The sequence below is a fragment of the Polypterus senegalus genome, chromosome 2, assembly GCF_016835505.1.
Source record: "Polypterus senegalus isolate Bchr_013 chromosome 2, ASM1683550v1, whole genome shotgun sequence".
NCBI lineage: Eukaryota > Metazoa > Chordata > Cladistia > Polypteriformes > Polypteridae > Polypterus > Polypterus senegalus.
Window position 1 is genome coordinate 206,417,911 of NC_053155.1, and position 129,376 is coordinate 206,547,286.

At 38.7% G+C, this 129,376-nt stretch overlaps 2 protein-coding genes across 3 annotated transcripts; one reads left to right on the forward strand and one right to left on the reverse strand.

The window, feature by feature from the left end:
- Positions 1–29,672: 29,672 nt before the first annotated feature.
- tab3 (TGF-beta activated kinase 1 (MAP3K7) binding protein 3) lies at positions 29,673–109,882 on the forward strand. Its single transcript, XM_039745210.1, has 7 exons — positions 29,673–29,899; positions 73,189–73,381; positions 83,993–85,523; positions 89,432–89,592; positions 96,918–97,011; positions 98,496–98,579; positions 109,322–109,882. The coding sequence occupies exons 2-7, from the start codon at positions 73,280–73,282 to the stop codon at positions 109,468–109,470; spliced, it is 2,121 nt and encodes a 706-aa protein (XP_039601144.1). The 5' UTR covers positions 29,673–29,899; positions 73,189–73,279; the 3' UTR covers positions 109,471–109,882.
- Positions 46,305–47,933, reverse strand: LOC120523674. 2 transcript variants are annotated; one of them, XM_039745211.1, is made up of 2 exons: positions 46,643–47,933; positions 46,305–46,526 (listed from the first exon to the last, which is right to left on the reverse strand). In XM_039745211.1, the coding sequence occupies exons 1-2, from the start codon at positions 46,886–46,888 to the stop codon at positions 46,314–46,316; spliced, it is 459 nt and encodes a 152-aa protein (XP_039601145.1). In that variant the 5' UTR covers positions 46,889–47,933; the 3' UTR covers positions 46,305–46,313. Both variants share the same exon structure in this region; 1 of them encodes a protein (XP_039601145.1).
- Positions 109,883–129,376: the final 19,494 nt, after the last annotated feature.

The following is a 129,376-nucleotide window of genomic DNA, read 5'->3' on the forward strand; positions in this document are numbered from 1 at the left end:
CTTTGCATGTATAAACATGACATTAAAATTTTTTTTCTGCTATCATGACAAACCACAAGGAAGTAAGTACTATATACAAATCATTTTAGGGTTTCATATTCCTTTAAGCTATGTGCAGTATGTTTACTGCATCTTCTGAGAGCCCTTTTTGACAACCGTTATTCATTGGCTACTACCAGCATTGTGACAATATTGCACTTTAAATGTCTTACTTACATACTACACAATGGCACCAAGCAAAATTTGGCAATGCTCATAGATATTTTTGTGCACATTTGATGCTTCTATCACTTCCAGGTAATACAGTATAACTATTCAAAATATTTCAGCTCCTCTACCTACCAGGTAATGCAATAAAAGCAGTTGACTGGCACCTGTGCACCTTTAGGTATATTCTACACTCAGTCGAGTTTCAATGACTCGTTCAGTTTATTGTCTTCATTAAATATTCCACTGCTCGGCTGAAATTATAATTAATATAGCCACAGTAAAATAAATTGCAATAAAAATTGTAAATGAACCTTTGAATTTTCATCACCCCCAGCCTAATGAACAGGAGCACCAGTCCTTCAGTTAGCTTGTGATGCAGACCGAGTCCTGAATCTTTAATTATAGTCAAACTGATTAGAACATGGGCTCCATGGTAATAGACCTGAAAACTGACCTGGAGTAACAAGATTAGAAAAAAAAATCAATTTTATGTCATTTTCTTCTTCCTGAAAAGATTTTATTTGAAATAAAGTTTGTGATTAACATTTAAACTACCACATCACATTTCAATAGTCGGTGAACAAGCAGAATTGACAGCTGGGCTGAGCTGAGATTTACACAAGACATGCAGTACTGCAAAAATGAGGGGCACAGACAATTGTTTACCACTCCCTAAAAATGAAAACCTTAATCTTTTTACTGCATTTTCCTTTTTTACTCTTCATATTTGCCAATGGTCACTAAACATGCTCACAATTCTTTTTCCTGGATTGTTCAAAGTATAAATGGACCTGTCCTTCTCCTTTCTGACATGTATGTTTCTATCTCATGCTTCCAAAAGTAGCAGATGAAAGACAGGAACCATCACATCAGGAAAGGAAGCAGCAGGCCGGAGTGATAATCGTACTCTCATTTAGAAGATAATTTTATCTTGTTGGTTACTTACACTTTGAGCCCCGGCACACCTTCTGTGGCACTCTTACACTCCCATTGTGGTAACACTTCAGTATAGGAACTGCCATGCTATGTAACAAAACCGTAATAAAGGATTTGTATTTTCTTGATAAGACTTACAAAGCACCAAGAAAAAAGTGGTCATATACCTCTTTCTGCAGTGTGTCAAATTAACATAAAGAAATATTATCAAATTGGCTTATTAGTTCTTATTAAATAGAAGTAAGACTTTCCTTTAGAATGTGGGCTGCAAATAAATTACTATTATCCTAGTAACTTGTAACAGACTAACTTGTTACCCACTTTCTAGAGTCAAAATATCTACTATATAATAAAATATATATAGAATATTATATAATATATATAATAAAATACTCAGAGCAATCTGATTGGTCAGTTTAGCTTTGGTGTGATTGGTCAGTTTGGCTCTGGTGACATGATGAAAGAGAAAGTAACAGTGTGAGATGTTCAAGGAGGAGTAAAGGAGTACGAGTCAAGCAGTGAGAGTCACCTACTCGCCTACAAAGATGGCAAGTATAAAACCAGGCAGGAGGTGAACTTTACAGGAAAATGCTTGAAAGAGGAAGAACTTGTGAATAGGCATTCAGACACAAGTAAAGGCACTGTAGGTACACGTAGAGCAAGTGATAGCAAATATTTTTAAATTTTTCTATTATATGTCTTCAACAGTTACCGTGGCTAGTTTGTTAATAAGTTACAAAGTCCTATTTCATTCATAATAAGCATAAAAAATCATTCAATTAATACTGAAGGCTGTAAAACTGTATAGAAGTAATTAACATACAGTATAATAAATAAGGTGGTAAATTCAAATCTGTCTTTATAATTTAAAGTAACTTTACTCTAAATGTATAATGTTGCATGTTGCTGAGCCCATAGGTGCAGAACAGAAAAAAAAAAAATTAATAAGATATGAAGTTAAATTTATTGAATGGACACTAATTATAGTCAGTATGTGTTATCAGTTATAATTATTAATATAATGTGTGTAGTAGAGTAAACTGAAAGTGTTCAGTATGTATTTTGCAAGAAGAAGCTGTAAAAGTCTTTTGTTTAGGAGTTGGCAGGACAAAGTTGTGGACAGTAGGTGAGTTATGACACAAAATTTGTTCGGTATCTATCTTCACATTTTGTCACTTAACCACAAAAAATAAGTCATGAAATGAAACCAGATTTTCTTTACTTAAAATGAAATTTCTTTCATTTATTGCTTCATCAATGATCACTAACAAAGGCCTTCATTTGATTAGTGAAATTTCAAACACGTTGCTGTTATTAGGAGCCACGTTACGTGTTGTAAGACAACAAAAAGATGGTAAAAATTTCAGAAGCATAAAAAGGTCAAAACTGGGAGATCAAACAATAATCAGACAACCAGGAATCATAGGGCAAGACATTAATCAGAAGTCTTGGGGAAAAAATGAGAGGCAAAACCCCAAAATGAACGTACAGTACTACTAGGACCTACCTGTAAAATAAACTAATTACGGATGCTACATGAAACAAAATGTTGTTTATCCAGCGAGGGAGGACACAGACTGACACCTACACAAATTTATAACTTAATGAGCATGAAGTTACAAAAGTAACAGTGAGCTCACCAGATGGGAGACAACAACATAGTGTAAACAAATAAAGCTAAAATGACAGGGAAATTGACCTTTTCCAAAATTAATCAAAATGAAACTTAAACAACAATAATGCAGTTGATTGGCACCTTTTAGGGACATTCTACAGTCAGTTGAGTTTTAATGACTCATTTAGTTTATTTTCTTCATTGAATATTCCAGTCCTTGGCTGAAATTAGAATTAATGTAGTCACAGCAAAAACAAATTACAATAAAAATTGTAACTGCTCCTTTGAATTTTCATCACCCCCAGCCTAATGAAGAGGCTCACCAGTTCTTTGGTTAACTTGTGACAAGGACTCAGTCCTGAACTTTAATTATAGCCGAACTGATTAGAACGTGAGCTCCATGGTAATAGACCTGAAAACTGACCCTGAGTAACAAGATTAGACAAAAAAATATCATGTTTTATTTGATTTATTTATTTCCACATTATGAGTGTGTGGATTATTGTACGAGAATGAAATGAGCAGGAGATGGTAACAAAGTGTGGGGCATAAAAGGGTCAAAACAGGAAGGTCAAAAAATAACTCGGCAACCAGGAAGGGCAAGGTGTTAATCAGAAGTCTTAAGCTAATTACATATGCTATACAAATCGAATTTTGTTTATGTACCGAGGGATGAACACAGACTGACCCAAGACAGAAATTTAGAACACACAGAGCATAACGTTACAAATGTGAGAGTGAAGTCACGAGATGGGACACAAAAACATAATGTAAACAAAATTAAAATCACAGTGAAATTAAACCATTCCAAAATTAATCAAAATGAAACACAGAGAACACAAACTTAATCTATAGGGCAAAAACTCAAAATATACAAAAATACACATAGAAAATACAGGTATATCTGTTAGTACAGTTTTGATGCAGTTTTGCCAGCACAGGAGCATACAAAAGTCATAGAATGGCAGGATAATTAAAGATAGTAGGAAAAGGGTAAAACAACAAAAATGAATAATGCATTAGAACAAAATGAATATATCAGAAATGAATTACTAATCTGTTCCTGACCATTATATCACTGATATAACAATGAAAGGCAATAACAATTCAGAACATAAAAAAATGAATACAGTTTGAGACAAAAGAGTACTAAAAAGTAATCAGCCATATGTTCCTGACAGAAAATGGTCAGGCTAAAAACTCCCCAGGGTGAGTCTGACAGGTAATATCTTAATTGACATATAAATTCTAAGTACAAATTCCAAATAAATTTACAATCAAACTACCAGTAATTTTACTATTTTTAATTTCAACTTGTTTGCAGTATTCCTTTGTGTACTTTGTGATGACTTAAGTGTTTATTGAATACTACATGTTCAATTTATACTAAACCACCATTTCAAGAATCCATTCCAGACAGGTCATCAGTCTTTCACAAGGCCTGCTCACATAAAGACAATTTATAGTTTACACAGATGTAAGGAGAAAACCAGAAAACTGGATCATAGGGAATCTGACAATTCCCCATGTTCACAAAGTTGGCTGGCGATTGAATCCTAGATGAACAACAACAGTGCCAACTTAGTGACTATCATGCTACCCACATTAATTTATCTTATGTCAATTCAGCATTGCCAACCTTGCTTTTCACTGACAACATTACTTGAATTCAGTCATTTTTACTGACACCCTTAAAGCAAAATATACACACACTTTAATGCTTACTCTGCTCTGCTGACATCTCCTCTAGCTTTAGCAATCGCATCATGCTTCACAATACTAGCATGACTCTGTACATCTGTAACACCACCATAAGCATTTGAAAAAGTCTTTTTACACCGCAAACAATATGCATTTTATGTTGTTTCCTTTATCTGTACATATCCAATGTATAAACTCTGACTGTAAGAGCAATGCCTATTGTCTTCACCTTCGTTTATCATGCCTTGCTGTGTTTATCTAAAATGATTTGTTAAAATCTACTGTTTATGGTAAGCACTTACACTTATTGTTCCTCTAGGACAGGGGTGGGCAAAGTCATTCCTGGAGGGCCGCAGTGGCTGCAGGTTTTTGTTCCAACCCAATTGCCTAATAAGAAGCACTTATTGCTCTAGAAACACTTCTGCTTCATTTTAGTTGTCTCCCTCATTAAGATTTTGAACCCTTATTGCTTATTTAACTCTTAAACAGCTGCATTCTTGGCTTTTAATTGCTCCTTATTAGCAATAAGATGCAAATGACAAAAGAAACCAGCAGTTATCCATTTAGCTTGTTACCCTTTACACCTGTGTGTATTTATCGTGCACTATTTGGTTTAATTAAATACTTGGAAGGAAAGAGAAGAGAAAAAGGTGAAGGACTGAGAATTACTCATCTGTATTACACTTCAAAGTATTTGGATGATATCCTTAGAATGGAAAAAAAATCTAGGATATGAGAATGACTTGACATAGCAGAGTTAAAGTACTAACAAGCCATGAAATGTAATTATTAGCAAGGATTGTTTTCTAATTAAGCAACTGGGTTGGAACAAAAACCCGCGGCCACTGCGGCCCTCCAGGAATGACTTTGCCCACCCCTGCTCTAGGCTATGTATAGGTTGTTCTGATATTTGATTGACAAGTACATACAAAAGAAATGACCGATTATTTTTGTGCATTACTTGTAGACAAACGTACAGAGTGTACATGGCCATGTTTTAGCAATAAATATTGATTTCTAGTGCAGCAGTTTTTAAACAGTCAAATTATTATTTACGTAATTACAAATGGGCTTCAATTTTTAATATTTTTCGCGGACTCTCTATAATTTACAGACAGTTGGCAACATGATTTAGAGCCATCAATCAATCAAATCTGCATGTCTTAGAGATGTGGGAGAGAACTGGAGTACCCACATGGAACGGGAAGAAGGTGTGTGTGAGGGATGGCCAGGAGACTTATCAGGCCAGGACATCCTCGGTGTGGAAAGTCAGTGGGAGACAGCCTGCACAGGACATTCTTTCCCCCGAACCGCTTGATGGAATTTCCCCTGTTGTGGCAGAACCACAGTTTCCTAAATTCAAAAAATATATAAGATTTATACAAAGTGCACACGATTTTCTGCCTTTGAACTTAAGTGCATTTCAGTAGTTTTCCATTGATGCTGGTAAAAGTATTCTCTTATAATGCATGGTAATAACAGATTAGGAAAATATATTTCAGTTGACTTGCTGTGGGTTAACGATGTACCTTGCCCCCAAGGTATTGAAGTCATAGAATCTAACAAACCATACTGGTGGAAAGTGTAAACTTCATGCATTTTTAAACAATAGCAAAGAATGATAGTTATGTACCACACTTGTTTAAAATGCATTTAGATTCTTGTGAGAATGTAAGAGGTGCTCTATTATTTTTTAAAGATACAGTAAAAAAATACTGTCCAGGAGCATATATAAATAAAAAAAGCATCTGCCTGTCATTTTACAGAAAACAGAGCAAAATGACTAATGAGGTGTTTTGCTTGTGGGACATTGAACAATAACGTAACTGTACTAAATGCACTATGTGACAACAGTTTTAAATTGAATGGGAATAAGTAGAACTCACCAAATCAAAAATGCAAGTCAAAGGTTTTAACAGTAAATACTTGAAATAAAGGAACTAAATTCAAAATGGGAACCAAGGATCAAAGTCAGGAAAAAGTGAGGGATTCCATAGCCAAACAGGGACACATATCCAAAGCCAAACTTAGTAAACTTTCATTGTAGTCAAAGAACAGCAGACATTTTCATTAATGGAAAATCCTAACAAGAACAATTGTTAAAAGGTCTTTCTTTGGAAGAATCTGTAGTCTCAGATGATCAGGAAATGAATGACACTGGCCTTTATAAAGCTGAGTTGACATCACATATTACACAATCCTGGTCATATTGCTAGGAAAAGGCATAGGAACCATCATCAGAAATGGTGGTGTCTATAAGAAAACAATATGGCGCTGTGGGAGAATGTAACTAAATTTCAACATCATTAAAAACACACTGCAATAAAAAATAAATCTCACCAGTGGATTCCTTGGTCTTAAACCCTGCAGATGATGTTCAAAAAGGTTTAAAAGACCTAGGACTATCAGAAAAAAATTAGAATTCTGGGTCTGGAGCTTATCCTTGCACCAATGGGAGCAAGGCAGTAAACAGATGTGGATGGTATGCCAACCCATCACAGTGAGCAAATGAATAAGATATAAAACAAAACAAAAATATTAATGATCAATGCATTTCTTTTAATTTGAAAAGATTTAATATAAAACCTTATGAAAGGCAGTGGCCACTACTGAGCAGCAGATGAGGTGAAATCCAACCCTTTACAGGCTACTGAAGACTCAGTCATGTAGATATACTGGAGCACTTAGAAGGAACTCTAACCTAGAGTAGTCTTAGACAAATCACTGACCCCTACTTTTCATGCATTTTACACCAGGGTCTCTACATCTGTATGTGTTTCTGAACAATGTTAGTCATGCATCAGTCTTGATAAGTTAGAGAAAAGAGAATAAAATGCAAGCCATTTTCTTTTCTGATGGGTGGTAGCATTTTGGTGAGCTGATGCTATGATACAATGATGTGTTACTAGGGAAATGGTTAACAGAGTCATACGTGATGACCTCACAAGCTCGACCATAAAAGACTGCCATGATGAACAACACTTTGCCCAAGGTTGTACCTACTTCAGAACATTGCTGAGAGTGTATGTTAGGGAGTTTTAGCTTCCTTTTTAAAGGGTCTTTAGTTGGGAAAAGTGTGTTCATTTAATGCTCATTTGACGTCTGGTTCTGACTCTTTGCTGTGCTTAAAACATATGATTTTTGGCTTACAATCTTTCAGTCCTAACAGAACTTTTGAGTTATCGGTTTGCATATTTCTGCACAGCCAGAATGCTATTTAAGTTTTCTCTTAAGCTTAATGCTTTAGAGATTTGACTTTGTACCTATTTTTCTTAACCTTGCTTTTGCCATTTTTTGCCAGTTTTGTGGCTGTTCAAATGTATTTCAGCTCTTTTCAAACAGCTTCTTCTTTAAAATAGATTTTAATGAAACACTTTGTTGTTTTACTTGCCTGTGATAGCCTTGCTGCAGGCTTCTGCTTGTCTGGGCCACCTCTCATTTCTGGATTTTCTTTTTGGTTTGCAGATCTGGATTTGTTCATTTTTGGGTTGCCTCTTGGAGGTGAAATTTTGTACTTTCCTTCTCCTTTTTGAATTCTCTTTTTGATTAGATTGTTTTGAATTACTATTAAATAATCTTTATTGTTGCTAAAATAAAAATATTTATTTGGTGCAGAAGTTTTTGCATTTCCTGTTATGCTTCTAGGATTCATAGACATGGCCTTGTTTAAGTGTGTGGGCCAAAAGCCTGAATTTGTATTTCAGGGCATAGCCTACTGTATTTTTCCAGATTGTATCAAGTTTTAAGACTTGTTTTTGTTGATTGATCCTTTATGAGTTCCGTGGGCCCTGCAACTACAGCACTTGAACTGGAAATATGCTCAAAAATAAATCAGAAGACGCAAAAGGAATGCAGATTCAAAAAAGCCAAGACAAATCTGATAAATCATTCAAAGGTCTATTCTGCCCAAAAATCCTAAATACATTATTGTTAATGGCTGAACAGAAAGTCAAAAAGCAAGACATCCAAAATGACACAAGAACACAAGCCTTAAGAAGGAGATCACAAAGAGAGCCATGCAACATCAACCATAAAAACCTGATGCATCAGTAGTTGCCTGAGACATTCTGGGTCCTTAAATGGACCTTAGGTAGGCTAAATAGCCACATTCCCGCTTGGGCTCAAAAATATAGACTAATACAAACACTAACTAAATTAATATTATTAACAATTACAAAATGGTTCACACTTACTGAAAAACAAAATATCAAATAAAAGAACTTAACAAAAATATTGACATAAGAAAACCTCACACAGAAACAATAAAAATAATATAAAGGAAACTGATCCATGGATGGAGCCATGGCACAACTATGCTACCTGTCCTTTGCCATTCCCTAGCAATTATCCTTTCTTATTTTCTGTTTTCTGCAGAGTATGCTCAGTGAATGCATGTTCCTAGGTGCCATGGAGAAAAGTCCAGTAATGTGTGCTGTGAGCCTGTGCTGTCTGCAGTGACTAGAGCTCTATTCCTAAATCCTCCTCTAGAAGGAGGAAGAAAGGTAGTGGGGCTTTTATAACCCAAAATAGGAAGATTAATTTATGTGACTGTATGTTGCCAAAATATTTGCAGTTTCTGTCCTAATGTAGATGCTCAGGATCATGTCTGTGTCCGATGGATGGTCAGGACTGCAGTAATAATACAGTAATAAAAATAATTCTGAGTATGATTGCCTTCCTAATTGACAAAGTATCAAACTAATGTGGTTAATCTTTGTCAACAACACAGTACTCAAACAAAGGTGTGTTTCCATATGACGTGACTGCCCTTAAAATATCCTGTGTAAAAAGTTAGTGACAAATGACTAGTTAGTCAGGTTTCAGCCAATGGTCTGTGGCAGACTGACAAGCCAAGGAGACTCCCTGAGGCTGAAAGTGGGTGACAAAGAATCTACTGTGTGGTAGTAAGATGGACCTTCATATCTTCCATCTACAGGTAATTTTGTGACGTCTTCCACACAATCTTTATCAATGTCTGGATGGCTTTTGTTGTCAATGTTTTTTTTCTTTTTTTAATTCTAAAGTAATTTCCTTGTATAGAATGACAGAAACCTGTCCTATCAATTGGAATGTAGTCACTTCTGGTGGAATGTTGTTATTCTTGTTTTAGCACACTTATAACTCAGTTGTACAGTATATGGATTTCTGTGATGCACAGTTTAATTTCCATATTCTGAAATTTTACTTAAAGAAAGACAGTAGAACAAAGGAAAACATTTTACTTGTTTTTTTTGCTCCCAGAGGTTTGATTATGTCTAAAGAAATATTATAAAGTCAGTACAATAATTATAATTAATGGATGCAATGTTTTTTCACTTTCAAGATTGTCTTTTGGTGTTTGTTTTTTTATTTTAAATATTTTATAGGGCTTATAAGTGGAACAGAATCAGTTGAACAGGAATTAAATCTTAACTTCTGGAATCCATTCATACTATCAGAGGGTTGTGGGGGCTGGGACATATCCCAACTGCGTTGAATAGAAGATAAAAGCTAACCATGGATGGGACACCAGTCCATTGTAGAGCACACACACACACACACACATACTAGATCAATGTACGATGATCTGAAAACACAGAATGTATGTTTTGAGAATATTGCAGTGCATGCCCTTGACCACAACCACAGATGCCAAGAAAATCTTTCAGGGAAAATTTCAGACCAAATCCCACCTGTAGTTTGGGACAATGGTGGTTACTGATGAGCAGACATACACCACATTGTAGTATAAATGTTTATTCACAAAAAAAAAAAAAGAGTCGTCAATAAGTCAGTTAAATATATAGTTCAACAAATAGAATAACCAAAATAACCAGAATGTAGTATATGGAGGCTACTCACTTTATACAATATCTGCAAGATCAGACTGGATCAACAGAATAAGAAGAGCGCAACTCTTGGTCCAGGCCTTGGTCTTGTCATGTCTGAACTACTGCAACTCTCTGCTGATGGGAGTACCAGCATGCATCACCAAGCGGCTGTAAATGATTCAAAATTCAGCAGCACGTCTAGGGTTTAACCATCCAAGATGGGCACATGTGACTACTCTCTTCAGATCACTATATTGGCTTCCTGCAGCAGCATGAATTAGGTTCAAATCCTTGATGTTTGCCTACAGAATAGTCAATGAATCAGCATATATATGGAGGCAATTGTGAGGTCCATGCTCCTTCTCAACCACTCAGCTCTGTTGATGAACAGTGTCTGGTCTCAATCCAGACTCTTAAATGTGTAGCTCCTAGTTTGTGGAACATGTTTCCCACCTCTATTCAGAATTCTGCCAGTGGAACATGTTCCCCACCTCTATTTGGAATACTGACACCCTCAATATATTTCAGACATGTTTGAAGACTCTCTTGCTCAGTGAATTAATGTTGAACTTATATTAGCTATTAGGTTATTGTAACCTAGGAATTGTAGCTATCTTGCATTTTGTTCAAGCTTGTGATCATAAATTGTGTAACCATGACTTGTAACACTTGTTCCTAAACAATCTACTTGACTGATGTTACTTGATTATACTGTCCTCTTTTGCAAGTTACATAGGAATTAAGCATCTGTTAAACAAATAAATTTAAATGCAAATGTAAAAGGTTGAGAACCACCAATTACATGGAAAGATAAACCTCAGTAAAAGAAAGGAATACACAAATGCAGGAAAACAGAAAATACACTTTCAAATAAGATATCACATTAAAAAGATATACAAGTCTCTCCAAAAATGATCCAATTGAAAAACAGTAAACATCTGTAACATGTCTTCCAAAAAATAAATCACTACACAAGTACTCCTAGGCTTTATACTTCTTTATCCTCAATCAGCCATTAAGGCAAGATTGGCAGGTTCCATCCCATCTGAGATTTCCCATTTTACAAAGAGAACTAAATAAATCACACAATAAGGAACATGCCAGTCACTTAAGATAAATTCCATTTTTCCACCTGCTCCGACCTGAATAAGGCATACTCCCAACTGTCCTAAAATCTAATGGGTATGGCATGGACTCTAGCTAAGGGAACAGAAAATCATGAAAAGAGAAGACAATGAATGCAGTCCAGATTTACAAAATATCTAAGGACAATGAGAAAGCTGATCTGGTGCTGAAGAGTAGTGACAGGTTGCATGCTGATGAGCACAGGCAAGTATGGAATTTGCTGTACTCTGGACATGACAATAATCACCCTAGAAACATCATTCAAAACCTACACATACTCCCGTCTTCAAAACTCCTGCTAGTGGAACAGTCCTGAAAATTCTATTTAATCCCTAAAGCATCCATTGTTTTGATTTGGCTCGCTTAAATATTTTTACATTTACAAAACAGACTTTTAATATCCCAAACTAACTTTTGCTTTTATGCTGTAAGTTATGTACAACCTTCTGCATGCAATAGCAAACACTACAAATGTCTTAAACTATTACAGATTCCCAGGTTAACTGTTGGGGGTAACATTCCTTGTCACAGATGATATTGGAGGAAAACTGGAATACCAGAAACAATGATTGAGCCATGTTTTATGCTAAGGGCTCGAGCTGTATGGCAGCAGCATTAACTGCTTTCCTTTTAGTAGACATGCAAGCATTCCCAGCCAATGTATATACCCAACATGTTAGTGGATTTCGAAATTATTTCAGCTAATACCTGTATTATTTTATCACTCAATATTTTGCACCATAGTATTAATTTAAAAAATTCAAATGTCTATTATAAGTATGGTTTTGCCAAATCATAAATGTAGCAAATGGATTCTTCTTTTGCAAGTATGCATTGAAAATCTTAGTATAAGGACAAAATTTTAAGAAATACCTAGTGAAATTATATTTTGAAGTTTTTATATTATATGCTTACAAAAATTTGTATTACAGACCCAATAACCAGGAGAACGTGTTTTTTATCTGCTTATGACACAAGATGACACAAGATATCTTGTCTATACTGAAATGCCTCAGGCTATGGCTGGGTGGGGTGCCTTAAAAATTCTTGCTGTGGTAAAGTTGATCCATTGTGTTAATATCTTTTTCTACAGATAATTTTTTTTAACTTCTTTTAATCTTCACTCCACATTATTTTACGAATAGTTGATATAATTTGGACTTTTGTTGCCTTCTTCTATACAGTATATCCCTGGCTTAACTTCAATTTTAAAATTGTAAACTCTGTTTTTGATGTAATGAATGCAAAGTCAGATAGACATACAGCATCTCATTTTATCTTAAAAAGTTTTAAAATGTGCTTTTTGATGAGAGTGACATACAATTAAAAGCAAGGCCATTAAGTCCAGGTTAAGGTTAATATTATGAAAGCAATATACAGTACAAGAAAAACAATATAATGTACAACATATTTCTGAAGTAAAATTCTTACGATTAGTAGTAATTTGTGCAACTGTATAAAAAACAAAATCACCTACTGTTGTTATCGTGTGTGTGTATCTGTCTGTTTATCTGTTCACATGAAGTAACTTGCACTTAGTGTTCTGTTTTTGTTGAAATTTGGTCCACTTACATTTAAAAGTAATTTGAATGAGAGTTCAATTTTTGTTTATTTATCTTTAATCAAGTATAATTCCATTGACAGATTTTCAATATTGTCTTATATTAAGACAGAAACACATTCTGTGCAAGATTAATTTACTCTTCCAAATTTACGTTGAGGAAGGTGATTTGAACTTGCATATTTTTCACTTTACCGCATCTGATAGCTGCTTCTGACAGCAAAACAGATGCCAAACACAAGTTAACTGATAAGCCAGCACAGTTCCACATGAGGCCAGAAACTTGCTAGCTGGTCAGCTGCTGCATGTGTCCTCGAATTTCACCATTGATATTAAATCACCAATTGGTGCTATTTTCAGAAATGTAATGTTTAAAACACATGAACTACTATTAGCAGTAGACCATCCACAACCAATAACTAACGAAACTACGTCAATCAATGCAATTTTTGCAAAACTTGAATTGGAATCTGTTATTTATGAAAGCTATTCAAACCACTACAGGCCTATTTGATCTTGTTATAACTATTTGATATTTTAAAATACTGTTTAAAACATGTATTTTATGTTTATTAACACAAGTAATCATATTCTTATATGATAAATAAAAATATTATATTTATGTCTTTGATAAAGCAAATAAACAATTAAGGGGTGGCACAGTGGTAGTGCTGCTGCCTCACAGTTAGGAGACCCGGGTTTGCTTCCCAGGTCCTTCCTGTGTGGAGTTTGCATGTTCTCCCCGTGTTTGTGCGGGTTTCCTCCCACAGTCCTAAGACATGCAGGTTAGGTGCATTGGCAATTCTAAATTGTCCTGTGTGTGTGACCTGCGGTGGGTTGGCGACCTGCTCAGTGTTTGTTTACTGCCCTGTGTTGGCTGAGAGTGGCTCCAGCAGACCCCCATGACCCTGTAGTTAGGATATAGGGGGTTGGATAATGGATGGATGGGATAAACAATTAATAAAAATACACTAACATTCAACACAACTGAATGTTACACCATGTGTAAATTTTCTAACTTGTTATTATAATCCAAAGGAAAAAATATTATTTTTCAATCCCCACTTATTCTATTTCAGAGTCATGTTGTGGAGGATAAGGTATCACATGGAGCTCCAGTCCATCCCCAAACATATTCATTCATATGCCCTCACTCATTTACACACATTGAACGTTTTCTGTTACAGACAGGGCTCCACGATCCAGTAGTGATTCAGTTTGTAGTGGATTTCATCTGTAAGTATTGTTGTTTCTTGATTTATTTATGTGTTATTTTATTTTTTTATTTTTGCTCTGCTCTTAATTTTCGATTGTTGGATTGTGTATTTGGACTTTGTTACTGTGAACTGCATATTTAGGCAAACCTTTCTTTGCTCTTTTTGGCATTTTGTTATATTTTTCTCTTTTGTTAAATGCATTCTCAGTTTATAAGGAGTCATTGTTTTGAATTTTCCACCTAAGTCAGTTCCATCTCCCTTGTATATTTTGGGACTTTTTGAACTTTTAAAGCCAGCTCCCCATTTTAGTCCTGCTCAGGCCAAAACCAAAAGGTAGAAGTTGGAGAGCTGGCTGACTTAGCATTAGTCTCTTCTGGGAAAACCAATGAAGGTCATAGACTGCTTTATGGGTCTTTTATAGGCCTCACACATCCATTTTGACATGTCTGAGACTCCTTCTCACAACTGAGCAATTTCATACAGAATGTAACCTTCCAGCATAATGTTGGGAATTGCAAGGAAGACCAGAGTATTTCTCCAAGTCTCAAAGTATTTGGATGTGTGTGACTGTTACGCACTGAATTTCAATTCAAGAAGCCTGTAGTTACCACACAGCTCCAAAGGGCTGGGCTGAAGTTCTATCCCAGTCGCTGACTATAAAGAATGAGCACAGTCTTACTGTCTAAATTAGTAGTCTTCAAGGATTTCTAATATGCACATAATCATTCAAGTCATGTAACTCTAAATTGGTCAAATAGCAATATGTACATGGGAGATGGGGTTGGAGTTTATGTAAAAGATTGATGTCCTGATTAGGCTGAATAAGTGTGTTAGGAAGTTTATTATTATTATTATTGCTGACATACTTGTGCCCAATTTGATTATTTGTAAATGTGGCACAGTAGTAAGTACTTCTATGTCCATCAACATTAGGCAACATTATCATCCCGAATATGACCCTACAGAGGAAACTGTGGGCTTAGGAATCAAATGGTTCTCCTTAGAATACTGCAAGTGATGATAGTCATATTACTAAAAATAACATACTGTAGCATAGTCCTAAATCCTGCATGTGAAAAAGAAAGCTAACTTCCAAAGACAAGCAAAGAAATCTCTTTGTGTTGGTGGTAGGGATGGACTTTGGTACCCTGCAATCCTGAACTGGCTTAAGCAAGTTTATAAAATTCCATCCTTAATTTTTTTAAACCAGATTTTTCAGTAATACATGAGATGAAGCCTACTACTAGAGTACTAGGTGCAGGACAGAAACCAGCCCCAGATGGGGTGCCAGTCCATTCCATTACATCCACACACTCACAATATAACCAATATGCCATTCTAAGATATGTGTAAGTAAGCTGAAATATCAAAGATAGTGGACACAAGGAGGACATACGAATACTACACTAGTGGTGACTGGCTTCAAAATTTCAGTAGCTCTTAGGCATCAGCACTGAACACTAAGGCACCATACTATCCATGCAGGGTTCAACTACCTGTGCATAATATTCTTTCTTTCTCCATTAACAATTGTAAACTTGTAGTTAATTAAGGGAATATTTTTACTAAAATGTATTTAATTTAGTAATGGAGTTGCTAGAATAGTAAAGCAAAGCAACACACAAATAAATTTAACTCTTTTGGAAACTGAGAGCATGCATTCAATTATTATTCTGAAATTGTAATCAAACCCCAGTTTTCCTTCTGCGTCAGTCTAGGAAGAGTTAAAAAAAACATGGATATAAAAAATACATTAGTTTTGTTTTTGTTTTTTTTTGTGGTTTGAAAACAGATGATTAGAAGACAGACGTCTGAAAAAAAAAAATCATTATCACATACAGTAATTGGAGTTTGAGAAGGACTCTGTTAATGGGGCCAATTGTAACAACTTCAAGGTACTTTATTGTATTCAAATGACATTCTGAAAAATAATTCCAATAACTAAATCCATTGGGCAAATTAAATTTAATTGAAACATTACAATTTTCTAAAAGCCAATTAACTGGCCAAATTAGTTTTCAGCAGACCTGGGACACTTCCACGTGTTGTTTATGATTAACGCTGACTTATGAACTGTTGACTTATGTCAAGCCTACAGAGAATTAAACCTTACCACAGTAAAATATAACTACTTCAAAATGAAAAGGTTAATTGTGATTCTTGTTAAGCATTCTGACCAAATAGGTTTGGAGCCCCACGGTACAGAAATACCTGGGGACACTGGAGCAGAAGCTCATTTGTTATGCCCAGCGTAAAGTTGCTAAGCTGTTAAATCCATTAGGAGACCACCACATGGATTTCCAAATGCTTCCTTGTTAAAACTAAGGCTGTACTGCACACAAGTGGTGGATTCTAACAAGTCAGGTGATGTGAGTGGAGTACAAGAGGAAGTTTAAAGCTAAAGAAAAAATGTCAGATTACAGAGCAATGCTTATGAGTGTAACTGAATCTCCAGGCGGAATGGAAATGTTCAATAGTCTACAGTAAATGTCTCTGGGTATTTGCTGTCTTATAGATTCACTGTTCTTCTGAATTCTTCTGGAGCCTTACACTCTACACTTTGCATTAACATCCCTCAGGACCAAAGGCAATTCATACCTCTTTGAGTACAATATGTCTGAAACTTATTAGAGGAGTTTAGAATTACTGAGATAAGTCTGGCCATCCGTTGAATATCATGCCTTTCTGTGCTAAAATGTGCACAATACATGGTGAATTATTTGAATACTAGACATTAAGCCAGTTAAAATAACGGGCGATAGAACAGTAGTGCATAAGCATTTGTATGAACAGTTTATATTAAATGGCAAGGGACCTTGTATGTGGCTGTAATATGTGTCACTGTATTGTGTGCCTTTAATTTTCTCTCTCAGTAAAACTGGTTTGTATTTCCGTAAAATGCATGTAATTTTGTCTGACAGTAATACAGTGGTAGTAATTTCCCCCATAGGATTGTATGTAAATACAATTAATCCGTTCCAGACCATATGAACTGCATGTAAATATATATTTTTTTAAGTTTTTAAACACAAATATAGTTAACTATACCATAGAAAGCACAGCGTAATAGTAAACTAAATGTAAAAACATTGAATAACACTAAGAAAACCTTGAACAACAGAGAAAACAAACACTGCAAGAATTTGCACTATAGCCTGTATATGACCCGCTCGCTAAAAACTCTTTTTTTAATGAGTTTTAAGCACAGAGGAAAAAATGAACATTTGAAAAATCTGTAATTTAATAAACAACCAAGAAAAGTAACATTGCAACAATGCACGCGCGTGCCTGTGTGTGTGTGTGTCTCTCACGCGGGCCTGCGTGTGTGTCTCTTACGTGCGCGCCTCTATGTCTGTGTGTGTGTCTGTCTGTCTCTCGCCTTTGTGTGTGTGTCTGTCTGTCTCTCGCCTGGGTGTATGTGTCTGTCTGTCGCGAGTGCCTGTGTGTGTGTGTGTCTCGCGTGTGCGTGTGTGTGTGTCTCGTGTGTGTGTGACTCGTGTGTGTGTGATGCACGCGCGCCTGTGTGTGTGTGTGTGTGTTAACTTCCTTAAACCCAAGAAATGAATTAAGTGCGTTCACCAAGTAGAATTGTTACGGAGTGGTGAAGAATCCATTCCTTCTTACCTTTCTTTCTGTTAATTTTAGTTGTAGAATATTCTGTTTTTTCTTTAATTTATATTGTGTTTGATGAATTGCACATTTGCTCCAAACACCACTTGAGACTGAGCATGCCGCTTATAGCTACAACAGTGAGGGAGAATGAAAGAACATTAAAGGAGAAGTTTACAGGGTCACAGAGTAAAGCTGATACCAATGAGTGTATACACCTGATGATGATCAGCATTAAAGAGAAAAGTGAGGTACTGGTACTGGAAACAAGCAGAAGATGAATGGCAAAGGAGACATTGGCGTATAAGACTCTACCCAATGCAGGCCTTCCAGAGGCCTGAACCCATTTCATTGATTTAGAAAAGAGGTGAAATATATTTAAACCTAAAGAATAGCCTATAACTATATATTTAGTAACGGTTTAGTTTAGGTACTGCAAAAATGTCTTTATTACTCATATTCTGCAATGCAACAAAACCTTAACATATGCTCCATTTGCTCTTACTAACATTTATAAAGCCATCAGTAAAGTAGTCATTAACCTGTATGTAGTGCGGAAAATTGACATGCTGATAAAATTAATTGTAAATATGAAGATACAACATATGAAATATCAAGAGAAATGCCTTCCAGTTCAGCCACCTCAGACCATTCCGAAGTGAAGTTATTTTACTGGGCCATATTTTAGAGATGAGTAAACACTTAATGAATGCTTTGTGAATGTCATTAAGACAAAAAAAGTGTTTATTACTGTCTTGTTACATAATAGTAAATTAATTATAGGTGTATTTTTGCAGTACCTAAACTAAAGTGTTACTATTTTTTTCATAGAATATATTAAACAAGTGCTCCCCTCCAGCAACACATTTCTTTCACTACCTTCAAATTAGAAACTTTATTAAGGAAAACCTACACAATTTCCCTCACCTCCCACCTAACCTCTATACCGGAAGAAATTTTGATCAGTCTTGAGGACTCAAACATCATTTCTGTAATATATAAAAATATTTTAAAGTCCCTCCCTTTTAAAGATCCCAGAGTAAAGTGGGAAAAAGATCTCTCACTCAACATCTCAGAGAAGGAATGGAAGGTAGCAATGCACAGAATTTACTCAAGCTCCACTTGCACAAAACATAGAATTATTCAACTTAAAATTAATTATCGAGTGCATATCTCTCTCGTTTAAAATCATCCAAAATGTTCCCCAGGCAAGATCCAACCTGCAAGCGTTGCAAATAAGTTCCAGCCTCACTGGGCCATATGTTTTGAGCCTGCACCAAATTAGCATCATTTTGGACAAAAAGTTTTAAATGCCTATCAGACAGCCTTGGTGTCACAATCCCTCCTAATCCGCTAACAGCTGTGTTTGGTGTACTTCCAGATGGGCTTGATGGGTGGAGAAGGAAAAACAGACTTTAATTGCCTTTACTACACTGTTGGCACGCAGACTTATCTTGCTCAACTGGAAGAATCTTAACTCACATCTTTTGTCAGTGGGTAATTGATGTTATATATTACCTACAATTGGAAAAGATCAAATTCTCAGTTAGAGAATCTGTAAAAAACTATTTCAAAACCTGGCAGGATCTGATAAATAACATTTTAGAATAAGCATTTGAATTTAGGAAATGAATTCTCTCCCCTCTTTTTCTATTCTATCTATTTTTATTTAATTATTTATTTACATATTTTTACTATTATTAAAGTGCTACTCTGCTGACCTAGCTCTCTTTCTCATGGGTGGGGGTTGATTTGTTTCAAACCAGTTTTGTTAAACTTGACTTAAATATATGGAATGTTTTTTGAGTTTAATAAAATAAAATAAAATATGAAAAATAAATAAATAAACCATGCATAATATCTGCATTGTTTTTGCCACTTTTAGAAACACTTGGGCTATTCTCCATTCTAGAATTTGCTCCAAAACTTTCTTTGGACTAGTGTCATTACTTTTTAAAGTTGCGTTGTAGATTTGCTAACAAATACCATGTCATTAATGAAATTCTTAAATACCTGTTCTGAGTATTGGATGTTTTAATGGATGATTTTATGTCATTATCACAAGTATCGAAGCCTGAAAATGGATCCTTCTGTATGCTCTTCCATAGCTCAAATCCTCTGTGCAAACTACTTAATTACAGCAACAAGAAATTCCTAACAGATGGACACTTCAATTCACAGCTGTATGTTTTATCCACTTTGTGTGCCTCCATGATTGTATGTTAGAACTGATAACGAGACTGTTCCCTGAAATCCAAGAATTGGATTGTGTGGTCATAAGATGACTGTCATGTGGTGGTAAAGAATGCATGTCTTTCTAGCTTTTTCTAAATTAATTTTACTTGCAAACTACACCTATATAACTACAGTATTATGATTGTTATTTTTACTATGTGGGAACACCATTATATTTATTTATTAATATAGGATGACATGATGCTCCCAAATCCATACTAGCCAACAAACTGACATGATGACTTGTGCAAATCACCACAAGAGATGTACAGTAATATTTGTATTTACAGTACTTTGTTTTATCACTTGGCTTGACTGGAGTGAACACCAAAGCATGCCAGTACTTCCACAGTGGAAACACATGTCAAGTTCACCTCTATCAAGTAAATGTTATAGATTTGTTTTTTCTGAAGGTAGAGGTATAATCCAGCCACAATAATAAAGGTAATGACCACTCCACATGGGTGCCCGTTCATACATCAGGTGCTGTGTAAACAGCAGGATGCTCCTGAAATGCAAGCTAGGAAAAGACATGCAGGCCAACTGGTGTAATCTTATAGAAAGTAAAGTCCTTGCCAGCACGATATGCATGCCAGTGTAATGATTAAAATATTTGTAAAATCAAAACATACAACCATGATTTAAGTATTAAAACATGAATACATTGTGAATTTTTTCATCATCACCCTTTCCAAGCTACAGAAATGCACTTTTATTTGCTTGATTACCATGTTCTCTGAACCAAAAGCAAGTGAGCTCACATTAAAGACATGTTGATATGCTGACACTTAAACTGTTCACATTTAAACTGATTGTTTGTTGCAATATGAAGCTTGCTGAACATAGGTCTACATCTCCAAAAAAAAAAAGTTTTTTCAATTATATAGTGCCTCACCGCAATCATGTCAGTCAGTCCAATATTTACATTTAGCAGACTAAAAGAGATTCTCATCTGAGTCCTGTATTTTTTATGGGGAGTTGGAGCTGAGTAAATTATTGTCTGTTGTCTAAAACTAGTAACCTGAACCACCTATTAAAGAAAATAACTGTAGGAACCATTACAACAGACACGCTTCATACCTGTGACAATGCAGTCAAGCTTTCAAGCTATGGCTTTGAATTATGTGATTTAACATTTTGAAATCCAAAAAATAAAAATTCAGTGGCTCTGTTTTCACAGACAGTTGGAGGTTATTGTCACCAGACTTTAAAAGAATTACTTTTATTCAATGCTTCAGATAATTTCTGCTTAAGCTAAAAGTCAGTCATAGCATTAAATTACATCCATTTTACTAACTCTCAGCAAAAAACTGAAAGCATATTACCATCTAAAAGTAAGCAGGAACTGAAATCTGTTGAATCATTGTGTTCCTGGCAAACTGGTTTGGTGTCTAATCAATCTCCATTAATAAAATATGAAGGTAAGATACTGTCTACAATATGCATACTGCAGATTGTCAGGTATCCCCACTACAGGTTAAATCTTGAGTGTGGGTTATGGATTGGAAGAGGTAAAAACAAAGGTAACAGGCTAGACGTGATTCATACTCCAGTGTGGTGTGGGGCTGCAAAAGTAATGGTACTGTCCACTACCTGGCCCAAGGGTGGTGGGCCCTCATCTGCATAGTCAGTACATGGTGTGGATGTATGTATTTAGGGCACTAATAACTGCAGGAGCACTCACTGGAAATTTCACAATGGTGCAGGATTGTGGAGTTGATGGGCAAAGAAGTTTTGATACCCCTCACTACTAAAAATAATTCAGGTAGCCCATTAACAGAATGAATGTTTGGTTATTAAACAGAAAACAAGGCATGAGGATCACCAGTGAATGATAGTTAACATGTACAAGTGTAACAATAACCCAAGAATATTTAAACTTTGTATCATAACATAATAATCAGACCCCAATATCCTTTCCACATGTCATGGATAGACTGGCATCACGGCTGCAGTAGTCCTTGTTCTCTTAGCCATCCAGGAAGCCGTATAACGGATGGTCAGGAAGGGAGACAAACTTTGAGAAGCAGTGTGGTAGCTGGTGCACTGGGACTAGCATCCAAGCAGCAATGGTTGGGAATCATTTAACTGGCTGGATGGACAATCTGGATGTCCCTATGTCCTACATTTCATTTGGCCTCCTGACCGGGAAAGTGACTGCTGACCATCCCAAATGGGAGGCCAGAAAAAATGAAGGACTGTGGGAGACAATTTTCCATATTCAGGCTGTCCCACCCTACATTAAGTGGCAGCATCCCTTGTGGTGAGCCCCTGTTTAAATGCCAGCAGAGCAGCTTGAAGTATGGTTCCAAAGGGCTGCCATGTTGGATTCTATGAGTTCAAATAGTGGGATTTGTCAGGATGGTTCCACCAGACCCGGAAGTGCTTACCAGAGATGATGGTTTGAGCACTGGAAGTACTCCTGGAATGGGTTTAAAAGGACAACACTGGCTTGGGAGGAGTGGAGGAGAAAAAATAGGAAGGAAGTGATGGGAAAGAAACGATTGTGCTGATTGAGAGAAAGAAGCTGTACAAAGGTATTTTGTAAAATAAAATAAGCCTATTCGAACCCAGGACTTGTGTGCTCTACTTGTGTGTAATGTTTTGGGGCTTGGTGATGCCCGCTACAGGCCACAGGACCAAGGCATTATGTATACATTTTGGAGCTGTTATTTCAACACATGGTTATTTCAACACATGGTTGACTCAATGGCAGAGTGTCTGTGGAAATCAGGAGCTCATTTTTAAATTATACGTATTTGAAAAGAACACATCATAAGTAAAATGTACATCTGGAATTAAAAGTCAATAAATAAAAATAAATAATGGTGGACTTTATGTCAAATAAAAGAACATCCTTATTCAATAGTGACCAAATTATAGAAGTGGTGGTGCTGAATGTCAAGATCCTGGACACCACCATTTGGAACATTGTTAACATGTGAGACCACTAAATCTAACATGATCAGAAAGCTCAACTGAGGATCTTCTATCTTGAACAATTCAACACGTTTGTAGCTTCACAGATAGAACTGACCGTTATCTACAGTTCATTAAAAGTGTTTGACCTTTTTATTATTGTGTAATGAAGATATTAAGCAGCTAGAGAAATAAAAGTACTTTTCTTAAATTTTTTGCTTGTTATATATCGAGGAATGATAAATTATGGTGTTTTAATGTTTTTTATTTGGAATATTTTATTAGTACTGTATACATATTCACCCTGCCCAGGATTGGTTCCTGCCTTGTGCCCTGTGTTGGCTGGGATTGGCTCCAGCAGACCCCTGTGACCCTGTGTTCGGATTCAGCGGGTTGGAAAATGGATGAATGGATATATACATATTGAAAAAAATAAATTAAATGCAACTGTCAATGATTTGCCAGTACAGTGAAATGATTATCATCAGTTAAGGCAGATAAGAAGAGCAAAAGTGAGAGTGTCTAAAGGCATGGAATGATAATTTTATTTTATATATTCCAAATTTATAAGAGATTCCTTTACACAAGTTGAATGTGGCATCTGATGTTCTCCTTTTGTCCAAAGATGAGCACACTAGTCCATTTGGGTATGTAATTTGTTAATGTTTGATTGTGACTTTAGCCAAAGGAAAAAGTGTGTTATGGCTGGCATATTTTAATTTAAAATAAAATACTATTAACACCATGCAGAGTCATAAATCAATGTAATTTAAAAAATGCTTCAACAAATTAGGCCATTCAGCCCAATAACACTTACCAGTCCAATCTACTTAAATCCCTCAAAATAACATTGTCTGGTTTTAAAGGTCCCTTGGCACAAACTCTTTAATAATGCAATTGTTCATCAGCTTTATTACTTTTTCTTGGACTGTATAAGAAACCCCAAAGAATGAAACAGAGAAAATGAAAATTTCAACCCAGAAATGAATTGGGGTCAGCAAACCAAAAGGCAGCAACATTGTGATACACTAATTTTGTCCAGCAAAAGTGAAAAAAAACTATTGACTTGCAAATAATCTGTAAAAGATGTAAAGGAGAGAGAGCATTGCTGCCAAAATATTGACCCATTATCACACTATCATTTGGGATACTTTGAGTGTTGCACTCCAACAACCTGTTTGTGTCTAGATGAGGGCAGGCCAATAGAATTAAAACTTTGATGATGGAAGGTTCTACTGTTATATCAGGCATCCTATGTCATAAGAGTTACTGCTTATAACGGTGATTGTATTTGTAACATGGCTCCTATGTTAAATTAAGACTAAAACCTGGCCAAAAGTAAACATTTGCATTTTGCAGAAGTCACTGAATCTTCTTACTGTCAACTAGATTCTTTATACCCATTTTTTAAAATTTCTCAAGTGGTATAAGTCTTGATTCTTAGATTCCATTTTTTTTTCCATAGAAAGTACCATTTTCATATTACACTGCATAATGAGAAATAGTTTCCTTTTATGTTCTTTTACTACTGCTGTTGCATCAATAAGGTATACCAAGTCTAATGAGCATCCCATGACATATGTTCAGTCACACAAGAAATGCTGAAAGTGATATGGATATAAAAAGCTGGCCAGCGCCTGCTATTTATTAAGGTTTGCTTTGTAAATGCCAATTTCAAGACAACAACATTACTTTCTGTGTTGTGTTTTACAGTTTTGGTAAAGTATATAACAACACATCTATGCTTTTCAGCAGAAAGAATAAGAAACATGTCATAAAGGGGAATCACTTCTGGGTTTTGTAAAACAAATATGTGAGCAAAGAGGCACAGAAGATAAGAAATGAGGCTTTTTAAAAAAAGAAAGAGTACAGAGTTTAAGTATTCTGGTCAGCTGCTAACCGCTTAAAACTTCTGGAAGCACTTTACAAGTGGGCGGTCTCTGCCAGAACACACTACAGTAACTTTTACATTGCTCAGGGACTGCAAATTTACAATGGATCGTCAGAAAAAGATTGTATGGATTGCAAATGGAGTCTTAATGGAAAAATGCATGATGTTTACTGTTGTGTGTGTGTTTTCTCTTTTTTTCTTTATCTTATTTGTTTTTCCATGGTCTACTTTTCATGTCTATGTGCATGCTGTATATAATATTAGAATGCTGTATACACCTGCAAACTAGCATGAGCCAGACAGCATAACCAATATGTGCTTTGGTTTTTTTTGTTATTGCTGTGTATTTTTTAAATTTTATTATGTTTTTTTTCCCTCAAAAGGAGATTGCATGAAAATATTGTATGATTAATCCAGGCATAATGTGTATTTGGATCACTGCTATAATCTAATTAAAGATGGCTTTAAAGTACTGACATGGCCTCCCTTGGGCAAATGAACATCAGGGGCCTCATGCATAACGCTGTGCATAGAATTCACACTAAAACATAGCATATGGACAAAAGCAGAAATGTTTGTACGCACAAAAAAATCCAGATGCATAAATCTGCTGCGTTCGCCAACTTCCACGTTCTTCCGCTCTTATATATAACTTTATATATTCAAGTTTTGACTTTATATATTCCAGCGCTGACTTTATATATTCAGAAACAAGTTTTGACTTTATATATACCGACGCTGACTTTATATATTCAAGTTTTGACTTTATTTATTCTGACAGTGACTTTATATAATCAAGGTTCGACTTTATATATTCGGGAATGACTTTATATATAAAACTTTTGACTTTATATAGTTAAATTTAGTCATCATTGCATAACTTTTTCTTTACCATAGAAATTTAAAGACTAAATTCAACTTCCATTCCTAACAAAGATATTTCTGGCGACTAAATAGAACCTACTTATATCCAAATTCGAGCTATTGAGCTGTTGCCTGCCTGCCTGAATAAGTCACCCTCGCTTCGCTCTTACTTTTTACCGTTCATTTAATTATGGCTAGTGGCGGAAAAATTATAAAATGGAAGGAGGATTACACTGAGTATGGCTTTACCAAAACAATTATTGATGGTGAATCGATTATTCATAAAGCTTCAATTGGTGATCTGATGTTTGTTAACCTCATATTTTTTCATACTTCTTCTCAAACCAAGGGGGTGCGAGGGTAAAATGAATCGGGAAGCGCTGATCAATGTAATCGGTGTACCAGGAAATCATGCATTGACAGAAGTTCCCCTTTGCTTGTATTGCAAAGTGTGATTAAATGCGTGATTTTTTAACGCGTTATGGAGAACGTGCATCGAAGCTTCTCAGCTGTGCTTGTGCTTAGAAAAGGAAACATTTTAAAAATAACGTAACACGATTGTCAATGTAACCTTTTGTAAATAGTGCCTGGAGGATTAAGTGTTTAGAAACTCTAGAGACAGCGTGTGTATTAACTTGTGGATTTTTCTGTGAGTATTTGGTTTTACTGTGACGAAGTTGCTTCGGAAGACGGCGTTAGCCGCAGAGCTCAGCTCAGAGCTAAATGAGGTAAATGGGAGGGGAGATGATGACGTGACTCCCCACCCGCCTTAACTGTCAATCCCCCACAAACACAGTCTCTCGGATTTTGCATAAGCACACCCTTCACCTACAATTTTAACTTAGTTACAAAGTGATCAAAACTCTCGTTTATATCCTGCGTCCTCTCATTAAACTTGTATCCCGCATTACCTGTGGGCATGTGAAACGCCAGCGGTAGCCTGTCTATGAACTTAATTTAAAGTTTAGGTTTACACCTTGCTTTCTTTCCGAGGTAGCAGCACTCATGAATATGGTAGTATATGTCACTCGCTCGCTTCTTATTGTTTCGCTGCCTTCTCAATTATATAATGCATGTTTTCTTAAGCGCTTTTTGGAGGTCTTCCTGGTTTTCTACGCACTGCGTTGACAGTCAGTTCACGTGATTACGTGGGAGGCATGATGATGTCACACGAAACTCCGCCCCCCACGTCTTTCCAGCTCAATTCCATTACAGTTAATGGAGAAAAATACCTTCCAGTTATTAGGCGTAGAATTTCGAAATGAAACCTGCCCAATTTTTGTAAGTAAGCTGTAAGGAATGAGCCTGCCAAATTTCAGCCTTCTACCTACATGGGAAGTTGGAGAATTAGTGATGAGTGAGTGAGTGAGTGAGTGAGTGAGTGAGGGCTTTGCCTTTTATTAGTATAGATTTAAGTATTCTATGATATAGAATTCTATAGTTTACAACAGTTAACATGTTATATCAGGCCCTACAGGGGCAATGGGAGTTGTGAGATTCCCTGGGCCTGTTGATTACTAGGGGTCCAGATAGAGCCCCGGTATACACTCACCTAAAGGATTATTAGGAACACCTGTTCAATTTCTCATTAATGCAATTATCTAATCAACCAATCACATGGCAGTTGCTTCAATGCATTTAGGGGTGTGGTCCTGGTCAAGACAATCTCCTGAACTCCAAACTGAATGTCAGAATGGGAAAGAAAGGTGATTTAAGCAATTTTGAGCGTGGCATGGTTGTTGGTGCCAGACGGGCCAGTCTGAGTATTTCACAATCTGCTCAGTTACTGGGATTTTCACGCACAACCATTTCTAGGGTTTACAAAGAATGGTGTGAAAAGGGAAAAACATTCAGTTTGCGGCAGTCCTGTGGGTGAAAATGCCTTGTTGATGCTAGAGGTCAGAGGAGAATGGGCCGACTGATTAAAGCTGATAGAAGAGCAACTTTTACTGAAATAACCACTCGTTACAACCGAGGTATGCAGCAAAGCATTTGTGAAGCCACAACACACACAACCTTGAGGGGGATGGGCTACAACAGCAGAAGACCCCACCGGGTACCACTCATCTCCACTACAAATAGGAAAAAGAGGCTACAATTTGCACAAGCTCACCAAAATTGGACAGTTGAAGACTGGAAAAATGTTGCCTGGTCTGAGGAGTCTCGATTTCTGTTGAGACATTCAAATGGTAGAGCCAGAATTTGGTGTAAACAGAATGAGAACATGGATCCATCATGCCTTGTTACTGTGCAAGCTGGTGGTGGTGGTGGTGTAATGGTGTGGGGGATGTTTTCTTGGCACACTTTAGGCCCCTTAGTGCCAATTGGGCATCGTTTAAATGCCACGGGCTACCTGGGCATTGTTTCTGACCATGTCCATCCCTTCATGACCACCATGTACCCATCCTCTGATGGCTACTTCCAGCAGCATAATGCACCATGTCACAAAGCTCGAATCATTTCAAATTGGTTTCTTGAACATGACAATGAGTTCACTTTACTAAAATGGCCCCCACAGTCCCCAGATCTCAACCCAATAGAGCATCTTTGGGATGTGGTGGAACGGGAGCTTCATGCCCTGGATGTGCATCCCACAAATCTCCATCAACTGCAAGATGCTATCCTATCAATATGGGCCAACATTTCTAAAGAATGCTTTCAGCACCTTGTTGAATCAATGCCACGTAGAATTAAGGCAGTTCTGAAGGCGAAAGGGGGTCAAACATCGTATTAGTATGGTGTTCCTAATAATCCTTTAGGTGAGTGTATTTTACTAAAATGTATCACATCTCATTTCTGTACAAACTCAAAGGGATAGTTGGTGCTTGTTCTCATCCCTTCTCTTAAGTATGTGTGGGAACAAAAACCACCTATGGCAACAGAGGCATTTGCCTGCAGTATGAGCACCTGGCTAGCAATGTACAATGAGCTGCACTTGGCAAGAGTATGTTGTTTCAGTTACAAGCAATGTAAATCCTGTGCAGTGCATTATTATTTATTAATCTTTATTATTCAACCAATATCATTACTTTAATGTCACTGTAAAGTAGTATATGTGAAAGTTCTTCAATACTGTCCACAGAAAAAATAACAGAACAGAAAGAAACATAAAAACTAACGATTTATAAATATATTTATTTTATGAGTTGCAATGAAAAGACTGAGCATATTCTTCCTAAAAACTAATATTACGCAATATCAATTAAACTGAAAGAAACATTGTTCTATAATGTTATTTTTTGCGTACAGTTTTTAGTTTGATAGTTCTGAAACTGTTTATCAGTTATTTTGACAGTAATAAAAAAAACAGAATAAAAAATAACTGTTTTAATTATTTATTTGAGGTCCCAGTAAAACAATATTATTTTCCTGCCCGGCGTTGGCTCTCAGTGTGCCCGAGTGACACCTATATTGCGAATTTACAAAATACAGAAAATTGTACAGCCACAGGTCATTACTGATTGAATTGTTCCTTGGTCCATTCTAAAGGCGATGGTTCAGTGTGATAACAGGTACTGTATGTTTTGGGATATTTATACTGTTACACTTCCTGTTATAGACAAAAACATATATAACAACATTTTGAATCATACTACATTTACTTGTTTAACTACCCATGCCACTTTTACATCAACAAAGCTTGATTTATAAAAGGGGATTAGGAAGGGTGTATTTAAACTGAAGCTACACAGAATAGCACTACGCTTAAACGGAACGCCCACCTGAACACCAGTGCAGCCCCTCCACACTACCGTCAAAGGTAGATTAGCCTGAATAAGTCACACTGGGATCAATAGCAATACACATTTTAAGCATTTACCAATAGTAACATGGTACCATGAATAAAATGTATTTTCTTTTTTACACACGTAGCCTTGCCCCTCCCCGTGCTTTGCAGGATCTTGTTACTGCTTCTCCCTTCAGTTCCTTATTAAACTACGCGGCTTCCCACTCCGTTACCATAAGCGCAGTATCATCTCGCGATAACTCTCCCCTCCCGGCTGTCTAAACGCCATATTGTAAGTTTGGTTGTTATTGATGTTTGGGGCCTTCTGCGAGATTTGCAGAAGCAGGAGATACCGGGTGGGTGCAGGTGGCGAAGCTTGAACAGGAGGCGAACGTCTTATCAGGCCGTGCGATTCCAAGAAAGGGAGAAGAAGCTTCAGCTTTCCACGGCAATGCAGAGCCACGGAATTTGGAGCGATGGTAAGAGAGCGAAGTTGTTAGCTTGTGGCTGTGTGCGCGTGCAAAAGAAAGAGGGAATGCTGGGCTGAACTGATGGTAGGGGGTCCTTTCATTATCTCCGCCTTTGCACACATCATCATTACATGCACAGTGCAGCAGCATCGGTGGCGACCGGGCGGGAGGAGGGCTGTCATCCGCGGATTCAAAATATTCTTTCAATGAGTGTTTGCCAAATGGCATTCTTCGGTTTCGGTATATTGTCAGTTTTTTCGTCTCTTGCTGCTGTACCGTTTGCACTTATGCAGCGTGCGGTGTGACGTTTGTATACTGAAATTCCTGTCACTGGATTCCAGGCGGAACCAAAGCAGCTCCACAGTTTGGGCGCGTCGGTATGGGACACGCGACTGCTGGCAACGCACGCAGAAGTGACTCGTATGATCCGAGGCATCCGCAGATCGCTTCTTGTGTATCCCGTCATTGCTATTGTTGTGTCCGGTAACTGCGTGCAACTGAGAAATGCTTTAGCGTTCGAGGTTTACAGCTACCTTGAACTGTTAGGTCAAGTTTGGACTGTTCCTACTTAGCTTATGTGAAATGGGTTAATAGGCTTGCCCAAACATTCTGTTTGCGATGCACCTGCACAGGACAGACAGGTGCAGCACCATTTTAAAGGAAAACGTTTTTCAGGAAGCAAAGTTAGACACCTGAATATGGGGGCGTTCAATAAATTATTATATGTTATAATGTTCCTGTAATTTTTCTAAATGTTTCCAGTGCTAGACGTGTGCAAAACAATCGTGGCTCTTTATGAGATTTACAGACAAAAGTGTTGAATACAGTAGTGAAATTAGTGAACGTGTTTAATTAAAACTGAAAAGGCTAGAGCCTACCCCAGCAATACAGGGCGCAAGACATGAAATACGAGAGAGTTCATGTCCGTTGTTGGGGCCGCTCAAGTACATTTACTCGCCTAATTTGTACATCATTGTGGTGCAGGAAGAACACCAACCTTGACACGTTGAGAATGTACTTGACAGAAAGGTATGGTCTATTATTGCAAAGTTGTCGTTTTGTTCAGCTCCTTGTGTGTAGGTGGTTATGTATGCTTTTTTCTTTAACAATAGCTTTTTCTGTGGACCTTGCCTAGCTGATTGTTTGTTTGGTTTTTCTTAATTAGGTTGGTATGAAACCTGTTTAGGAATTTTCTCTCAAAATTCCTGGATCATTTTTCAAAGATTTACTTAGGTTAGTTGATTCCTCATTGGAGGTTCAATTTTATGTGTATTATAACGTGAACATAAGTAGTCAGAACAAGCACAATAATGCAATATCAACAAAAGACACAAACACAAAAGTATGCATAGGCTCCAATTTATATGCAGTGTTTAGTTGTCTATGGGGCATTCATTCCAGGACCATCACGGATACCAAAGTGCCTTATATAAAATGAGGTAGTATTTGCATATAACCTACACACATCCTCTCATATGCTTTAAAAAGCAATAGATTACTTATAATACCTAATACGATGTAAATGTGATCTAAATATCTCTCTGTTATAAACAAAATCTTGCAGCGAGACATGATCTTTTGAGGAGAGACAAAGATACTTTCTCATCCCGCGAGACGGACAAGTCGCATCATACTTACAACCTTTGGAAGCAAGTCCTGTGATACACATGCAGAGAAGGTTAGAGATAATGGAAGCAGGAAAATTTGAAAGTCTCAAAAAGATGAGAGTAAAGATCGCATCAGCGCAAAGAAATTGAAAATATTACTTGGTTAAATAACAGAACAGCGAAAAGTGATCTCATAGTGTTTGAGGATGTCTGGGGGACAAGAAGGTGCAATACAGGCTTTTAAACGATTGCAGCGCCACACGAAATGCAGATCCCGCGGCACAGCAGGAGCAGCAATCCAGCAGCTGATTGAGCCAAGAGGAGGTTAAAAAAAAAACACTGTTATTTGTTTCCCATTTTATCACTGTTTCAGAGGACCGACCACGTCTCCTTGGAGTGCGTTCAGCCCCCCTCTTCACAACGACATGTCGTGCTGGCAGGGTTTGGCAAGCGAAGCAAGCAGGGGGCAAAGTTTTTTGTACTTGAGTTCCTAAACAATAATGACAAGAAAAAAAGACTACATGTTCAGTACAGAGGCAACCATTGTAACCTAACTCCACAGAACACATTGGAATATTTTGTTTCTTTCAACACTATAGATTGTCTTCATTTAATGACCTGAAAGAGAAATAAAGCACAGAATATTTAAAATGTAAGTACATGTAGAAAATAGAGAAAATATATATTTTCTCTCTCAATGCACATAACTTGAGCAGGGAATGAATGAGACACAAGGTGAACAATACTCATGCAAGTGCTGAAGAGAGACGGTGGATCGGTAATGGGAGGCTAAAGCAGGGCATACCTACATATCACTTCATTTTTGTGGACTCCTGGTAGTGCTTAGCGCCTGGAATATTCAAGTTTTGCTTTTTTGAACTTTCTGGAATTTATTTTTTCCAAATATTTTCAATCCATGGTTGGTTGAATCTGAATCTGGGTTGGCAGAAGTTGTTGATATGAAGGGCATACTGTGTGTATATATACACTGCCTGGCCAAAAAAAAAGTCGCCACCTGGATTTAACTAAGCAAATAGGTACGAGCCTCCAATTGGATAATTATTGCATGGGCGATTATCTTTCAGCTGGCAACACGTTATTTAACCCCAACTGGTGCAATGAGTTGCTTCTCATTTCATAAACAACCATGTCGAAAGACACATCTCGTGGTCGTGGAAAAGATGTTAGTCTGTTTGAGAAGGGTCAAATCATTGGCATTCATCAAGCAGAGGAAACATCTAAGGAGATTGCAGAAACTACTAAAATTGGGTTAAGAATTGTCCAACGCATTATTAAAAACTGGAAGGATAGTGGGGACCCATCGTCTTCGAGGATGAAATGTGGCCGGAAAAAAAATCCTGAATGATCGTGATAGGCGATCACTTAAGCGTTTGGTTAAATCAAATTGAAGAAAAACAACAGTAGAACTATGTTTAATAGTGAAAGTAAGAGCATTTCCACATGCACAATGTGAAGGAAACTTAAAGGACTGGGACTGAACAGCTGTGTAGCCATAAGAAAACCACTAATCAGTGAGGCAAACCGGAAAAAAAGGCTTCAGTTTGCTAGGGAGCATAAAGATTGGACTCTGGAGCAGTGGAAGAAGGTCATGTGGCCTGATGAGTCCAGATTTACCCTGTTCCACAGTGATGGGCTCATCAGGGTAAGAAGAGAGGCAGATGAAGTGATGCACCCATCATGCTTAGTGCCTACTGTACAAGCCTGTGGGGGCAGTGCTATGATCTGGGGTTGCTGCAGTTGGTCAGGTCTAGGTTCAGCAACAGTATGTGCTCCAAGAATGAGGTCAGCTGACTATTTGAATATACTGAGTGACCAAGTTATTCCATCAGTGGATTTTTTTCTTCCCTGATGGCACGGGCATATTCCAAGATGACAATGCCAGGATTCATCGGGCTCAAATTGTGAAAGAGTGGTTCAGGGAGAATGAGACATCATTTTCACACATGGATTGGCCACAACAGAGTCCAGACCTTAACCCCATTGAGAATCTTTGGGATGTGCTGGAGAAGGCTTTGCGCAGCGGTCAGACTCTACCATCATCGGTGCAAGATCTTGGTGAAAAATTAATGCAACACTGGATGGAACTAAATCTTGTGACATTGCAGAAGCTTATCGAAACAATGCCACAGCGAATGCGTGCCGTAATCAAAGCTAAAGGCGGTCTAACGAAATATTAGAGTGTATGACCTTTTTTATTGGTGGCGACTTTTTTTTGGCCAGGCAGTGTATATATATATATATATATATATATATATATATATATATGTACGTGTGTGTGTGTGTGTGTGTGTGTATGGGTGTATATGTACATACAAAGTGATCCATCTGTTTTAGTTTGTGTTTAGACATTATCAGTCAAGCAGCAACCGCAGCTTTGTCAGTGGATACCAGCATTCAGACACTCGGGTCCACCCTTTGCTTGACAAGGACAAATGACTTAAGAAAAAACAACAGAATGTCATAGAGCTCTTGCAAAGATTATTGAGAAGGATTTGCAGCCCTTCACAGTAGAGTTAAGTTGGTTTAGGTATGCATAGCACAGCATGAATTGCCAACTACTAGGTAGTTACCTTAAGTTTGAACTGAACTCCCCTGACAACCAGGGAGAAGTTAATCTACAACCATAATAATTGTAGCCCTTTAAATCTTGGGTTACAAGGTGGTAATCCAATGTACATGATATAATTGAAATTGGATTAAAATAGTTTATTTTACTATGCATGTTGTTACATTTTTATGTAATTATATTTAGAATGTTTTAAACTTAAAAGTAAAAGCTGGTATTTATGTTAACTTATTTTATTGGCTTGGATGGCAGCCAATGAGGGCGCAGGTCAGATGTGAAGAAAAGAAAAAAGAGAAGCTAAGACAAATGATGTAGGTATTGGTATAAAGGTGTTGACAAGGTAACCATATTTGAGCTGTTACTGTGAGAAATTTGGTTATTTCAATGGTAAAATTCAAGTAGAAGCTTATTTAACACTAGAATCCCGGAAGCCTACAAAAAAAGTAATCCCGGCCACCTTAAATTCCTTCGCACCTCTGCATCAGCGTCTTTCTTACAATTGTTTCAGTCATTACAAGCAACAAGCAGCTTGCAATCCCATTCCCCCACCAATGCAGCTGAAGTTCTCCCAGCTCAAGTCCCTTTATCTGGGTGTGAGGTGTCTTGAAATGTATAGGGTAAATACTATATTGTTACATGGAAAACCTACATTTCAGATAGAGAGATACTTTATTAATCCCAAGGGGAAATTCACAGTAAAAGAAGTGGTAGGAGTGATCAGTGAAATAGCGAAAAAGGTAGAAAGATAAAGCTGTACACGGAGCTGCTGGAATGGCTGCCTCTTGTGGTGGCGCCTGAGTCATATTTCATGTGTGTTTGGTGTCTTCAAGTGTAAATGAAAATGTTTCTTTTTTTAGTCATGTGTTCAACAATTTCCTGCCTCGCATTTCATCCTACATTTACACAGATTGTTGTAGACACAGAGGCAGAACATTTACATTTTTCCCATTTGATTCTAGGGTTTGTCGGACGTATATTCTTGTTCCTATTTTGTTTACTGCTTTCATGGACTGGTTGTAAGGCAAGGTTGTGGGGCCCTACAGCTGTGGGGCATCTGTTAGTGAAGAAAGATTCACTGATCTTGACTTTGCTGATAATGATGTGATCTTCATGGAGTCAATGGAGTCTCTGATTGGGGCTTTCGAGAGAGTGAGCAAGGAGTCTTGAGTGTCTGGGCTTGCGAGTGTCCTGGAGAAATACCAAGATCTAGGTCTTTAATGATATCTTAGGCACAGCTATCAGCAGTGTGTCTGTCTGCGGAGAGAGTGTCAACCTTGTCAAAAGGTTTACTTACCTTGGCAGTGACATTCATGACTCTTTCTTCACAGATTGGGAGAGCATGGAGAGGTCATGAGGTTGCTGGAAAGGGGTGTGTGGTGCTCCTGATATCTATGTAGAAAGACAAAGGTCCAAGTCTTTAGAGTCCTGGTGCTTCCTGTCTTGCCATAGGGTTGCGAGATGTGGATGTTATCCAGTGACCGAAGATAAAGTCTGGACTCCTTTGGTACTGTGTCTCTTTGGAGAATCCATGGGTGCCTCTGGTTAGAATTTGTGTCAAATGACTGGTTGCTCATGGAGTCGAGAATAAGGCACATTACTTGCATTGAGAGGGAGTTTCAGTTACAGCACTACAGCCATGTGGTGTGATTCCCCAAGGGTGATGCAGTTTGCAGGATCCTCATTGTTGAGAAACTGAGTGGCTGGACCAGGCCAATGGGATGCCCTATGAACACCTGGCTGCGGCAGATAGGCAGTCATTTCCCAGTGGGACTGGGACGTGGGTGGAGGGTTGTCAACTACAAACTGGATTCCAAAAAAGTTGGGACACTATACAAATCGTGAACAAAAACTGAATGCAATGATGTGGAGGTGCCAACTTCTAATATTTTATTCAGAATAGAACATAAATCACGGAACAAAAGTTTAAACTGAGAAAATGTATCATTTTAAGGGAAAAATATGTTGATTCAGAATTTCATGGTGTCAACAAATCCCAAAAAAGTTGGGACAAGGCCATTTTCACCACTGTGTGGCATCTCCCCTTCTTCTTACAACACTCAACAGACATCTGGGGACCGAGGAGACCAGTTTCTCAAGTTTAGAAATAGGAATGCTCTCCCATTCTTGTCTAATACAGGCCTCTAACTGTTCAATCGTCTTGGGCCTTCTTTGTCGCACCTTCCTCTTTATGATGCGCCAAATGTTCTCTATAGGTGAAAGATCTGGACTGCAGACTGGCCATTTCAGTACCGGATCCTTCTCCTACGCAGCCATGATGTTGTGATTGATGCAGAATGTGGTCTGGCATTATCTTGTTGAAAAATGCAGGGTCTTCCCTGAAAGAGATGACGTCTGGATGGGAGCATATGTTGTTCTAGAACCTGAATATATTTTTCTGCATTGATGGTGCCTTTCCAGACATGCAAGCTGCCCATGACACACGCACTCATGCAACCCCATACCATCAGAGATGCAGGCTTCTGAACTGAGCGTTGATAACAACTTGGGTTGTCCTTGTCCTCTTTGGTCCGGATGACATGGCGTCCCAGATTTCCAAAAGAACTTGAATCGTGACTCGTCTGACCACAGAACAGTCTTCCATTTTGCCACACTCCATTTTAAATGATCCCTGGCCCAGTGACAACGCCTGAGCTTGTGGATCTTGCTTAGAAATGGCTTCTTCTTTGCACTGTAGAGTTTCAGCTGGCAACGGTGGATGGCACGGTGGATTGTGTTCACTGACAATGGTTTCTGGAAGTATTCCTGAGCCCATTCTGTGATTTCCTTTACAGTAGCATTCCTGTTTGTGGTGCAGTGTCGTTTAAGGGCCCGGAGATCACGGGCATCCAGTATGGTTTTATGGCCTTGACCCTTACGCACAGAGATTGTTCCAGATTCTCTGAATCTTCAGATGATGTTATGCACAGTTGATGATGATAGATGCAAAGTCTTTGCAATTTTTAAGCTGGGTAACACTTTTCTGATATTGCTCCACTATCTTTCTGCGCAACATTGTGGGAATTGGTGATCCTCTACCCATCTTGGCTTCTGAGAGACACTGCCACTCTGAGAAGCTCTTTTTATACCCAATCATGTTGCCAATTGACCTAATTAGTGTTTATTGGTCTTCCAGCTCTTCATTATGCTCAAATTTACTTTTTCCAGCCTCTTATTGCTACTTGTCCCAACTTTTTTGGGATTTGTTGACACCGTGAAATTTTGAATCAACATATTTTTCCTTTAAAATGATACATTTACTCGGATTAAACGTTGATCTGTCATCTACGTTCTATTACAAATAAAATATTGACATTTGCCATCTCCACATCATTGCATTCAGTTTTTATTCACAATTTGTTTAGTGTCCCAAATTTTTTGGAATCTGGTTTGTAGGATCAAAAGTTTCATCGTGTGGTGTGTGCGGCAATATGCTGTACCAGTGCATGCTCCCCAACTTGACCTGACCTGGTTAAAATATAAGTGTTTTTTTTTGTCAAAGAGTATGGGTTGATTATTAAACTTTAGATTATTACTTAGTTCATTTAGATTATTAACACAGGTTTGTTTGTTAAAAGATAGTGGAGAGAATGATAGTATAACAAGATCATCATATTTAGATTTATTATTTGGGGGGAGAACAGGGAGTAAGCTGGGCTATGGTCAACTCTCTTAGTAAAAAAACTGCAGGGTGCTACATAAGCAATGCAGAAATGAACAAAAATAAGTGTTCTCAGTTATTAAAAAGTTAAATTGTTTTTCTATTGCAGGGAGATAACGACAGTTAACCCTTTAAGAGGCACAATATCTCCCTATATAATGGAGAGTAGTATCAATAAGTATAGGTATCAATATCTGTGTTGATAAAATCCTAATACCCATGCCTACTTACTTGTAACAAGTGGTTATCCATCCATTTCCCAACCTGTTGAGTCCGAACACAGGGTCACGGGGGTCTGCTGGAGCCAATCCCAGCCAACACAGGGCGCAAGGCAGGAACCAATCCCGGACAGGGCGCCAACGCACCACAGGACACACACACCCACACACCAAGTACACACTAGGGACAATTTAGAGCCGCCAATCCACCTAACCTGCATGTCTTTGGACTGTGGGAGGAAACCCATGCAGACACGGGGAGAACATACAAACTCCACGCAGGGAGGACCCAGGAAGTGAACCCAGGTCTCCTAACTGCAAGGCAGCAGCGCTACCACTGCGCCACCGTGCCACCTAGAATATGAAGCGATTGACGCATACATGTATATTCATAAGTTCACCTACTGCGGAAACAGACCACACGGTGGAAAAAGTCAATGTCCAGCTAAAGGAAGACCGTGTAAAAAAATGTGGTAAATTTAAGCACTTTGCTAAAGTTTGCAGGACTGGGAAAGGTAAACCCGTGTATGCAGTGTGTGATGTCTCGGATAAAGAGGAAGACAAGCTGTTTATTGATGCAGTAGGACAGGAACAACCCTCTGGCACTGAACAAGCCTTTGTAGACATATCAATAGGAAAGCAAGGTGTAAAGCTTAAGTTTAAATTACGTTCATAGACACGCTGCCGCTAAATATTCGCAGGCAAATCCACAACTTAATACTGGGAATGCCTGTTAAACATCTAAGATTCACGAGTACCGATTTGGGTGGTGATCACTTCGATGAATGAAGCCTGTGACATCACACACACACACATGCCTTCAGCAGTCGTGGCGATACACCATCTGGACCCGCTGCTTTGCTGGCACGAAGTCTTATCAGCTCTCTGCTCACATGGGCTGCTGTAATTGTGGGTGGGGATGCTCACAAAGGTAGGTTGTTGCAAAAGGTAGCAACTTTTTGACTGCCTCCTCATGTGCAATATTGAAAGTCTTTGCAGCTTTTGTCATCCAAAAATAAGACCAGTCTGCTTTGTTTTTAAATTCCAAACTTGCCTCAAAAAATAGATTACGACGTAAATAAATTATTTTTATAATAGTCTTAATTGAATTTCCAAAAAAAAAAAAAGAAATCTGCATAAGGATCGAGGTGTGCTATGGAGCAAAAATGGTTGACGAAAACGTGGCTAGTACGTCGTATCACCGGACACCAACGGCCGGCCGTATCACTGGCTACCAAAGTGATAATACAACACTGTATTACCTTGATCGTCAAAGATTTTCAGCAAAATATTGTAGCGAATCTATTTGAGGCTATGGCGGCAGGGTCTCAACGTGCAAAGGGGCGTGACGTATGCGCTCGAGTCGTCTCTCCCTGGTGTTGTCGGCAGCGGTAGTGGCGCGATATAGGCGCTTTCAATTATTCTAGTAGCTGGCGGTGGTGGAGTCTATGCGTCTCATTCGGCTGCTCCATGGCGAATAAATCTTCGGTATCTAGTAGAATTAATCTTTGGACATTCGCCGCCTCCTTTTAACGGATGCATGCCCCCCACCCGCACGGTGTTGCCGCTTTTGTGTTCGATGCATGGTGAAGTTATAAATATTGGTTGCAATCGGACTGGGAGCTCGCTCTACGAGATATGTTCGTTTAGATATGTCACTTTCTAGCGTGTTAACAGATCAGGAAGAAAGATGTAAGTCGCAACAAGAAATAAGCTTTTTATTTATTTATGTACCTATGTCTTTACTGAGTCCTTATTACCCCCAAAAATATCACTTTTACCCCAATTGGGGTAATTTACCCCTGTTCCCCGACCACTGATATAGGATAAGCTGGAGAGGTGTTGGTTTTAAAGGAAGGCACCAGGGCTTGGGAGATTTTAAATGAGTTTCCTGCACTGTGTTATTTTAACCTAGTTTTGTTGGCTTTGTTCATTGGATTTTAACCTCCACTGGACACCTTCATTTATGGATTATTTATTTATTGACATTTAGAGCACTGCACCTTCTGAACACTTGTTTTTGTTGAGTTTTTAATACAAGTACTGTTCACCGTTTCAACAATCGCCTTTCTTCATGTATGTTTTGTCCTCATCTACCATGCTCATCCGGTTACATTGTTGACAGTGTTAGGTTGAAGAGGCACTGCACTGTCACAGGCAGTTCTAAAAAGAACAAAAAGTGAGAAACGGCGTCAATTTATAGGTGAATTAACAATCAGAATCATACCTTCAGTGCTGTAATAACTTTTTTTTCTTTTCCTTTTTTAAGGGAATGGAATTTGGACCTTACGCTTGTCTGAAGGGAAGGGTATGCTATAGTATTGATATATGTGCAAGCCCTGATCATAAACTATCACAGATTTGAAGGTTGATTTATCATTTTTACCGAGGGCAACTGGGAGGGTTGGAGGTAGAGGGGAATGAATTTGTACATCTGTCTTCATCACCCTACTGCAGTTGATTAAAGAGCTCCCCATGCATTTGTTGTATATTTTCATTGTTTTGCACAAAAAAAATTAAGTTTTATGTTGCAGTTATGCCCCCAAAGCCTAGTGCAAGTTCTTTGGGCTTTAATCCGAAGCGTAATAAGTCAGTGAAATGACTAAGTGAGAAAATAAAGGTGTTGGGTAAGCTTCCTCCACACACCAACACACCAAGTACACACTAGGGACAATTTAGAGCCGCCAATCCACCTAACTTGCTGTCTGACAAGAGTTTGGTGTTAATGAATTGACCAGCTTTCTGGAGACATCCAGGCTGCTGATCCACATCATCGATCGCAGTCTCAAGATTAAGCATCAACTCACCACTGCTATGCTCCCATATGCCAAGCCCCTTAAGTGACATGCAAAGCAGATGTTGGATTATTTCAAGTCATTGCGTCCTTTGTGATTTTCAGTGCCAGCCTTGTAAGGACAGTGTCATAGGTGATGTCAAGCCCTTGCCATTCTTGGCGTCTTTTGACAGCATTGAATACATTTTTTTATTGAGATGATAACACAAAAGGTCACAGAATTCTAGAGAATGACTAGTGAGGAAAAATGCTTTCAATAGTATTTGTTACTGTGTTTTTAAAAGTGCATATTATCATAAATGGTATTTTGGTATAAAGAATTCCATTAAAAATATATTTTAAGCAGTCTGTAGAGAAAATTACAGTTTTTGGTCGTTGCTGGAACTTAACCTCCTATTTCCAATAGGTTGAATGTATATTATTAACATTCGCATCTTCAACTTTCATGTCGTTTCTTAGGAACATAACCCCCACTAAAGTCAAGGATTGACTGTACCTATGTGGAGAATGATGCCACTCAAACGTCTAGAGAAAGACCATCTGAGAATGGGGTGATGTACATCGCTGAGCTTTTCTTGGGAAAAGTGAGAAATGTCACCTTTGACAGTAATTTCAGAACGCTATCCATGGCAAACAGGCTAATTCTCTAAAAGACGGGCATCCTGGATATCTATGAAAGAGAACACGAGTGATGGTCAAAGTGGTGGCAAACACGAAAGTGTAGACACTGTTACAGGTGGGAAGATGCACATGCAATAAAACAAAGGATAGGTGCTTGAAGTACTACTGCTGTGTGTGTGGAACTGTTCAGAAAAAACACCACAGGAATCTGTTCTGACTGCTGATGCTGACTGTTTTTGTAATTGGCAAACAGGCTTCTCTTTTATATACAGGTGCCGGTCATAAAATTAGAATATCATGACAAAGTTGATTTATTTCAGTAATTCCATTCAAAAAGTGAAACTTGTATATTAGATTAATTCATTACACACAGACTGATGTATTTCAAATGTTTATTTCTTTTAATTTTGATGATTATGACTGACAACTAATGAAAATCCGAAATTCAGTATTTCGGAAAATTAGAATATTGTGAAAAGGTTCAATATTGAAGACACCTGGTGCCACATTCTAATCAGCTAATTAACTCAAAACACCTGCAAAAGCCTTTAAATGGTCTCTCAGTCTAGTTCTGTAGGCTACACAATCATGGGGAAGACTGCTGACTTGACAGTTGTCCAACAGACGACCATCGACACCTTGCACAAGGAAGGCAAGACACAAAAGGTCATCACTAAAGAAGCTGGCTGTTTACAGAGCTCTGTGTCCAAGCACATTATTAGAGAGGCGAAGGAAGGACAAGATGTCGTAGAAAAAAGTGTACAAGCAATAGAGATAACCGCACCCTGGAGAGGATTGTGAAACAAAACCCATTCAGAACTGTGGGGGAGATTCACAAAGAGTGGACTGCAGCTGGAGTCAGTGCTTCAAGAACCACCACGCACAGATGTATGCAAGACATGGGTTTCAGCTGTCGCATTCCTTGTGTCAAGCCACTCTTGAACAAGAGACAGTGTCAGAAGCGTCTCGCATGGGCTAAAGACAAAACTGCTGCTGAGTGGTCCAAAGTTATGTTCTCTGATGAAAGTAAATTTTACATTTCCTTTGGAAATCAAGGTCCCAGAATCTGGAGGAAGAGAGGAGAGGCCCGGAATCCACGTTGCTTGAGGTCCAGGGTAAAGTTTCCACAGTCCGTGATGGTGTGGGGTGCCATGTCATCTGCTGGTGTTGGTCCATTGTGTTTTCTGAGGTCCAAGGTCAACGCAGCCATCTACCAGGAAGTTTTAGAGCACTTCATGCTTCCTGCTGCTGACAAACTTTATGGAGATGCAGATTTCATTTTCCAACAGGACCTGGCACCTGCACAAAGTGCCAAAACTACCAGTACCTGGTTTAAGGACCATGGTATCCCTGTTCTTGATTGGCCAGCAAACTCGCCTGACCTTAACCCCATAGAAAATCTATAGGGTATTGTGAAGAGGAAGATGCAATACGCCAGACCCAACAATTCAGAAGAGCTGAAGGCCACTATCAGAGCAACATGGGCTCTCATAACACCTGAGCAGTGCCACAGACTGATCGACTCCATGCACGCCGCATTGCTGCAGTAATCCAGGCCAAAGGAGCCCCAACTAAATATTGAGTGCTGTACATGCTCATGCTTTTCATGTTCATATCTTTCAGGTGGCCAACATTTCTAAAAATCCTTTGTTTGCATTGATCTTAATTGATATTCTACTTTTCCGAGATACTGAATTTGGGACTTTCATTAGTTGTCAGTTATAATCATCAAAATTAAAAGAAAAAAACATTTGAAATGCATCAGTCTGTGTGTAATGAATGAATCTAATATACAAGTTTCACTTTTTGAATGGAATTACTGAAATAAATCAACTTTGTCATGATATTCTAATTTTATGACCGGCACCTGCATAGGCAAGTCTTAAGTTACAACAGTCTTAACTTAGTCCTAAAAGTAGATAAAGAGAAACCAGTTAAACAAATTAGACAAAAATACTATATTTGGTCATTTATGTATTGAGTAAAATGATCGAATATTACATATTTGTGAGTGGCAAAAGTATGTGAACCTCTAGGATTAGCAGTTTGAAGGTGAAATTAGAGTCAGGTGTTTTCAATCAATGGGATGACAATCAGGTGTGAGTGGGCACCCTGTGTTATTTAAAGAACAGGGATCTATCAAAGTCTGCTCTTCACAACACATGTTTGTGGAAGTGCATCATGGCACGAACCTCAGAAAAAGAGTTGTTGATGCTCATCAGGCTGGAAAACGTTACAAAACCATCTCTAAAGAGTTTGGACTCCACCAATCCACAGTGAGACAGATTATATACAAATGGAAGAAATTCAAGACCATTGTTACCCTCCCCAGGGGTGGTCGACCAACAAAGATCACTCCAAGAGCAAGGCCTGTAGTAGTCGGCGAGGTCACAAAGGAACCCAGGGTAACCTAAGCAACTGAAGGCCTCTTTCACATTGGCTAATGTTCATGTGTCCACCATCAGGAGAACACTGAACAACAATGGTGTGCATGGCAGGGTTGCAAGGAGAAAGCCACTGCCCTCCAAAAAAAACATTGCTGCTCATCTGCAGTTTGCTAAAGATCACGGGGACAAACCAGAAGGCTATTGGAAGAATGTTTTGTGGATGGATGAGACCAAAATAAAACTTTTTGGTTTAAATGAAAAGCGTTATGTTTGGAGAAAGGAAAACCCTGCATTCCAGCATAAGAACCTTATCCCGTCTTTGAAACGTGGTGGTGGTAGTATCATGGTTTGGGCCTGTTTTGCTGCATCTGGGCCAGGACAGCTTGCCTTCATTGATGGAACAATGAATTCTGAATTATATCAGAGAATTCTAAAGGAAAATGTCAGGACATCTGTCCATGAACTGAACCTCATGAGAAGCTGGGTCATGCAGCAAGACAATGACCCTAAGCACACAAGTCGTTCTACCAAAGAATGGTTAAAGAAGAATAAAGTTAATGTTTTGGAATATCGAAGTCAAAGTCCTGACCTTAATCCAATGGAAATGTTGTGGAAGGACCTGAAGCGAGCAGTTAATGTGAGGAAACTCGCCAACATCCCAGAGTTGAAGCTGTTCTGTACGGAGGAATGGGCTAAAATTCCTTCAAGCTGGTGTGCAGGAGTGATCAAAAGTTACCGGAAACGTTTAGTTGCAGTTATTGCAGCAAAGGGGGGTCACACCAGATACTGAAAGCAAAGGTTCACATACTTTTGCCACTCACAAATATGTAATATTCGATCATTTTCCTTAATAAATAAATGACCAAGTATAAAATTTTTGTCTCATTTGCTAAACTGGTTTCTCTTTATCTACTTTTAGACTTGAGTGACAATCTGATGATGTTTTAGGTCGTATTTATGCAGAAATATAGAAAATTCTAAAGGGTTCACAAACTTTCAAGCACAACTGTATACTGTTCATTGTAACAGTAATCATGTCATTACATGTCCTAGATGATAGTGGCTACCTGCTCAGTCGCTAACTCCTTACAGCTTTCCTCAAGCCCCTGAACATAGAGGACCGGTACTACTATGCTGTGCATGTGCATTCAGATATGGTGCACACCAGAGGATTTCTCAGATGTAGGTGTAGAGGCTGCTGTACTAGCCAATTTTATGCATTTTGCTGTATAGTGTGGCACAGCGTAATTTTCTATCTCCTTACCTCGTTAATATGGGGCCAGATGACCCCACTCCCTACAAACCGACTGAGTCCGCCACCCTTCCCTCTGTGAAGCAGTGTGAGATTGTCATACATTTTTTGTGAAATGAACAATATAGTACACAGGTTTATTTTTAAAAAAGATCTTAATGAATCAGATATACCTGTTAGTATTCCCCCGTTCTTTCTGAACTAATCTTTTCAGTGAATCATCATAATTGATTTGTGAGCATGAATGAATCAATTCAATGGAACTAAACAGGAATGCTAAAGTGTGTGCATGTTCTGCATTTTGTCATCTGCATCTTTACATTTCGCTGATGCTAGTAATGTTTAAAGTATATGTGCAAGAATCGTCTAATTCTTTAGTCTTCACTCAATTCAGGTATGATTCTTTTGAGTTCCAATTGTAAAAATATTGCTGAACAAAAACTAACTGATGAATCTCATTGATCGTATTTTCTAAAAATTAGTCACATAATACTGAACCTTATAAAAGTATTCTGATTTCTAACAATTACCTTAAAATTTACTTTAGCACAGTTTATGGCTCATTGACTGCAGTATATTGCACAAGGCATCATTATCAGATTGTTTTGAGTTCAAACTGAATTCATTACCTGAGAACCAGTTGAATGAGTCTTGTTCATTTGATTCATTTCCAAGTCAGTACCATAGAGCCAGTTGTAGTAGTTTAACACTAGAATTACCAGAGCCTACGAAAAAACTCGTAAATCCGTCCCACCTTAATCGCTTCTTAAAATCGTTCACAGCTCTCCACCAGCGTCTTTTGTCATCTAAATGTGCTGATAAAAATCAGGCTGCAAGCAGCCGGCTATTCCATCCCCCCACCGACTTAGAACGTGCACAAACTTCTCCCACCTCATGCCGAGATTGATTTTCTGGGAGTGAACCATGTAAAAAAATAAAGTTTCAATTTAGTATTCTTGAAAACTCAGAAAAAATAAAAATAGCAGCCTACTTATTGCAGCTAGCCCATGTGCTGAATGAGTATTTGAGAACACTCACCTCATTCACTCACACACTCACTTATTCAGACCGAGACAGGGTTTTTTTTTTAAGGAAAATTAGCATATCAACATTATCTGGTAAAAGCTGGGATCTCTGGGCATTTACAATGTCCCCTGCAACAGAAAAAAACTCTCTCACTTGGGACTGAGGTTGCTGGGACAGAGAGATATGACTTGGCCAAGGTTGACAGCAGTGGGTAACGTTGTGCATTGTCTTTCCACCACTCGAGAGGACAAGCCATGAGTGAGATAGAGGTCTCTATGCGGTACAAGTCAATGTCTGCATCAATCTGAGCAGTGTGCTGTGTTCCCCTTGACTAAAAGAATCCCCAAGGAGATCTTCAAGAGCAGTCTTTTTGGATGGAGGAGAGACACCTCCCACAGCATGTGCTTTTTGTGGCAGGTCAGTTTTTGAGTGTCCAGCTACATGTTCATGGCTGCCTGGTGCTGCACCTTCCTCTTCACTAGGGTTCTGCAGAAGCAAGCAGAGTTACAAAAATTTTAAATGTTAGACACAGACACATCATTTTTGTAAATATTGGGAACTCTAAAAAAAGTCACACACACAAAGTATTTTTAAACAAATACCTGGTTCTGCATCTGTGTTGCTTTTAACTTGAGCCTGTTGAAAATTTCATCCCTTTCGCTGTTATTCAGATGGGGGAGGGCCCGGAACCGGGGGTCCAACGCACTGTTCTCATACAGAAACTCTGCTTGCTCCCCTTGGTAATGGTCTGCCAAATCATTCAGTATTGCTGCCTTCATTTGAGAGATGGTGTTTGAGTCTACATCGCACGGTGCCATGCTCACTTGAATCATGTGTTTGAGAGGCATGATAAGAGAAATTGTTGGTCGAGATTCGTCGCACGGCACAGTGGTTGATTTTTTCAAGGATGTGAGAAGTTTAACAATGTCCTCAGCATCTGCGATGTCAGCTGCGTCTAGAGTGTTTATTTCACGTGCATTGCTCCTGACTTAAGAAATCAGTAGGGCTGCAGCAATTGCCTGTTGTTGCTCCAGGTAGCGCTTAATCATGTCAAGTGAGCTGTTCCACCTAGTTACTACATCCATTATCAGTTTATGTACTGACAGGTTTAACATTTGCTGCTTGGAGGTCAGCACAGCTGTTGCAGTTGAACTGCTGTGAAAAAACGCTGCTACACGCCTCACTCTGCCAAGCAGATGACTGACATGGTTTACCTTAAAACCTGCCTGGGACGCAAGGTTTAAGGTGTGAGCAAAACACTTTAGATGTGGGGACAGACCAGCCTCTTTCACCGCTACACCCATGTTTCTTGCGTTGTCAGTAACCACAGCAATGCCCTTGTGATTGTTGTAAATCATGTCAAGCTCCCACTCTGAAACAGCAGATTTTAACACCTCGCCTATGTTGTGTCCAGTGTGTGACTCAAAGAGTACCCGTGTCTGTAGGACAAAAGTTTTTATCTCCCATTCACTTGTCATAGCACGTGCTGTGATGGTAACATAGCTCTGAGTAGCTCGTGAAGTCCACCCGTCTATGGTGATTGAGATGCACTCTGCTTGCTTGAGGCTTTGTGCAACTTTCGCCCTTGTCTCTTTGTAAAGAGCTGGTAAAATAGTTTGACTAAAGTGTGGCCGTGACGGGATTTTATACTTTGGCTCCAGCATGTTTACTAACCTCTTAAAACCTTCATTATCCACCACCGAAAAGGGCCGTAGGTCTTTGGCTATATATTCACCAATGCATCTTGTGATTTCTTGTGCTCTCGCACTGTTGTGGGGGAGTGAGGCTGTAAAAGCTTCTTTTATAGTCTTTTGGCCTGACTGGATTTTGCTCCTCGTATCTTCACGTAACTTTTCGGGGTGATGATTTAACAAATGGCTCCTCATTTTAGTCGTATTCCCCGACTTGTATTTCACCACAGTCTGGCATTGCCTGCATACCGTATTTTCTTTGTCTGTCACCTTTTCTCCTTTCTCGTTTCTTTTCAGAGAGAAACCGAAATGCTTCCACACATCCGATTTAAAACACGCTTTAGGTTCGACCATTTCCATCTCTTTTTCTTCACCGCTACTAGCAGCACCCGCCATTTCCGCATTACTGGATCTGTGGCGACAACAGACCGCAAAGGATGATGGGAATTGTAGTTCTTGCTACCTTCCGTTTGCTCCATTTGCCTGAGCAAAGTTTTCTCAGAAGACCTATCGTTTTATCGAGTCATGCGACCACGGTAGTATTGAAAAAATTTGCTATTGCGGTACGACGGTATATACAATACCTTTACATCCCTAGTCATTAATGTAAACAAAAGTATACGGATACCACTGGGAGTATGATTTAAGATTACAGTATGCGGGGTGATTCTAGTGTTAACTGATCAGTTGGGATTTTTTTAGGGTTTTTTTTTTTTTTTTTTCCAAAAATGAGTTTTATTCCTTGCACAGGGCTTTACTTTATAACAATCATACAATGTTAAATTATTATAAAAGTACATAGCAATAATTTGATTTTAACTTTAAGGTTAAGCTTAACACTTTCAAGGCTGCTGTTGATATCCAGAGATAGAAGGCTGAAACTATTGTTGCTTGTCAGCAAACGTTGTTGAGAGTGTGTTATTTTTATCTCATAGATGACAGCAGACTCTGAGATGAGCTGAGTGTTGTGTTTTTTTTTTTTCTTTTTCAAAGCCTTGTTGTCCTTTACAGTACAGAATCAAATACAGGCCATCACTGTCATCAAAAGATACTTTACAAAAAAAAGTTTTACATATTGTTGATGATGCGGAGTCTTCACGGTCAGTGAGAAAGGGACCAGCATTACTGCAATGTGTGTGTGCGCGTGTTTTTTCTTTTTTTTAGATGCAACCACATCACAGTTTTGCTGCCATACTAAGTGAACTAATTTTTTACATAAACCACGAATAGTTTAAATGTATTAAACCTAACAGATTTTGAAAGACCTACCAGATGGAGATTTAAAATCTCTGTTAAAGCTACAAGATAAAATTATTGTACTGTTGACCATTATGTAGTGCAGGTATGGAGCTTTGCCAATAAATTATAGCAGTATTAAATCTTTATGTAGTGTAAACATATTTATTCTACCCTCAGAGTGATGCTTAGGCAATCCTTCTTGCATTAATTTCTATATAAGTAACTTTAGCGTTTATGGTTAAATTACCTCAAGCACCAGGAGAAGTGAAATAGTGTACTAATGGCAAACACAGAGATGTTAATAGTAATGTAAAGTATAAGAAAAAAAAAAAGGTTTAAAAACCTTTAGCATAATTCATGTTTTAAATATTTTTGCTTAAATACCTTAATGAATCGATAGCCAATGTACTAAGTAGAGCTTAAAACCACCAGCACCAACAATTAATAAAAAGAAAACTGCCTTTGATATATGTCATGGCAATATTTGTATGTGTACTGCAAAATAAAAAAGAGAAACCTTTTTTATCTTGACATTTTTTTTAGGAAGTATTTGTTACAGTGCTGCATGAGAGGTTGGACATCAAACTAAAAAAGTAGGAATTCAGAGTATAGTGTGTACATGGGTGCAGAACTCTCTGAAACATGGGAAGCAGAGGTCATGGCATGAGGAACCTTATCAGAATTGGGTAATGCTAAGAATTATGTCCCTCGGGTGTCAGTGCTAGGGCAGCTTTCATTTTAATATACACAAATGATTTTGATAGAAATATAAACAACAAGCTGGTTGATTTTGCACTTGATACTAATCTAGGTGGATTAGCAGATAATGTAGAATCCATTGAATCATTACAGAAGGACTTAGACACTATTTAGGCTTGGGAAAAATTGTGGCATTTGATTACATTTAATGTAAGTAAATGTGAATTATTAACACCTAAGGAGTAGAGGTGGGCAGTATACTGGTTTGACAGTGAATACCTGTGTGATGTTGTCTCACGATCCAAATTTTGCAGTATTCTTGGCATTGGGATAAGACCGGAAATGGAGAACCACAAATAATCTCTTCAAGATCATCAACAAATCCTCTTAAACATGACAGAAATACCTCAAAGTTAAGTTCCCACACTCTGCTGTAGCCCATGTAGAACAGAGTGCTGCATAAGATTCATGAATGGAAATAAGATACAATAAACTTTTTAGTTTGAAGATTACATGACCTTATATACCCTTCCACCTTTAATGCCAATAATATACTGAAAGATTGGTGAATAAAATTATATTGTCCAAAGATGAATATAAAGAATACGCATTAGTGAGGTAATATCATTTTACAAACTTCAATCCAGCACAGCCCAACCTCCCAAATCTAAACACAGCTTAAAGAGCTATTTACAAATATGTCCAGTCTTTAGAAACAACAACAAGGAGTCTGGTTTAACTTCATATTGCTAGAATGTATGACTATTGGAAGGTGCTGTAGCAGTAGGAGGAACTATCGCTCCCTTGAACCCTCAGGTACCACGCCAAACACCAGGTAAAAATACAATAATTATTATTTATTATAATAATAAAGTGCACCAAGCACCACCACTCCACTATTCTCAATAAACAATTCTCCACAATTAATAGCCAATCCTCCAACTCCCAGACACGTTGCCCTCCTACCACCCAGCTCCGCTCGCCTTCTGGGAGCTCCCACAGTCCCTTTATAGTACACGACCCAGAAGTGCTCCTTTAACCTGCAGTCCATATGACTTCCTAGCACTTCCGGGTCAAATCAAAACTCTTCTTTCTTTGTCAGCCCGGAAGCACTTTATTCCTTCCGTCCTCGTGACCTGCAAGTACTTCCGGGCTATAGGAAAACCAACTGTCTCTGTGGCTCCCTGCAGCGGCCCTGACGTTATCCAGAAGGGCTGTGTATTACAACTCCAAAGTCCATGATACCCTGCTGGAATTCGGGGCATCTCCACATTGCAGGGAGGACTCCTTATAGCGGCTTAGTCTTGGCCGGGATAAACTGCCGGGCATAGTCCACATGCAAAAAAGCAAATACAAACTGCAGTCTTAAACAATCAATAACATGAAACGACTTCACTAAGTCTGTCTTTCTTTGCTTGTTTTCTGTCCTCTGAATTCTGCAGAAGCGTGCTCGTTATTCTTTGGTCATGCATGACCCTGCACTAAAACCCCCCAGTCAACTTTATTCTACTAATGAATCCAAGTCATATGCCTTGGAGGCCTTATTTCTGCCTCCATTTAATTGCTGCTTTATATCCTGCATCCAGGTTTTGGCTTAATGGAATCATGTATGACTTGTGATTTTCATCACTTAAGCAAAGTAATATCAAATATAAAATTATTATAAAGTTAACTGATTGATGTGCTTTTGGATCGGCTTAATCCCCATTTAGAGCAAATGTTGTCTTTTCTTTAAGCAAACATCAAATACCACAGTAGACTGAAAATTTGTGCATGAACAGAGAATGTGTACCCTGAAGTACATGTGTGCTTTTCACCCTGAGATACACCAGTCCTAATGATCTCCTAACTGCACCTGCTTGCTTGTCTGCCTTAGCTCCTGTAGTGTAGAGATTACTGAGCAAAGTAGTAAATCTTTTTGATGAAGTGAGGCTATAGCAGATTTAATTTTTTTTTTTTTTTTTTAATTAAGGGTATTAAGCTTCATAATAAGGGTCTTTCAGTATTTGAAATTAACTTGGTTTCAGAATTTTCCACTTTGTCCTAGAAATGATACTTTGCAAATTATGTTGTTCTGCTGTGGTGGCTGAAGGTGGAACCAAATTTAACCTTTTTAAATACCTGAAAACCACTCGTACGTGAATATGAAGAAAATGCTAATCACATGACAGCTAGCACAACAGCACTACTTGACTTGTACATCAAAGACTGCAACCTGCAAACAGCAGTAGATCAAAGCATCATTTTTAGCTTGCATTCCATATGATAGAAAGAGCAAACATCAGATGGATTTAAGATGTAATTGCCTAGCAAAAGTCATGGAACCAATTCAGCCTTTGCATAAAGAAGTTAATTTGTTCCTTGAACACAAGATGTGAGGTACCAAGCTCTAAATACATTTAATCAAATGTGAACATCAGAACTCTGTACAAAAAGCTGTGAATGAAATAAGTAAAGTTGCAGTCTTTTTCCCCTATAGCAGTTTTAATCTTCAAGCTGGACCACTGAGCTATACTGAATTCTTACTTCACAAATGATCACAACTGGGAAGTAATTGCTGGCGATATTAGGAAGGCTCTCTTATTTTGATGCTTGAAAGAATTGCTTAATATTTGTATGAATACTGACAGCAGAACAAACTGTGTTGGGCCTGAACAATTGGACAAGACTAAGCTGTTCTGGACATAAGGGAGGGGTACCCAAAATAACTGGAATCTGTACCTGGTGCGCTATGTAGACATAGTAGCGAATTTTGCCGCTAGATGTAGTATACTTACAGTATTCTGTGGCAGTCTGCCAAATGGTGTTACTCTGTACAGGTAGTTCCCAGGTTACGGACATCTGACCTACGACATACGAACGGGGCCGCAGCTGTGACGCATGTGCCTCAGTAACTGCCGCTCCATCATCTTTGGCCTTGGAACACTTCAAGCTGTGGCTGGAGGGGGCGATTTCGCTGCCCTCGCAGTGTAGTGTCCCTCGACGGCTTCTGGCAGCAAGCGGTTTCACTGCCCGTCCACCACACATGGCTGTCCCATTCGTTCACAGTGGGCGGCTGGTAATGCTGCAAGCAGTGGCTGGATGGAGGCTGGAGGGGCGCAATATCACTGCTCACGCAGTGTAGTGTCGCTTGGGCGGCTCCCGGCGGCAAACGGTTTCACTGCCCGCCCACCGCACATGGCTGCCCCATTCGTTCTCATTGGGCGGCTGGTAATGTTTCAAGCGGTGATCCGTTTGTGGCTGAACAAAGGCCACTGAGGGTGAACGAGGTGGCGGGGGGTAGCATTGTAGTGTGTATCGGATGGCTGCCTATTGAATGAGGGCGATTCACTACCTGCCTTTGGCCGCACCGTGTTCATTTTCGGTGGGCGGCCGCTGCAGGCAGCATACTGTAGTGGGCTGGTGATGAACCACCCCCGATGCACCCATTCATTCTCAATAGCAAGCTTGCTTGTACTGTTACATAAACAGCAAAAAGTTGACTCTTGTCAGTACATCGTTGACGACTGGTGTCTTCCTGCTGTGATAGCGTGTACGGTGCTGTGCAGAGGAGCGCATCTTAATCTTTTGTCTTCACCCTTTAACAATGTCTCAAACACAAATCTGATGCAAGTGCTTATTATACAGTAAAGAAGAGAAAAACCATCACCATTGAAAATAAAGTTGAAATAAAAAAAAGGTCAGAGAGAGGTGAAACTCCATCATTCATTGGCGGAACACTTGGTTACAGTCAGTCAACAATAGCATTTATTAAATTTATGTACCTGTTCCGACTTACGTACAAATTCAACTTAAGTACAAACCTAAAGTCCCATTGGGCAACGTTTCTCTTAAGCAATTCAAAAAAATGTTTCCACCAGTGGGAAAACTTTTGGGACAAGTGCATTCATTCACACTGAGAGTACTTTGAAGGAGATTAAAGTTTCAGTAAGTAAAAATTATTAATTTTTTTTTTCTCCCCCAATTCCAGTTATTTTTCGGTACACCCTCATAGACTACACAGGGGTGTGGAAATCAAATTTGTTTCTACTTGTCCACGGACAAGTAAACTTGGAAAATCCACTTGTCCGCCAGTTAAATTCACTTGCCCATAAACAAATAACAAAAGTGAAAAATAGTTTATTTTTTCTGATCTCTTTTATTGATACCAAAACTGCCTTCCATTTTAAAACTTAAAGTTCTTTCAGGGAGTAGTATTTTGCCACCTTGCTCTAGAACATTATAGAAAAGATTCCCTTATTTTAACTGGCTAATAAACAATGCCTTCATTATAGCTACACTAGTTCTTTTTTCATATATTACAGTTACATAACAGAACATTGTCCTGATTCATTTTCTGCCATGTTCTGCAGCTTTTGTCTTGCAACATCTTCTCCCCCAAGAATCTTTACCATCTCAGACAGCATGGGCTGAATGCTGTTCATTTCTGCTTAAGCTGAACTGCATGGTTCCTGGACTGATGGTCCTGCAGAAGTGGATGCTGATGACTTTTCAGGTTTTTTATGAGTGATGTGCCTGTTGCCAGGTGACAGCCAGAATTCCACAGCTGGTCGTGGGTCAAACTCTTCTAAAGAAGCAGTATTGAACAGCCTAACATAACACTCAACCTCCGAGCGTTCAGCTTTAGAAAACGCTTTTTCAATTGAACCAACTTTTTTCTTACTTTTAGACTCATGTCTCTATCTGACGTACTAAACCCCCAGTTCCTATCCTTTTTCTTTCTGCACATAACTAATCACCACACGATAAACGTATTTGTGAAATTAAAATTAGTTATAAGCTTAGACATCTGAATGGATGGCATAATTAAACATGTATAACGAAAATTGTTTTTAAAGTTCTGAAAACTGAGGTCTAGGTTTTAATTTCACAAAGACGCTTATCGTGTGGTGATTGGTTATATGGAGAAAGACAAAGGCTAGGAACTGGGGGTTTAGTACGTACGATAGACACAGCAAACATGCAATAAAGAAAGCCTGCTCAGAAAAACATCCATTGAATTCTTCGTTCGTATCTCCGACCTCCAGATGACGAACCCAACATTTACACAATATTTCAGTTAAACCTGTGCGATACCCATTCAAATACAGTATCTAGGTTTTTGGAGCCTCGTCGCACCTGCCATAAACTTCTCTACACTGAACGTAGACCTGAGAACCCCATAATGCAAGGGAGCAGCATTACAGTCATGCCACCGTGCCCCCCGCCACCCATGTCTAATACATGCTTTAATGCATTTCATCGTGAAAAAGATATCAAGTATTTATCTTAGTACTAGCAAAATACCCGCGCTTCGCAGCGGAGAAGTAGTGTGTTAAAGAAGTTATGAAAAAGAAAAGCAAACATTTAAAAAATAACGTAAGATGATTGTTAATGTAATTGTTTTGTTATTGATATGAGTGTTGTTGTCATATCTATTTATATATACATATATATATTTATATATATCTGTGTATATATATGTATATATGTATATATGTGTGTGTGTATATATATATATATATATATATATATATATATATATATATATATATATATATAGCAAAATACCTATTGGCAGCGAGAAGTAAAAAGAAAAGGAAACATTTTAATAATAACATAACATGATTGACAATGTAATTGTTTTGTCATTGTCATGAGTGTTATATATACACACACAGACACATATATAAACATATATTTATACACATATATATATACAGTTATATATATACATATATACACATACTGTATATACACACACATATATATATACATACTGTATATACACATATACATATCTACATATATACTGTATATACACATATATATATACAAATCTACATATATATATCCACATATATATATATTAGGTGGGACTCGATTAAAAAATTAATCCAATTAATTAGAGGCTGTGTAAGAATTAATCTTGATTAATCGTATGTAATCGACACGAATTTGCCCCAAATCGCAAATGTTTTTTTTTAATTTAAAAGTGTTTTAGTGGGCTTACAGAATCAAATAATAGACATGTACATGAATATTGTAAACTGAAGCTGTTTTAATTTCTGAAAAAAAAAGCCTTTAAACTGCATTTGAATTCAAAACAGAAACAAAAATATCATCCCTGGTTAAAATTGGGCAGACTTAAAAATAAAGTGGTAGTTTAAGTACTTTAAGTAGATTTTCAGAATAGTATTGTCTTTAAATAATAATAACCAAAATTTCAACATAAAGTGCAGTTTTTCTTCTTAAAAAATAAGTCAGAAACATAAAAGGTAATTTGACCAACTTAATCTTTAAACTCTGAGTAACCTTAGCCAAAATTATTTTGTACATTAGGCTAAAACAGTGTGATCATTGAACATTTTGTAATTAGATGTAATTTAGAATTACTAACGGTCACGGAAGTCCAATGATCCCCAGTAAGAGCCACAAAGTCCGCTTTCTGTAATGCATCTAATTTTGCTTGCTTTTCAGTGTGCACAAAACCATGCTTTTATCAAGGCTTTGCTCGGAAAGTCGAAATGATCAGTCGTAGGAACGGCTTTATTCCGACTCTAACATTTTTGTAGCTGTGATGTGTGCATCAGTGTAATGGATGTACCAGGAAATCATGCATTGACAAAAGTTCCCGTTTGCTTGGAATTGAAAGTGTGATTAAATGCGTTATTTTTAACGCTTATGGAGTACATGCATCAAGCTTCTCAGCTGTGCTTGTGCTAATAAAGGGAAACATTTTAAAAATAACGTAACATGATTCTGCTAACCTAATATTTTTCATACGCCCCAAACCAAGGAGATGCGAAGGTAAAATGAATCGGTAGCGCGTACATACTCAGTGCATCCCTCTCGAATCAACCTCAATGTCGGCATTAGAGGCTTAAGACTCTACAATTGCGCCACAGCGTGTGGCTTGTCTATGCGAGAGTATGTACTGTAGATCGGGGTATATATATACATTTATATATACCCGCGTATCGCAGTGGAGAAGTAGAAGTTATGAAAAAGAAAAGGGAACATTTTAAAAATAACGTAACATGATTGTCAATATACAGTAATTGTTTTGTGAGTGTTATTGAATGTCATCAAGGATTTGATTATCATTATTTGTTTCAATCAGGGTCGTATTTGTAGGATGTGTTGTGTTCAAGTTACATTCCGTGTTTGTCAATCGTTGTAAAGATAAGAGGTTTCATTCATCGATTAGTTTCTTACTGCATCAATAAACAGCTCGCCTTCCTCTTTATCTGAGATGTGACAAACTGCATGCACGGGTTTTTTTACACTGTCTTCCTTTAGCGGGACATTCACTTTTTCCACCGTGTGCTTTGTTTCCGCAGTAGCTGCACTTATGAATATGATTCTATGTATCAGACGCTTCATATTTTTTTGCTGCCTTCTCAATTGTGTAATTCGGTTTTTGTTCAGCACTCTTTGGAACTGTTGCTTTTGTCTGTGCACTGCGCCAGTTCACGGAGCCGCTTGGTGTTCTTGCATCAAGGTTCCCAGCTGTGCTGGTGCCATCTCGTAATGTCAGCTAAGACCCGCACTTAAAAGTTTCTCTCGCAGTTTCAATGAGTTTGTGCCAAACACCACCCTGACCATCTCATCTTCCTCTGCATAAGCACAGTCCTTCACACGTGAATATTTACCGGCAGTGTTTGTATTGGATTGCCGCTGATGGACGGCCTTATATGGGCAGGCACTAAATTACAAACGCTAGTGGCAGCCTGTCTATGAACTTAATTTAATATAAACTTACGGTTCACGCCGTGCTTTGTTTCCGCAGTAGCTGTACTTATGAATATGCTTGTATTTTTGCTTCATAATGTTTTTCTGCCTTCTCAATTGTGAAATGGCGTTTTGTGCTCATCGCTGTTTGGAGTTTCTTCCTTGTTCTCTACGTACTTACGTAGGAGGCGTGATGATGTCACACTAAACTCCCCCCCACGCCATCTCCAACTCAACTCTATTACATTATATGTAGAAAAATAGCTTCCAGTTATGACCCTTACGCGTAGAATTTCGAAATGAAACCTGCCCAACTTTTGTAAGTAAGCTGTAAGGAATAAGCCTGCCAAATTTCAGCCTTCTACCTACACGGGAAGTTGGAGAATTAGTGATGAGTGAGTGAGTGAGTGATTGAGGGCTTTGCCTTTTATTAGTATAGATTCTGAATGTTCATTGAGCAGGAATATCATGAAGTCAATGTGCGGCGATTGCTGCCGGCGCCTCTCACTGCAAGAGAAAGTCAGTTTAGGAAGCGCGCAGAGATTAACAACTGGGTCGGGGAACACTTAATATAAATCATTTAATGTGCTACATTAATTTATGACGGGGTTTGAGAAAATCTAGTAAATGAAACATTCATTTTAAGATGAAATTTAGTTTGCGACATTCAACTGACAAAATAAACTACGTGAATAAAGTCAACATGTCGACTTTAATCTCGACATTTACATTTTTTTGTCTTCACTGTGTCCATATTTTTTTCAGTGGCCTTAGTACACTTCCTTAGGTTTTTCAAGGCTTGTTGTGCCAGTTTTAATCAAGAAATGATCCATTTCTCATCCGTGATGCTACATACTTCAGTTTCAACAACACGCATATAGCGAGAACAACGTGCTTACCGCAGTGCATTATGGGTTACGCAGGTAATTCCTAATGACGTATTCGAAATTCAGCAAGAGGTTACATTTCCAAAGAAGTAAATATTACCGATGTTGTCGGGGAAAAAAAATAATCGCGTGTAAGTGAAGAATTGTATTGATATTTCATAACATTTGGAAACCGTTAGAATGTTTTCTTTATTTTTAAAAAAATGACAGCGCGAAACCAACTTGTTTTATTTGAAAAATTCTCTAATCAAAAACGATCTATAGACAGCTCATCAAAATTGATGTTACGCAATAAATTTCTTAACTCCTCAATATATCACAACCTATGCGAAATCGCAAATTCCAGAAAAGATCAATGAAAAATCATCAAATTACATCGTAATGTCGGCATGAAAAAAAGACAGCATCTCCAAGCGTGTAAATAGTAGGGTAAAATACTTATGTAAGATCACAAGAGTGCTTCCCCTTTGAAAAATCAGCCATCATTTTGTAAACAATATTGAATACCAATTTGATACATGAAGAACATGCCTAAGTAAACTGTTTCCACACGAAGTACGTACCCAAATGTTTAAAATTTGAAAGTAGTGGTAAAAATGTGCCCTGCACTGCACATTTAATTCTTTTTTCTCCAGAAAAATTGCACTTGTCCGCATACAACTGAAACCAGAAAACATGCTTGTCCGACGGTCAATTTACCCGTGTCGGACAAGTCGGGCGTTGGATTTCCGCACCCCTGCTAGTTTGCTAATAGTAAACTAAAATGTGAAAAAACACAATGCTTGATAGAAACATAACCCAATATTCCTCCCAGCAGTTATTTCAATCAAAGCATCCAGTTTTTTTATACCAATCAGGAGAACGGACATGGCACTTCTGAAACCTCAGCACCGAACATAAACGTACCAACCACCTACATTAGCATAAAACGAATAAACTGCAGAGATACTTTGTGCCATGCTAGAACATTCTAGAGGCACGGTATAATCTATGTGACCTTCCAGTACTTACCATAGTTCTTTAATGAATAAGATGAACATTATGCCTATTTTGAGTTGCTGTAATTTGACCATAATTTCAGATTTCTGTGTAAATGTTTGCACGCTTCCAGTTCTTTTTAAAAAATGTTTCCCAAATTTCTTAGATTTTTAACATTCCTCACTTTTGATTAGATGAAAATGACAGGTGGAGAGGTGTTTGTGTACATAAGAAATGGTTTAAATGTGACTGTGAAAAGACAAACAATCACTTTCACCTGATTATCCAATAAAATTAAACGAACAGCAGCAACCCTTAGCTAATCTTGCTTTTTAAAAAACACTTTCATTTGCACTCGACAGCCTTAACTTCTTGCAATTAGCAGACATGAGTGAGCACTGAATCAATTGGAGTAGTTTTTAAAGTTTGTATACTTCTGCTTGGCGGAGACTGACTTTGCCAGTAACACTAAGCATTTGAAATGGCACAGTTACATAACAATATGATGCTATAATAATTTTTTTAAATATGAAGTACACAGAAATGTAGCTGTAAGCCATATAAGGAATTAATGTCTATCTGACAACATCAAATTACGAATGTGTGTTTTTAGATTAGAAATTTGGACAGCTTCTGTGTGTGTGTGTCAAGATGTATGTGAAATGTAGGGCTGGGTATTGGCACTGATGCCCCATTTCAATTCAGATTCATAATGCTCTGATTCAATATCGATTTTAACTTGACTTGAATTAGCATGCACTGATATATTTGAAGTAGTGGCTTTTTAAAATTATTTTAAGAGATTACTTAGCCAGTAATAGAGAACATTAATATAACGTGAAAATTTAAAGTAACACTTTATTTGAAGGCTGTCTACATAGTGATTTCTTAACGTGTAAGCAATGAATGACATTTATGAAGAAATACTTAATCTCGCGTAAGCATTAGACCCGAGGATTAATCGGGCTGTAAACATGTGAACAGTGTTAGTGCCAAGCGTTGCTCTGGAAATGATATATGTGTGTCTTGAGTAAGCGACAGGCCTGACTGTTACCCAGGGAATGGTGCAGACACGTCTTCTCCTAGCCTCATAGTGGCATCTTGTTCATGTTTTTCAGCAGCCCAAGTATTGCACACTTTTGATAGTGATAAGAGCAGTGATGAAGTGAATCTGTCTTTAGGCAGTGAAATTGAAACATACTGTGAAATCAAAAGTGATTCTGATGAATCCGAAGTGTCATATCAATCTCACATGTGAAGTTCAAAAGCTGAACAGTCTAGAAAGAAAAATCACAAGGATTTGTGGTGTTATGGGTCCACAGCTCGTTGAGTAAAGGCCATTTTTAAATAAATAATCAATGTGCTCGCGGCTTAGTGAGGGGACGTTGGGCCATAGTGGGCGTGGGACGATCCGTAGGGTGTGGGCGTTTCTCACCTAGTGCACAGGTGAGGAACTGCCCACATTCATGATTGTCCCGCGGCTAATGCTGCAGCTGCTGTGGCCCTCGTCATTTTAAAAAGAAGCGCGAGTCGGTTTTAGAGGGAAGAAAAGAAACGTTCGGGGGGTGAAAAAAACGATCGGAGGGAAAAAGAAAGAAACGTTCAGAGAAAAGGAGGAAACGATCGGAGAGAAAAAGGAAAGGAGAGGACGGAGGTTATCGGGAGCAGTAGAGGAAGCAGGTTGGTGAGAGAGAGAGCGCGAAGAGCGAGCGGACGGGCGAGTGAATGAGCGCTCGTGGGCAGCTGCGTAGAAGCTGGGTGTTAGGCCGACACCCACGTGTTTGTGTTGAGGTTGCTCCCGCTGAGTGAGCAGGTAGCAGGAGTTCCTAGAGGAAAGCGACGAGCCGCAGAAGGCCGTGGAAAGGCAGCGGAAGTCGGGAGGCTTGGTGGTGGAGTCCCCAATATGAGCGACCTGGCTATTGGGGTAATCAAGTCTCGGGGACTGGGATGAGTGCCATACCGGAGCCAGGGATCGGGAGGTCTCCAGTCTCATGCGTGTGTTGTAGGAGGGCAGCTGCAGAGAGCGTCTTGCCTGCTGCTTGGCCCAAACGGGATTAGCAGGTGAGACGCTAACAGAAGAGCACCAGATTTGTTTGATGGTTTTTAAGACTGCTTCCTAAAAGAAGATTTTAACCTCTCGTTTTTAAGGATGTGTTTTTTTTCTATTTATTGATTTTCCAATGGTTTTAACCTCCACGCGTTCTTTTTATGGATTATTTATTTAATGAATATGAAGAACTGCACTATTTATGAACACTTGTTTTGTTGGTTTTTAGTAAAAACACTGTTACACTTTCTGCCTTCCCCTTGCTCAGTAATTTGCCTCCATTGACTAGCTCACTCGGCAACATTATCGACGGTGTTGGGTTCAAGGGTTCCCAAACATCAAAGGGAGTGTGGAGCCAGAACCCACATCGTCACAGGATTCACGCTATTGTTGTCCCACCTGTGACATTGGATTGTGTATTTCATGGTTCTTCAAGATATACCACACAAACAACATAGTTTGACTATGTATATATAGTATTAGCATTATTTTTATCATTATTATTTGTACCATAATTATACTTTCTACACTTCTGACTTTTAGTGTTTTGCCCATTTTACAATAGAAAAATCAAATTTAATAAATACAGGCAGTTCCCGGGTTATGTACGAGATAGGGACTGTAGGTTTGTACTTAAGTTGATTTTGTAAGTAAGTCTTAACAGGTACATTATTTTAATAAATGCTATTTTTGACCGACTGTAACCAAGTACAACGAATGATGAAGTTTCACCTCTCTCTGACCTTTTTATTACAGTAATCCCTCGCTACATTGCGCTTCGACTTTCGCGGCTTCACGCTATCGCGGATTTTAAATGTAAGCATATCTAAGTACATATCACGGATTTTTCGCTGGTTCGCGGATTTCTGAGGACAATGCGTCTTTTAATTTATGGTACATGCTTCCTCAGTTTGTTTGCCCAGTTGATTTCATACAAGGGACGCTATTGGCGGATGGCTTAGGAGCTACCCAATCAGAGCATGTATTATATATTAACTGAAACTCCTTAATGCTATAAGATATGCTTCCCGCGCGGTGCGTGATTGTTTGCTTGTCTCTGCCTCTATTTCACCCTCTCTGACATTCTGTGCGCCTGACGGAGGGGGTGTGAGCAGAGGTGCTGTTTGCACAGAGGCCGTTTGCTTAAAAGATACTGACACTACTCTAAAAAATGCCGCTTTATTGCGGTGCTCGGCATATTTAAAAGCATATTCATTTCATGTCTAGAGGGCTCTAATAATGTTAACAGTGTGGGAGAGTTTATAAGAGCTTAAAATATATAAAAATAGCTATACAAACATATGGTTTCTACTTCGCGGATTTTCATCTATCGCGGGGGGTTTCTGGAACGCAACACCCGCGATCGAGGAGGGATTACTGTATTTCTACTTTATTTTCAATGGTAATGTTTTTTTCTGTTCTTTACTGTATCGCCAGCACTTGCATCAGATTTGTGTTTCAGAAACATTGTTGAAGGGTGAAGACAAAAGGGTAAGATGAGCTCTTCTGCACAGCACTGTGCACGCTATCGCAGCAGGAAGGCACCCGTCGTCAACACGTCTGATATACTGACAAGAGACAACTTCCTGCTATGTGCGTAACAGTACAAGCAGGCGTCCTGTTGAGAATGAATGGGGTCATTTATGGGTGGTTATCAGCTGCCCACCACACAGTCACCTCTACTACAGTATGTTGCCTGCAGCGTCCGCGCACCGAGAATGAACACGGTGCGGCAAAAGGCAGGTAGTGAATCCCGCACCACCATCCCCATTCAACAGGCAGCCACCTAAGGCACACTACAATGCTACCCCCGCCACCCCGTTCACCTTCATTGGTCTACGTTTAGCCACAACCAGGTCACCGTTTGCAGTATTACCAGCCACCAACCAAGAATGAACTGGGCAGCCGTGTGTGGTGGGCGGGAAGTGCAACGCCCTCCTCCGCTCCATCCAGTCTGTGTCAGGACATAATTATGGTACAAAGTCAGGAGCAGTAGCTGCGGCAGCGTAGTGGGCGGTGACTATGGACCACAGATCACCACTTGCTGCCGGGAGCCGCCCGAGGGGACACTACACTGCACGAGCAGTGAAATCGCCTCCGTCCAGCCACCACTTGCAGCGTCCCCAGGCTGAAGATAACAGAGCGGCAGTTACTGAGGCACATGTGTTGCAGCTGCGGCCCCGTTCGTAATTCGTAGGTCAGATGTATAGAACCTGGGGACTACCTGTATGTAATTTTTTCAAGCCAAAAAATGCAATACTTTTGACATGTTTTTTCGAGAAAAAATATAATACAAGGAGGTTTAAAAAAACAAAACAAATTCATTGCTTTAATACAATGCAATGGCATTTACTTTATAAAATATCATCTGTATAATATTGTGAATTATTATTATACAATAATCAAATATTGCTTCTTAAATAATAAATGCTATCAAAAACCTATTCATATGCCATGAATCCCCTTGTAGACGCCCTTCAACTAAACTGTTAAGACAAATTTATTCCCCAATTGAACATTTAAAATAATCATGAATTAGTTGAGATTAAAGATACAGCGGGGAAGACTCATCTCTTTCTATAATTCTACAAGTTACCCATATCTTCAGTTGCTCACGTGTAGCAGTTACATGAATCAGCTTCTGAAAATCTATCTTCACACTTCCTCCCCAGACAAAAAGGAATCATTTTAATATGAGAATCTAGAGCTGATACTTGTAAACAGCAGCGTTGCATAAATGGAACATAAAAGACAAAGAACCAGCCATCATGACTGACAACACCACTAATATGATGCAGAAAGCGTCTCAAAGCAGTCATTACAAACTAAGGATTCTCCACTTAATATTGTAAATTCTTTTTATTTTTTGGTTTCTTAAATTAATACCAATGTCTTGTAAGAATTTTCATGTGAATTGGGCCCGTTTTTGTTTTGTTTTTTTGTTTTTTTTGTAAAGGAGCCCCACTACCATTTCTTTGCACACTTCTGCTGAATAATTCTTTGGTTGAAAGAACTTGGTGTAAGTGTGTCAGAGAGGATTTGCTGCATTATTCTGTGACGATGTGGGTTCTGGCTCCATGCTCCCATCACTGTTTGGAAGCCCTTGAACCCTACACCGTTGGTAATGTCACCGATGAGCTAGTCAGTGGAGGCAATTACAATCGAGCAAGGGGATGGTACAAAAAGTGCAGAAGTGCTTTTATTAAAGAGTCAATCAAAAAACAGTGTTCAAATAAATAAAGTGCAGTGTTTCAAAAGTTCAATAAATAAATAATCCTTAAAAGAAAAACATGGAGGTTAAAATCAATAAGTAGAAAAATCCTCTAAAAACAATGAGGTACAATAGTACAGGAAGTAATATGTTAAAACCAAAAGACCGGTGTCTTCTGCTTCCATGGCGGCTCCCCTGCCACGCCCATCTGGTCTGCTCTACAGGAGAGTTGCCTACCTGCAGGATCAGCTGCTCTTCAATCAGGTCCGGTAGCCCTTCAACCCTTGGCTTTGTCAGGCTCCCAACCGGACCAACTTGGCTTCGTCAGGCTCCCAACCGGACCAAGACTTGGGTTATTTCCCAGCGGCCAAGGCGCTCACGCTGGGACTACACCAGCCCAAAGCCTTCTTGACTCCCGCTCCTTCTACGGTCAAGTCGATTCCTCCACTGATCACTCCAGCTACTTAGTCGCTCAGCTGGAGCGACTGCTTTCTCAGCCCTACTGAGTGTCGGCCAAACACTCCCCTCTTGGGCTCTCTTCTCAGCTGCCTGCTTTCTCCCTCGCTCGCTCTTCCGTACCGGCGCTCTCTGTCTTACTTCCTGCTCTCTTCAGCAACCTCTGTTTTTTTCTCTCACTCCTTCCATTTTATTCTTTTTTTTTCGTCTTTTTCTCCTCCTCTCCAAACCGACTCGCGCTTCTTTTGTAATGCGAGGGGCCATAGCAGCTGCAGCACATTAGCCACGGGAACAATCACGGATGTGGGCAGTCCCTCACCTGTGCACTCGGTGAGAAATGCCCACACCGCAGATCGCCCCGTGGCTTGCTATGGCCCAACGCCCCCTCGCTAAGCCGCCGCGAGAGCGGTGATTATTTATTTAGAAACTGGCCCTTACTGAGAGCGCTGTGGACCCACTATACCACATATTCATAATGGCTCTCAGTTTTGTTTTAATTCTCTCCTACTTCCTACTATCTCTCCAGGCCATCCAGAGTGTATTGCATTGCATAACTGAGCTTGCCCTTTTAATTAGCTTGGTAATTCATTGAGCCTATCTTGAAGTGATGTTACCAGACCAGAACACCACAGTGTAGAAAATTGCACTGTCCATTAGAGTTGTAGATGATGTGCATTGCTGCTCACTAGGTATCCTGGTTTGGAACCAAAAAGGATGCAACCTGTGAAACAAGCTGTTAAAGTATAATCTAAAAATACTTTATCATCTTTCAAAGTTAGAGTAAATCTGGAAATAGGCTGGCCATTTATTTAGTACTATTTTTCTCAGGCAAAAAGATTATCTTTGTGTTTTTGTTTTTTTTTTTTTTTCCCAGTTGTCCATGGGTTTTTGAGTGTCTAATATCTAATGATAACTCTTTTGGAAAGGATAAGATCTTGCCTTTTTTCTAATCCAGCCCCAACAGCATGTTACATGCAGTACAAACACTCCCTCCCTCCAAGTCAAGCCTACGTGGGAATTTTGTAGAGCATGTGAATAGACACTTTCTTTTAAAATGACCAGGTCAAAATGATCTACCTACATAAAATATTATATATATACACTCACCTAAAGGATTATTAGGAACACCTGTTCAATTTCTCATTAATGCAATTATCTAATCAACCAATCACATGGCAGTTGCTTCAATGCATTTTGGGGTGTGGTCCTGGTCAAGACAATCTCCTGAACTCCAAACTGAATGTCAGAATGGGAAAGAAAGGTGATTTAAGCAATTTTGAGCGTGGCATGGTTGTTGGTGCCAGACAGGCCGGTCTGAGTGTTTCACAATCTGCTCAGTTACTGGGATTTTCACGCACAACCATTTCTAGGGTTTACAAAGAATGGTGTGAAAAGGGAAAAACATCCAGTATGCGGCAGTCCTGTGGGCGAAAATGCCTTGTTGATGCTAGAGGTCAGAGGAGAATGGGCCGACTGATTCAAGCTGATAGAAGAGCAACTTTAACTGAAATAACCACTCGTTACAACCGAGGTATGCAGCAAAGCATTTGTGAAGCCACAACACGCACAACCTTGAGGCGGATGGCCTACAACAGCAGAAGACCCCACCGGGTACCACTCATCTCCACTACAAATAGGAAAAAGGGGCTACAATTTGCACAAGCTCACCAAAATTGGACAGTTGAAGACTGGAAAAACGTTGCCTGGTCTGATGAGTCTCGATTTCTTTTGAGGCATTCAAATGGTAGAGTCAGAATTTGGTGTAAACAGAATGAGAACATGGATCCATCATGCCTTGTTACCACTGTGCAGGCTGGTGGTGGTGGTGTAATGGTGTGGGGGATGTTTTCTTGGCACACTTTAGGCCCCTTAGTGCCAATTGGGCATCGTTTAAATGCCACGGGCTACCTGAGCATTGTTTCTGACCATGTCCATCCCTTCATGACTGCCATGTACCCATCCTCTGATGGCTACTTCCAGCAGGATAATGCACCATGTCACAAAGCTCGAATCATTTCAAATTGGTTTCTTGAACATGACAATGAGTTCACTGTACTAAAATGGCCCCCACAGTCACCAGATCTCAACCCAATAGAGCATCTTTGGGATGTGGTGGAACAGGAGCTTCGTGCCCTGGATGTGCATCCCACAAATCTCCATCAACTGCAAGATGCTATCCTATCAATATGGGCCAACATTTCTAAAGAATAGTTTCAGCACCTTGTTGAATCAATGCCATGTAGAATTAAGGCAGTTCTGAAGGCGAAAGGGGGTCAAACACCGTATTAGTATGGTTTTTCTAATAATCCTTTAGGTGAGTGTGTGTATGTATATGTGTGTATATATATATATATATATATATATATATATATATATATATATATATATATATATATATATATAATATATACACACACACACACTGAGTATACTTTCTACATAAAATGTACAGTACATCCGGAAAGTATTCACAGCATCACTTTTTCCACATTTTGTTATGTTACAGCCTTATTCCAGAATGGATTAAATTAATTTTTTCCTCAGAATTCTGTACACAACACTCCATAATGACAGTGTTGAAAAAGTTTACTTGAGGTTTTTGCAAATTTATTAAAAATAAAAAAACTGAGAAATCACATGTACATAAGTATTCACTGCCTTTGCTCAATACTTTGTTGATGCACCTTTGGCAGCAATTACAGCCTCAAGTCTTTTTGAATATGATGCCACAAGCTTGGCACACCTAACCTTGGCCAGTTTTGCCCATTCCTCTTTGCAGCACCTCTCAAGCTCCATCAGGTTGGATGGGAAGCATTGGTGCACAGCCATTTTAAGATCTCTCCCGAGATGTTCAATCGGATTCAAGTCTGGGCTCTGGCTGGGCCACTCGGGGGCATTCACAGAGTTGTCCTGAAGCCACTCCTTTGATAGCTTGGCTGTGTGCTTAGGGTTGTTGTCCTGCTGAAAGACGAACCGTCACCCCAGTCTGAGGTGAAGAGCACTCTGGAACAGGTTTTCATCCAGGATGTCTCTGTACATTGCTGCAGTCATCTTTCCCTTTATCCTGACTAGTCTCCCAGTTCCTGCCGCTGAAAAACATCCCCACAGGATGATGCTGCCACCACCATGCTTCACTGTAGAGATGGTATTGGCCTGGTGATGAGCAGTGCCTGGTTTCCTCCAAAAGTGACGCCTGGCATTTACACCAAAGATTTCAATCTTTGTCTCCTCAGACCAGAGAATTTTGTTTCTCATGGTCTGAGAGTCTTTCAGGTGCCTTTTGGCAAACTCCAGGTGGGCTGCCATGTGCCTTTTACTAAGGAGTGGCTTCCATCTTGCTGCAGAGATGGTTGTCCTTCTGGAAGGTTCTCCTCTCTCAACAGAGGACCTCTGGAGCTCTGACAGAGTGATCATCTGGTTCTTGGTCACCTCCTGATTAAGGCCCTCCTCCCCCGATCGCTCAGTTTAGATGGCCGGCCAGTTCTAGGAAGAGTCCTGGTGGTTTTGAACTTCTTTCTCTTACGGATGATGGAAGCCACTGTCCTTATTGGGACCTTCAAAGCAGCAGAAATGTTTCTGTAACCTTCGCCAGATTTGTGCCTTAAGACAATCTTGTCTCCAAGGTCTACAGACAAATCCTTTGACTTCTTGGTTTGTGCTCTGGCATGAACTGTCAACTATGGGACCTTATATAGACAGGTGTGTGCCTTTCCAAGTCATGCCCAATCAACTGAATTTACCACAGGTGGACTCCAATTAAGCTGCAGAAACATCTCAAGGATAATCAAGGGAAACCGGATGCACCTGAGCTCAATTTTGAGCTTCATGGCAAAGGCTGTGAATACTTATGTACATGTGATTTCTCAGTTTTTTTATTTTTAATAAATTTGCAAAAACCTCTAGTAAACTTTTTTCACGTTGTCATTATGGGGTGTTGTGTGTAGAATTCTGAGGAAAAAAATTAATTTAATCCATTTTGGAATTAGGCTGTAACATAACAAAATGTGGAAAAAGTGATGCACTGTATGTTGTCGTATAATGCAGAATAATGCAGTCAAGGAGCTTTTGAATTCAGCCAAGTGAAAAATGACAGCTGTCCGATTAACTTTGATTTTAGTTCCCTCTTCTTTCTCAGATCGCTTTTTGGAAGGACGTCAGCTATAGTTTTTATGAACAGTTCTAAAATGCCTTTTCACATTTCCCTTCTTTGAAATAGCAATGATAGATTGACAGATCAGACAAACGCACTTCAATTATGACATTGTGAGAAAAAAAAATCCTCTTCCAGTTCCACATCCAGCCCATACCCTCCGCAAACGTTTTTTTTTTTAAATCCCTTCTTTAGTTGACATAAATTGGAAGGCTAACTAGATCACAGCCGGAGTTTTGCAGTAGCTCGCGCGTTTGATCGTGCGTGCAGGGATGACCAGTGTGTTAGAAGAGAAGAGATCTCAGACTGGCCGCCCTGTATGTCAATCAAGTGGCAAATGCCATAGGGAGGTTATATGATAGACTAACGTTTAAAAAATTTTTTTTGAATGCAATGTGATCTACCTGCACTACCTTTGCGACCTACTGGTCGATCGAGATCGACGCATTGGGCATCCCTGTTGTAGAGCATGTGCAACTTAGTCTTAAGGAAAAACAGATGGCCTTCAACCTTTACAGAGTTTCACACTGCTGCTATATTCTTTAATCTAACAATTTATTATTCTTAGTGTATTATACAGTATTTATAAAATGCCCTAATGTTTTGGTTATGGCATATTGGCATGTGGCCTACAACAAATTGATTCACCCACTGAGTCAGTTCTAGAAATGATAAAATTCACTTTGACATGTAATTTATTCTCATTTGGACAGGACGTCTACTTACAACAAATGGAGACTGCAATGGGCTGTCAGTTCACAACTCGCTACACGAACCTGTTTATGGCAAAACTGTAGTAGGATTTTATGTTGATGTGTGTCTTAAAATCAGTGTTGTATCTCCATTACATAGATGACATCTTTGCCATTGAGAAGGACCCTCTCCACTTTCATAAGGAATATTATTCTTTCCACCTGAACATAAAAATGAAGCTTAATTACCGCTACTCAAAATCAGAAGCCAGTTTCCTTGACTAAACCATTCAACTGAATTTCCCCGTGGGATTAATAAAGTCTCTCTCTCTCTCTCTCTCTCTCTCTCTCTCTCTCTCTCTCTCTCTCTCTCTCTCTCTCTCTCTCTCTCTCTCTCTCTATATATATATATATATATATATATATATATATATATATATATATATATATATATATATATATATATATATATATATATATATATATATATATATAATATATATATACATACACACACACACTCTATCTATCTATAGATATCTATCTGAAAGATAACACAATTGTAACTTTTGTTTTTCACAAACTGACAGACATACAAGAAGTGATAGCTTCAACCCCAAGCATACAAGGCACTTCTTTGTTTTCAGCCAAGGAATATGTTACAGTCGTATTTGCTCAGACCCGACAGACCGTGATAAACCTCTCCAGGAGCTTAGACAAGATTTCATTATACAAGGATATACTCCCAAAACATCAAACACTCAAATAAGAAGAGCTACTGCCATACATAGACAACCTTTTGTAATATAAAAACAGACAACAAGAACCGCGTCCCCTTTGTTGTCACCTATAGCCCACATCTTGAAGCACTTCGAAAAATGATAAAAGAACTTCAGCCAATACTGAATAATGATGAAACGCTGAGAGATGTATTCCCAGACCCTCCCCTCCTGGCATACAGATAACAAGCAAACCTGCAGCAACTAATTGTCCAAAACTCACTGAGTGAACCAGCAGATAATGGTACATCTCCCTGCCTATAGAAAAGATGTAAAACGTGTTTTTTTATTTACAATATAGATTGTGTAGTTATACCACACTGCCGACAAGAACATTGCAAAAAGGAATCCTTTTCCTGCAGGTCATCGAATGTGGTTTACCTAATTTTTTGTATGAAATGTCTCAACACTGCACTGGACAAACACTCCGCTAAAGAATGAATTTACAATGATTCCACATTAAGCATGGCAATAGGGATGTTCCTGTAGGAGCGCACTTTAGGGCCATGAGCGCTGTGAGAAGGAATTTAAAGTCACAGTGCTTAACACTAGAATTACCAGAGCCTACGAAAAAACTCGTAAATCCGTCCCACCTTAAATCGCTTCTTAAATCCCTTCACACCTCTCTGCCAACGTCCTTTGTCTTCTAAATGTGCTGATAAAGAGAAGCAAGCAGCCGGCTATTCCATCCCCCACCAATTTAGAACGTGCACGAACTTCTCCAAGCCCATGCCTTGATTGAGTATCTGGGAGTGAAGTGGAGTTTTAGAGTGGAAATAATAGATCGTTATTTGGAACACACGCATTTCATGTCTGTTCTGTTTTTTACAGTAATCTGTGTAAGCACATTGTTAAAACAGAAACATTTTTTATATTCTAGTAGTAGATGACAAAATGTAGGCATAAACTATATAATGTATGAAGCCTGAAGTCCAAATATCAAAGAAATATTTTCACAAAAGGTACAAATATAAGACAACAATTGCGCTTTTATTCAAAAATAAAGCTGCAGTAAATAAAGCCGCCTTAACATGTGACATTGACACCCGCTAACTACGACCGCCTCCGTGGCGCAATACATTCGGCTACTGACTGGAAATCAAAAGGTCATGAGTTTGATTCTGCAGTATTCCGTTTTGAGAAGTAAACTGCTCTTAGTCTTACTATTTTAGAATAAAAGCATAAATTTGATTTCAGTCTGTAACGGCCGGTGTAATTTATGATCCTTATAAAGGTTAGCACTAATGCAATATTATTTGAAAACGAACAGCATCAAATCGGGTGTGAATTTATGCAGGAACTGGAAATTCTCTGAAGTGGGATCAGTTCTGTATGGTTGTGGGTGTGAGTGGTGGACATAACTGTGAATTACTGTGAATGTGCGTGGTGTTTTGAGATAATGAATAGAGCTGCAACATACAGGGAATTCTCAGATGTGACGCTCTTAGTTTTCAAATAATATTGCATTAGTGCGATGCTGTTTTTACATATATTGTCTCTTTCTTTCAGGTGTGTAATAGAAACCACAGCATAGAGAGAAGTATGTACATTGCTTCTTACAGGAAAAGGCAACGGAAAAAGTGCACTTGAATAAAAGTGCACTTTTGTTATACTTTTAAACCAACATATGTTCCTGTGTTTGAGCGACACAGGCAGATGGGGAATGTCTGATGATTGCATATAGTGCCGAAGTTACTGCTCTTTACCATTCTCCCCTCTGCATGTCCTGGAGTACAAAAGAAACGGCATACAGCAACATGTGGGGACTGGCAGGAACACTCAATAAAACTGAATAAAAAGAAAATCAAGTGACAGTGAGATACGAAGAAGGCAGCTTCGCCAGCGTTTGTGTGTCAGAACCCTTATGGTATGATATGTGAATTGTAGTTTGTAAGAAAAGCTGCCAATTTCTCCCTTAACATCATTTGTCACCGTAAAATTCTTGGACGTACGGCATAATTAACAGCAAAATGCTGCGCTGCACACTCAATAAATCTGTAAGAGGTTATAAAGTGTTATCTTGCCCTACATGACTTCAAAACAATCACAACATAAGTAAAATCATTTTAACATGCATGCTCTCAGAGTGTTCAGATCTTGTTTCGGCTTTACACAAAGTCACATGGTCATGATGTAAACATGCCTGGGCACAGAACATTAAGCATAGTTTGAGGGCAGGCCAGTGGGGCAGTTGACAATTGTGCTTGGGCACGGTATGGAACAAAGGTTCCTAGTGTAAGTATACCAATAAGATGACCCACGGAAAAGTTTTCCAGTGCATTTGGTATTTGCATTGTTATCCGGTATGTGTGAGCTTGTGAATAACTTGACAGTTTTATGATAGACCTACTTTCTGCATATTAACTTTGTAAACAAACCTGTGTCCAGTGTTATAATTTGAATCTATAGTGCAGTGACAATGGTACTTTTTAAGAAATTTTCTTATCCAGAAAAAATATAAACCTGATTAGAAGTTAATTTTCAGACTTGTTTTTTCTCACCTATTTTTTGTATGTTTATTAGTTTCTTATCTGCTCTTTGGTTTTTTTTTTTTTGTTCTGTACTACAGTATATCTCCCATTTTTTGTTTTGTTTTATTTTTTAAGAAAATGCAAGAAGGGCTGGAGGACTGTAGCCAGAGGCCTGACATTGACCCTCTTCCTATGTGAGTGTTCCAGCTGAAGCCATAATCCAGGAATGGCGCAGGGAAGCCAGCCACTGGATGTTAAGAAACTCCATGATCTCAAGCAACGCTTCCCTGAGATCCCTGATGGGGTCGTTTCTCAGTGTATGCTGCAGGTGTGTTCAAAATTTCAAAAATAAAACTAAAAACACTGTAGTTTTCTAATGTCTCTGCTTTATCTTGGGCATAGGAAATAAAATGAAACCTTAGGTTTATTAAATGTAAAAATTAAACATGCATTTTGTGTTAGTAATATCAATGTGAAACAGGCAGTTGTAAAGCAAATGACCTCCTGGTCATTTTTCAGTTTGTTTCTCTGTCTGCTATGGCATAGTCACTACTCAACCTGACACGCATAATTAATCATAATTGTGTACATTCAAATTGAATTTGGTTTGTTAAACTAACTTGAATTTTAAAGTTAAGTGGGTTTGATTTTGATAACTTCTTTGTTGCAAACTATTTTTATGACAGCCAACAAATGAACAATAGTATTTATTTACATAGCACATTTTTATTCATCAGTTGTAACCCAGAATACTTTACAAAAACTGAAAAAAGAAAAATACATTTAGAAAGGTCAAAACTTAAAACAGAAATATAAATAGAAATACAAATGCAGTTCAGAGTGGAATTAAGCATATTATACTGTTAACTGTAGGTGAAAGTAGGGTGAAATGACACCTTTTATTGGCTAACTAAATAGATTACAAATGCAAGCTTTTAAAGCAGCTAAGGCCCCTTCATCAGGAAAGGTGTAACAAAGAAACTGAAAAATACTCGTGTTTATAAAGGGACAGCAAAATGAGTTTTTTCTTTCATCTTAACAAACTTTTTGTTCAAATGATAGCAAAATGAATACACCTGAGATGAATTAACCCTGAAAGAAGAGAACAATGAACTAATAAAATGTAGAGATAGATAACCATCACTACAGAAAGTCCTGTAAGGTTTTTTTTGAAGTGCATTGTCTGTAAGATAGGCCACTGATGTAGTCAGCTGGTCAATCAGTCTGTTAGTCCACGTATCTGCTCATAAAACTCTTGTCTATATTAAGACCATTTTGTAGAGTGTTGAATTTAAGCATAAACTTGTATTCCCATTCTCTCCGTTCCTGTTGGGTCTTGAAATTACAGATAAGCATAGGACCCTCAGATCCTTTATGCTGTGGCCATTACTGTTAAAGTGTGCTGCCACTGGAAGATCAACACTGTTCTGATTAATATGAAATCTATGTGAGTTCATTCGCGAGCGCAGTGTCTGTCTAACCAGTTTCCCCTACAGAGAGTCCAGTGTTGGGGCACATGATTAGGTAGACCACATTAGCAGATTTGCATGTGAATAGACCCCTTCTTTTATGCTCCTGCTGGCAATGTGGTATAATTACCTGATTTGTCTTGTAGTTTTATGCACAGGTACCATACCTGTTCTGTAGGCAGGGAGATGTGCCACTTGCAGCTGAGCCACACATAGAGTTTCGGACAGTCAGTTGTTTGAGGTTTGGTGGTTGTCTGTATGCAAGGAGGGGAGGTTTTGGAAATATATTCTTCAGTTTATTGTCTTTCTGTACCATGGGTTGAAGCTATTTCATAATTTTACAAAGTGTTTCCTGATGTGGATGATAAGTTACAACTAGTGGGACCCGGTTCTTGGTTTCTACACCTTTGCATTTCAGAAGGTTTTCTCTGGGTATAACCGTAGCTCTCCTGATTTGTAGGTCTGTTGATTTGGGGGTGTATCCTTGTTTGTTGAAGTCTGTCCTGAGTTTCTGCAGTTGTGTCCCGATCCATTGGGTCTGAGCAAATACGATTGTAACGTATTGCCTGGCTGTAGATGATGGAGTTCCGTATATGCTTTGGGTGGAAACTGTCATTTCCTAGATATGTCCGTCTGTCTGTTGGTTTGTGAAAAATAGAGGTCATAAGGGTACCCCGTCCTTTATGCGAATGGTAGTGTCCAGAAAGCTGATTTCTGTTTGTGAATAATTTAATTTAAGTTTTATGTTGTGGTGGAATGAATTCTAATTCCTATGGAAGCAAAGAAGGTCTTTTTCACTTGTGGTCTAGATTGTAAGAATGTCATCTATGTAGTGAAGGTAAAGCATTGGTTTTACTGCACATGTTGACAAGAAGTCCTGTTCTAATCTTGCCATGAATAAGTTTGCGTAATGGGGTGCGAAACGACATCCCATTGCAGTTCCCATTAGTTGTAAGTAAATGGCCTGACCAAAAGAAAACACATTGTGAGTTAGTATGAATTCTATCAATTGTATCACTGGCTCTGTTTGTAAGCCATGTTGTTGCAGGTATGTCTGACAGGCCATAGTTCCATCATCATGGGGGATGTTTGTGTATAATGCCTCCACATCCATTGTAACAAGAAAGGCTCCCTCAGAAATGGTGTCCAGGGCAGCAAGTTTTTTAAGGAGGCGAGTGGTGTCCTGTACATAGCTGGGTGTGTTTCTGGAAAGGGGTTTGAGAATGCTTTCAACCCATCCTGAAATATTTTCTGTCAGTGTGCCAATTCCTGAGATTATTGGCCTTCTTGGGTTCCCATCTTTATGAATTTTGGGGAACATGTAGAAGCATCCCACTTTTGGATCCTCATGGATTTGACTACTGATGTGGTCCTTGATGTTAACAGGTAAGTTGCTTAACAATTTCTTCAGTTCTTTCATGTAAACATCAATGGGCTTCTCCTGTAGTTTGCAGTAATAAGTGGTATTAGAAAGCTGCCTCTGTGCCTCTTTTATATAATCAGAATTATATAAATCAGCTTTCTGGACACTACCATTCGCATAAAGAACGGTACCCTTATGATCTCTATTTTTCACAAACCAACAGACAGACGGACATATCTAAGAAATGACAGTTTCCACCCAAAGCATATACGGAATTCCATCATATACAGCCAGGCAATACGTTACAATCGTATTTGCTCAGACCCAATGGATCGGGACACAACTGCAGAAACTCAGGACAGACTTCATCAAACAAGGATACACTCCCAAATCAACAGACCTACAAATCAGGAGAGCTACGGTTATACCCAGAGAAAACCTTCTGGAATACAAAGGTACGGAAACCAAGAACCGGATCCCACTAGTTGTAACTTATCATCCACATCTGGAACACTTCGTAAAATTATGAAAGAACTTCAACCCATGGTACAGACAATAAACTGAAGGATGCATTCCCAGAACCTCACCTCTTTGCATACAGACAACCACCAAACCTCAAACAACTGATTGTCCGAAACTCTTATGTGTGGCTCAGCTGCAAGTGGCACATCTCCCTGCCTACAGAATAGGTATGGTACCTGTGCACATACAGTGGTGTGAAAAACTATTTGCCCCCTTCCTGATTTCTTATTCTTTTGCATGTTTGTCATACAAAATGTTTCTGATCATCAAACACATTTAACCATTAGTCAAATATAACACAAGTAAACACAAAATGCAGTTTTTAAATGATGGTTTTATTATTTAGGGAGAAAAAAATCCAAACCTGCATGGCCCTGTGTGAAAAAGTAATTGCCCCCTTGTTAAAAAATAACCTAACTGTGGTGTATCACACCTGAGTTCAATTTCCATAGCCACCCCAGGCCTGATTACTGCCACACCTGTTTCAATCAAGAAATCACTTAAATAGGAGCTGCCTGATGCAGAGAAGTAGACCAAAAGCACCTCAAAAGCTAGACATCATGCCAAGATCCAAAGAAATTCAGGAACAAATGAGAACTGAAGTAATTGAGATCTATCAGTCTGGTAAAGGTTATAAAGCAATTTCTAAAGCTTTGGGACTCCAGCGAACCACAGTGAGAGCCATTATCCACAAATGGCAAAAACATGGAACAGTGGTGAACCTTCCCAGGAGTGGTTGGCCGACCAAAATCACCCCAAGAGTGCAGAGACGACTCATCTGAGAGGTTACAAAAGACCCCAGGACAACGTCTAAAGAACTGCAGGCCTCACTTGCCTCAATTAAGGTCAGTGTTCACGACTCCACCATAAGAAAGAGACTGGGCAAAAATGTCCTGCATGGCAGATTTCCAAGACGCAAACCACTGTTAAGCAAAAAGAACATTAGGGCTCGTCTCAATTTTGCTAATGATTGCCAAAACTTTTGGGAAAATACCTTGTGGACTGATGAGACAAAAGTTGAACTTTTTGGAAGGCAAATGTTCCGTTACATCTGGTGTAAAAGGAACACAGCATTTCAGAAAAACAACATCATACCAACAGTAAAATATGGTGGTGGTAGTGTGATGGTCTGGGGTTGTTTTGCTGCTTCAGGACCTGGAAGGCTTGCTGTGATAGATGGAACCATGAATTCTACTGTCTACCAAAAATCCTGAAGGAGAATGTCCGGCCATCTGTTCGTCAACTCAAGCTGAAGTGATCTTGGGTGCTGCAACAGGACAATGACCCAAAACACACCAGCAAATCCACCTCTGAATGGCTGAAGAAAAACAAAATGAAGACTTTGGAGTGGCCTAGTCAAAGTCCTGACCTCAATCCAATTGAGATGCTATGGCATGACCTTAAAAAGGCGGTTCATGCTAGAAAACCCTCAAATAAAGCTGAATTACAACAATTCTGCAAAGATGAGTTGGCCAAAATTCCTCCAGAGCGCTGTAAAAGACTCATTGCAAGTTATCGCAAATGCTTGATTGCAGTTATTGCTGCTAAGGGTGGCCCAACCAGTTATTAGGTTCAGGGGGCAATTACTTTTTCACACAGGGCCATGCAGGTTTGGATTTTTTTTCTTCCTAAATAATAAAAACCATCATTTAAAAACTGCATTTTGTGTTTACTTGTGTTATATTTGACTAATGGTTAAATGTGTTTGATGATCAGAAACATTTTGTGTGACAAACATGCAAAAGAATAAGAAATCAGGAAGGGGGCAAATAGTTTTTCACACCACTGTATCTACGTGACAGATTAGGTAGTTATACCACATTGCCAGCAGGAGCATGAAGTAAAGGGTCCATTCACATGCAAATCTGCTAATGTGGTCTACCTAATCATATGGATAAGGTGCCCCAAAACTGGACTCTGTGTAGGGGAAACTGGTCAGACACTGCGCTAGCGAATTAACTCACATAGATTTCATATTAATCAGAACAGTGTTGATCTTCTGGTAGCAGCACACTTTAACAGTAATGGCCACAGCATAAAGGATCTGAGGGTCACTGTGCTTATTGGTAATTTCAAGACCCAACAGGAGCGGAGAGAATGAGCATACAAATTTTATGCTTAAATTCAACACTCTACAAAATGGTCTTAATATAGACAAGAGTTTTATGAGCAGATACGTGGACTAACAGACTGATTGACCAGCTGAATACATCAGAGGCCTATCTTACAGACAATGCACTTCAAAAAAGACCTTACAGGACTTTCTGTAGTGATGGTTATCTTATCTGTACATTTTATTAGTTCATTGTTCTCTTCTTTCAGGGTTAATTCATCTCAGGTATATTCATTTTGCTAATATTTGAACAAAATGGTTGTTAAGATGAAAGAAAAAAATCACTTTGCTGTCCCTTTATAAACACGAGTATTTTTCAGTTTCTTTGTTACACCTTTCCTGATGAAGGGGTCTTAGCTGCCTCGAAAGCTTGCATTTGTAATCCATTTTGATAGCCAATAAAAGGTGTCATTTCACCCTACTTTCTCTTGTATCAATCTATGGCTAACACGATACAACACTCTAAAGTTTACTGTAGGCAGTTTACACTGAAAGTTGTATGAAGTCTAAAGTATGGGTAAAATTTAATGGCACACAAATGATGGATTCAGAAAGTTCAGAATCATTTCCTTTCTGCACTTTGTTTAATTTTAAATGGAAAAATTTGTTATTTTTGCTTATTAGTGGCCTGTAATGACAATGTGAAAATATGTTTTCAGATGAGTTTTCAAATTTATTCAAAATCAAAAACTGAAATCTCTTGTTCATAGAAGTATTCAGAACCTTAGTTCAGTACTTTGTAGCAGCCCATTTGGCAACAATTACAGGTTCGAGTATTCTTGGTTAACTCTGTAATCTTTGCACACCTGGATGTGGACAGTTATCCCATTCTTACTGGGGAGAAATTGGAAGTTTATCCATCTATAACACAAATGTGCAGAAACGGAATACTCTTTTAATCCACTGTAAATGTGAAAGTGTATATATATATATATATTCCAAATGAAATGTTTATTTTTTCTTTTTTGATTAATAGACATATCAACATTTGATCTTCATTTAAACAGTATATTTAGATAAAGATTGTGTAATGGGGGTGAGGTGGGAAATTAGTGCAATAATTTAGTTTATGAAAAATGAACAGATATGTCATTTCCATCTGTGGAAAAAGTTAATAATCCCTTTGCTCTGATAGCTGGTATTTTTCCCTTCTGGCATGAACATCCTCAAGAAGTATTTCCTAAAGCTGTCTACAAGTCTCTGACATTGACTTGAAGGAAGTTTTTCCCACTCTTCCATGCAGAATTCTTTCTTGTGTGATGTTTGAGGGATGTCTGGCGTCTGGGTAGGATTCAGATCTGGGCTTTGATTTGGCTATTCTAGAACATTCCAATTCTTTATTTTCAGCCTGGTAGATTTACTGGTTATGTAGTCATTGTCACAGTCCACTTTCAGTGGACCTTAAATCCTCTGACAAATGATCATACATTATCTTCAAACACCCTCTGTTACATTTAAGAATTCATAGTGAATTCTGTGATGGCGAGCTGCTCAAGTACTGAAGCAGCGTCAAACAATACCATTTCTAGTGCCATGCTTTACAGTTGTTATTAGTTTGTTCTGGTCAGATGATCTAATTGGTTTTCGCCAAACATGTGTTTTAGTACTGTGGCCAAATAACGATCTGTTCCTCATCTGTTCTGATCACATTGTCCCAGAAGTCCTGGGGCCTCATGTATAATGCCGTACATAGAATTCGCACTATAACATGACGTAACCACAAAAGCCGAAATGTTCTTACGCACAGAAAAATCCAGATGCAGGAATCTGTGTGTTCTCCAACTTCTGCATTCTTTCGCTACATAAATCCTGATCAGCGTGAAAACTAATGCACATGCACGCGCCTTCTTTCCCGCCCCAACTCCTTCCAGAATTTCGCCTCTTTGAATATGCAAATCAATATAAATCGCCATTAAGCTCAGCCTTCTGTGAAAAGACAATGCGAAAAGCATGGGGGAAAAAATAAGAATTTCAGCCAATACCAAGTGTAGGCAAAGGAAAAACATACTATTTCTTTATTTAAACTGTGGTATAATCAACAAAAGGAAGTTGATTGAGTGACATAGCGTGTTGGAGAAACTTGAAAGCTCACGTTCACAAATTCGCACAGTGCCAGAAATAAAAAAGAAGTTGTCAGATATCAAAGTCGCCGTGAAAAGGCGAGTCGTAGCCCAACGTCTTGAGTGTCATATGAAAGCTAATTAGGGTACAGAGAAAAAAAAGGCACACAGTGGGGAAAAAGCACGAAATATCAACTTCAATCTCAAAATTTCCACTTTAATCATGTAGTTTATTTTGTCATTAAAGTAGAACATCATAAACTTCATCTTAAAATCATTTAATTAACCAGTTTCTCAAATCACATTGTAATTAAAGTATAGTACGTTAAATGCTTCTTAAACCGGCTCTCTTCCTCCGACTGGACACAGAATCCATTACATTCGTGATATTACAGCTCTGAATAACTAAAATGCTGAGATGTATACGTGATATCATTTTCATGATTATAGGAGTTAAAGCACATTATTAAACATGGGTTTCACGGCGCAGTGATTGTGCGCAACCTTCGATGAAATTAATTATTGCAGCAGTACTCAGGGGCGGCTCTAGGTTTGTGGCGGCCCCGGGCAGAGAAAGAATTGGTGGCCCCTTTGCCCGTCAATGTCAATATGGTATCTTATGCACAGTGGATGGCCACGTCCGTTGCGGACACTGCATAGCCGCCTTGTGCTCATGACACAAGCGTTTCGACACTTTTGTCGAAATTTGTCGCTGCATTTTTAGCTATGTCGTTATTTTCTCTTTCTGTTTTATATTCAATATATATTGGCGTAGCCGCAAATGCAGTCCTTGCTTTTCTTTCTCCAAATACCCAATCGCCACACAATCAGCTCTGTAATAGACGTTAAGCCATCTGTAAGCTTAGAGAGCCGATTCTTCAAAACGTTTAAGGAACATTGAAATATCTTTGTAATACATGTTTAATTATTCTATCCTTCATGCCAGTCCCAGTGAAGAATATAGATTATTTAAATGAAGTTAAAGTTTTATCTGTATAATATAATAAATATATTTTGCTGCATTTCATCTTAAAAATGATATCGTCATCATATGTAAATACGCGTTTTATAAAGTGGCTCAGGTTGTGTAATATTATAACTGTAGTGCAAGTTTACAGTGGGGTGATTGTACTTATAAGTACAAACAGCAATTGATTAAGTGCATTTAAAGTTCTTGGGATGAAACTGTTTCTGAACCGCGAGGTCCGTACAGGAAAGGCTTTGAAATGTTTTGCCGTGGCTGAGACAGTGTGTGCTTGATACTGTATACCAATAATTCTCTTTCCGATCGGCTGCTGCTGTGATTCCCCACTCAGATACAGTCATATAAATACTCCGAGTGGTGCAGTGAGAGTAATATATGGAAAAAGATGATCTGCTGTGGCAGCTCCTAACAGGAGCAGCTGAAAGAAGAAGAAGAAGAAGAAGGTGCAGTGAGAGTAACAACGTAAAGTATTTATGGTATTTGTAATACTATGGCTATTCCCTGAACCATTATATTGTTACAAGTTAATTACAATCAGATGCATTACACTAATAAACAATATGCAGTTAGTTTCAGTGTATTTCTAAAGCCGTGTCAGGAAAATAAAAGAGTAACCACACAGGAACAGTTGCATTGCTTTGACGCTGGGTGCCGCCAGTCTGCAAATCCGAGTGGAAAACTTGTGTACAACAAGGTATGAGGTGCCGTGGAAAAGTGCATGGCTTTACGCCAAGTGTAGGTTTTATACATCGCGATTTGAACGTGGAAAAGTTCTTATGCAGCATTTCTGTGCGTACGCACCGTTTATACATGAGGCCCCTGGTCTTATCTTAGATGTTCATAGACAATTTTTAATCTTGCCCCGATGCTCATTCTAGAGAGCAACAATTTCCTCCTGGCACATTTCCCATGTAAATCTTATTTGTACTTCCTCTTTCTAATTGCAGACTCACGAATTTTGACTTCAACAGTGACAAGAGCAACTTGTAGGTCCTGTGGTGAAATTTTGGAGTTCTCAGACTTATTTCAGCATCTTACATTCTGTTTTTGGGTGGAACTTGCTGAAGTAGCCTGGTTTAGACACTTAGGAAATTGTTTGAAATCTTTTCCACTTGTAGATGATTTTCCAGATAGTGAAATAGTTGATTTCCAATTGTATTGAGATATTTCTCAATTCCTTCCAAGACTCATAGGAAATCTATAACCTTCTTTCTGAAGACCTCCAAGAGCTCTTTCAGTCTAGGCATGGTGATAACACACACTTCAACAACAAAGAGCAAACCAAACTAAATGTATTAGTTTTAAATAAAATAGATTCCTTTAAGATCCTCTCTAATGAGGTTTTAACCATTTGCACCCAGTTCTAATTCTAAGTATTACCTATTTAAATATTAAGTATTAAATGTAGGAATGTACTTACTTTTTCCACATGCCAAATTTGCAACTACATTTATTTAAATTATAAAAATGACTACAAAATGTATGATTCTTTTTTATATCACCTTTATCTTTAGAAATTGTTTAAATGAAGGGCAAATCTTAAATCAACACATGTTAAAAAAGAAAAACATTTCATGGAGTGTACTTTTCAACTGTCTGTGGTCTGGCGGCGAAGGAGTAGAGGAAAAGAAAAAAAGCCAATAGCAGTCTCATAGCAAAAATCTATATATCTATCTTAACCCATTTTAAGTTGGATTGCCAAAGCTTATCTCAGCATATTCTGTATGATGCAGAGCAGGAACCAGATAAGAATGGGGTTCTATCACAGAACACGTACACATGCACACTTCTACATTCACTTCCACGCATATGAGGTCAGTTTAAAATTGGCAGTTAACCTAGCATGCTTATTTTTGGGAGACAGGAGAAAGAAAAAACAGATAAAAGTTGCACTGTAATTATGTCTGTATTTGTTACATAACTGAAAAATATTTCTTACAACTATTTTAAGAGATGCTAATTGTACGTGAACAAGCACAAACACTTAATTGCACACTTTGGATGATTAAATTTAATATTTATTTTTCGTCTGTCAGAATGTGAATGGGCTCTTGTATTTGTAAGTCAGATCCAGCCATATGCTGGGTAGGAATGTGTTTGACACTTTATCAAGAAAGCACAGTCTGTTTTTCCATTAGGATAGTTACTGAGCAATGGATTAATGTCATGTAACAGGTGCAGTTTTTGTCGGTAGAGGATCTATTTTAATTGCTATGATACATGGTCTCTTTATTACCTTTTGCCTACTTGATGTGTATTACTTTACTAAATGATACAATAATTATATAAATAAATACAAACATCCAAAAGTACTGTCAGATGAAGTAATGATTTTGACAATGTCCTTATTTTTGTTTATTCTGTAATTCTCATTTATTTGAGCAGTGATAGTGTTATTTTTTGCTTGCATTGTCATGTCTCCTACAGAACAACAGCAATCTGGAAGCCTGTTGTAGGGCTCTTGCACAGGAGAGCAGCAAGTACTTATATGGGGAATATCATAGTCCAGATGACTGCAGGATAAACAGGAACCATATGCTTCATATCAACCTGGGAATCCACTCCCCCACTGGCTTTCAGGCTGATAACGTAAAAGCAAATGGTGGGCGTACTTTGGTGCATAGCTCGAGTGATGGACACATTGATCCTCAAAGAGGAAACAGTGGCTCAAAGCAGCAGATGATATGCATGATCCAAGAGCCACATTCAGCCCCTGCTATTGTAGCTCCTTCTCCTGGCTATAATCCTTTCTTCATGAATGAGCAAGCACGCTCTGCTGGCACGCCACCTCCTGTATCTCTACCGCCTGGAATGAATACCTCTCCTATGCAAGGACTGTCTCCCACTTTCACACCTATTCCCAGATATGGTCTAAACCCAATCACTGTCACATTATCTCCGAACATCCCAGTAGCTCCTTGCGCCTTACAGCTTTCTTCTCAGATAACAAATTGCCCTTATGGCACAGGTAGCAATTCGGTCTACATCAGGACAACCTCTTCACAGAGCCCTTCAGGTAGGCACACACCTCAGAGTTCACCATGGCATTCTCCTACAGCCCAATGTCATATTCAGCCGTACAGCCAACAGCCTCATCCCATCTCAGTTTACCAGACCCAGCCATTGCCTTACCAGCCCTCACAGTATTCTTCTAAACAACCGCAAATGTCCCAACAGCCGTATCGTTCTCCACCTCCTTCTCAGTTTCCATCTCCATATAGCTCACCACAGCATCAGATCCAATCCAGTCAGCCTGGCCACCAGACCGCTCATGTTTTTATGCCAATTAGTCCCCCTACAATGTCTAGTTTACCATATAACCAACAACAGCAGTCTCCAAGTTATCAACAGCAAGGAGCACAGCCTGGGTCGTATATCCCATATTTATCAAAGAATCCCATAAAAAATCAAATTGAAATCACTCTAGAAACTCCCCAGAGGCCCCTGAACCGCAGCTCATCACCAGTACCTAACCAGCAGCAAAGAGGTCAGAACAGTATGTATATTGCCACAAACCCTGCACCTGGCTCTCCATCAAGAGGAATATCTGGAGTTCCAGTGAACATTGGAGGGCAACCTCAGTCAGCAAGTTTTATTCCTGCAATGTATATACACCAGGGCCTACCACTCACTCAACAAGCTCCAACACCCCCTCAAGAAGGCAGTGGCGGAGGACAGGTTGCTGCCAGTAGCCCTAAAGCCAGAGTCGCACAGGCTAATAATTCTTCTTACACCTTCAAGATCAAAGTATCTCCACGGATGCAAGTACAAAGGCAATCGGATTCTCCTACCTTGGAGAGTGAAAGTATCTTAAACTTGGTTGAGGAAGGAGAACATACTGGTGCCCCTGAGCCAATTCAGCCTATTTCTGCTCTGCCTGGCACTTTTGGTGATAGAAGGAGCAGGGAGTATCACAGGAAGTCCAGCTCTGGCTCAGATGACTATGCTTATACACAAGGTACAGTATTGATATGATCAGTATTTGGAATTTAAATATTTGGTGTCATATGAGTTAGTAAATGTAATTGCATATTTATTTTTGAGAGTATAATGATGACAATTGTATTCAATAAACCATATGTGTTCACATCACATTACATTGCATTTTTAATATACAGTACTTTTTATTGCTAGCAATGCCATGCAGCACAACCATGACTCAGCACCTGCTGCAGATCTGATCTAGTTCTGGAGAAAAGACCATTTCCCTTCAAGGATAAATAAATTATATCAAAATTAAAGCTGCTTTGTTTTACACTGCTGTTAACAGCTGTATTGCTGGATTGGTTTCAGAATCATAGAATGATTTGTTTTAGGCAGCAGTGAATTTTCATGAATGGAACTGGCATATCTGTTTTGTTCTTTATTTTTGGTATTTGGCCACTTTCTGCTTTGTGATGCATTTACAGGAATTGTTTTGAAAAACTGATATACTGCACTGTTAATAGTCCTTAATGTAGATAAGTGTAATGTGCAAGCATTTTATTATCTACTGTTGAACAAAACCATTTTCATATTGTTTGCTGGATGAGATTCAGCTTTGTGTTTTAATTTTCTTGGACACTTAATTTGTATGCTTAGAACAGAGCAATGTCAGAATCTGATTTTTTTTCCCTGCCTGTTCAACCATCTGACAGCATCAATTTTATTACACACCTCTGCTAAATTGTATATTTATTCACATGCTGTGCAAATGTAGTAAAAGTAAGGTTTTTCAACCTTGTATGAATTTTCCAAGCACTTGTATATTTTTAAATAAAACAAAGACATAGTCAAATACCACATTTCCCAACAGGATTCCAATATCATCCATCCTTACCCAGGAACAATCCGTGTAATTGAGCTGTAGCCAGCCTGTTACATCTTTCTTCATACCACAATCTAATGCAAACTGTGTACCCCACACACATTTTTTTTTTAAAAGATCATAGAGATATGAATTGCGTTAGTGCAAGGTCCGAACTATTAGGTGCTGTAACTGTGTAAGTGGTATTTGCAATGTGTGGTTTTATTATCATGCATCAACTTGGCATAGTAGCTCAGATGATTTGGAAAAAAACCTCAACCATAGTAGTACCTCTTTGGCTATCCATATTCCGTCTGTCTTTCTTGTTTGGCTATCCTTCTAGGTACAGAGTGCCATGCAAACTATAGACATTCAGTCGCATCTTCTGATGGGCCGAACCATAACCATTTGTAATGTATTAAAATCTATGCTTCCACATACTGTACTTTGTTTTTAATGTGGGTAGACTTGTTAGTTTTAACTTTGAAATACTCATATTCTTCATGCTGATAGGGACAGGTGGTGTTTTAGTAGACTAGAACCATCCATTCACACTTGGTGTTATATTTTTAATATTAAATATTACTTTGTAATTCTCCTGAAATTCACTCTAACACTATGTATTCTCTGAAAAATCTGTCGGCTGGTGTCAGAACGCCCACTGATTCATGCTGCACACAGTCTGTTCCAAAAACAAAACCACAAAAGGAGCTCTTTATAGCTAGGTAGTATGATAGGCTTCTTGAATGTGATGCAAATATGAAATTATTTTAACTCATAATATTGCTGCCACTAAAATAAATTTTTCTTTTACATTCTAACAAAATGTTAACCTAAGAATCAGGGAGTTTAGACATCAAGTTATAAAATATATAAAACCATGTAACAGACTTAAACAATGAAAAGGTTAAACTTCATAAGCCAAGTAGGAAATGAACAGTATTTTTTAAACCCATTAATAGTTTCCTATTTCAAAATATGAATTGGCATTCAAGATACATTTCCTTTGTTAGTCTATATTTATTTTCTCTTACTTTGAATTATTTGCTTGCTCAAACACATTTTTAACAGTTTAAATTTTCCAAATATTTCTAGCCCATAATTGTTTCATTTATTTCCTCCTTTGTGAATGTTAAATTTGTGATCTCACTTTAATACTAACAGTAGCGGAAGTTGCATTGGGTTTGGTTTCCTGTTAAAGTAAAAGTGAAACTTTAGTGTGGGTCTGTCTTGTACTGCACACTAGCCTTGTTGCTGTTTACAGTAAATAAAATGTATTTGTACTCCTCTTTTTTGTTATACGAGAAACATTTATTTACAATTTTTTTTAATATGCTACATGGAGTAAGCCTTGCAAGGATTTGAAGGGCTGGTCAAAAGTGTCTCTTTACTACATAAATACTACTTAATAGGTCTCTGCCTTTACTGTTAATCCATGCTTAACAAATACAGTTGGTTAAATAAGTAGCTTGAATAGCTACATGTATACGTAATGAATAGGATGAATGTGAGAAGTTACATTGCTGGTGAGTACAAATTATTTACTTGCACAAATAAATTACTGGTAGATGTTAGTTTCTTTATTCATAATCATTTGTGTTCTTTTTTTTTTAAGTGATGGATTGTTACTTCCTAGGAATTACTGTTGTTAAATTGATAAGTGCATGAATTTTCTACTTTCTATTGTTGATAGAACATTTCTGTAGTCATAGCCTGTAAATCAAGCTTTCATCAAATGTAGATGTAATACATCCTTTCAGTAACGCTAGTTTTGCAACTAAAGTAATTTTAAATAAGAAGTTTCAACAGAATAAAATAAGACAAACTAGCAGAAGAATGTCCAGAACTGTTTATTTTCTTGAATGTGTACAAGGTTTCACATGTAGCTCTCTTTCTAATTTTTTTTATTTTCATTGCTTTGAGATAATGTCCTAAATAAAAAGAACAATTTTTCCCATTAGTTCTTCTCTTAAGTAATGTGCAGAGGGCATGGCTTATAGCTCTATATAAAAGTAAACCATCCCTAGTTTTAAGGATATGTAATATATAAAGATTTCATTGATGCACACACAGAAATGCACCTTTATTTGGCAGCAAGACAGCTTAGGAAAGCTTCTTAACTGCATAAAAAGTGATCAATTCACTCCCGAAATGACTTATGGGAACTCTTTGGAAAATAGAGGATTTCAGCTACGGTATTGGAGGAAAAACATGTCGGTCACTTGTATATAAAAACAAACTATTAAGTTAACAAGCAAAGTTAACTTGCATTTATTCACAAATACATTTTCCTATCAAGCAATCATTGCAGCTTACAGAGATGAGTCTATATGCCTTAGGAAGCCAAACCTCTGCACTTTCTGAAGCTGTCAGACTGGACATTTCAAAAATCAGACCAAATAGTTACTTACACATCGCATTTATAAGAAAACAGATGCTTGATTAAGACTGATTGTTTTATCTGCAAACTCTCACAATGTGTGTGTTTAAACAATCATACAAACAAAACACCTGCAGTTTTTTTTTTTCTTTTTCTTTTCACTGGATAACTTCTGACCTTTGAAACAAAGACAATCTTAGTTATGGAGTAAAGAGTTTGTGCGCACTTGGAGTAGGCTGTGCAGTGGCTGTTTTGGCAGGCTATAAAAACACGGAATGCACCTTTTTAACAGGATAATTGTGAACTTCAAATACAACAGTAGTAAACAAATGATATAATGCTTTGTTCCCATTTTAGTGCATATTAATAAAGGGGAGTGGCTTTTCAAATTTATACTGGTAAACATACTTTGCTTTAAAGACTTTCAGCATCATAACATTGCCAGGTTTTCCACCCATACCTTAGATTAATTTAAATATGCATGATGATTTTATTAAGAAGTAATTAAAATAGCATTAATGGACATTGTTTACAGCTGATTATTTTATTAATGCATCAGATATATGAAACCCAGCTGTTCTAGAAAGCCATGTGAATAATTGTGATACCTGATGTAGTGACGTTGCATGACTTTTTTCTTTTTTTCTTGAAATGCTAGTGGTGATGTTATTCTTCCCTTTTTTCTCCAATATATATGTAGCTCTGCTGTTGCACCAAAGAGCTAGAATGGAGCGACTTGTGAAAGAACTCCAAATTGAGCAGCAGAAATTGGAGCACCTCAAGTCTGATGTTAATGAAATGGAGTATGACCTCATGCAAAGACGTTTACGAAGGGTTAATGCCACTTACCTTATTCCTGCTGTGAGTTTTTCATAACTTCTTAAAGTTTATAACAGAGGTATATCTGTATGGTTTCTTATTTTGTATTTTTAAAATTGTAGCATGCTCATAAAAATATCTTGCCTTAATTTAGCACTGTAACAGAATAATTGAATATTCAACTTAGCTGTATTCTTTCACCATTAAGTGTCAATGGTACTAATTTCCCACAGTTCTTTAAAAGTGCTGCTAGAAGATTTCTAAGGACAAAATTACAGAAACATTTGACTGTTGTCTCTTTCAGAATAGCATTTGACTTTGAGTGCATGTCAAAAGGTAATACATAGAAAATACATAAATTAAGAGTTTGTGAGTCCTTAAGTCAGCAGGTGACTGCTTGGCTCTTGGTTGCTTGCTTTTTCCCCCACATGTGTTATTTAGCAGTTTTAAACATGTACAAGGCATAGTAGTATATTGTATATTAAATAAAGCTGTGTTGGTTTCTCTAAAATTGCAAACACTGCATTCCTGCCATATGTGTATCTTGGTGATGCAGGCTGAAAGTAGCAGATTTTGGCCTTTAGGCCAGAGCAGACTTACTGAGCTTTTGTGCTTCCTGTTGATGCCGTTAATTTTTTTTTTTCATTTGGGCCTTCATTTGCGTTTCTTCAGGGAGACTGCAGGAAAGCCAAGAAAAAATTGGTTTTGTAACCTACAAATTTCAAGCAGGCTCACTCAGCCATCCTCACAGTCTGTTAAAGATTGCATCCAGTTATATGTGTGATGCATGAGGAAAACAGCAGCAAATATAATGCTGCTAAGAAGTCCAATGGGTTTCTGTGTCTGTCTGTCTTTCTTTCATCTATATATATATATATATATATATATATATATATATATATATATATATATATAAATAAAATTCTTTTCACATTTGAAACGGACATTACGTATGCCCACGCGAAATGGAAATTACATACGACCACAGAACATATTATAATACAGGAACTAATCACTTCATTTGCACACGCCATTTTTATGTCGTCTTTGCGAATTATTATTTGTGCAAAAGTTATTTTACTGATATTGAAAAGAAGTTAACACAAACACACCAATCTATCCCATAGAAGTGCGCCCTGTGTCACCCTCTCCCAGCCCTCCTCTCTGGAATCCAGTGCTCCGCCGCCAGGCACATTCTGACAGAGAGGTTTTATTTATTCGCCCACATGACTGTCGCGGAAACTGCCACATTATAACTTTTTTTTAATTGGCAGTACTTGATAGTAGAAGAGATGAGGAAAACAGCTTTGTATCTTTCTACTTTTTAACTGCACCGAGCTGTAAACAATGTGAAGACTACACTGTCTGCAGCAACGAGGGGTTCGTGAAAACAGAGTGGACACTCGGAGGCGTGGAATGTTGGGCTGCTCCGCTGGGTCGAAAACTTTGCAGTTTCGGGCGGAGTCCTCTCTTCTTGCACTGTTTGTGCCACTTCGAGTGTCCCATCGGCTCCTGGGAGAGTGGAAATCTTTGCCAATGAGTGTGATCGGCGCCATCAAAGCAAAAATCTTTGTAAATTGCGCTGCATGACTACTTACTGTCTCTTAAGGTGAGTTCCGGTCACTAAAACCCCACAACATTCAAGGTTGCTTTTGTGATTAATTTTTTTAAGAAGATGGAGGGTTTACATCTAAGAAGATGTACCGACCTCTTGATGTTAAGTTTTGGACTTGGGAATTGTTTGGACTTTCTGCCCGTTAAGCATGGAAGGGCAGGGTCCACATTTCTCAGAATAATTTTTCTCTTAAATCACAGTCATGTAGTGCAAGGTTGTCAGGCAGAAATTTGCAGGATTGCATTGAAAATGTAATTTCTATACCACAGCAGATGTGTAGCGCCTTTCACATGGGATCTGTTACCGAGAGATGATCCAAATACATTTAAGCTGCTGTTAGTGCTGCTTACCTGTTGTGTTACAGTGCCTTTAAAATGTACAGTACATCCAGAAAGTATTCACAGTGCATCACTTTTTCCACATTTTGTTATGTTACAGCCTTATTCCAAAATGGATTAAATAATTTTTTTCCTCAGAATTCTACACACAACACCCCATAATGACAACATGAAAAAAAGTTACTTGAGATTTTTGCAAATTTATTACAAATAAAAATATTTAGAAAGCACATGTACATAAGTACTTACAGTCTTTGCCATGAAGCTCAAAATTGAGCTCAGGTACATCCTGTTCAGGATCTGAGATGTTTCTGCAGCTTAATTGGAGTCCACCTGTGGTAAATTCAGTTTATTGGACATGATTTGGAAAGGCACACACCTGTCTATATAAGGTCCCACAGTTGACAGTTCATGTCAGAGCACAAACCAAGCATGAAGTTAAAGGAATTGTCTGTAGACCTCGGAGACAGGATTATCTCAAGTCACAAATCTGGGGAAGGTTACAGAAAAAATTCTGCTGCTTTTTAAGGTCCCAGTGAGCACAGTGGCCTCCATCATCCGTAAGTGGAAGAAGTTCGAAACCACCAGGACTCTTCCTAGAGCTGGTCGGCCATCTAAACTGAGCGATTGGGGGAGAAGGGCCTTTGTCAGGGAGGTGACCAGGAACCCGATGAGAGAGGAGAACCTTCCCAAAGGACAACCATCTCTGCAACAATCCACCAATCAGGCCTGTATGGTAGTGTGGCCAGACGGAATCCACTCCTTAGTAAAAGGTACATGGCAGCCCGCCTGGAGTTTGCCAAAAAGGCACCTGAAGGACTCTCTGACCATAAACAGAAACCAGTAACAAAATTTTCTGGTCTGATGAGACAAAGATTGAACTCTTTGGTGTGAATGTCAGGTGTCACATTTGGAGGAAACCAGGCACCGCTCATCACCAGGCCAATACCATCCCTACAGTGAAGCATGGTGGTGGCAGCATCATGCTGTGGGGATGTTTTTCAGCAGCATGAACTGGGAGACTAGTCAGGAAAAAGGGAAAGATGACTGCAGCAATGTACAGAGACATCCTGGATGAAAACCTGTTCCAGAGCACACAGCCAAGATATCACAGGAGTGGCTTCAGGACATCTCTGTGAATGTCCTTGAGTGGCCCAGACTTGAATCCGATTGAACATCTCTGTAGAGATCTTAAAATGGCTGTGCACCAACACTTCCCATCCAACCTGATGGAGCTTGACAGGTGCTGCAAAGAGGAATGGGCGAAACTGGCCAAGGTTAGGTGTGCCAAGCTTGTGGCATCATATTCAGAACTTGAGGCTGTAATTGCTGCCAAAGGTGCATCAACAAAGTATTGAGCAAAGGCTGTGAATACTTATGCATATGTGATTTCTCAGTTTTTTTTTTTATTTTTAATAAATTTACAAAAACCTAATGTAAACGTTTTTCACGTTGTCATTATGGGGTGTTGTGTGTAGAATTCTGAGGAAAAAAATGAATTTAATCTATTTTGGAATAAGGCTGTAACATAACAAAATGTGAAAAAAGTGATGCGCTGTGAATACTTTCCGGATGCACTGTACTTTACCTGAATACACTCCAGTACTGCTCAATGTATCTTTACATCTTACATGTTAATATTTTACTGTTTAATTTATATACTACATTTTATTTTTTTCCCTTGCACTCAGTGAGCGAAGCCACTGCGTAATCAGCTATTATTTAATAAATAAATATTTGTGTGTGTAGGACAGAATAGTCAACATTTTAAATTTTAACACCTACAATCTCAATTTGTCTTGAAATATTTTGTGGCAAGCATCTCTGTGGCATTATTTTGGAAAATGTTATCTTGCTGGGGAGAGAGGGCAAAATTTTACATGAAATCTACAAATTGACAGTGAAGTAATTGTTATAATCTGTACAAAATATTTGAAAATAGATTAATGGATTTCTAAAATGCCAACACACAATTTACTTGTATGTCATTAGGTTGTAAATGCTGTATCACTGAGGCTTCTAGGCTGTCCACCTTCAAAATACACGCAATGAAATAATAAATGAAATTGGGTAATAACTAGGCTCAGATCAACCAAAACAAGGAAAATCTGTCTTGAGTGTTTTGGTAAATTAAAAAAGAAAAAGTTCAATTGTTTTTTTTGGCTAAATGTGTCTGTATTTTTGTTGTTTTATAACCGTTATATTTTAAAAATTATTGATCCAAATGTGAACTACAAGTGTTCCTATGTTTTTAGAATGTAACCAGGTAGGACACCACACAGTGAAGAGGACTTTTTCTGTTTTTTAATGATTAATGTTAAACTGGACTCTTAAAGAGTACATAGTGGCTTGAATAATTTCTTGTATCCATCTCAACTTGTGCTTTCTGTTCTTCTTTTGGTGGAATTGTGGCCTTTTGTTTTCAAGTTGCACCTTACAGATACAGGTGCATTTATAAGACAGTCACTTGAAACCCTGTGATAAAAACGAAATAAACGCAATACAGGTGTTTTGAAACCTTGCAAACAAAAATCTGTCTACCGTAAATACCCACATATAGGACGCATTTTTTTTTCTTAAGAAGTAGGCCTAAAACCCCAGGTGCGTCTTACACATTGATACAGTTTCTCTTTTCAGAGAGAGAGAGAGAGACACACACACACACACACACACACACACACACAGAGAGACAGGCACTCCAGGCTCGCGAGAGAGGGAGGACTGGATGCAAAAGGTAGAAAAGGCTTGTTTTTGTTCTCAGTTCTGTTTACAGTGATCGGTTCATAGCGTGCCTTGTGGCAATGTTATGTTTCTTGGTGGTTTATTAAATTACAGATTTTTCAAATGTTCATTTTTTCCCTGTGCTTAAAACTCATTTTAAAAAAAAAAAATCGAGTGGTTCCTAGCACTTTAGCGCAAACTATTGCAGTGTTAGTTTTCTCTGTTGTTCAATGATGCTCTCGCGTAGACGGGAGCATCCATTGGACTTTATGATCATGTGCGCGTGTGTCAGTGCTTCTCCTTCGCCTTCGATGGCTGTGTGACGGGGATAGAGAGGAATTTCAAGGTTTGTTTTCAAGCGACAGTCAGTTAGCAGTGCTGCAATTGTAGCTACCGGGGTATGCCTCAGTCTGCACACGATTAGCCGTCGCCCCTTCACTGGCATTTCACACCATTTCAGATTAAAGTATTTTTCAGGTGTAGCGTCACTAATACTGTATTGATGTTGGAGAATATGACAGCATTTGAAAGCTCATTTTACAATACATCCACCTCTATGCCTTATTGTAACATTTGGAAATTGTTTTATTTTGAATTTTCAAGTCACCAATATGTCGTTTTTGCCGTCTAGTATGTTTCTTGCTCTTTGTTGTTCAGAGAGAATCCAGCCTAACACAAATGCATGGATACAATCTCTGGCGCTGGCGGCAGCAGCTTTTAATTAGTAACTCAAAATCAGGATGCGTCCTATAAACAGGTACACAGGTTTTTCCATGGTTTTCAGGGTCAAAAATCCACTGCGTCCTATACATGGTATCGTCCTATATGCGGGTATTTACGGTAATGTTTTAAGTACCATGACAGAATGAACAAAAGAAAAAAAAGCTGAGATTGCAGCTGAATTTGCTGTAAAGCATAGGCTCCATCAGGCATAATACTATTGTCTGTCGCAAAAAGGGGCGCAACTGTGCTGGAAAGTTGGCATACAACTGGTCTGGTAATGAGATCAGCAACTTTGTCAGCAAGTCTGAAATAGCCAATGACTAGAAGTTGCATAATGTGACATCAACTTAATTTGGCTATTATAACCAGTGATAAAGTAGGTGTGTCATATTAAAGGGGGTGAATAGTTATTAGATCAATTAGTTTGTGTATTATAACTGTAAGTAATTTAAACCTTTTTGCAAAGATCTGTTTTCATATTAACATTATGATCAGTGTCAAAAAACACAAACTAAAATCTTCTGTGATTCAAAGCTGTATAACAATAAAATGTGAAAATTTCTAGAGGAATGAGTACTAAAATCATAATAGATAATAAACATAATCTCCTTATGTTTACTAAGCTAATCACATATAGATTTATACTTTAGTACTTCAAAAGCAATACATCATTTGAACATTCACAGTCTACATTGGAATGAAATATGCGTCTATCTAGGCTGAGAGTCCAAAAGCTAATTAGGGTAAGTCTAGTGTGTCAGTCAATAAGATGAGATTGGAAATGTAGATTGGAGGTGGCCCATAAAAAAAAAAAATGGCCACAGAATATTTGGTTACTGATCAAAAGATGTATGAGAAGTTCTTAAAACAAGATTATAGGTGTGCTTAAAGCTAGAAAAAGTTTAAAAAAAACAACCATAGTAATGTAAGCAGGCTAAAAATGGAGGAAATTCAGTAGTGTTGCTAATCTCCTTAGGTGTAGGCATCTGGAAAATATCATAGCAAGATCACAGTGTACAATGCTAAAGTAGGTTAGAAACATCCCTAGAGTAAGAGCAAAGTAACTAAGGAAACCTCTTGGAACTTTCCAGAGTTCCTGTTCATGTGACCACAATGAGAAGAACACAGAAAATGAATGGTGTACATGGAAGGATACTACAGAGGAAACCACTGCTGTCTTTCGGAGTGTACATGTGTATTTTGCTATACTTCTCAAGTTTGCAAAACATCCCTTGGGTTTTCTACCCTGTTTCTTGGGGAATATGTTATGGAACAGGAATCCAAACGTTGAACTGTTCGGCACAAATGTGCAATACTAAAAAGCACCCAAAACCAACGGTGAAGTATGGTGACAGGAGCATCTTGTTTTTGGGCTGCTTTGCTGCCTCAGATCCTGGACTTCTTGCCATCAATTCAAAGTTGTATTAAGAAATTTTACACGAGAATGTCAGGCACCTGCCCTTTACATGAACCTTAAAAGAGGCTGACTGATGCAAAAAGACAATTACTCAAAACATACTAGTGTAAATCAGCAACATAATTGCTTAAAGAGATGAATATTAGCACCTTTAAATGGTCACATTAGAGTGTAGCACTCTGACCAACTGAGGTGCTGTTGTATGACCTGAAGAGAACTGTTCACACAAGAAATCCAGAAATATTATTGAACTGGACAAGTGAGTGTTTAAACATTTGTGTTTAGTATTGGCAAGAGGAAGTGACTTGTTTACGCCGATAGTGCTTTGTTGTCATTGTGTCTAAGTTGAAAGACCTCAGTTTTATGAACATTAATGTAGTAATTGCAATGGACTTACAAACTTTTTTGAAACTATTTGCAAGTATGACTTTTGGCTATAATACTATGTACTCGTATGTAAAATGTGTATTTGAATTCTTTAAAATGTTTTTACTACAGAAGAGTTACTGTCTATTACTAATTACTGTCAATTTGTTACCTTTCTTGTTTCTAGCCAGAGGACATGACGAGACAAAGAAATCTGAACAGACAGCTTCAAATTGATATTGACTGTATGCTGAAAGAAACTGACCTCCTTCGGTCTAGAGGTACCATTGCCAATAACATAATTTTGATCTAATATACTTAAGCTTCTTAGAGCCAATGTTTAATGCCACTCCTCACACAGGAGAAAGACTTTCCGAGGTCATAAAGCTTATGAAGCAATTTTTGGACAGATGGCGGAACAGTAACAACAGTTGCGAGAGTGCGACAGGAGCTTCCACCTGCAGCTAAAGTCATTTGCGTACTGAAGTAGCATTGCACATGTACTTTGTGAGCATGCCCATGTCGATCAAACAAGGAAGCTTTGCATTCTAGTTGTGACTTGATGCTGTAGGAAGATAAATAACTAAATATAGGTAAACAACATTTGATGCAGCTTTTATATAAGTAACGTACATGTTACTTCATTCATATAAAGACCATCACAAAACATAATCACAAACAGGACTTTGCACGATACCTTGGCAAGCTTTATAAGCCCTGCTGTTTCGTTGAAAGACATGTGTGGCAGACATGACTGGCAGGATGACACCTAACCTCTTGCTGCATCCAAATGGTGCCATCTTTTGCCTTTATGCCTGGTGCGGCTGTGTTGTTTTTATGTGTGAGTGGAAATTTGTTGCGGGGATAGCTTCTGTTGTCTTTCTCTGTTGTAGAACCCTCACCCTCATCTCAGTTCACCTCTGTTATAGCCAGTCTTTATTTGAAAACAGCAGTGTCAGATCTGGGGGAGTGTGGACGAGACTAAGAGAATAAAACTGAATGAAAATAAAAAGCTATCCTTTAGCAGTAACATAAATTGCACTGGCTGTTACAGACTAACATCAAATGTATGTTTTTTATTGTAATAGTAACAGTAAGAGCAGTTCAATTCTCAAAACTATAATTCTGGGAAGCTCCTGGAATCGATCCCGCAACCTCTTGATTATGAGTCAGCAGTTCTTACCGCTGCACCACCCAAGTAGGGATGGAATAGCAGGCTGCTTGTGCTGAACAACACACTTACAAAACAAAATACGCGGATGGAGAGGTGCGAAGGAATTTAAGGTGACCCGGGGCTAGTAGTTTTTTCGTAGACTTCAGTGATTCTAGTGTTTACCAACATTTTCATTGCAAATTCTGATATACAGTATATGCAAAATTAGGTTATAACCATCAAGTCATAACTTATTTCTTAACCCAATGACTGACTGTCAGGGAATTGAAGTGACTGGTTAGTTGTTTTTTTTTATTTATCCTTCAACATGTCATTAATTTTAAATTGAAAGGATTAAATTTAAAATGAAGTTTATAATGTTCATTGGCATACTTTACCCCCCCTGCAATATTTGCTAAAGAATTTAACTTTCTACTGACTTTCTTGCACTGTGCTGAGCAAAAATGTCTAACAAATATATAAAGATGGTTTTAGTAACTGTGCATTTGTAATTGTTTTAATTTTTCTCCTTTCAATAAAAGTATTACACTTTGTCTTATGTTTTTGAAACTTATAAATATAACTTAACTACAGTACTATTTTCTTGTTTAGGAAAATTTGATCCAAATGCTGTGAACAGTTTCTATGACAATATTCCACCCGGACCTATTGTACCCCCAAAGCCAGTTAAAAAAGGTAAGCTTCCTTCCTTGATTTGGTAATCTTCCAACTCCTCTGATTTTGCCACACAATCACCAGAGGCTAGAATCCAGTCTGGCAGCACTGGTCAGAAAGGAGAAAACAATCATGGTTAGAGTACCAGGCCTGTTAAAGAACAGTGGCATAGACACATTCAGATCAGAGCACATATGGCAGAGCTTCAGAGAATCAGGAGAAAATGCAAATGAATGCAGAGAGTGTGTGCAAACCCCACAATTTATGACTGAACCAGCGTATTTTACTTTATTTACCTGACCATTTATATGTATGTCATATCAAAACTGACTAAGAATTCAATGATTGTTTACATATTTCTACAAATAATGTAAATGAAGGATAAGCATTTTTTTTTTTTTTTTTGGTGGATTGCCTGCATTTCTAGGATTATATTGTAACACTAGCAAAATACCTGCGCTTTGCAGTGGAGAAGTAAAAAGTGTTTAAAAAGTTATGAAAAAGAAAAGGAAACATTTTAAAAATAACGTAACATGATTGTCAATGTAATTGTTTTCTCACTGTTATGAGTGTTGCTGTCATATATATCTATACTAATAAAAGGCAAAGCCCTCACTGACTGACTGACTCACTCACTCACTCACTGACTCATCACTAATTCTCCAAGTTCCCATGTAGGTAGAAGGCTGAAATTTGACATTCCTTACAGCTTCCTTACAAAAGTTGGGCAGGTTTCATTTCAAAATTCTACGCGTAATGGTCATAACTGGAAGGTATTTTTCTCCATTTACTGTAATAGAGTTGAGCTCGAAAGCCGTGGGAGGCGGAGTTTCATGTGACATCATCACGCCTCCCACGTAATCACGTGAACTGACTGTCAACGCAGTGCGTAGAAAACCAGGAAGACCCCCAAAAAGCGCTGAAGAAAACTTGCATTATATAATTGAGAAGGCAGCGAAACAATAAGCGAGCGAGTGACATATACAACCATATTCATTAGTGCTGCTACTTCGGAAACAAAGCAAGGTGTAAACCTAAATTTTAAATTAAGTTCATAGACAGGCTGCCGCTGGTGTTTGTCATGCCCACGGGTAATGTGGGATACAAGTTTAATGAGAGGACGCAGGGTATAAACGAGAGTTTTGATCACTTTGTAACTAAGTTAAAATTGCACGTGAAGGGCTGTGCTTATGCAAATTCCGAGAGACTGTGTTTGTGGGGGATTGACAGTTAAGGCAGGTGGGGGAGTCACGTCATTATCTCCCCTCCCATTCACCTCATTTCGCTCTGAGCTGAGCTCCGCAGCTACCGCACGCAGTGTTACAAAAGCAACTTTGTGACGCTGCCACCAAATACTCACAGAAAAATCCACAAGTTAAAACACACGCTGTCTCTACAGTTTCTCCGCACTGAATCCTCCAGGCATTACTTACAAAAGGTTACATTGACAATCGTGTTACGTTATTTTTAAAATGTTTCCTTTTCTTAGCACAAGCACAGCTGAGAAGCTTTGATGCATATGCTCCATAACACGTTAAAAAAGTCACGCATTTAATCACACTTTGCAATATTAGCAAAGTGGAACTTCTGTCATTGCATGATTTCATGGTACACCGATTACATTGATCTTTGCTTCCCGATTCATTTTACCCTCGCACACCCTTGGTTTGAGAAGAAGTATGAAAAAATATGAGGTTAACACAGAAAAACAGATCACCAATTGAAGCTTTATGAATAATCGATTTGCCATCAATAATTGTTTTGGTAAAGTCATACTCAGTGTAATCCTTCCATTTTATAATTTTTCCCCCACTAGCCATGATTAAATGAACGGTAAAAAAGTAAGAGCGAGGAGGTGACTTATTCAGGCAGGCAGGTGACGGCTCAATAGCTCGAATTTGGATATAAGTAGGTTCTATTTAGTCACCAGAAATATATTTGTTAGGAATGGAAGTTGAATTTAGTTTTTAAATTTCTATGGTAAAGAAAAATTTTTGCAATGATGACTAAATTTAACTATATAAAGTCATTCCCGAATATATAAAGTCAAACCTTGATTATATAAAGTCAGTGTCGGTATATATAAAGTCAAAACTTGTTTCTGAATATATAAAGTCAAAACTTTAATATATAAAGTCATTCCCAAACATATAAAGTCAAAACCTGAGTATATGAAGACGGCGTTGGAATATTTCTGAATATATAAAGTAAGCGTCGGAATATATAAAGTCAGAGCTTTATATATTCCGACGCTGACTTTATATATTCAAGTTTTCAATTTATATATTCCAGCGCTGACTTTATATATTCAGAAAAAAGTTTTGACTTTATGTATACCGATGCTGACTTTATATATTCAATTTTTGACTTTATATATTCCGACAGTGACTTTATATATTCAAGTTTTGACTTTATATATTCTGACGCAGACTTTATATATTCACAAAATTAATGTATTTGCCTGTTTGGCACCCCATAGTAGATAGATAAAGATAGATAGATAGATACTTTATTAATCCCAAGGGGAAATTCACATAATCCAGCAGCAGTATACTGATACAAAGAAACAATATTAAATTAAATAGTAATAAAATGAAAAAAAAAAATGAAAAATTAAAATAAAATTAATGTTAGCATTTACTCCCCCGGGTGGAATTGAAGAGTCGCATAGTGTGGGGAGGAACGATCTCTTTAGTCTGTCATTGGAGCAGGACAGTGACAAAAGTCTGTCACTGAAGCTACTCCTCTGTCTGGAGATGACACTGTTAAGTGGATGCAGTGGATTATTCATGATTGACAGGAGTTTGCTTAGTGCCCGTCTCTCTGCCACAGATGTTAAACTGTCCAACTTTAATCCTACAATAGAGCCTGCCTTCTTAACAAGTTTGTCCAGGCGTGAGGCGTCTTTCATCTTTATGCTGCCACCCCAGCACACCACCGCGTAGAAGAGGGCACTCGCCACAACCGTCTGGTAGAACATCTGCAGCATCTTACTGCAGATGTTGAAGGATGCCAACCTTCTCAGAAAGTATAGTCTGCTCTGACCTTTCTTACATAGAGCATCAGTATTGGCAGTCCAGTCCAATTTGTCATCCAGCTGCACTCCCAGATATTTAAAGGTCTGCACCCTCTGCACACAGTCACCTCTGATAATCACAGGGTCCATGAGGGGCCTGGGCCTCCTAAAATCCACCACCAGCTCCTTGGTCTTGCTGGTGTTAAGGTGTAAGTGGTTTGAGTCACCATTTAACAAAGTCTTTGATTAACTTTCTGTACTCCTCCTCCTGCCCACACCTGATGCAGCCCACAATAGCAGTGTCATCAGCGAACTTTTGCACGTGGCAGGACTCGAGTCATATTGGAAGTCTGATGTATATAGATTGAACAGGACCGGAGAAAGTACAGTCCCCTGTGGCGCCCCTGTATTGCTGAACACAATGTCAGACCTGCAGTTCCCAAGGCGCACATATTGAGGTCTGTCTGTAAGATAGTCCACAATCCATGCCACCAGGTGTGAGTCTACTCCCATCTCAGTCAGCTTGTCTCTAAGGAGCAGAGGTTGGATGGTGTTGAAGGCCTAGAGAAGTCCAAAACATAATTCTTACAGCACCACTGCCTCTGTCCAGGTGGGAGAGGGATCTGTGTAGCATATAGATGATGGCATCCTCCGCTCCCACCTTCTCCTGGTATGCGAACTGCAGAGGGTCGAGGGCGTGGCGGACCTGTGGCCTCAGGTGGTGAAGCAGCAGCCGCTCCATGGTCTTCATCAGATGTGGCGTCAGAGCAACAGGCGGAAGTCATTCAGCTCACTAGGACGTGATACCTTTGGGACAGGGTGATACAAGATGTTTTCCAAAGCCTTGGGACTCTCCCTGTTCCAGGCTCAGGTTGAAGATGCTGTAGAGGACTCCCCAGTTCCAACGCACAGGCCTTCAGCAGTCGTGGCGATACACCATCTGGACCCGCTGCTTTGCTGGCACGAAGTCTTTTCAGCTCTCTGCTCACCTGGGCTGCTGTAATTGTGGGTGGGGATGTCTCACCTATGCTGGTATCAGCAGAAGGATGGTTGGAGGATGCAGTACTCGAGGTGAGAGTGGGTTACTGTGATCAAACCTATTAAAGAAGTTGTTCATTTGGTTTGCTCTCTCCACGTCTGTCTCGATGGCGGCACCCGCTTGAGCTGCAGCCAGTGATAATCTTCATCCCATCCCACACTTCCTTCATGCTGTTGTTCTGCAACTTCTGCTCCAGCTTTCTCCTGTACTGCTCTTTCGCCCTGAGCTGGACTCGGAGTTCCTTCTGCACGCTTGAGCTCATGCTGATCACCACCTTTAAAAGCCCTTTTCTTCTGGTTCAAAAGGCCCTTGATGTCACTTGTAACCCATGGCTTGTTGTTAGCATAGCAGCATACTGTTCTTACTGGAACTACAATGTCCATACAGAAGTTGATGTAATCAGTTGTGCATTCAACAGCCTCTTCAATGTTCTCACTATGTGACCCAAGCAATATATCCCAGTCTGTAGTTCCAAAGCAGTCTCTCAGAGCCTGCTCTGCCTCAGGGGACCACTTCCTGAATGAGCGTGTAGTTGTAGGTAGCGCCCTCACTCTTGGTTTGTATTGAGGCTGAAGCAGAACCAGGTTATGATCTGCTTTCCCAAGCGCAGGCAGTGGGGTGGCGCTGTATGCGCCTTTAACGTTTGCATACAGTAGGTCGATAGTCCTGTTTCCCCAAGTGTTACAATCCACATACTGGGAGAAGGCAGGTAATGTTTTGTCCAGCGTTACATGGTTAAAATCTCCAGCAATTAGCACAAGTGCCTCAGGGTGCTGCGTTTGTAACTTAGCAACTGCGGAATGGATGATGTCACTCGCCATCTCGCGCGCTTGAGGGGATGTAAACAATAACAGCAATCGCGTGTCCAAACTCTCTGGGCAAGTAATAGGGCGCAGACTTACGGCCAACAGTTCGATGTCCCTGCAGCAAGTGGAGATTTTAACGTTTACATGTCCTGAGTTGCACCACTTTGTATTGACATAGAGAGCGAGTCCTCCTCCTTTCTTCTTTCCACAGGTACTTGCGTCTCTGTCCGCTCTAACTGTGCTAAACCGGGTAGCTCCACGTTAGCATCTGGGATGGTAGGCGTTAGCCACGTTTCACTAAAACGCAGCAAGCTGCATTCTCTGTAGGTTCTGACATTTTTCACCAGCACAGCCAGTTCGTCGATCTTATTTGGTAGTGAGCTTACATTTCCCAGGATCACAGAAGGCACCGACGGTTTATAACGCCATTTTCTCTCAAGTTGTCTCGATTTAATCTTATCTTTTATCTTTGCACCGCTCGGCTGCCCGATATCGTCTTCTTACCTCGTCAGGTAAATAAGGAACCACACCGCATAAGCATTTCTTCTCAGTGCTTTCTGACTACTTGAATAGGCGATTCTTGGAGTGTAAAATCCATGTCAAATAGTAAAATAGTAAAAGTGTCCAGGGAGCAATTCCACATAAAAGAAAGTGGTAGAAGTGATCAGTGAAATAGTGAAATAGAGATTAAAAGGTAAAAAGATAGTCATATACGGAGCTGCTGGAAAGGCTGCCACTCGGATGCGGCGCTGGAAGTTAATGGACATATATATGTATATGTGTGTGTGTATATATATGTACACATGTATGTATGTATGTATGTATGTATATATATATAATATATATATATATATATATAGTATATATATATAATATAATATATATATATATATATAATATACAGGTGTGGCAGAAAAGTAATGAGACTGATTTTTTATTTACCAAAGTTTTTATTTTTTTTCAAACATTAATGTTATCCCCTTGAAAGTAGTTCCCTTGGGCAGCTACACACCGTTGGAGACGTTGTTCCCACTGTTGGTAGCAGCGCTGGAAGTCTTCAACCGGTATGGTCTTCAGCATGTCCGTTACACTCTTTTGGATGTTTTCTAAAGTCCTTTGAGGACATTTTTCAGTTTAGGAAAAAGGTGTGTGAATAAGGGGGCTGGGGAACCACAGGAATGCCTTTTGAGGTCAAAAATTCTGTTATGGAGAGGGCAGTGTGACATGGGGCGTTGTCATGAAGGAGCATCCATTTGTCTGCAATGTCTGGTCTCATGCGAATGACCCTTTTTCTGAGCCTTTCAAGGACGTCTTTATAAAAAACTTGGTTGACAGTTTGTCCTGGAGGAACAAATTCTTTGTGGACGATTCTCCTTTTGTGACGCACAACCAAAAACAAACTTCGCTAATAGCAGTCACAAAAATGACGTAGTTAACGGAAGGAGTTGAAACTCGCACTGAGCTATGGGAGGGTACTGATACACGTGCTCTATCAAGGACAACAGCGCAGCGTTGCCAGATCGCTTGCAGTATTGCCAGTTTCATTCACTTTTCTGCCACACCTCGTATATAATATGCCAGCAACACTCATGACAATGACAAAACAATTACATTGTCAATCATGTTACGTTATTATTAAAATATATATATATATATATATATATACTCAGCAAAAAAAGAAACGTCCCTTTTTTAGGACTGTGTATTTCAACAATAATGTTTTAAAAATCCAAATAACTTTACAGATCTTCATTGTAAAGGGTTTAAACAATGTTTTCCATGCATGTTCAATTAACCATAATCAATTAATTAACATGCACCTGTGGAATGGTCGTTAAGACCTTAACAGCTTACAGAAAGTAGGCATTTAAGGTCACAGTTCTAAAAATGCAGGACACTAAAGAGACTTGTCTACCGACTGTGAAAAACACCCAAAGAAAGATGCCCAGGGTCCCTGCTCATCTGCGTGAACGTGCATTAGGCATGCTGCAGGGAGGCATGAGGACTGCTGATGTGGCTAGGGCAATAAATTGCCATGTCCGCACTGTGAGATGCCTAAGACAGCACTACAGGGAGACAGGAAGGACAGCTGATCATCCTCGCAGTGGAAGAGCCCGGATCTCAATCCCATTGAGCATGTCTGGGACCTGTTGGATCGCAGGGTGAGGGCTAGGGCCATTCCCCCCAGAAATGTCCAGGAACTTGCAGGTGCCTTGGTGGAAGAGTGGGGTAACATCTCACAGCAAGAACTGACAAATCTGGTCCAGTCCATGAGGAAGAGATGCACTGCAGTACTTCAAGCAGCTGGTGGCCACACCAGATACTGACTGGTACTTTTGATTTTGAGCCTCCCTTCATTCAGGGACACATTGTGAAACATTTTTAGTTTATGTCTTATGGTGTTGACTCTTTTACTGTTCATACAAATATTTACACATTAAGTTTACTGAAAGTAAAAACAGTTGAAAGTCAGAGGGCGTTTCTTTTTTTGCTGAGTATATATATAAATAATTGCAGCCTTTGGGGTGCGAGCAGCTGTTGCTGGGCGTGCCAGAATCCATCGAGGAAGAAAACAGAAAAACATTATTTGTACAAATTTTTAATTTATCTATCCATTCCTAAATAATTAGACGGGCAGGCTATTTTGTATCAGTGCAATACGCTGCTTGTTAAAACGGATGACTTCTGCCCTTACGTGCACGTAGTGTTGCATGGACATTATGAACTATCGTATCTGTTCTATTTAAATTTTAAATATAAGTAATTTTTATTTAGTCGACAAATATCTTTGGTAGGAATGTAAGTTAAATTTAGTCATCATTGCATAAATTTTTCTTCACCATAGAAATTTTAAAGACTAAATTCAACTTACATTCCTACTAAAGATATTTCTGTCGACTACATAGAACCTACTTATATCCAAATAGAACCTAAAATGATATATTTTTTCGAATCTGAGCACGCATTTTAGATTGACTTAACGCGCACTACATCGAGCCCCGTGCTATTGTGCTCTGGCCCGCCTGCCTCAATAAGTCACCATCGCTTAGCTTTTACTTTTTTACCGTTCATTTAATCATGGGCCCTCTCTACAGTTTTGTTTATTTTCGGGTTGTAATGTTCATTAAATTTCCGTATCATCTGGTCCTTTGGCGGACCGTGCATCTCACACCTAGGCCTTCAATACTGCTCTGTCTGAATCAACCCTCACCCCTCAAAAACTAATTTATGGTTATAAAAACCATCTTAATATGCAGAAATACAGTATAAAGAGCCGCTGCATTGCAGATAGAATCGCAACATTTTACTCGCCAAAAATTCGGATTATTTGTAAAAAAAAAAAAAAAAATCCATCCTCCTCAATACAACAATAACAGTTCAACAACAACAACATTTATTTATATAGCACATTTTCATACAAACAGTAGCTCAAAGTGCTTTACATAATAAAGAATAGAAAAATGAAAGACATAATTATAAAAAATAAATCAACATTAACATCGAATAAGAGTAAGGTTCAATGGCCAGGGGGGACAGAAAAACAAAAACTCCAGACGGCTGGAGAAAAAATAAAATCTGTAGGGATTCCAGACCATGATACCGCCCAGTCCCCTCTGTTCAATCCCTTTTCTTGTATGGATTATCCGTGCGCCTCAGTTCCACCAAAAAGTCCCTTTCTATCACCATCGGAGCTAATGCTGAAAATCAAAAGGATCAATGTAAGGAATGAGCCTGCCAAATTTCAGCCTTCTACCTACTCGGGAAGTTGGAGAATTAGTGATGAGTGAGTGAATCAGTCAGTGAGGGCTTTGCCTTTTATTAGTATAGATAAGGTGAATAATAATACTGCATAGGAGATTAGTCATTTATTTCATAATTGAAATACTTTGTTTTTCTTTTACCGTATTCACTGCCTCTGGATTGCTGATCTTAAAAATAACGTTGCTGTAACTTCAGGTGGCTTAATGGATCTTTGATGACATCTAGTGGAAATGCCCAATGGTACACATGAGTTCAGATACCCAAAGTAGTGTTTCCCTTATTCCGTATGGGGGAAGAAACTTATTATAGAATGTAATTCTTGTGACCCGACATTTGCTCGATAGACATATGTGCGCCGACAAGATCGCGAAAGTTTAATTAAATATGAATTACCAGTTTAAAGCATATATAATAATGTTTATTTTAGAAGTCAATATTATGAGATGCGGCATGCCATCAGCACGGCACGCACATAGTCCTTAAGATCACGCCCTGCATATGTAGGAAAAATTGCAGCAAGGGCGTCCCACTGTCTCGGCCTCTCTCGCGTTTTTGTCATGATGATTTTGTCGGCGTTCATTTGTCGAAAACCAGTTAGCGGGTTTGTCGGTCGCGGATTTGTTGGGGCGCATATGTCTATCGCGCTTTTGTCGGTGAACCGTAATTCTTATCAGATGTGCCAACCACTAATAGTAATAGTATGAAATTATAGTACTTTTTGTTTTACAGTGGGTTATAGAACAGACTAGACAAAAGGAAAATAACTTGGAGAAAGTGAAGCTACGTATCAAGAAATTAAAAATTCATCAAATATGTCATTTGCTGTTTCCAAAAAATTCTGAGTAAACGTAAAACTCAGGATTTGCATTGAGCCTTATTGTACTAATTTCTTATACACCATTGTTGACATAACTAATTTTTTTGGTTGATTCAATAGAGAAAGCAGGAAAAAAAAAGAGACAGATGACTACCTTTTAAAGATAAAAATAACAGATCCGCAGGGTGTTTTTTGCCATTATGTACATACAGCATGTGTGGGAAACATTGCATATGAGTGCCTTAAAGCAGGTAGTAGCTGCTAATGAAGAGTAAACACTCCCTTCATGGGGAAAAGAATTCTGTAATGAACTGTTGGGTACAAATGGTGTGTCCTGATAACAGGATTATTTTTAGGATATCAATATTGGTAAATCATGGTATAGTTTTACTATTCATATTTCCTCCTAAACTTTTTACTTATACTGGGTGTCCATAAAAGCCCATGTGCAAATTAAAATAGTTGTAACTTTAGAAATATATGTGATAGAAAGAATCTGTAAAAAGGATTAGAAAGAAGAACCACATGTCCACCATCATTACTAATATAATAGATACTTTATTAATCACAAGGGGAAATTCACAATAAGATTCTGTAGTTCTCAGAAAACATTTTCAAGCTGGTTTTCAGCAATACCAGCAATCACATCCGTTATCCTAGCTTGCAAGTCTTCTAAAGATCGAAGTTTGGTTGAATAAACATTACTTTTCACATGTCCCCATAAAAAGAAATCAAATGGAGTCAAATCTGGCTAACGGTGGAGGCCAAGAAAATGGTCCACCTCTGCCAATCCATCTGTTAGGGAATTTCTCATGTAGGAACCGTCTAACATGCAAAGCAAAGTGACAAGGAGCACCATCTTGTTGAAACACTGTATTCTCTATCAGTCCTAATTGTTCAAGTTGAGGAATAAAGTAATTTTGCAGCATTTCTAAATAGTTATCATCATTAACAACACGCCCTTCAAAAAAGAATGGTCCTATGACTTTTTCCCAAAGCACACCACACATTAACTTTGGGAGAATCTCTTTCATGTTCAGCAGACTCATGTGGATTTTCAGTTCCCCAAATACAGCAAAAATAAAACTTCTAAAAACAAAAAAACTAGATACATCAAGCTTTCTAATCCGTTTTACAAATTCTTTTTATCACATATACAATTTTAAATTGCACACGGACTTTATGGACACCCTGTACTTCTTGTGTACTCTTGGTTGATTTAGTCTCAGGCATGGAGTACAGAGTCCAAAGTTAAAACAAAAAGTCATTTACCTTATTTTCTTTCTTTATTGTTTTTTTTATTTCATGAAATGCAATTGGCAGGGCACCCGTCGTCTGCTAAAGCCCCTGCTGTCCAGCAGCCAAGAGATGAAGACTTTGAAGGGGCCCATTGGAATTGTGAGAGCTGCACTTTCCTGAACCACCCAGCATTAAACCGATGTGAGCAGTGTGAAATGCCACGATACACCTGAACAGAAAAAAGGACAACATCAGGGTGGCTCGAGGTGGGTGAAGGAAACGGACATGAATGCACCCATTTCCACAAAGCTATATGGGATATGAACAGAGAAGCTGCATGTCAACTTCAATATTGGAAGGCTCTTCAGGAAGAGCGCCAAAGGAAGACATGTTTTTTTATTTATTTTGTTTTAACTTTCCCAGCATTCCTATGAATATGTAATTGAATGTGAAGAAAGCTGATGCATTTTGAAAAGGAGAATCCTGATGTAAAGTAAGGTTCTTTTCATGACCCTTTTCTGAATGAAAGGCTTTTATTCACATTTTCCTTTCAGCGACTTACATGGACAGGAAAACAAACAGGTAGTTTTTTGTTTTAAAAGTCTTGAATTATTGAACTGTGGCTGTTGTTTTAAAAAAAAAAAATCACAATGATGCCTGCATGGGGAAATAACAAGAAAGACTTAACCTTCATACTTGCTGCTTTCTTCAGGGTAAATTGCAATCTGTACAATTTAAATTATGAAGTAATTGTTTTTTCCTCTCAATGGTAAGATAATAGTTATGCGCCTTATATTTAAAAATATACAATCCAAGGTTCTTAAACAATCCCAGTTGCTTGTTCCTTGAAATGTTGCCCATTTATATCATGGTTACAACTGTAAATCATTCCTTTAATTCTAAATTCAAAATAGAGACCATCAAACTTTACTGCATGCTGTCCTGAGAGGAAAATGTACTACCAGTTCCACCAGTCTTTAAGGGGAGTGAGTGGAGAAGCTGCATTGTATGCAAACATCTGTAGTCTTCACCAAGCAGTGTTCTACAGGCATCTTTCGTTCTAGAAATAATGTGCATTTTATGAATTAGTTTTTTTTTTGTTTTTTTTTTTTATTATTATTGCTAGTGCAACAGTGCAGTAAACTTAGATCTGAAAACCTCGCTCAGGACTATTGACTTGGCAGTGAAGAAGATAGTGGTTGACAACTGTTTGCTTCCTGTTATGCTGGCCTTTAAGCTTCCATTTTATGAAAGGATGGGAGGAGGAATCACTGTAATGTTTACAGCTTAAAGAAAAGTATGAGAACACAGATATCTGTTTGATGCTGCTGTTGGTTTATTTGCACATGAATAATAAACCTGGCTGCAGCATTGTTGAAAGCAGATGTATGATTTAAGCATATGAAATTGCACAAGGCGTATTTTATATAATAAATATGTATGAGGAGTGTTAACTATTGAACAAAGAGCAAAAATATATTACTGGTACTTTTATGCATATTTCTGCTATACTGTATCCTTAAAAAAGGTGATGTATTACTCAGATGCCTTGGACAGCTACAGTAATAAACAACCACTTGTCCTACTGGGCAACTGAGTGAGAATAACGTGTGAATAATATGTGAATGTGTGCAAAATAGGGTGTCTGGTCTCCTTTTACAAAAGGTGCCCCTGCCTTTGTAAAATTCAAAAGCGCCTCAGATAATTATTGCTGTTCATTTGAGTCCCTTGTTGTTTTGCATGTGTACAGTACAAAAACCGATTGTAAAATGTGTGTATGTGTGGATAAGAACCTTAAGTAGACTTTTATTTTTGGCTAAAACTTCAGGATGGGTGTTTTCAACAGCAGCACTACAATTGCAGTCTGTGATCACGACTTAATAATAAAGGGACAGAGTGGCAGATGTTCAGGCCGTGGTATCCTACAGCTAAGAACAAAACACCCAACCTCTGCTACTTATGCGGTGGCCAAGCGTTATACGAATAGATAGCCAGAAATCGTACAATTTGAAGGTTCATTTCATTCAATGTGTCTCTGATTGCAGCTTTCCAACCCCCAGATTGCATCCTGAAGTTGACGTAGTTTACATTTCTGCAGTTGCTGTTGATTTGTAAACCATAAGCTAAGTAAATTGAAATACTGTTAACAGATTGTGGCTGTGAGAATACCAGTGTGTGCAGACCTGAAAAACATAAGAGAATAGCAGATCCCCATGGTGATGCCCACTGCAAGTCATTCACGCACATGGTTACTTTGGTGGTGCCATGTCATGCATTGGATTCAGGGGTTGCGGCTTTTTTCTTTTTGCTCAGGGTACCCATTTTTCTTTGTTCTGTGCCAATACAATATTCTGTGTGTTTTGTCAGCATCACTTTGCTTTCTTCAACTTGTTTTCTATGTGTATGTCTGAGGTAAAAGGCTATTTTGGTTTTGATGAAGATTGTGTCATTTGTTTTAAATTTAGTTTTTCACAATAAATGTACACTGGGAGCTGTGCACTATGTCTGACCCTGTAAATTTGTTTTCATTTATTTGCACTTAAAACTTTGTCTGGACTATAAGCAAGAGTCCGGGTTTATTATTTTAATATGACTTTATATGTTTGTCATTAGATTAAACTCGGGCCTGTACTTGTGTTTGTTTTGATGACTTTTAAACTTGTGATTTGTTTCATTTTGGGTTGAGATTATGTCATTTACTATCAATTCCATTACAGACTTGTTTTGAATTGTACAAAGGCAGCAAAGGCTATGCATGTGTGATACCTTACTTAGATAGGATTATTATGGTGGTTGTTATTTTTCCATAATAAATGTAATAAGAGCCGACTCTACTGGTTTGTTTTATGTGTTAAACCCCCGTTTCTCAAATATTTTCTTCCAGATGTCCAGACTCTTGATGGTATTTGTGTACTTTACCAGATCTGGTGCACTTTAAAGGTAATGGAAATTTTATGACCCCACATGGACATTTTCTTTAGCCATTTATGTTAAACAACAAAACTTCATCCGATTAGAAATATCAAAACAATGCAGTAAGGCAGTGGTCATTTACAAAAAGTACGTCAGTGCTATGCATTAATTTTTTGTTTAGCTCTTGGTTAATCTAATTGATGAAGGCACAAATGAACTCTAACATCCGAGTTTGTATTCTGCGGCTTATCGATATGATAAAATAGTTTATATTGGTGAAGATGTACAGAATCATGGAGTCCAAACACCACAAGTTTCATGCATGTCGTTTTTAGATGCACCGTTGCAAGAAATAATCAAGCCAGCTGCACTACTAAAGTAGGCCATCTTGGGGAAACTGTTAAACATACACATTCTCCTCTTTATGTCTGTTAAAATCTTAACTTGGGCTAAACAACTATGGATCAGAAAACCAAAAAAATAGGAGTAATCAGATATGGGGGCCCAGAGCCTTGCCTCCCGTAGTACATTACCACTCTAAAATGTTCAGTTGTCTAAGTCCACTTTTATAATAATAACACATTTTATTTATATGTACATAATAACATGTATTAGCATAACAAATAAACAAACACCTGTATGTTAATAAAAGTGTGTGTGTGTTTGGATTGTACAGTCAGAAATACATGCTAATAATCATGGCTGCCACTGACATTTTTGCTACCCTAGGTGAAGCTCTAAATGGCATCTCTCCGCCTCACCATTCCCAATGGTGTGAAATGAATTTGTATTTGACACTGTCTTTGACATAAGAATTTCATAATTTTGGTATTATAACTGCTTTCAGTTTACTAGAGGTGCTACATAAATGAGCGCAAATTTGACTTACCATTGTAGTACTGAGTACATTTTTTATTTACAACATCTGTAAGTGCAAGTAATATAGAAATTAGAAAATGTCCAGTGAAGAGCAACTAGTCTGATTCCTGGACTTCATGGGTGAATTATGAGGAACAACTAAAAGAGCTGAGCCTTTTCTGTTTAACAAAAGATGATTGAGAGAAGACATGACTGAAGTGTTTAAAATTATGAAGGGAATTAGTCCAGTGGATCGAGACTGTTATTTTAAAATGAGTTCATCAAGAACACAAGAGAAACTGATGAAAACTTGTTAAGGGTAAATTTTGCACAAACATTAAGAAGTTAAGATTTGTTTTATTATAATATAGAAATATATATATGTATATTGTGGCAGACGGCCGGGACACGCCTTTGACACTGGATCCGGGGAAGCAGCCATAGGATGCACACTACGTCCCCCGGAACACTTGCTGGCAGCCCCCCGGGTTGTATCGGGGCCACAATTGTGGAACACCGGAGCTCATCCCTGTTGGGCTCCGTGGGGGGAGCTGCACAGTTTCCTGAGCCCATATGGGCTGTAACACCCGGAAGTGCAGCCTTAATTAGGTTAATTCTCACCTGAAGCACTTCTGGGTGGGCTATAAAAGGAGTCTGCAGCCCCTACTCGGAGGCCGGATTCGGGAGGAGTGGTGGTGAAGAGAAGTGTGATTTGTGCTTTTGTGTTGCTGTTTTTGTACTTGTGGGACAGTGCTGTGCTGGTGGGACACGTGGAAGACATGCCCCACCGGTGAAGACAATAAAAGGTTTTTTTTTTATACGTGCCTCTGGTGTCAGTCTGTGTTGGGCCGGCGCCAATAAAGAATCATATTCCACGATATTTGTGTATTTATATAAATATATATATATAAATATATATATATATATATATATATATATATATATATATATATATATATATATATATATATGTATGTGTATATGTAAACAATATACACTGCTCACAAAAATTAAAGGAACACTTTAAAGAAACACATTATAGATACATCAGATCTCAATATGAAGTTGGATATCTATACAAATAACGACAGGGCAATGTCTTAGGAACAAAAGGATGCCAAGTCTTTTAATGGAAATAAAAGTTTTCTGCCTACAGAGAATTGTGTAGACAATTGTGTAGACACCCTAAAATCAGAGTGAAATGAAGATGTGGCAGGCTAGTCCATTTTTTCAAAAACGTAATTTCTGCTACTCAAAATGCTTTTCAGTATCTTGTGTGGCCCCCACGAGCTTGTATGCATGCTTGACAACGTCGGGGCATGCTCCTAATGAGACGACGGATGGCGTCTTGTGGCATTTCCTCCCAGATCTGTATGAGGGCATCCCTGAGCTGTTGTACAGTCTGAGGAGCAACCTGGCGCCTAATGGACCGAAACATAATGTCCCACAGATGTTCTATTGGGTTTAAGTCAGGGGATCGTGAAGGCCATTCAATTGTTTCAATTCCTTCATCCTCCAGGTACTGCCTGCATACTCTTGCCACATGAGGCCGGGCATTGTCGTGCATTAGGAGGAAACCAGGACCTACTGCACCAGCGTAGGGTCTGACAATGGGTTCAAGGATTTCATCTCGATACCTTATGGCAGTCAGAGCACCATTTCCTATGCAGTAGATGTCTGTGCGTCCCTCCATGGATATGCCTCCCCAGACCATCACTGACCCACCACCAAACCGGTCATGTTGAACGACGTTGCAGGCAGCATATCGTTCTCCTTGTCTTCTCCAGACTCTTTCACGCCTATCACAGCTGCTCAGGGTGAACCTGCTCGTCTGTAAAAAGTACAGGGCGCCAGTGGTGGACTTGCCAATTCTGGTGTTCTTGAGCAAATGCCAGTCGAGCTCCACGGTGCTGGGCAGTGAGCACAGGGCCCACTACAGGACGTCGGGCCCACAGGCCATCTTCATGAAGTCTGTTCCTGATTGTTTGGGTAGAGACATTCACACCAGTGGCCCTCTGGAGGTCATTCTGTAGGGCACGAGCAGGGCTTAGCCTGTTCCGCCTTGCACAAAGGAGCAGGTATCGGTCCTGCTGATGGGTTGAGGACCTTCTACGGCCCTGTCCAGCTCTCCGAGAATAACAGCCAGTCTCCTGAAATCTCCTCCATGTTCTGGAGATTGTGCTGGGAGACACATTAAACCTTCTTGCTGCAGCACGTGTGGATGTGCCATCCTGGAGAAGTTGGACAACCTGTGCAACTTCTGTAGGGTTAAGGAATCGCCTCGTACTGCCAGTAGAGATAATTACTCAAGCCAAAACTAGCACGAGTGGAAAACCAGCCAAAAAAGATCAAGAGGGAGAAACTTGAAATGACCTCCACATGTAAAACCAGTCCTGTTTTGAGGGTTTTCTAATTGTTGCCACTTTAGTGCACCTGTCGTTAAGTCCATGAACACCAATACAGCTGAAAGTGATTAACAATGACCTCAGCTGCTTAACCAACCAGAAAATTATAAGACAGGTTTAATTGATTTCATGCCAGGCCCAATAAAAAAAGTGTTCCTTTAATTTTTGTGAGCAGTGTAACAAGTGCATCCGGAAAGTATTCACAGCGCATCATGTATTCCACATTTTGTTATGTTCGAGCCTTATTCTAAAATGGATTAAATTCATTTTTTTTCCTCAGAATTCTACACACAACACCCCATAATGACAAAGTGAAAAAAGTTTACTTGAGGTTTTTGCAAATTTATTAAAAATAAAAAAACTAAGAAATCACAAGTACATAAGTATTCACAGCCTTTGCCATGAAGCTCACAATTGAGCTCAGGTGCATCCTGTTTCCCCTTATCATCCTTGAGATGTTTCTGCAGCTTAATTGGAGTCCACCTGTGGTAAATTCAGTTGATTGGACATGATTTGGAAAGGCACACACCTGTCTATATAAGGTCCCACAGTTGACAGTTCATGTCAGAGCACAAACCAAGCATGAAGTCAAAGGAATTGTCTGTAGACCTCGGAGACAGGATTGTCTCGAGGCACAAATCTGGGGAAGGTTACAGAAAAATTTCTGCTGCTTTGAAGCTCCCAATGAGCACAGTGGCCTCCATCATCCGTAAGTGGAAAAAGTTCGAAACCACCAGGACTCTTCCTAGATCCGGCCGGCCATCTAAACGGAGCGATCAGGGGAGAAGGGTCTTAGTCAGGGAGGTGACCAAGAACCCAATGGTCACTCTGTCAGAGCTCCAGTCCTCTGTGGAGAGAGGAGAACCTTCCAGAAGGACAACCATCTCTGCAGCAATCCACCAATCAGGCCTGTATGGTAGAGTGGCCAGACGGAAGCCACTCTTTAGTAAAAGGCACATGGCAGCCCACCTGGAGTTTGCCAAAAGGCACCTGAAGGACACTCAGACCATGAGAAACACAATTCTCTAGTCTGATGAGACAAAGATTGAACTCTCTGGTGTGAATGCTAGGCGTCACGTTTGGAGGAAACCAGGCACCGCTCATCACCAGGCCAATACCATCCCTACAGTGAAGCATGGTGGTGGCAGCATCATGCTGTGGGGATGTTTTTCAGCAGCGGGAACTGGAAGACTAGTCAGGATAAAGGGAAGATAACTGCAGCGAAGTACAGAGACATCCTGGATGAAAACCTGCTCCAGAGCGCTCTTGACCTCAGACTGGGGCAACGGGTTATCTTTCAGCAGCACAACAACCCTAAGCACACAGCCAAGATATCAAAGGAGTGGCTTCAGGACAACTCTGTGAATGTCCTTGAGTGGCCCAGCCTTGAATCCGATTGAACATCTCTGCAGAGATCTAAAAATGGCTGTGCACTGACGCTTCCCATCCAACCTGATGGAGCTTGAGAGGTGCTGCAAAGAGGAATGGGCGAAACTGGCCAAGGTTAGGTGTGCCAAGCTGTGGCATCATATTCAAAAAGACTTCAGGCTGTAATTGCTGCCAAAGGTGCATCGACAAAGTATTGAGCGAAGGCTGTGAATACTTACGTGCATGTGATTTCTCAGTTTTTTTTATTTTTAATAAATTTGCAAAAACCTCAAGTAAACTTTTTTTACGTTGTCATTATGGGGTGTTGTGTGTAGAATTCTGAGGAAAAAAATGAATTTAATCCATTTTGGAATAAGGCTGTAACATAACAAAATGTGGAAAAAGTGATGCGCTGTGAATACTTTCCGGATGTACTGTACATATATGTGTGCATCTCGCCCCAGAGCAACTGGTGGCCCAGGTCTTTGGAGTGGCCCTACACTGCACTAAAACCAAATAAATAATAAATGAACTAAAATAACCCCATTTTTAAACAAAACTCAAGCCTTCCTTTTTAAAGCCAGGACAAAGAAAGAATAAGAACTTTAAAAATGACAGTGAAAGCACTAATCACTGTCTTTCCAAAACAAAATAAGGACTTATTACAATGTGCATCATACAGACCAATTTCACTTCTGAATAACGACGTTAAAATACTCTCTAAAATCATAGCTAGAAGGATGGAGAAAGTGCTCCCCTCAGTAATATCACAAGACCAAACTGGATTTATTAGGGGCCGACACTTATCTTCAAATCTTCGACGCCTGTTTAATGTAATATACTCACCAACTAAATCAAACACCCCAGAAATATTATTATCATTGGATGCAGAAAAAGCATTCGACATGATTGAATGGAAATACCTTTTTACTATTTTGGAGAAGTTTGGGTTTGGCCCGAACATTTGTGCATGGATTAAATTACTGTATACTAACCCAGAAGCTTCAGTTTGCATCAATAACATTTGCTCAGACTACTTTAAACTAGAACGTGGCACAAGACAAGGATGCCCTTTGTCACCACTGCTGTTTGCAATTGCCATTGAACCACTGGCAATACATTGTCGAAATACTGATCAGATAAAGGGGATTAGCAGAGAAGGACTGGAACAGAAAATCTCATTATATGCAGATGACATGGTACTGTATATATCGGACCCAGAAAATTCTGTGCCTGCAGTCTTAGCAGCACTCACAGAATTTCAAAAGCTCTCTGGTCTCAGAATTAATCTGAATAAAAGTGTACTCTTTCCGTGAATTCAAGCATATAATATTAGATTAGACACCCTTCCTTTTATCATTGCAGAACAGTTTAAATACCTCGGGGTAAACATTACAAGTAAACATAAAGTTCTATATCAACGTCTGTATGGAAAAAATTAAACAAGACTTGCATAGATGGTCAACCCTTCATCTCACACTAGCTGGAAGAATTAACACTGTTAAGATGAATATTCTTCCTAAGCTCCTTTTTTATTTCAAAACATACCAATATACATTAATAAATCATTTTTAAGCAATTAGATTCAACAATAACCTCATTTATTTGGAATTCTAAACATCCACGCATCAAAAGAGCGACCCTACAAAGACAAAAGGCAGAAGGCGGCATGGCTCTACCTAACTTCCAGTTTTATTACTGGGCAGCAAATATACAGGCATAAGAACCTGGACACAAATAGAAGAACATACACAGGCTTGGACCACAATAGAAGTAAAATCCTGCAGTACTTCTTTGTATTCCTGCTCTGTGCTCCAATAAACACACGTTATCGGCAATACACTAATAACCCAATTGTGCTCCACTCACTTAGAATCTGGAACCAATGTAGAAAGCATTTTAAGACGGAGAAGCTTCTTTCTGTGGCACCCTGCAAGAGAACCACCTCTTTCAACCCTCACAAACATATGCAGTTTTAATATCTGGAAAAATTTGGAATTAACTTGCTTAGAGATCTTTATATAGACAACGTCTTTGCATCCTATGAACAATTACATTCCAAATTTAACATTCCAGCTACAAATTTCTTTCACTATCTTCAAATCAGGAACTTTGTTAAACAGAACCTTCCAGATTTTCCTCATCTTGCACCCTCATCCACGCTGGAAAAATTATTGCTCAATTTCAAGGATTAGACTCCATCTCTACAATATATAAAATCATTTTACAATCCCTTCCTTTCAAAGATCCAAGAGGACACTGGGAAAATGACCTCTCAATTAATATATCAGAAAAGGAGTGGAAAGTAGCAATGCAGAGAATTCACTCAAGCTCCATATGCAAAAGCATACAATTATACAACTCAAAATTATATATCGAGCACATCTGTCTCGACTAAAACTCTCCAAAATGTTTCCAGGGCATGATCCAACCTGCGAACGTTGCAACCAAGTCCCAGCCTCACTAGGTCACATGTTCTGGGCCTGCACCAAATTAACATTATTCTGGACAAAAATTTTTAATTACCTCTCAGACAGTCTTGGACTCACAATCCCTCCTAACCCATTAACAGCTGTGTTTGGGGTTCTTCCAGAGGGTCTTAAAGTGGAGAAAGACAAACAAATTGTGATTGCATTCACTACACTGTTGGCACGCAGACTTATTCTGATAAACTGGAAGAACCCAAACTCTCCTCTTTAAGTCAGTGGGAAACTGATGTGTTATATTATTTAAAATTGGAAAAAATCAAATACTCAGTTAGAGGATCTGTGCAGACTTTTTTCAAAACATGGCAGGATCTAATCAGTAATATTTTAAAATAAGTTTATAAAGCACAGAGAATTTGTTGATTTAGGTATTTTACAAGCCTTAAATTTTACACCGTTTGGCTTGCTCTCTCTCTCAAGGGTGGGGATCGATCTGTTCTTAGCATAATTCTTTTTTTGTAAAAACTTGATTGCTATGTATTGATTGTAATAAAATTAATAAATAAAAATTAAAAAAAAAAAAACAGATACTGTGGCAAGACCTGAAACAAGCACGTCATGCATGCAAATCTGTAAAGGTGTCTGAATTAAGGCAGATCTGCAAAGAACAATGGCCTAAAATTCTTCAACAGTGATGTGGAGGACTGATATTAAAGTATAATAAGCATTTAGTTGCTGTAAACAGAAGGATTAAATCTAGAGAGGGGTACTGTTTTTTTTCACATGGGTGATATGGGTGTTGGATAACTTTGCTCCTTGAATAATTAAAATAATAATTAAAAAATTGTAAAAAAAAAAAAAAATGACAGTAAAAGTTAGCAGTAAGTAAATGTCCATAAAAAAAGTTCAAATCTTAAAATGTCCTTGTCTGACTTGAGTCCATGGGTTCTTCCAACAGTCAGACACCTAACCCACTTACTGTTTCTTCTCCTGTTCTTCAGTCCTCACCTCCTTGGCTCATCCCACTGCTACCAGCAAATGTGACAGTCCAGGGGCCTCATGTATAAACGGTGCGTACGCACAGAAATGTTGCGTAAGAACTTTTCAACGTTCAAATCGCGATGTATAAAACCTACACTTGCCGTAATGCTACGTACTTTTCCACGGTACCTCATGCCTTGTCGAACACAAGTTCTCCGCTGGCGGCACCCAGCGTCAAAGCAGTGGTACTGTTCTTGTGTGGTTACTCATTATTTTCATGACGCGGCTTTATAAATACACAGAAACTAACCGCATATTGTTTATTAGTGTAATGCATCTGATTGTAATTAACTCGTAACAATATAATGGTCCAGGGAATAGCCATAGTATTCCAAATACCATAACTGCTCTCACTTCTCCTTCTTCTTCTTCTTCTTTCAGCTCCTCCCGTTAGGAGTTGCCACAGCGGATCATCTTTTTCCATATTACTCTCACTGCACGACTCGGAGTATTTATATCACTGTATCTGAGTGTGAATCACAGCAGCAGCTGATCGCAAAGAGAATTATCGGTAGACAGCTTTAAGGACACGCTGTCTCAGCCACTGCAAAATGTTTTAAAGCCTTTCCTGTACGGACCTCGCGGTTCAAAACAGTTTAATCCCAAGAACTTTAAATGCACTCAATCAATTGCTCCTTGTAGAACGGTTTGTACTTATAAGTACAATCACCCCACTGTAAACTTGCACTACAGTTATATCTCACAACCTGGGCCACTTTATGAAGCGCGTATTTACATATGATGACGATATCATTTTTAAGGTGAAATGCAGCAAAATATGTTTGTTAAATTATACAGACAAAACTTTAACTTCATTTAAATAATCTATATTCTTCACTGGGAGTGTCGTGAAGGATAGAATAATTAAACATGTACTACGAAGATATTTCAATGTTCTTTAAACGCGTTTTGAAGAATCGGCGCTAAGCTTACAGATGGCTTAACGTCTATTACAGAGCTGATTGTGTGGCGATCGGTTACTTAGGGAAAAAAAAGTACTGACTGCAGTGACAGCTACACCAATATATATTGAATATAAAACAGAAAGAGAAAATAACAACACAGCTAAAAACACAGCGACAAATTTCACAAAAGATAATGCTTGTCATGAGCACGAGGCTCATGAAACACATGTTTAATAACGTGCTTTAACTCCTATCATCATGAAAATGATATCACGTATACATCTCAGTATTTTAGTTATTCAGAGAGCTGTAATATCACAAATGTAATGGACTCTGTGTCCAGTTGGAGGAAGAGAGCCAGTTTAAGAAGCAAGTAGTGATTCACACACATAGATCACATACGAGTAGAAGATCAAATACAAAGCAAAGCATTTAACGTGCTACTTTAATTACGATGTAATTTTGAGAAACTGGTTAATTAAACGATTTTAAGATGAAGTTTATAATGTTCTACTAAATGACAAAATAAACTACGTGATTAAAGTGGAAATGTCGAGATTAAAGTTGACATTTCGTGCTTTTTCCCCACCGTGTGCCTTTTTTCTCTGTACCCTAATAAGCTTTCATATGACACTCAGACAGTGGGCTTACAACTCTTCTTTCCACGGCGACTTTGATATGTGACTTCTTTTTTATTTCCGGCACTGTGCGATTTTGTGAATGTGAGCTTTCAAGTTTCTCCAACACGCTATGTCACTCGATCAACTTCATTTTGTTGATTATACCACGGTTTATTTGAACAAATAGTATGTTTTTCCTTTGCCTCCACTTAATATTCACTGAAATTCTTATATTTTCCCCGTGCGTTTCCCATTGTCTTTTCACAGAAGGCTGCGCTTAAGGGCGATTTATATTGATTTGCATATTCAAATAGGCGTAATTCTGGGAGGATTTAGGGCGTTACAAAATGCGCGTGCACGAGCGTTAGTTTTCACGCTGATCGGGATTTATGTAGCGGAAGAACGTGGAAGTTGGAGTACGCACAGATTCCTGCATCTGGATTTTTCTGTGCGTAAGCACATTTCGGCTTTTGTGCTTACGCCATGTTATAGTGCGAGTTCTACGCACGGCATTATACATGAGGCCCCAGGTTGGCACAACACAGCTTGTTTTACCCAGGAGCCTCTTGATCCTGAGATGAGGCAGGCAAATGAGGACACATACAGCAAGGGGTAGGTGCAAACAGCGAGCAGTGCTTTTATTAAAATCCAACAAACCAAGTGCTCAGCAGTGCAGTTTAAAATCCTCTTAAATAAATAAGTAATCCATTAAAATTGGACCAAATCCTAGAAGGTTAAAATGTCCACAAATATGCCCTAATAAAACAAAGTTAAAATCCGTGGCAGGCAAAAATCTTTAATAAATGCACAGTCAAAGATGTGTAAGCCCTAACGAATAGACATCTTCCCGGCTTACCCGCTGTGGATCACTCAGTACGAGGAAACGTCCCGCCGACAGGCACAGCCACCCCTCTGAAAGATGCTTGGGTCCCTGCTGGTTACAGGCACCCAGCAGGGCTCCCAGTCCGAGCCGAGCCTCGTTCCATTTGTCTCCCGCTGTTTCTCCCCGCACTTACACGCCAACTCGAGTCACGCCAACTCCCCGTCAATATACAGCCATGCCACCCCTCTTCAGCCCCTTTGAATTGTCAGTCCTACACTCCTCCTAAGGTTATTCTTCCTGGCTGCCTGCCTCCATCCACCTGCACACTGCTTACAAGCCTGCCACCTCTGTCATCCCTCCTTCCAACCTCCATCTTTCCTCATTGCTCCTGATTCCTTCTTTCTCTTGCTCGTTCTGGACCAACCTTGCTCAGAGGCATAACTGAGGTGCCCGACTGATCTGGCTGCCTCCACAGGATCGGCAAATACCACAAAGTGCCTCGGTACGAAGCCGCACGTGATCAGAGTGCTGTACCGTTCAGGACACATTTATTTAAAATTATCCTGATGCCATGGACCATTCATCACACACCTCCCTCCACAAGGCCCCAGTTGCACAGGAGGGCTCCTCCCTCATCTCATTGTTTGTTTTGTGATAAGCTGTACTTATAGCGTGATCCAGATCTAATTATGCAATTTTCATTATGCTATAACTTATTAAGTTTATTACATAGAAAATCACCCAAAAAATCCTGGACCATCGAGAAGTGTGCGAACTTATGACATGAAGAATCGTCTTCGCGCCGAACTGGAATCGTTCCCGCATAAATCAGAGTCATCCAGACGATCTGGATCTGCATAATTAGACCTGGACCACCCTGTATATTCCTATGACTGAGGGTCTGCAGATGAGACATTTACCAACTGGATTCGGACAAATCCAATCATATCATCTCTCTAACCATTGAACTTGTATAATCCATTTTCAGTTACAAAGGTTTTTCCAGCAGAGATGAGTGCATGGTCTTCATGGTTTGATTTCCTCCATGTTTTGACTACTGTTGTGATGTTCCTTCTGTGGAATGCCATTGTTTATGACCGACATTCTCCAGAAAGACAATCATCTACGTGGTTCCTGGTGCCTGAGAGACAAGCAAGTGTTCTTGGTTAGTAATGGTCTCCATCTTGCTACTCTCCAGTGTGCCCCATTATTGCCCAGTGGCTGTCTGACTCTGACCTGTGCTGCAGTCGTTTGGACCTTCATCTGATGCCTTGCAACTACCTGAATGATTTGACGCTTTGCTCTTAAAGTCGTTTTGGGAGGCTGGCTGATCCCAGGGAGCTTCATTTAGAGCGCATGGCTAAAGCTGAGCTTTGCTGGAGTGCTGAAGCCATAGAAATGGGTCAGTAACCCTTTATAGACTGATAAGTCATCAACAACTGCTTTCTAGTTCTGTGATAATAAGGGTCCAAATTATTGAGGTTTATATTGAGAAGAGCCGGCTGTAATCAAGTGGACTCTAGTGACCCTTTTAATTGGGCTGATTTGGTGCTCAATGGCTTTATTCATTGGATAAATAAAATAAGACAAACACTTCTAATTTAGCAATTGTGATTAAAAAAATGAACATTCAAAATCCTAATTTTGTTCTCATTTTTATTCTGCACATACCACAGACACCGCGGTTTCCCACCACCACTGTTTATAAAGCTGTTATTTTTTTTTATTTACCATTGCACTGTGTACACCTGACAAGAAACTTGACTTGAAGTGGTTTCACCCTTTATCCAGTATGATATCAAAATTCTCATTCATAAGTAAGTGTGTATACTGTACAGTATTTATACAGTTACTGCACCTAGCAAATGGAACAGATCAAGCAGGAGACACGTTTACATGTAGACATTGCATGTTTGTAGTTATAGGAAGCTGAATTTTAAAAAGTGTTCAATTACAAATTGGCCTTTCAGGGAAAGGATCAGAATAAAATGTGCGCAGAACCCCCTTAAAGGCACACTAGCAAAATTCAAGGTGTAAATATGGTCCTGCCATTTATCAAATTCAGGTATTTTATAACCAGAAGATGAGATCTGTGTGTTAAAATAAACAGAAAGTTCTGTTTAGAATGTCCTGCTTCTTGGTTTGTATTTCTATTCAGCCTCGTGGTAGAAGGATTAGCTGCATGTGGCAGTTTACATTTTCCAGATGGCCGATTAATATCAAAGATCATTTAAATCATTTAGAATTATTTTTACTGCTTATTTGCTCTGCTTCCTTCTTTGGTGTTTAGTCAGCAGATTTCACAAATTTGTGATGTTTTCTGGGTAAGTAACAGCAGCCAACCTTTGACAAAATCAAGAGACAGACTTGGTGTTTTGTTAAATCGCAGCGCTGTTCCTGTCTTCTAAAAGCTTTGTAGTAATAATAAAACATTAACATCTTAACCACCTCTGACTATGGCATGTTTCTGGCACCCAAAGAGCTCTCTCCACAGTCTTTCATGTTAAGAGTAGCAGCATATGAGAGAAAGTGTTTTTCCAGACCTTTTCAACTGTGCTGGACATGCAGTAAGCCCCTTTTAGATAGATAGATACTTTATTAATCCCAAGGGGAAACTCACATACTCCAGCAGCAGCCTACTGATAAAAAACAATATTAAATTAAAGAGTGATAAAAGCACAGTGCAAGTTAAAAAATGCAAGGTGGAGAGTGTGAGGCAGGTGTAACAGACAATAACTTTGTATAATGTTAACGTTTACCCCGCCGGGTGGAATTGAAGAGTCTCATAATGTGATGGAGGAACGATCTTCTCAGTCTGTCAGTGGAGCAGGACAGTGACAAAAGTCTATCGCTGAAGCTGCTCCTCTGTCCGGAGATGACACTGTTCAGTGGATGCAGTGGATTCTCCATGATTGACAGGAGTCTGCTCAGTGCCCGTCGCTCTGCCACGGATGTCAAACTGTCCAGCTCCGTGCCTACAATAGAGCCTGCCTTCCTCACCAGTTTTTTGATATCCTCTGATAGTGTTAAAGGGATTTTCACTGCAGATTTGCTGTATTCTCTGGTGACCTTGCTCGCTGAATATTTTGCTTTAATTTTGCCTTGGGGCTGCTCAGACAAACATTTTTTCCCAGCGCCCCATGATGCTTTGTGCACCCAGTGGGACATTACAGAGAAGTAGCAGCCACAACTTTCATGCATGCATACTGGAAGATCATTGCTGAGCTGCTTCAGGCATACAAGATGTCACAATCCAGTCAGTACTTCAGCCTTCCATCATGCAGGTGTTTTTTTTTTTGTTTTTTTTTTTTTTATATATAAAGTACAGCATTTTAATTTAAGGGGTAGATTAGCTGAAAAAAATAAGAATATTAGGAGTACTTCCACCAGTTCTAGTATATAAGACTGATCCCTGTGAGCTGGTAGCACAGTACATAGGTAGACATCTGCTGCAGTTACAGTCTGAAACAAGCCTTAAAGGAGCCCTCCCCTTCACAATAAAGAAAACCATGTGGCCCTATGAAATATTAAAAATAATAATAACAAAAGATTTATTACTGTTTACCAGAAGTTTCTGTCTTCTTCATATAAGAAAGACGTGCAAGGCATCTGCATAGAGATTAAAAAGAAAAGAGACATTCAAGCAGCCCCTGGTGCTGGGACTTCAAACAATGGAGTGAGGCAGTCCTTCAGTGCGCACCAAGACTGGAGCTCTGTGACCACAATGATCTCTAATTTTTTCTTTTACTCGTTTGTTAGAATTTCTTTGTGGTTTATTTTCTGTCTGCATCTTTTTTTGTTTGAGGCATGGTGGCACACCGGTTAGCACTGCTGCCTCACAGCGCATATCACATTTTTAGCCACAATAGTTAGTCCAGCATAGTTGGCATACGCTTCTCTAGCCCTCAGGGACACTTGAAGCACCACTGCACCATTATAAGGGATTTAATCTTCCACCAGGAGTGCAAATGAGGAGAATAACCCTCCTCTGGTTAATCAGTAATTGACGTCAACACAAAGAATATTTCTATGTTGTAAGTCTGGTGTTGTACTGTGTTAGCCATTATGAATGTAGTGAAAAGTCAAGCAAAATGACACCTTTTATAGGTTAACTAAAAAGATTACAATATGCAGGCTTTCGAGGCAACTCAGGCCCCTTCTCCAGAACTCCAGTTTCTGTATTACATCTTGCCTGGAGAAGGGGCCTGAGTTGCCTCGAAAGCCTGCATATTGTAATCTTTTTAGTTAACCTATAAAAGGTGTCATTTTGCTTGGCTTTTCACTGTTGTAAGACTAACAATTTAAAAAACTTGCAATGCTTTTTAAATGGAGTTATCAAAATTTCAAACATTTGTACAGTCTGATCAATTTCCTTGAATAGTAAGTGTGTCAAAGATATCAGTGATGGACATACACAACAACACAATTTAATGCAAATGTACCACAAAGAAGCAAAAGGACAATCGGCGCTGGAATGGCTTTGGCCATATCATTCCTCTAGATAAATATTTAGGTATCTGTTGCTGAAGTTTTTATCAGAGCAGTTTGGCTTGTAATGGAGAAACATCTTGTCAGCCTGCTACTGTCATTTACTTACCTGCATCCTTTAATTTACAAAATAGAATTTAATAACAAAATACAAACGAATCAAGCAAATGACAGTAACATATCAAGTACAGTAGTATGCTCTACAGACAATCCGGAAAATTCAGAACTCGACCATATGTGCTTTATGCAGTATTTTCTCTTTGTTAATATTTACCCCACTTCCTATTGTCCAAATGACTTAAAATTTTGCACACTTGCTCACTTCCGATGACAAAACGTGAATCAATAATCAGTTTCACTAATTGATCAATTAATCCATGTTAATTATATGAAGAATAGTTAAAGATTTCACCAGTAGATGGCACAAGTAATGGATTGAAATATTAAAGGAAGTGTTAAAATGTTGATTACAAAATTATACTAAAATAAACCCAAGACTAAAAAGTTGAAAATAATATATATAAATACTTCTTAAAAGCCACTCTTATATTAAGTTAAAAAGTGTACTAAAAAGTAAACAATAAGTCTCTCATACGTCACTCGTAAAATAAAAGCGAGGGCACTTTTCATCAGTCAACAATCAAAGAACAGTTCTTAAAATCTTAGCAAAAGCGCCCACCTTCTATTTTACGAGTGATGTATGAGAGACTTAGTTTTTACTTTTTAGTACACTTTTTAACTTAATATAAGCTTGGTTTTTAAAAAGCATTTATATATATATATATTTAAATGATGAATTTAGTAAGGTCTTTATGAAGTTAAAAAAATAAAAGGAATCTTTGGATTCCAAAGAGAAGACTAGAAAGGCTTCTGGGGACATCTCTCCTCCAAACATCCTCTCTTCTTCTCTTACTGGTGCAGATTGTTTTTAATGTGGATTCACAGAATAACGTCTTAATTCTCTTATAACTCTGACAACCCTTTGGGTATACAGCCTACACTTTATTCTGTATTAAGCTACTGTATTGCAGTGTCCTCCTGTTCCGCCGATCTAACTAATGCATTTAGTTCCAGGAAACAGAAATTCAAACCAGGCATGAAGATCATTAATTTAGTTTAATATTAAAATGTTCAAAATATTTTAATGCTTTGTATAGCAAAATTAAATCGAGTTAAATGTAGTGTTCGTGTTAAGTGTTTAGTCCTCCAGGCGACTCTGTACTCACGTTGCTGTTCGGCTTCTTAACCTCTTCTACACTGCACATCTGGCTCAGCCAAGATGGTCGAGGACTGGAAGGCCCTGATTAGCTCATCAACTGACCTTGAAGCCATAAAGCATGATGTAGTTTTATTTTAGGGCTCATAAAACTGTTTTCCTGTCTCTGAAGGTGGTCAGCTTCGCTTTTTGGAGTGCATAGAATTAAATGAAAGCTTCTGATATTTCAGATAGAAGCAAGACGGCTACAGCGAGCCATGCCTAGGTAGCTTTAGTACTTGCTCTGTCTGCGGACTGCTTCTATCTATTGAGCAACCAGCTTGACTTGGTTTTCAGAGACATTATATGCAGGCTATTTTCACAAAAATCAGATGCTATAAATATACAAATATCAGTTCACAACAGCAAAGAAGGTTATTAGCAAAGTTCATTTATATCAGTGATATGCTTCTGCAAATAAAATGCTTTGGGTGCAGCCCAGACTCAGTTAATTTCTATTAGATTTATTCCTTAGCATAATTCTAGTCACTGTACAAGAACCATTTATGAAAACATCTGCCATCTCAGCTGCTTCAGTCTTCTGGCCCTTCTTCACAGTTTGGTCACATAAACCTTCCTTTAAAGTCCAGAAAGATTTTGTTAATGAAAGTATGATGAGATCCATATCAAGCCTACTGCTGGCAGCGTTTAGCTTACATTATAATCAAGACAATGAAAATGTTATAGTGTGATATTTTTGATGGGGCAAATTAAAGTTTTTGTTATATTCGGTTTATGCCTATCATGATTAGCAGAGAGTTTAAGACGCTGTCTATGAAAACATATTTCAAAGGCATCACAGTTAAAACCACTGAAACATCACCTTTATTAAAAGCAAAAGTATTCAAAGTTCAGACAACATTGTGCAAGGTTACTATTCGTCCATGGTTTATTTTTTTCAAAAATAAAATCAATTTCACTATTATACACACTCTAAAATAAGTTATGTACTGTATATATTCAAATATCTTCACAGTAGCTTTTCAAAATGTCACAAATGTTTTGCCTTGTGAATATTAGCAACAAGGAAACAAGTG

Excerpts from the sequence above, each read along its gene's own strand:
- LOC120523674 (XM_039745211.1), bottom strand. The coding sequence starts at position 46,888 with ATGCCTCTCAAACACATGATTCAAGTGAGCATGGCACCGTGCGATGTA. Across the intron at positions 46,527-46,642 it reads CAACACAGATGCAGAACCAG|AACCCTAGTGAAGAGGAAGG; the intron begins GTATTTGTTTAA and ends TTGCTTCTGCAG.
- tab3 (XM_039745210.1), top strand. The coding sequence starts at position 73,280 with ATGGCGCAGGGAAGCCAGCCACTGGATGTTAAGAAACTCCATGATCTC. Across the intron at positions 73,382-83,992 it reads TTTCTCAGTGTATGCTGCAG|AACAACAGCAATCTGGAAGC; the intron begins GTGTGTTCAAAA and ends TGTCTCCTACAG. Across the intron at positions 97,012-98,495 it reads TGACCTCCTTCGGTCTAGAG|GAAAATTTGATCCAAATGCT; the intron begins GTACCATTGCCA and ends TTTCTTGTTTAG.